Source organism: Coregonus lavaretus, assembly GCF_964263955.1.
Source record: "Coregonus lavaretus genome assembly, chromosome: 21".
NCBI classification, from domain to species: Eukaryota; Metazoa; Chordata; class Actinopteri; order Salmoniformes; family Salmonidae; genus Coregonus; species Coregonus lavaretus.
This window is the reverse complement of record NC_140008.1, coordinates 28,357,349-28,501,527: the sequence shown is the minus strand read 5'-3', so window position 1 is coordinate 28,501,527 and position 144,179 is coordinate 28,357,349. Positions and strand designations below refer to the sequence as shown.

Sequence of the window (144,179 nt, the reverse complement as noted above, 5' to 3'; positions counted from 1 at the left end):
TCCCTGGCCACAGAAGACTCTGTGACATCAAAGAGGAGTTCTATAGGATTGCAGGTAAGAGGATCTACAAATTACAGGACAACTGTTAACACATAGTAGGATACTCATTACTTTGTGTGACAGGTTTCCCCAATGTCATTGGTGCAGTGGACTGCACACACATAAGGATAAAAGCCCCCTCAGGTGCCCATGAAGCCGATTTTGTGAATAGGAAATCCTTTCACAGCATTAATGTTCAGGTGAACATAACTTTTTGATATTGTCCATTGACGAACACTCTGCATTGCCAGTGATGTGCATTGATTGGTGTAATATTCCTCATCTTATGATTTCAGATGGTCTGCAATGCTGACTGTGTGATCAGCAATGTTGTGGCAAAATGGCCTGGCTCAGTCCATGACTCCAGAATCTTTCGGGCCTCTGAAATCTATCAGTGCCTATCACAAGGTAAGCCACACAACCCCTATTTATAACCATCATGGCTGTGTCAAGAATATCACTGTGTTTATGAGGTAGTAATGATGAGATTTTGTGTTGACAGGTGAATTCTCTGGTGTGTTGCTGGGAGACAGGGGGTATGGCTGCCAGCCTTTTCTCCTGACACCTTTCACAGACCCCCAGGAAGCACAGCAGGCCTACAACCATGCCCATGCCAGGACCAGGGCCAGAGTTGAAATGACCTTTGGCCTCCTGAAGGCACGCTTTCACTGCCTTCACAAATTAAGGGTCAGCCCTGTTAGGGCATGTGATATTACTGTGGCTTGTGCTGTCCTCCACAATGTGGCCTGCCTGAGGAAGGAGAGGGACCCCAGAGTGCCACCAGCCATGGACTGGGACAATCCGGCAATCTTCCCTGATGACGACAGTGGTCGGCTGCTGAGGGACCAATATGTGTTGAATTATTTTAGTTAGTATGTGTGCTTTCAATTTTGGTTAAATATGTCCTGCGGTGGCAGAGGAATTTGGGTTTTTTTGGGTTCGTTTTTTTACGAATTTGGCCTCTTATGATGTTTGTGCGGTATACTGTGTGTAATACAAGGCTGCAGGGAGGCTACTGCATCCATTCATTTGTCTGTTCAGTTGATGTGTATGGATTTGTCCTGCATTTATTTTAGTGTGCAGACATGCAGGGTGTGTTATATACAGACCTTTGAATGTGTATGTATCATTTTGTATAATATGCTTGGATTCTGTGCTTTCCATCTTGTAGAGTCACTGTGACTTCAGTTTCGAAAGGAGCTGATGGTTTACCTGCTTTGTTTTGTCCTTATTCAATAAAGGAACATAATGTTACACATTGTGTTTTTATATTCATATGGAATGTGTATTTGTTTATATGACAGAGTACTAGGGCCACACTGAAGAAAAAGGATAAAGTCATAAATTTATGAGGCTGGTTCTCTCTGCAGAAAAGCTACATATTGTTTTTACAGTTTTGATACTTATGACAATGTGATACTTCATATTCAGGCACATCAGCATGTCTTTGTTTATGAAACCATACTGAAGTACAATTTCACAATGCCCCACATCTGTCATTTTAACAACTGTCCTCCTTTAAAACAACTGGTTACAATATTATGACTTGTGTTTTTTTCCCCTCTGTGGCCCTAATATTCTATCATTTTATATATAGCCTTATAGTCTATGGGAAACTGTAAATTATCTAATGATAGCAACATCATCTAAAAATCATTTTTTATCCAAAATCATTGAAATTAATGATCACAAACGTTTAAATAATGACAGTGGGTCTAGTTATATGTGATAACAATGTATAGTGAGCAGTGAAATAACTATTGGTTTCCATTTGTGGTGACTGCTGACTGACAGTAGGGATGAGATTAAATAGATCCTGGAATTTAGCCTGGTCTGGAGCAGGCTAGCTCCACAGAATAAATCTCCATGGTAATTTATACCATAACATATCCTCCTGCCCCCTATCCATCTTTAGTGCAACCGGATTACGGATCAATTGAGCCAGGATCACCAAGATATCCTGGCTTAATCCCTTATCCTAGTTTTGTGCAACAGGCCCCTGGTCTTAACTTCCAATGCTCCATCCCCCTGCCCAACCCCCCTCCACGCCACTCCGCCAACCGCCAGGATGCCCGGCATCAGAACATTCCAGGCATTCCCGTGATTGGCAGATAGCAGGTTGATTGACATGTCGGACCCCGCGAACACTGGGTACTGGTAGGTACAACACAACCATCCACTAGCCTAACACATAACACACAGCTGTCTGTGCGGGTCGCTACACAATCATGTGTGTGTGCATGCTTGCTTCCGCGTGCAAGCACATTTTTTTTTTACTCACCCTCCTCTCTTTCATGTTGGCAAAACGGTCTATGGCTCTGTACGCTTTTAGTTTTAATAGGCTACCTAGCTAAAATGCTAACTTCCTTGCATGGGCAACAATGAACCAGCTAAGTTAGCTAGCTAGTTAACGTGAGGCTACATCTAGGTGACATATTGAACTTCAATCTTCTCAAGCCAGTGGCACAATTTATGAATTTATGGTTAGATCAGAATCGGCGTCATAATCATTGGCCTGTACAGAGAATTAAGTCAAAACCACAAGTCCAAGTCCCCATTTACATTTTAGTCATTCAGCAGATGCTCTTATCTAGAGCAACTTACAGTAGCAATTAGGGTTAAGTATCTTGCTCAAGGGCATATCAACAGATATGACTTGGGGATTCGAACCAGTAACCTTCTGGCTGCGCCAGGAAAACCCACAGTTGAGCTCAGCTCAACGCTGATTGGAAAATTATTTTATACTTTTCTTATCAAGGGAGGCCAAATGCTTGCTGGCATCAATCAATCAAATGCTACAGCGGCAACATGTCATACTCTTTTGTTCCAGACAGCATCAGACACATGGGCTACACATACTGAGACAGAGGGGTGCGGTTTCCCTCGCTCGGATGATTTCTCTGGTGAGATTCAGCCACTTGCGAATTGACGAACAAGTATGAAAACACAGAGACGAAAGATAAATCATTTTGAAATGTTTTATTGGTCAAATATTTTGGGAAGCCTGGCTTCCCTTGGCATCCATGAATACACACCACTGATTGCATTTGAAACGGTTCTTTAGAGATTGCAAGTTGTGTTTGGGGCGGCAGGTAGCTTAGTGGGTAAGAGCGTTGTGCCAGTAACCGAAAGGTCGCTGGTTCTAATCCCCGAGCCGACTAGGTGAAAAATCTGTCAATGTGCCCTTAAGCAAGGCACTTAACCCTAATTGCTCCTGTAAGTCGCTCTGGATAAGAGCGTCTGCTAAATGACTAAAATGAAAATGTAAATGTGTTTAGGGCTTCATCTACGTTCATGCCACCTGGGCCTATTGACCCAGCTGTGGATACGTCAGGAATAACTTTACCCGCTCTGAGGAACAAGCCCTTAAAACTCCACAATGACACTTCTATAGTCATCCACCCAGAGGACAAGGGAGGCGCTGTTACTGTACAATACTACACTGTCTAAAAGACTGAAGTACTCAGGCAACTGAATGATCTGACATTCTATAAGAGACTCACTACAAACCCCGAACAGACTGTCACCGAAGGCATGCGCAATGGTGATATTACCAAAAGAGAACACAGATTATTGGTGCATAAAAACACCTCCACGCCGGTTATCTGCAGTCCCTAAAATACTGTTTAATGATCTAAATCCCCAAAGGGACAGGACGAATCTTCTTTGCGATCAGACCAGGTTTGGCACAAGGCATGCAGATCTCTGCTCAGCTTCAAATGCCCTGATTGATAAATATGCCCCTATGTACTGTGACACTTTTGTTTACCAAAGACGCCACAAAGATATTAGTTAAACTTCTTCCCGCCAATAAAGACGACTCCACACAACATTATTGTCAAAATTGGTGCCTTTTGACTCCTGGTTTCTTGAAGTGTTTGAAATAGCCTAATTGGTCTGCGTCAGCCTGCGCAGAATAGTAAGGTAGTAATCGTTTATTATTATTAATGCTAATACTGCATGAGGATATATAACTCCCACTGGGCACAGACGTCAATTCAACGTCTATTCCACGTTGGTTCAACATACATTTACATTAAATGACGTGGAAACAACGTTGATTCGACCAGTGGTGCGCGTCGTCAGCCCGGTCCGGCCCGTTTCTGCTCCCCGCACCAAGCCAGTGGTGCGCGTCGTCAGCCCGGTCCGGCCCGTTCCTGCTCCCCGCACCAAGCCAGTGGTGCGCGTCGTCAGTCCGGCACGGATATATTTTGCAACCCGTCCACCAAATCCATCCATTACCCTCTCATGCGCTCCTTCTCGAGGATGCTTTCAAATCAATATTTGTTTGGCTTTGCCTTATCAAATTAATGGGTTGTTGTCATCGGCGCTATTGGAAATCGGATAGCTTCCTTCTGTTTCAGTAAACCATTAGCCAACACTTCAAAGATTAAACGTAGTGATTAAATGTTTGTTTTTTCCTGTTATTGTGAACTGTAGGCTATAACAAGTTAAACCTTTCGATTTAAGGCATATCACAAACCTCTTTTAATAGGAGATTCTGGTAGGCTAATAAAATCATTTTGTTTGCAGCATAAACCAGCCTATTATCTCTGAAGTTCATTCATTTGTTGGTGATGGATACTTCAACTGTACGGTTAGGCTTATGTTAAAGGGCTCACATAGGCTACTTCTCTACCAGAGGATGTGAGATAACTAGTCCTACCGGTAAGTGTGGTCTAAGCAATCCCCTTATGATATCATGTTACCTCCCTTCATTGATTCTATTGATGAAAAAACGTTGTTTACCTCACGTCGCACACATTTAATTCAACATTTAATTATAGCTCACAATCAACAACGGCTATGTAGTCCCTCCAGCAATGGTGAAGTGTAGGCCTATGACTATGTAGCCTTGGGACACTGTCCTACTCGACTCTGTGCCGGTCCCTACTTAAACGTCACATGGGTGGTTTCATCTCAATGTATTTTAAAAAAAAATGGCTTTTCAAATATATTCCATTCTCCTCTCTCTAGTTTATATTATGGCCATATTCTCACTAATATTCCTTTATGTAATTAAGCTTTTACATGTGTATTTCTGTCTTTATAATAATCATAATATTGAATTTGTAGAGGGCATTTCACATGCTCAATGCACATGTGAAGCTTGTTGGTGCTGGCTTCTGTGCGCAAATCATTTGACCGCTGCAGTTTGAAATGATTTATTCCCTTTTATTTATGAAAAGAAGCTGATACTGCTCTTTATTATTTACTCTTTATTTATGATATTTTAGCTTAACTAAATTGATTTATATTATGGTGTTTCTATTCCAAGGAAAACAAAAATACATGTATAGATTAATAAAAAAATCCTTTAATACATTTGAAGTCCTTCAAAAATATAAACGACATATCCTAATGTTAGAAAGTAGAATATAAATTAGATATAGGCTACTGTGGGTAGGGTAGGCTAAATAATTACAACCGAATAGGCCTAATTAAAAGAATACTGATAAAGGAAATTAAAAAATGCTAGGCAAAGCATACCTTATGGCTGAGCAGTACCAGAGCGAAATTGGAGCTGGAGAGAAGGCCGACACCATTTTTGAATCTGCTCAATTACACTCTGCTCCTCTTGCCACACTCGCCCACTTACATGCTCTGGCATTCAAAAGCAGCCCTGCTTTAGGCTTTAGGCAATGAATAATCATATAAATGGATGTAATCAGTGAATGAATGGCTGCAGCAACCATTACACGGTCTGACAAGCTGCATAACAAATTAGGTCTAATTAGACAAAATAACTATTAAGTCGTTCAAATGAGATAATAAGTTGCTCAAACGACTTAGTATCTCGTTTGAACGACTTAGTAAAAATGTTAGGGTTTTCCATCATCCTCTTCACAAAGTGTTGGGACTTCTTAGGGTATGAAGGGAAGAGGAGCGGGCTCTTTGGAAAAACCAATCAATCAGGAACAATGCCAGTTCAGTAAGGCAATCAGTCACAACAATAGAGAAATTCAATGCCAAACCAAACTTCCTCCATCTAATTACAACATGAAAATAACCACACTTCCTGCCTAATTATTTCTTCTGAGATAAAGGTTATATTTCACCTTTCAAGTGTGTGCTCTCCTGCAGAAACTTCAGCCATTGGTTTCCCTTGGTGTTGGGCGGAGATACTAGATCCTCATCCTTCAGGTACTGCAAAAAAAGGACACAGTGTGTCAGAGAACACTGATCACAGACAAACTAAAATATACACACAGACAGACAACGCTTGTCCCTCACCTGGCCGACCCGCTCCACATTAAAGTACTTCCCTTTCCGGTCAAGCAGCTCTTTGTTCTGTCAGAGGAGAGGGTATGTCATTGGCTAGTTTGTGAAAAGCTGTGGAAATTAAGTGCTATTCTACTTATCTTAATCTATTTTACCTCACTGAAGTGCTCAGACAGGAAGTATGCCACAAATGCAATGTCCTTCTGGGTCATCTGAGTGCAATGGGATAGATTGACATTATACCAACCGTTTAGAAAATAATAAATATTGAACAGTTCATCACAATACTTTCATCAACTCTTCCTCTGTCTCACATTCACAACCATAATCTCACCTTACTGTGTTCTGGAGGGACGTGGTCCTCTGACATCCTTAGCATAGCTGCAGGAAAATGGAAATGTACAGTGCCTTCAGAAAGTATTCATAGCCTTTGACTTATTCCACATTTTGTTGTTACAGCCTGAATTGAAAATTAATTAAATATATATTTTTTCTCACCCAACTACACACAATACCCCATAATGACAAAGTAAAAACATTTTTTATACATTTTTCAAAATTTATTAAATGAAATACGAAAAGTATTCACACCCCTGAGTCAACACTTTGTACAAGCTCCTTTGGCAGTAATTACAGCTGTGAGTCTTTCTGGGTAAGTCTCTAAGAGCTTTGCACACCTGGATTGTACAATATTTGCACATTATTCCTTTTAAAATTCTTCAAGCTCTGTCAAGTTGGTTGTTGATCATTGCTAGACAGCCATTTTCAAGTCTTGCCATAGATTTTCAACACGAGTTAAGTCAAAACTGTAACTAGGCCACTCGAGGACATTCAATGTCGTCTTGGTAAGCAAGTCCAGTCTATATTTGGCCTTGTGTTTTAGGTTATTGTCCTGCTGAATGGTGAATTTGTCTCCCAGTGTCTGCTGGAAAGCAGACTGAACCAGGTTTTCCTCTAGGATTTTGCCTGTGCTTAGCTCTTTTCCATTTATTTTTATAAAAATTAACTCCCTAGTCCTTACCGATTACAAGCATACCCATAACATGATGCAGCCACCACCATGCTTGAAAATAAGAAGTGGTACTCAGTGTTGTGTTGGATTTACCCCAAACATAACGCTTTGATTTCAGGACATAAAGTTAATTTCTTTGCCACATTTTTTGCAGTTTTACTTTAGTGCCTTATGCAAACAGGATACATGTTTTTGGAATATTTTTATTCTGTACAGGCTTCCTACTTTTCACTGTCATTTACATTAGTATTGTGGAGTAAATACAATGTTGTCAGTTATCTCCTATCACAGCCATTAAACTATAACTCTTTTAAAGTTGGCCTCATGGTGAAATCCCTGAGCGGTTTCCTTCCTCTCTGGCAACTGAGTTAGGAAGGACACCTTTATCTTTAACGTAACTGGGTGTATTGATACACCATCCAAAGTATAATTAATAACTTCATTATGCTCAAAGGGATATTCAATGTCTGCTTTTTTTTTTTTTTTACCCATCTACCAATAGCTGCCCTTCTTTGTGAGGCATTGGAAACCCTCCCTGGTCTTTGTGGTTGAATCTGTGTTTGAAATGAACTGCTCGACTGAGGGACCTTACAGATAATTGTATGTGTGGGGTACAGAGATGAGGTAGTCATTCAAAAATAATGTTAAACACTATTTTTGCACACATAGTGAGTCCATGCAACTTATTATGTGACTTGTTCAGCAAATTCTTACTCCGGAACTTATTTAGGCTTGCCATAACAAAGGGGTTGAATACTTATTGACTCAAAACATTTCATCTTATCATTTTTTATTAATTTGTAAAAATTGACAAAATCTCAATTGAATCTATTTAAAATTTAGGCTGTAACACAACAAAATGTGGGAAAGGTCAAGGGGTGTGAATACTTTCTGAAGGCACTGTATTAAAACACTTGCATTTAATAACCAATTATATTTTTAATATACTAAATCATCAGTCACTAAAAGGTGCTATATCTCAAGAGGTCTTACCTACATACATCGGAAATAGGCTTTGAAGTTCTTCATGCTCTTGTCAATCACTGAGTAAAAGAGACAGTGAGGAATGACATGAGGGGGAGAGATTTAACAAACAAGGGATGAAGTCAACTCCATTTTAAATTATTTCCATTTTAAATTATTGAAAATGTGTTATTATAAGAACAAAATACTAATCTAATAGCATATCAATAAGCATGCAAAATCACTGTAGAAGATAATTGGCTTTCAAAGTGAATGTAATGGCATCTATAACAAAACATAAATATTTACATAACTTTGATTTTAAATAAAATCCTGCGAGCAGCTTAGAAACAAGCTGTGAACAAATGCTCCAGTTATGCAAATTATCAATGAGTGTCAGCCCTGATCTTATCACAGACTATTTAATTGTGCAATTACATCCACTTTAATCTTGTTTTTAATCAGAAAAGATACCACAGTCACGGTTCAAGCAGGATCTAAGCACTGTACCTTCTATAGCTGCTGAGTCCAGGCCTAGAAGCTGGAACTTCTGTTTCCATAGAGACATTCCCTTCACCTCACTGAGGTGGTACAACAGAGCCTGTGAACCACTGGAGAAAGGAGAGGAAAAGAGAGGGGTTGATTGGGACCAAAGATTGGCATCACAATCATGATGCAATTTCTTGACATTTGCATTGTATGGTCCACAAAAGGCCATTATGGGTCCTTAAACATCGCTATATCAGACATCGCAAAGGCCATTAAAACCTTAAACATCGCTATATCAGTCTTTTCAATGTCAGATGAGGTTTATGATGTCCTGCAGTGGCACCTACAGGCCACATTGAATCACTACATCTCAAATGAAAGAGGACTGTTTAACATATTTTTGCATTAGCGCTCACTGCTCAACTACATTTAAATGTTTTACATTTAGCAGACGCTCTTATCCAGAGCGACTTACAGTTAGTGAGTGCATACATTATTCTTTTTTTTATACTGGCCCCCCGTGGGAATCGAACCCACAACCCTGGTGTTGCAAACGCCATGCTCTACCAACTGAGCTACATCCCTGCCGGCCATTCCCTCCCCTACCCTGGACGACGCTGTGCCAATTGTGCGCTGCCCCATGGGTCTCCCGGTCACAACAGAGCCTGGATTCGAACCAGGATCTCTAGTGGCACAGCCTTAGACCACTGCGCCACTCGGGAGGACAACTATATGATCTATTACTTAGTAGAAAGCATGTTCTGTGGAGGACAGGGTAGCGTACAAGTGTCATTTGACACTTTTCTCACCTTGATTGTCCCATAGTATAACAGTGAATAACATACAGCTGGCGGGTTATACACTGTTTCGGCAGGATAGAACAGCAGCCTCTGGGGTGGCGGTCTATGTATAATTGTAAACAACAGCTGGTGCATGATATATAAGGATGTCTCAAGGTTTCGCTCGCCTGAGGTAGAATATCTCATGATAAGCTGTAGACCACACTATCAACCAAGAGAGTTTTCATCTATATTCTTCGTAGCTGTCTATTTACCACCACAAACCGATGCTGGCACTAAGACCGCACTCAATGAACTGTATACGGCCATAAGCAAACAGGAAAACGCTCATCCAGAGGCGGCGCTCCTAGAGGCCGGGGACTTTAATGCAGGGAAACTTAAATCCGTTTTACCTCATTTCTACCAGCATGTTAAATGTGCAACCAGAGGGAAAAAACTCTAGACCACCTTTACTCCACACACAGAGACGCGTACAAAGCTCTCCCTCGCCCTCCATTTGGCCAATCTGACCATAACTTTATTCTCCTGATTCCTGCTTACAAGCAAAAACTAAAGCAGGAAGCACCAGTGACTCGGTCAATAAAAAAAGTGGTCAGATGAAGCAGATGCTAAGCTACAGGACTGTTTTGCTAGCACAGACTGGAATATGTTCCGGGATTCTTCCGATGGCATTGAGGAGTACACCACATCAGTCACTGGCTTCATCAATAAGTGCATCGACGACGTCGTCCCCACAGTGACTGTACGTACATACCCCAACCAGAAGCCATGGATTACAGGCAACATCCGCACTGAGCTAAAGGGTAGAGCTGCCGCTTTCAAGGAGCGGGACTCTAACCCGGAAGCTTATAAGAAATCCCGCTATGCCCTCCGACAAACCATCAAACAGGCAAAGCGTCAATACAGGACTAAGATTGAATCGTACTACACATGCTCCGACGCTGGTCGGATGTGGCAGGGCTTGCAAACTATTATAGACTACAAAGGGAAGCACAGCCGCGAGCTGCCCAGTGACACGAGCCTACCAGATGATCTAAATTACTTCTATGCTCGCTTCGAGGCAAGTAACACTGAAATATGCATGAGAGCATCAGCTGTTCTCGACGACTGTGTGATCACGCTCTCCGTAGCCGATGTGAGTAACACCTTCAAACAGGTCAACATTCACAAGGCCGCAGGGCCAGACGGATTACCAGGACGTGTACTCCGAGCATGCGCTGACCAACTGGCAAGTGTCTTCACTGACATGTTCAACCTCTCCCTGACTGAGTCTGTAATACCAACATGTTTCAAGCAGACCACCATAGTCCCCGTGCCCAAGAACACTAAGGTAACCTGCCTAAATGACTACTGACCAGACGCAACTGGATCCTGGACTTCCTGACGGGCCGCCCCCAGGTAGTAAGGGTAGGTAACAACACATATGCCACGCTGATCTGCAACACGGGGGCCCCTCAGGGGTGCGTGCTCAGTCCCCTCCTGTACTCCCTGTTCACCCATGACTGCATGGCCAAGCACGACTCCAACACCATCATTAAGTTTGCCGACGACACAACAGTGGTAGGCCTGATCACCGACAACGATGAGACAGCCTATAGGGAGGAGGTCAGAGACCTGGCCGTGTGGTGCCAGGATAACAACCTCTCCCTCAATGTGATCAAGACAAATGAGATGATTGTGGACTACAGGAAAAAAAGAGGACTGAGCACGCCCCCATTCTCATCGACGGGGCTGTAGTGGAACAGGTTGAGAGCTTCAAGTTCCTTGGTGTCCACATCACCAACAAACTATCATGGTCCAAACACACCAAGACAGTCGTAAAGAGGGCACAACAAAGCCTATTCCCCCTCAGGAGACTGAAAAGATTTGGCATGGGTCCTCAGATCCTCAAGGATGCACCATCGAGAGCATCCTGACTGGTTGCATCACTGCCTGGTATGGCAACTGTTCGGCCTCCGACCGCAAGGCACTACAGAGGGTAGTGTGTATGGCCCAGTACATCACTTGGGCCAAGCTTCCTGCCATCCAGGACCTCTATACCAGGCGGTGTCAGAGGAAGGCCCTAAAAATTGTCAAAGACTCCAGCCACCCTAGTCATAGACTGTTCCCTCTGCTACCGCATGGCAAGCAGTACCGGAGCGCCAAGTCTAGGTCCAAGAGGCTTCTAAACAGCTTCTACCCCCAAGCCATAAGACTCCTGAACATCTAATCAAATGGCTACCCGGACTATTTGCATTGCCCCTCCACCCTCTTTTACGCTGCTGCTACTCTCTGTTTATTATCTATGCATAGTCACTTTAATAACTCTACCTACATGTACATAATACCTCAATTACCCCCCGCACATTAACTCGGTACCGGTACCCCCTGTATATAGCCTCGCTTTTGTTATTATTACTGCTGCTCTTTAATTATTTGTTACTTTTATTTCGTATTATTTGATATTGTATTTTTGTGTGTGATTTTTTTTGGTATTCTTTCTTAAAACTGCATTGTTGGTTAAGGGCTTGTAAGTAAGCATTTCACTGTAAGGTATACACCTGTTGTATTCGGCGCATGTGACAAATAAAATTTGATTTGATTAGTAGAAGCTCCAGAAACTCATCTTGGACTTAAACTGGAATTGGTTCAGATCATGCCTTTTAGGTGTGCTGTCATTATTGGAAAATGGGATGACCTGAACTAACTTAGTGAGCCAAAGGTCCATCTGCATGAGGATATCCTCCCAAGCGTCACACATACAGGTGAGAGAGAGATGCAGGTACTGAAGGAAAGATTTAGAGAGAGATGGAATAAGTTGGAGCAAGAGAGAAAGACCAATGGCCAGACTAGTCTGGTGAATGCCCTCATATCGCCATGGAAATATGAACTATGAGGAGACATCTCACCATATTAGTTACATAAGGAGGCCACTGACCTGCAGCAGAGTGGGTGAACTTGCGTGCCATCCTGGTGACCTCAGGGAGACAGTTGAACAGCAGCCACGTGTCGAGCTGGAGGACACAACAAACATACACAGTGAAAGAGCTCAAATAAGCGAAGAATATGTACTGAACAAAAATATAAACACAACATGAAACAATTTCAACAGTTTTACTGAGTTACAGTTCATATAAGGAAATCAGTCAATTGAAATAAATAAATTAGGCCTTGATCTATGGATTTCACATGACTGGGCAGGGGCGCAGCCATAGTTGGGCCTATGCCCTCCCAGGCCCACCCATGGCTGTGCCCCTGGGCAGTCATGTGAAATCCATAGATCAAGGCCTAATTAATTTATTGTTTAAGATTACTTTACAAGGGGTAATATTGCACTCACATATTTATGCACTGGTTCACCCACCCACTCTCTGCAGTGACTACACAACTAGGGTATGCTACATTAACAAACCCCTTAGATAATTATGTAACTAACAGATTCTCTTCATCAGGTTCCTCGGATGTTTCACAGCCTGTGTCTGTCCAGTGACCTGAAGTCCCTGTCTATCATCACAGACATCAGGTCAGCTGACAACGACCCTCGTCTTCAGGGGTGTAGGATGAGTTGAAAACACTGAAAGACACAAGGTTTATACTTCACTACACAGTTCAGACACACTCAAATAAAAGTATCTAGTGTAACCACTCCTCCCCCCTGTAGACCTGCTCTCCTCCAGCACCTCCAACCAGCACATGCAGGACACAGGGTTCTCCACTGGGAACAGGTGAAGGATCTCTGCATCACACAGCACCACCAGCTTAGTGTCCCTGAGGCTAAAGGCCAGGACTGAACACAGCAAAGAGGACACACATTAGATAAGCAGTGAAACAAATGCAGAGGCTGACACACTGTCCTGTAGTAAATGTGTTGTGTTGAGTGCATGAAGGTTTATTGTTGTAAAAGTGATAATATAACGTAACTTCTATGCTTCCAATGTGATAAGTAACTTGAGACATTCAGGTCCATCTCTTGCCATGTCTTACTTTTGCCATCAGGTCTCCAAGCAAGCACAGTGATCTCCTTTCCCGTATTCTCATTGGGTGGCAAACACACGCTGGAAATTTGCAAGGTGATGCAATAGCAGCTACAACACAAACATGGATTAATGAAATGACTCCCATAATAAGCAAATGTGATCTGGTATTGAGCTGGGTATGAAAGTGTGGGTGTGTTTCTCTCCCTACCTCGCCAGCAGTGTTTGGGAGGGCAATGAGATCCGTCTTTGGAGACCATGCCATACACAGAACTGGGTTGGGGAGTTGCTTCTCCCCCACTTGACGAAAGGCAGGCATTATTGTGTACTGAAAATAAAACACAGCAGCATTAACAAGATAATACAAAGTGGCACAGTTTTGCTGCACTTTTCATTAAATAAATAGCTAACGTTAGCTAAATTGGTCAATAACAGTGGTTGATTGAGCTTGGAAATAATCTCTAATAGCCCAGACCACAGTGACACCTATCCTATAACCTGGTACCCAGGCTAATTGCGCATACACAGAAGTGTCAGGGGAACGAGATCAAAGATGATATATTCTAATAATAAGAGGCTTTGCCTCGGCTCTACCCCAATGTGACAGGTAGCTACACAACAAAAACACAAGAGTAGAAGCCACCTTTATCACAGTTAGCTAGCTAGCTAGCTAGCCTAGATAGATTGCTAACGTGTGCAAGCTATGCTAGCCAGTGCCAAGAGGCAACATTGTAATAGTTATTAAAATGTTAGCTATTGTTAGTTGACGTTTGATATATCAACAATTGGCTTGTAAAGTTGACTTGGCAATAGCTAGCTTGCTAAATTAAGTCAACTTGCTAATAACAAGTGCGAGGAGAAAGAAATAGCCAGTTTAGGGCATCTTACTGTGCTGGGATGTCTGAGGGCCAACTATGTTACTGTTACTTTTAAAATAACTACTAATGATAACAGTTTAATGTGTACTTCTTTGCTAGCTAGTTCCATATTCGCGTTTCGCCGCGGATAGCGCCATGAGTGAAGTCTTGACCAATCATCTTCAAGTCTGAGTAGCCAATGAAACGTAAGCAACGGCGAAATTGAAAGGACAAACTGAACTACTGTGCTGCTGAAAAAAAGATCGCCTCTTCCTTTGGCTGCTACTAGCTTACTGCTGTTTGAGGATAGCTAGCTTTTATTGTGAATGCGTGTAGATTTAGTTAAACAAATTCATTCACCAGGAGAAAACGAAATTAGATGACCAAATACAATATCTAATTAATGGCTGGGCATTCGTGTATTTGGATGGTGGCCCCTTTGGATGATTGGGACACGGACCCACCTAGTCAAGATGCTTATCATCAATGGGACAGATAAAACAAAAACATCTGAAAAGTTGAAGTGGTAAATTACCATAAGTGTTAACTGACAGTGCGGTCTGTAAACGGTTCTCTAGTCTAGTTGAAAGGACGCTCATATTGGAAAAGCTCCAGTTCTATTCTAGCCAGACCATGAGCGAGGCTATTTGAATTCACCACCAATTAATGCAGTTATTTTTAAATTATACCCTCAACAAGGTACACTTAAGCTATTTCAATATAGGAGATGGATGGTGTAAGTGCATGGGGCTTTGAAAATATGAGTGGGGGGTTGATTCTGGGGTAGTGAATGAAGGGTTGGTGCTGGAGGGCAGTTGATGGAGAAGGGTTGTTGGTGTCAGTGGTTTGGCAGTGTGTGTGTGTGTGTGTGTGAGGGGGGTTGCTGGTTTGATAGAGCTGTCCCAATGGACATTCCTCCCTGCCCTGTAACTAGCACTTAACTCTAATCAGTAGTTGGAGAACCGGAATAGCTTTATGCTGTTAGGACCAACCGTCTGCGATAACAGCCCACAGATAGACCAAGTGGAGCTGCAGAGCCAGAATGTGTCTGTGCCCTTAGAATCTAAGTGGGCAAATTTGGGCAAATTTGGCTCAAGCAGAAAACTGGGTCACTACCGCTCACTCAGGGTATAAGGCAGAGGCATCAGTGAGACACAGCCTGCAGAAAGAGGACAGAGAGTATTTCAAGGCTAATGGAGAAGGCATTGCTTGGACCATAAGTTACTGTGGCCCCCTACCTCCATTGTGCAGAAAACGCTTCTTCAGAGCCTCAGTGGCAGGTCTCAGGTCAAGGAGTCAACTCCACTGGCCACAGAGGAGGCAGAGTTACAGCGGAGAGAGAAGGGAGATGTCAAGCTCTGATTCAAGAGCCTCAGCTCCTAAACCTAACCCAGACTGTGACTGACAGAGCCTGGCCTTCCTCCTCCCCCATATTTATGGTACAGACAGATGCATACTGTGCAGGTAACAGAGTACATTCATCTTTCATGACCACCAGCTGTGTGGGTTTGATAATGCAACATGTTGAGGTACAAAGTGAAAAGACCCCCAGTTCCATGTGTCAGAGAGTGTGTGTATGTGTGAGTATTTTGTTCTGTGTGTAAAGTACTGTATATATTGTCATCAGTGGAAGTATTGCTCCCCTGTGGTTTTCTCATATACCCCCCTCTCTCTCTCTCTCTCTCTCTCTCTCTCGCTCTCTCTCTCTCTCTCTCTCTCTCTCTCTCTCTCTCTCTCTCTCTCTCTCTCTCTCTCTCTCTTTTTCTCATTATCTCTCTTCTTCTCTCTCTCAGCAGCATTCTGGCTGTGAAACCTGAGCCCGGGGCCAAATATAGCCCGACACAGTGAGCGGTCAGACACTGGGACAAATGGGACAGCAGGCCACTCTGGAGGCACCGCTCAAGTGGCCCTAGACCCGCTCACAGTGCTCCCACTCACTGCCCGACCAAAAAAAGCTACTCTGCTGGAAAGAGACGCTTCTGTCTTTCTCACACACAGATAATCTTAAGAGAAAACTGGAAACACTAGACTGGAACAATACCTTTGGACAAAAACTTTAAGGTAAGGCTGTTCTTTACTATTTCTTGTTGACAATATTAGTAGAATGTCCTGGATATGTTGTTTCCTTCATTTTATAATGAAATGCTACTTATATCAGCAATCAAGAGATCCTTAGAACTTCCCACTGGGCACAGACGTCAATTCAACGTCTATTCCACATTGGAATAGGTAATTTCATTGACATGACGTGGAAACAACATTGATTTAACCAGTGTGTGCCTAGTGGGTTGTGATATTAGAAAGATGCTTAGAGAAAACTATAGATACATATTTACTGTCAGTGTATGTGGGGATATTCACTTTTGCATTTGAGATCCAGTTAGTGTCAGAACTGCAAGGGAAATGTGGTTCTTTTCACTCAATATTACCATTACATTAAAGTACATTACAAAGTAAGTAATAAGTAAGTAGTTATTAAACAGTGACAGCCTAATTGACGTACTCTGTTCTATTCTGTCATGGACAGCATTTACAATGACCATTGGCAGTGGCCATTTACTTTTTGTCAATCAGTTCTAATATTTTAAAATAGTCCCCATTCATAATGAGTCAATGTTGTATAGATTACTTATTTTCCACATGGAAAATAACTCTGAAGAGAATACTGTCCCTTGTGTGCCTGACTGTGAATACATATGTGTGTATGTATGTGTGTGCCCTGTGTATAGCTATACTATAGTGTGTGTGTTTAAAGGGGCCATTTTTCAGGGTGGAATTGTACTGCTGCTGTAAAACTTAGCCCAGGGGGATTAAAAATAACAACAGCTGGTCTCCTGGAAGCCATGGCAGGCAGAATGTCACACTCGTATATACCACACTGACACACAAACACACTCACTTTTATACAGACTAGCCTATTGCATACAAGTCTGTACAGTTCCATCATCTACAATATAGTCATGGAGCTCACATGTAGATGTAGCCTACTGTACATAACACACATATACACCTATGATCTCAAGCACATGCTACATATGTATGATATGCATATACATCATGCTTCCACTTTTGTCTGACGTGTGTTCCAGACCACCTGTTTAGGAAGTGACAGAGCTATGCTTGAGATATTGATCACTGTCAGCGGAGAGATTCATAAATGTGTGGTATGACCAAAATAAACACTTTTCCTCTGTGAAGGTGCCTCTCTCTCTCTCTCTCTCTCTCTCTCTCTCTCTCTCTCTCTCTCTCTCTCTCTCTCTCTCTCTCTCTCTCTCTCTCTCTCTCTCTCTCTCTCTCTCTCTCTCTCTCTCTCTCTCACTCTCTCTCTCTCTCTCTCCCTCTCTCTTGGTGAGGTCTACATACAGGTAACTGCCAAAAGAATGGAAACACTTGAGTAAATGAGGGGTACAAAGTACAGTATTTCGAAAGCTGATGTTTCCACACAGGTGTGGTTCCTGAGTTAATTAAGCAACATCCCATCATGGTTAGGGTCATGTATAAAAATGCTGGGCAGGCCATTATTTTGGCTACCATGGCTATGCCTCCATAAGATGACAATGCCCCCATCCACAGGGCATGAGTGGTCACGTAATGGTTTGATGAGCATTAAAACGATGTAAACCATATGCCATGGCCGTGTCAGTCACTCAACCCAACTGAACACTTATGGGAGATTCTGGAGTGGAGCCAGTGACAGCGTTATGGAATTTCTCGTGGAAGAATGGTGCCACATCCCTCCAATAGAGTTCCAGACACTTGTAGAATCTATACCAAGATGTATTGAAGCTGTTCTGGCTCGTGGTGGCCCAACACCCTATTAAGTCACTTTATGTTGGTCTTTCCTTTATTTTGGCAGTTACCTGTATGTAAGGACAAAGCCTCTTTCAAAGATTACATGTGTGTGCGCACCAGGGTTTCTGTTTGCTGGTAATTGCCTGCTGTTGGCCATCAATAAAATGAAAAGCCGATAAATAAAATTGTTTCCTGCCAAATTGACCAGGAGAAAAAAACTATGATAGGCAGGCTATCAGCCCTTCACCCACCACTTTACAATGTGAGCTGGAGGCAGTATGAAAACATACTTCATTGTTTGAAACCTGGATGTTTTACTTCATATTATGAGGCATGTCTTACCATGCTTGAAAATACAACCACAGAAAGGTGGAAGCAATTATTTTATAAAGACTTCATAGGCAGCATGTGAGTTTCAAGTTTGGGGAAGCATACAATTGATCCTACTATTTCTACCGATCTGGGTGTCAGTTATGATTTTCATATGTGCATTTTCGTGGAACAGTTTCATTTCAATAATATAACGTTTTTGTTTCTCAAAGTCATTGTCATGTGGTTAATCATAAAAATTGTAATTAAAATGATACAAATATAAAAGTTAAACATTTTACAACCTCTGCCATATGGACACATTGATACACTGGCTAAATAGCCAAAATGAGCGCATGGAACTCAGAGATGGCCAATGCAGCCGTTAGTCTGAGAGAGAGAGAAAATACATAATGCCAACAAATAAAAACTGTAGAAAATATAGCCTACTGATAGGTAAATTCAGATTCTTTCAATCACATTATTCTCTCTACTCAGCCTGTCTGTCTCATCTTCTATCTGTCTTGACTTGAGCTATTGCTAGTGAAGTGCAACATTGTATCAACTAGCCTATTCCGGGCCCTCAGAGTTTCCCGCGCCAGTAAGCTCGGGACAGACAGCTGTTTTTGTGCAAGGGAAAGGTATTTTATGATGTTTCCACTGGATTAACACTAACAGTCAAAAGTTTGGACACACCTACTCAGGAAAGGGTTTTTCTTTATTTTTACTATTTTCTACATTGTAGAATAATAGTGAAGACATCAAAACTATGAAATAACACATATGGAATTATGTAGTAACCATCAAGCGCTATGATGAAACTGGCTCTCATGAGGACCGCCACAGGAATGGAAGACCCAGAGTTACCTCTGCTGCAGAGGATACGTTCATTAGAGTTAGCAGCCTCAGAAATTGCAGCCCAAATAAATGCTTCACAGAGTTCAAGTAACAGACACATCTAAACATAAACTGATCAGAGGGGACCGTGTGAATCAGGCCTTCATGGTCGAATTGTTGCAAAGAAACCACTACTAAAGGACACCAATAATAAGAAGAGACCTGCTTGGGCCAAGAAACACGAGCAATGGTCAGGAGTCCAAATTTAAGATTTTTGATTCCAACCGCCGTGTCTTTGTGAGATGCGATGTGGGTGAACGGATGATCTCCGCATGTGTAGTTCCCACCGTAAAGCATGGAGGAGGAGGTGTTATGGTGTGGGGGTGCTTTGCTGGTGACACTGTCTGTGATTTATTTAGAATTCAAGGCACACTTAACCAGCATGCCTATCACAGCATTCTGCAGTGATACACCATCCCATCTGGTTTGGGCTTAGTGGGACTATCATTTGTTTTTCAACAAGACAATGACCCAACACACCTCCAGGCTGTGTAAGGGCTATTTTACCAAGAAGGAGAGTGATGGAGTGCTGCATCAGATGACCTGGCCTCCACAATCCCCCGAGCTCAACCCAATTGAAATGGATGGCAGAGTGAAGGAAAAGCAGCCAACAAGTGCTCAGCATATGTGGGAACTCCTTCAAGACCGTTGGAAAAGCATTCCAGGTGAAGCTGGTTGAGAGAATGCCAAGAGTGTGCAAAGCTGTCATCAAGGCAAAGGGTGGCTATTTGAAGAATCTCAAATATAAAATATATTCTGATTTGTTGAACACTTTTTTGGTTACTACATGATTCCATATGTGTTATTTCATAGTTTTGATGTCTTCACTATTATTCTACAATGTAAAAAATAGTTTAAAAAATAAAGAGAAACCCTTGAATGAGTAGGTGTGTCCATACTTTTGACTGGTACTGTATGTGATCATCAGATGATGATATTTTTTATCTTCCACACTGAGGCTTGGTGATTATCCAGTGGGAGATTGTTGGAAATATGTTTCAAATAGGACTTCTATGAGGAACTATTACTATGAGGAACTATTAGGCTATCATTCGCAATGGATGTAAAAAAAAAAAACAGACCTGGTTGGCTGACGTGAAGAAGGTGAGATGAAGACAAAATGACTGAGAAGATCAGCTTATTAGTGGTGGACCTGGTGACTAAGACAATCAGAAATCAAACATCCCCAAATGGGCTTGCCTACATTTGCGCGCGGCAGGCCAAGTAGCCTACTTCTACAGTGGGGAAAAAAAGTATTTAGTCAGCCACCAATTGTGCAAGTTCTCCCACTTAAAAAGATGAGAGAGGCCTGTAATTGTCATCATAGGTACACGTCAACTATGACAGACAAAATGAGAATTTTTTTTCCAGAAAATCACATTGTAGGATTTTTTATGAATTTATTTGCAGATTATGGTGGAAAATAAGTATTTGGTCAATAACAAAAGTTTCTCAATACTTTTTTATATACCCTTTGTTGGCAATGACACAGGTCAAATGTTTTCTGTAAGTCTTCACAAGGTTTTCACACACTGTTGCTGGTATTTTGGCCCATTCTTCCATGCAGATCTCCTCTAGAGCAGTGATGTTTTGGGGCTGTCGCTGGGCAACACAGACTTTCAACTCCCTCCAAAGATTTTCTATGGGGTTGAGATCTGGAGACTGGCTAGGCCACTCCAGGACCTTGAAATGCTTCTTACGAAGCCACTCCTTCGTTGCCCGGGCGGTGTGTTTGGGATCATTGTCATGCTGAAAGACCCAGCCATGTTTCATCTTCAATGCCCTTGCTGATGGAAGGAGGTTTTCACTCAAAATCTCACGATACATGGCCCCATTCATTCTTTCCTTTACACGGATCAGTCGTCCTGGTCCCTTTGCAGAAAAACAGCCCCAAAGCATGATGTTTCCACCCCCATGCTTCACAGTAGGTAGGGTGTTCTTTGGATGCAACTCAGCATTCTTTGTCCTCCAAACACGACGAGTTGAGTTTTTACCAAAAAGTTCTATTTTGGTTTCATCTGGCCATATGACATTCTCCCAATCCTCTTCTGGATCATCCAAATGCACTCTAGCAAACTTCAGACGGGCCTGGACATGTACTGGCTTAAGCAGGGGGACACGTCTGACACTGTAGGATTTGAGTCCCTGGCGGCGTAGTGTGTTACTGATGGTAGGCTTTGTTACTTTGGTCCCAGCTCTCTGCAGGTCATTCACTAGGTCCCCCGTGTGGTTCTGGGATTTTTGCTCACCGTTCTTGTGATCATTTTGACCCCACGGGGTGAGATCTTGCGTGGAGCCCTAGATCGAGGGAGATTATCAGTGGTCTTGTATGTCTTCCATTTCCTAATAATTGCTCCCACAGTTGATTTCTTCAAACCAAGCTGCTTACCTATTGCAGATTCAGTCTTCCCAGCCTGGTGCAGGTCTACAATTTCGTTTCTGGTGTCCTTTGACAGCTCTTTGGTCTTGGCCATAGTGGAGTTTGGAGTGTGACTGTTTGAGGTTGTGGACAGGTGTCTTTTATACTGATAACAAGTTCAAACAGGTTCCATTAATACAGGTAACGAGTGGAGGACAGAGGAGCCTCTTAAAGAAGAAGTTACAGGTCTGTGAGAGCCAGAAATCTTGCTTGTTTGTAGGTGACCAAATACTTATTTTCCACCATAATTTGCAAATAAATTCATAAAAAATCCTACAATGTGATTTTCTGGAATTTTTTTCTTCAATTTGTCTGTCATAGTTGACGTGTACCTATGATGAAAATTACAGGCCTCTCTCATCTTTTTAAGTGGGAGAACTTGCACAATTGGTGGCTGACTAAATACTTTTTTTCCCCACTGTATGCCTTATATGGAATACAGTACGACAAAAGGAGTCTTTATTGAAAACATACTCAGTCCTGGCCCTGGGGGACTGCCGTCCTGTGGGTTGTCACTCAGGCCTTGGCCTAACACACCTGAAACCAATAATGACTGTTTCACTAAGATCCTAAAGCTGAGTGGGGTGTGTTGGGTTGGGGGCTGCAGGGCAGTGGACCTCTAGGGGCAGGATGGGACAGCCCAGCTATATTGTGTGCAAGTAAAAAGTGCTCTACAGTACTATTAGGCCGTATGATATGTCTTATATGGAGGATGTGCTGTTTCTGTGTGTTTAATTTACAGAATATGTAGGTGTTTCCAAACCTTTCCCTTGCGAAGTTATTTTTTTTTTAAAGGTGGGAAGGAAATTGTGTTGGGGAGAGAGTTGAGTTATTGACTAGAATGGTGGGGGTTGGGCTTGCAGGTGGCTCGGGCTGGCTGAAATTTGGTATAGAGGATGTCTTAATAAAGACAATCCAAAATTAAGTTTTGTACTTCATTTTTTAGAGAGTTGTTCATTATTGGTTAAAGGTGCAAAAAAAATATTGATTATTGAATTACCTTTGATCTAGTTCAGGCTTATCAATCACTTAAACATATTTAGTAATGATCTCTTACCTAGCTTGCTGACTGTGGGCACTTTTGTTTACCTTTTGTTGTTCTAAATAGAGACGGCTACAAGGGCCATGAAAATGTATGCACACACTACAGTGAGGGAAAAAAGTATTTGATCCCCTGCTGATTTTGTACGTTTGCCCACTGACAAAGACATGATCAGTCTATAATTTTAATGGTAGGTTTATTTGAACAGTGAGAGACAGAATAACAACAAAAAAATCCAGAAAAACACATGTCAAAAATGTTATAATTTTATTTGCATTAATTTTATTTGCATTTTAATGAGGGAAATAAGTTTTTGACCCCTTCTGCAAAACATGACTTAGTACTTGGTGGCAAAACCCTTGTTGGCAATCACAGAGGTCAGACGTTTCTTGTAGTTGGCCACAAGGTTTGCACACATCTCAGGAGGGATTTTGTCCCACTCCTTTTTGCAGATCTTCTACAAGTCATTAAGGTTTCGAGGCTGACGTTTGGCAACTCCAACCTAAAGCTCCCTCCACAGATTTTCTATGGGATTAAGGTCTGGAGACTGGTCTGAGGGAAATAAGTATTTGACCCCCTCTCAATCAGAAAGATTTCTGGCTCCCAGGTGTCTTTTATACAGGTAACGAGCTGAGATTAGGAGCACACTCTTAAAGGGAGTGCTCCTAATCTCAGCTTGTTACCTGTATAAAAGACACCTGTCCACAGAAGCAATCAATCAATCAGATTCCAAACTCTCCACCATGGCCAAGACCAAAGAGCTCTCCAAGAATGTCAGGGACAAGATTGTAGACCTACACAAGGCTGGAATGGGCTACAAGACCATCGCCAAGCAGCTTGGTGAGAAGGTGACAGCAGTTGGTGCGATTATTCGCAAATGGAAGAAACACAAAATAACTGTCAATCTCCCTCGGCCTGGGGCTCCATGCAAGATCTCACCTCGTGGAGTTTCAATGATCATGAGAACGGTGAGGAATCAGCCCAGAACTACACGGGAGGATCTTGTCAATGATCTCAAGGCAGTGGGACCATAGTCACCAAGAAAACAATTGGTAAAACACTACGCCGCGAAGGACTGAAATCCTGCAGTGCCCGCAAGATCCCCCTGCTCAAGAAAGCACATATACAGGCCCGTCTGAAGTTTGCCAATGAACATCTGAATGATTAAGAGGAGAACTGGGTGAAAGTGTTGTGGTCAGATGAGACCAAAATCGAGCTCTTTGGCATCAACTCAACTCGCCGTGTTTGGAGGAGGAGGAATGCTGGCTATGACCCCAAGAACACCATCCCCACCGTCAAACATGGAGGTTGAAACATTATGCTTTGGGGGTGTTTTTCTGCTAAGGGGACAGGACAACTTCACCGCATCAAAGGGACGATGGATGGGGCCATGTACCGTCAAATCTTGGGTGAGAACCTCCTTCCCTCAGCCAGGGCATTGAAAATGGGTTGTGGATGGGTATTCCAGCATGACAATGACCCAAAACACACGGCCAAGGCAACAAAGGAGTGGCTCAAGAAGAAGCACATTAAGTTCCTGGATTGGCCTAGCCAGTCTCCAGACCTTAATCCCATAGAACATCTGTGGAGGGAGCTGAAGGTTGGAGTTGCCAAACGTCAGCCTCGAAACCTTAATGACTTGGAGAAGATCTGCAAAGAGGAGTGGGACAAAATCCCTCCTGAGATGTGTGCAAACCTTGTGGCCAACTACAAGAAACGTCTGACCGTCTGACCTCTGTGATTGCCAACAAGGGTTTTGCCACCAAGTACTAAGTCATGTTTTGCAGAAGGGGTCAAATAGTTATTTCCTTCATTAAAATGCAAATAAATTTATAACATTTTTGACATGCGTTTTTCTGGATTATTTTGTTGTTATTCTGTCTCTCTCTGTTCAAATAAACCTACCATTAAAATTATAGACTGATCATGTCTTTGTCAGTGGGTAAACGTACAAAATCAGCAGGGGATCAAATACTTTTTTCCCTCACTGTAACTGTAAGTCACTCTGGATAAGAGCGTCTGCTAAATGACTAAAATGTAAAAAAAAAAAAAATTAAATAGTGTAGAAATGCAGGAAATGAGCTTTAGATGCCCTAAAGAAAACGCCAGGTTATGTCCACCCCACTTCTAAAACCAAAGTTTGATTCACCCTCTTTCTAAGTTTCTAACTGAGATTTTCATCTCTGTCATATAACCTACCGCTCGAATATGGTGCACTGTTTAGAATGGTGTTTTCCTTTTTTCCCACAAATTGCATTTTGGCAAATGTTTGAAAATGACGTTTTATTGGTTGCTTCATTACAGGAGTTGCATATTTTGTTAAGATTAATTACCATAATCTAAATGTGATTTCTGTCATTATGAGTGCTGTGTGTGGACACCCTAATGGGTTACACACCAAATGCATATACAGTGCATTTGGAAAGTATTCAGACCCCTTGACTTTTTCCACATTTTGTTACGTTACAGTCTTATTCTGAAATTGATTAAATTTTTCCCCCCACATCAATCTATACACAATACTCCATAATGACAAAGCAAAAACCGGTTTTTAGCAATGTTTGCACATTTATTAAAAATAAAAAACGGAAATATGACATTTACATAAGTATTCAGACCCTTTACTCAGTACTTTGTTGAGGCACCTTTGGCAGTGATTACAGCCTTGAGTGTTCTTGGGTATGACGCTACAAGCTTGGTACACCTGTATTTGGGGAGTTTCTCCCATTCTTCTCTGCAGATTCTCTCAAGCTCTGTCAGGTTGGATGGGGAGCTGTTCTATTGGGTTCAAGTCTGGGCTCTGGCTGGGCTACTCAAGGACTTTCAGAGACTTGTCCCGAAGCCACTCCTGTGTTGTCTTGGCTGTGTGCTTAAGGTCGTTGTCCTGTTGGAAGGTGAACCATCGCCCCAGTCTGAGGTCCTGAGCGTTCTGGAGCAGGTTTTCATCAAGGATCTCTCTGTACTTTGAGTTCAATCTTGGTTTCATCAGACCAGAGAATCTTGTTTCTCATGGTCTGAGAGTCCTTTAGGTGCCTTTTGGCAAACTCCAAGCGGGCTGTCATGTGCCTTTTACTAAGGAGTGGCTTCCATCTGGCCAATACCATAAAGGTCTGATTGGTGGAGTGCTGCAGCGATGGTTGTCCTTCTGGAAGGTTCTCCCATCTCCACAGAGGAACTCTAGAGCTCTGTCAGAGTGACCATCACCCGATTGCTCAGTTTGGCCGGGTGGCCAGCTCTAGGAAGAGTCTTGGTCATTCCAAACTTATTCTATTTAAGAATTATGGAGGCCACTGTGTTCTTGGGGACCTTCAATTCTGCAGACATTTTTTTGTACCCTTCCCGAGATCTGTGCCTCGACACAATGCTGTCTCAGAGCTCTACAAACAATTCCTTCGACCTCATGGCTTGGTTTTTGCTCTGACATACACTGTCAACTGTGGGACATTATATAGACAGGTGTGTGCCTTTCCAAATCATGTCCAATTAATTGAATTTACCACAGGTGGACTCCAATCAAGTTGTGGAAACATCTCAAGGATGATCAATGGAAACAGGATGCACCTGAGCTCAATTTCGAGTCTCATAGCAAAGGGTCTGAATACTTATGTAAATAAGGTATTTCTGTTTTTTATTTTTAATACATTTGCAAACATTTCTAAAAACCTGTTTACGCTTTGTCATTATGGGGTATTGTGTGTAGATTGATGAGGAAAAATAATAATTTCATCCAATTTAGAACAAGGCTGTAATGTAACAAAATGTGGAAAAAGTCAAGGGGTCTGAATATTTTCTGAATGCAATGTATCTGTCCTGTAAATTTCTCAAATGGCCGGTAAATTAAAGACTGTAACTTAACGAAATGTGGAAAAAGTCAAGGGGTCTGAATACTTTCCAAATGCAATGTATCTGTCCCGTATATTTCTCAAATGGCCGGTAAATTAAAATCTTCCCAGCGCCACATTTTCCTAATGGAAACCCACGTGTGGGTTTGTGTGTTTGTGCGGCTGGTGCTCTAGTTGATCTAGTCTTTTGCAGTGTCCGGACAACACAACTAATTATAACAGAATTGTATGTTAACTTTCATGCAGTGCCTTGCAAAAGTATTCATCCCCCTTGGCGTTTTTCCTATTTTGTTGCATTACAACCTGTAATTTAAATGGATTTTTATTTGGATTTTTCATGTAATGGCCATACAAAAAATAGTCGAAATTGGTGAAGTGAAATAAAAAAATAACTTGTTTCAAACAATTCTACAAAATTAATAACGGAAAAGTGGTGCATGCATATGTATTCACCCCTTTGCTATGAAGCCCCTAAATAAGATCTGGGGCAACCAATTACCTTCAGAAGTCACATAATTAGTTAAATAAAGTCCACCTGTGTGCAATCTAAGTGTCACATGATCTGTCACATGATCTCAGTATATATACACCTGTTCTGAAAGTCCCCAGAGTCTGCAACATCACTAAGCAAGGGGCACCACCAAGCAAGAGACACCATGAAGACCAAGGAGCTCTCCAAACAGGTCAGGGACAAAGTTGTGGAGAAGTGCAGATCAGGGTTGGGTTATAAAAAAATATCAGAAACTGAACATCCCACGGTGCACCATTAAATCCATTATTAAAAAATGGAAAGAATAAGGCACCACAACAAACCTACCAAGAGAGGTCGCCCACCAAAACTCACGGACAAGGCAAGGAGAGCATTAATCAGAGAGGCAACAAAGAGACCAAAGATAACCCTGAAGGAGCTGCAAAGCTCCACAGCGGAGATTGGAGTATCTGTCCATAGGATCAGATCCGTAAAGCTGGGCTTTACGGAAGAGTGGCCAGAAAAAAGCCATTGCTTAAAGAAAAAAATAAGCAAACACGTTTGGTGTTCGCCAAAAGGCATGTGGGAGACTTCCCAAACATATGGAAGAAGATACTCTGGTCAGATGAGACTAAAATTGAGCTTTTTGGCCATCAAGGAAAACGCTATGTTTGGCGCAAACCCAACACCTCTCATCACCCCGAGAAGCATGGTGGTGGCAGCATCAAGCTGTGGGGATGTTTTTCATCGGCAGGGACTGGGAAACTGGTCAGAATTGAAGGAATGATGGATGGCGCTAAATACAGGGAAATTCTTGAGGGAAACCTGTTTCAGTCTTCCAGAGATTTGAGACTGGGACGGAGGTTCACCTTCCAGCAGGACAATGACCCTATGCATACTGCTAAAGCAAACTCGAGTGGTTTAAGGGGAAACATTTAAATGTTTTGGAATGGCCTAGTCAAAGCCCAGACCTCAATCCAATTGAGAATCTGTAGTATGACTTAAAGATTGCTGTACACCAGCGGAACTCATCCAACTTGAAGGAGCTGGAGCAGTTTTGCCTTAAAGAATGGGCAAAAATCCCAGTGGCTAGCTGTGCCAAGCTTATAGAGACATACCCCAAGAGACTTGCAGCTGTAATTGCTGCAAAATGTGGCTCTATAAAGTATTGACTGTGGGGGGTTATTCCAGTCTTTTTTTTGTCTTATTTCTTGTTTGTTTCACATTTTATTTTATTTTGCATCTTCAACGTGGTAGGCATGTTGTGTAAATCAAATGATACAAACCCCCCAAATATCCATTTTAATTCCAGGTTGTAAGGCAACAAAATAGGAAAAATGCCAAGTGGGGTGAATACTTTCACAAGCCACTGTAACTCTATGCTTGCAGTGAATTGTTGCAGAGAGACAGAGACAGAGAAGAATAAGGAAGTGAGAGGAGAGTCAGGGAAATATACAGTTAGGGTGAGAATAGAGGGAGGGATGGTGACAAATGCCAGTCAAGTCTACTTTGTCCCCCGGAAAGCCCTTTGTTAATACCCACCAGCTGTGCCAAAAGAATGCTAGCCTGAGTCATCATGCAACAACTGAGCAACTGTTGGTTCGTGAGGGAGGGTGGGTTTATTTTATTCAGATGACTATGTACTGTGGATGTGTGTATTGTTTATTATTAGTGTCTTACTGTATCTACTGTGTAAACTGAATGTCATGTTTGTGTGTGTGTTTCAGGATGCAGGACGGGAGCTGGAATCAGTCCCCCCCCTCTCTGCTTATGAAGGATGGGCGTGGGGTTCTAGAGGGAGACGGGGGGGTGTTCTTGGAGGCTTCGTCTGATGGGGATCTGTACCTGGACTCTACGGCAGAGCTGGATGCCGGTGACGGGGACTTTCCAGACCTTACTGCCTTTCTCAGCCAAGACGAGATCAACCGCAGCCTGGACCTGGCCCGGGAGGCCTTCAGTGACGCAGAAGACCGGGTGGACCCTGTCTCCCCTATTCCCAGAACCCAGGAGCCAGCTCTCCACTACCTCCCCTCCCTTGCCCCCTTCAACACCACAGAATACCTGACCAAAAGCCCCAGCTTCCCCCATCAGACTAAAGTCTCCTCCCTGGATGACAGCCGCTCAGTCAAGGTCACCTCCAGCCAGAGTGTCCACCTCAGCAGGCCCATACAGGCCACCTTTGAAGCCACGGCCTCACCTGAGAAGTTTGTCTGCCACAAGAACATCACCCCAGTCTATAAACAGGACAAGCCCCGGCTGGTCCATGAGGGCTTGGAGCTGAATGAACGGGCTGCCTCAGCCACAGAGTTCTGCAGCCGTGCCGCCACCTTCATCGAGGAGCTGTCCTCCATCTTTAAAGGCTCCACCCGGCTGGAGCAACAGGGGGAGGAAGAATCCTCCTCTCCCGACAGCGGGTACCTGTCTCCTAAGACCCACCGGCCGCCCCCCCAGGGCTCTGCCTCTGTCCCTCCACAGCCTCTCATCCAACAGGGGGCGGCACAGCAGGGCCAGCCAGGCCTGGGTACCCAGCCAGCAAGCATGATGGGTGTAACGGGAGTGACAGGTGTCCCTCCACTGAGTGTGACGGGGGTGCCAGTTGTCTCTGGTCTGATGAGTGTGAATGAGTTGATGGGGGAGCAGCAGCACAGTGGAGCCCAGTTGATGGGGGAGCAGCACAGTGGAGCTCAGCGTGTAGATGGAGACCTGTCACTGCCACACTTCACCCAGAAGCTGAAGAGTCAAGAGGTGGCAGAGGGACACCCTATCAGACTGGAGTGCAGGGTAGCAGGAAACCCTCAGCCGCTGGCCAGGTAAGGAGACTGGTGCTTGGTGGAAGAATGCTTTGGTTGTGATCATATTGGTGATGAGTGATAACACATATTAGAATGAGACAGTTAACACCAGTGGCAGGGCACAAGAGGTGGTTCATTCATGTATGCATTATCAGTAAATATGACTGCTGCGTGTTCTTCAACAACACACACATTCACTCATGTTTATTTATACGCTACTGTATATCTGTTTATCCTTTAATTGAGATCTCTAATGGTATGTGTTGCCCATGTGATGCAGTGGGTAAAGATTAGAACGCTGGCATCCTTCCTTCCGATACTGGAAAGTATAGTCACAGAAACTATATTTAGTGGTACAGTTCCAAGGCAGTTGATCCTCTGGTTTGTCTGACACCAATGTCCTTCCCCCCTAAGGGAAGTGGATCCCCAGGGTGGAGACTTTTGAAAAGATCCCCCTCTGGAAACCAGTCAATTCAGACACACAGACTCCCCATTTGGTGACAAACACGTGGTAACGTTTGAGTTTTGTTCTGAGAGGATTTAGATGTATGGTGAAAAAGATCCAACTGAAACACTAGGGCACACATACTCACATAGAGTGGTGTCAGTGGTATGACAATCAGCCTTCAGTCAGAGATAGGGTTGCTGGCTATGGGAGTGGGAGATTGGGGGAACGGAAGGAGGTAGGAGTTGAGAGCTGTTGGGTGTCGACCTCCTTGGAACACTTGCTGTGTGGTTGGGAGAGTTGCACTGTGTGTAACCATAGAGTAACCAATAAGCCTTGCGACCAGGTGCTAGAGGAGGCGTTGTCAGGTCAGGGAGTTTCTGCCTGGGCGGTCGTTCTGCTCCTTTTGAAAATACAGCACCCCCTGGCTGTAGGGATTTGGATCAGTCCACCGGCAACCTAAAATGACAGATGGTGAGAGGCCTGGGGGCCGTGGTTCTGACATGGTTCTCTCCTGTCCTGCTGGGCTATAAGGAGCCTCTTCCTCTGCTGTATAAATAGACTCCAAGCCAACAGGAGCCAGGCCCTGCGATGTTGTAAGCACTGTCATGACACAGCATTTTCCTTCTCCGCACTCTCCTACCTCTTCACCTCTCCACACCTTCTTGGGAAATATGAAGGAAGTAGTATAATGTTGTATTTCACCACTGGGAAACAGGAGACGGGAGACAGACATGGAGAGGGAGAGAGTGAAAGCGGGGGAGAGGCTAATGCTGAGACTGCAATAGGCCTAGGTCTCAGATAATTTTGGTTTGTTTTGTGTTTTCCCTTACCTATATATAGTTTATTTGTGTGTGAACGTTGCTTGTATAATCTTGTGATTTTGACGTTTACAAGTCAGGAATTGTCTGAATTGTTCATGTAAGTCTGAGGTGTTGTTTACTCCAAGTCTTGGGGATCTGGATAGAACTTGGTTCACCCAGATGTTTTGTCACTTATCCTGCAGATACCCACTTGTGAGGCTTGACGTTGTGAGTCTTGACATTTTCGGTCTATTGACACTAGGTGGCACTATGGTATTTATCATTCAGAAAGATGTTGCACAATGTCTTCAGCGTCCCCAATGGAATCTGCACTATACCAAGTGACATCCCAGTAATAAATGAATATGTTGACAACATGTTGACATAGATGTGTAAGAACATCTACTGGTGTTAGTTTCACGTGTATTGAGAAATGTCAGGGGTTTTCCTCCAGAACATTCAGTCAACTGCTTTACTTGTGTTGTGTATATTTTGTGTGTTCTCCAGGTAAATGGATGGTGTAGCAGAGTAAACTCTATGGGGTTAGAATGCTGAGCTACAGCCTCTGAGTGGAGCTTTCATAAACAGTGTTCCTCTGCCCTTCATCCATCTCTCTCACCAGGACAGACACACAATAACACAGACTCCCTCTGGGACTGTTGTGTGGTAGAAAGTGAACAGCTCTTATCCTGGTAAGGACAATATGAGACAATGCTGTCAGGGAAATGTTGAGGACCAGAGATTCCATGTAAAATGAAGCACACTTCCCCTGAATCAATATTCTCAGTCCTGGGCTGGCCCTAGTTTTAATACACCATGACATGTAATCTACCCTCTGCCTTGCAATGCAACAACTCCTGACAATCCAACTGTAAGTAGCCTTGTACGAGCCGTAATGGCTCATAGGAGCAGGAGCCTATCTGTAGCATGAGGCAGCTTGATGTACAAGTACACCCCCTGAACAGGATGCTATTCTATTGCAGGGCTTCTATCTCCTTAATGCTGAGTGCCAAGCAGAGACGCATTGGGTCCCATTTCTACAGTCTTTGGTATGACTCGGCCAGCCTTACAATCTCAGGGTGGACACTCTAACCACAAGGCCACTGGGTGGTTAGAAGCATCATAATTCGAGCTGAATGCTACAGGACTCCATTACAATAGAGACAATGAATTCCAGGTGTGGAGAGTCATGCTATGTATGTAAACATTGGGTTTGGCATAGCAGACAGTGTATATTGCCCCCCAGGCCTTGTAGGTGCTGTATAGGGGTTTACTTACACAGGCCAAGTGGGGTCTGCGTGTGTGTGTGTGAGGATTTTAAGGATGAAGATTCCTCCCTGTTTGTGCGTGTGTGTCTGTCACCGTCACATCTGTTCCCTGGGGTTTTACCCCAGGAGCTTGCAGAGGGTTTGGGTTTTGGGAATTACCCGGTAATGTGATATCTAGGGTGATTTACTGCGGTAAGGTACCGCAGGGAGGCTTTGATTCACAATTTCAGGAACAGTAATCAACTGCTGCCTCCCCAGCCAGGAGCAAAGGGTCAAAACAATTCATCTAGATTTTACAGAATGATCAACATTCCTAGCCTACATTTCCCTTGCTATTTAATTGGAACATTTTAACAATGACCTATAAATGAACATCATATGTAATGTGTTTATTTTAGTTGCACATTATCTCCATGGAAGCCCTCCATAAAAACGTGTCTGTAGAGATAGCCTCAGTAATATGGACATGGTTTATTATTTGTCATAACAAGGTCTTAGGAAGGGTCATGGGTCATGGCTCTAACTCCTTGGTCAATCACATCAACCTGCTAATCTTATCAAATGAGATACCAGCACAGATACTAAATAGATAGCTTTTCCTTCCTGCCCCCCTTATCGCTTTATGTACACGTGATGTACATAAATTGATTAAATCGTTTTTTTACCTCATCAATCCACACACAATACCCCATAATGACAAAGCAAAAACAGTTTTTTTTGTTGAAAAAAACTGGAAATATCACATTTACATCACATTCAGACCCTTTACTCAGTACTTTGTTGAAGCACCTTTGGAAGCGATTACAGCCTAGAGTCTTCTTGGGTGTATGACGCTACAAGCTTGGAGTTTCTCCCATTCTTCTCTGCAGATCCACTCAAGCTCTGTCAGGTTGGATGGGGAGCATCGCTGCACAGCTATTTTCAGGTCTCTCCAGAGATGATCGATCGGGTTGAAGTTCGGGCTCTGGCTGGGCTACTCAAGGACATTCAGAGACTTGTCCCGAATCCACTCCTGTGTTGTCTTGGCTGTGTGCTTAGGGTCGTAGTCCTGTTGGAAGGTGAACCTTCACCCCAGTCTGAGGTCCTGAGCGCTCTGGAGCAGGTTTTCATCAAGGATCTCTCTGTACTTTGCTCCGTTCATCTTTCCCTCGATCCTGACTAGTCTCCCAGTCCCTGCCGCTGAAAAACATCCCCACAACATGATGCTGCCACCACCATGCTTCACCGTAGAGATGGTGCCAGGTTTCCTGAAAATCTTGTTTCTCATGGTCTGAGAGTCTATAAGTGCCTTTTGGCAGTGCTGCAGAGATGGTTGTCCTTCTCCACAGAGGAACTCTGGAGCTCTGTCAGAGTGACCATCGGGTTCTTGGTCACCTCCCAGACAAAGGCCCTTCTCCCCCGATTGCTCAGTTTGGCCAGCCAGCCAGCTCTAGGAAGAGTATTGGTGGTTCCAAACTTCTTCCATTGAAGAATGATGGAGGCCACTGTGTTCTTGGGGACCTTCAATGCTGCAGAATTGTTTTTGTACCCTTCCCCAGATCTGTGCCTCGACACAATCCTGTCTCGGAGCTCTACGGACAATTTCTTCGACCTCATGGCTTGGTTTTTGCTCTGACATGCACTGTCAACTGTGGGACCTTATATAGACAGGTGTCTGCCTTTCCAAATCATGTCCAATCAATTGAATTTACCACAGGTGGACTCCAATCAAGTTGTAGAAACATCTCAAGGATGATCAATGGAAGCAGGATGCACCTGAGCTCAATTTCGAGTCTCATAGCAAAGGGTCTGAATACTTATGTAAATAAGGTATTTCTGTTTTTTATTTGTAATAAATTAGCAATAATGTCTAAAAACCTGTTTTTGCTTTGTCATTATGGAGTATTGTGTGTAGTTGATGAGGATTTTATTTTATTTAATTCATTTTAGAATAAGACTGTAACGTAACAAAATGTGGAAAAGGTCAAGGGGTCTGAATACTTTCCGAATGCACTGTATATGTACTGTATCTGTGTGTGTGGATGGATGTGGGTCTCCAAGATAATCTTCATTGGACTGTTCACTACCCTATAGCACACATGTACAGTGAGGGAAAAAAGTATTTGATCCCCTGCTGATTTTGTACGTTTGCCCACTGACAAAGACATGATCAGTCTATAATTTTAATGGTAGGTTTATTTGAACAGTGAGAGACAGAATAACAACCAAAAAATCCAGGAAAACGCATGTCAAAAATGTTATAAATTGATTAGCATTTTAATGAGGGAAATAAGTATTTGACTCCTCTGCAAAACATGACTTAGTACTTGGTGGCAAAACCCTTGTTGGCAATCACAGAGGTCAGACGTTTCTTGTAGTTGGCCACCAGGTTTGCACACATCTCAGGAGGGATTTTGTCCCACTCCTCTTTGCAGATCTTCTCCAAGTCATTAAGGTTTCGAGGCTGACGTTTGGCAACTCCAACCTAAAGCTCCCTCCACAGATTTTCTATGGGATTAAGGTCTGGAGACTGGCTAGGCAACTCCAGGACCTTAATGTGCTTCTTCTTGAGCCACTCCTTTGTTGCCTTGGCCGTGTGTTTTGGGTCATTGTCATGCTGGAATACCCATCCACGACCCATTTTCAATGCCCTGGCTGAGGGAAGGAGGTTCTCACCCAAGATTTGACGGTACATGGCCCCGTCCATCGTCCCTTTGATGCGGTGAAGTTGTCCTGTCCCCTTAGCAGAAAAACACCCCCAAAGTATAATGTTTCCACCTCTATGTTTGACGGTGGGGATGGTGTTCTTGGGGTCATAGGCATCATTCCTCCTCCTACAAACACAGCGAGTTTAGTTGATGCCAAAGAGCTCGATTTTGGTCTCATCTGACCACAACACTTTCACCCAGTTCTCCTCTGAATCATTCAGATGTTCATTGGCTAACTTCAGACGGGCCTGTATATGTGCTTTCTTGAGCAGGGGGATCTTGCGGGCGCTGCAGGATTTCAGTCCTTCACGACGTAGTGTGTTACCAATTGTTTTCTTGGTGACTATGGTCCCAGCTGCCTTGAGATCATTGACAAGATCCTCCCGTGTAGTTCTGGGCTGATTTCTCACCGTTCTCATGATCATTGCAACTCCACGAGGTGAGATCTTGCATGGAGCCCCAGGCCGAGGGAGATTGACAGTTCATTTGTGTTTCTTCCATTTGCGAATTATCGCACCAACTGTTGTCACCTTCTCATCAAGCTGCTTGGCGATGGTCTTGTAGCCCATTCCAGCCTTGTGTAGGTCTACAATCTTGTCCCTGACATCCTTGGAGAGCTCTTTGGTCTTGGCCATGGTGGAGAGTTTGGAATCTGATTGATTGATTGCTTCTGTGGACAGGTGTCTTTTATACAGGTAACAAGCTGAGATTAGGAGCACTCCCTTTAAGAGTGTGCTCCTAATCTCAGCTCGTTACCTGTATAAAAGACACCTGGGAGCCAGAAATCTTTCTGATTGAGAGGGGGTCAAATACTTATTTCCCTCATTAAAATGCAAATCAATTTATAACATTTTTGACATGCGTTTTTCTGGATTTTGTTGTTGTTATTCTGTCTCTCACTGTTCAAATAAACCTACCATTCAAATTATAGACTGATCATTTCTTTGTCAGTGGGCAAACGTACAAAATCAGCAGGGGATCAAATACTATGTGCTCCAGAGGATAGCTATTATTTTCCCTACCCTTTGTTCCTCATTAGCCTAATTTCAATGGCTAATTGTCTCTACTGTGAGTGTGTTCTCATATACATGTATGTGTGTGTGTGTGTGGGGTTGGTGTGTGTGTGTGTGTGTTGTTGGTGTGTGTGTGTGTGTGTGTGTGTGTGTGGTGTTGGTGTGTGTGTGTGTGTGTGTGTGTGTGTTTGTGTTTTTATCTTCCTTTACTTCCCACCAGTCTGTCTTTAATGGTTGCTCCCCATTTTAACAGTCATTTCCTCTGGGCAGGGGCTTTGATGAGGTTGCCAGGTCTTTGCAGGAGATCCCCCTCCTCACCTCTAAAAATGCCTTTTGCACATTCACTCTCAGGGTAATGAGTTGGTGATGAGGTAGTAGTGCCAACATTTGACATGCCCACTGGGACAGGCATTCCTGGTGGCTGGGCACGGTCTCCCGTGGTCGTGGGCGACTGCAGTTGTCTGTGGTCTTGGTGGGAGAGTCCTACTGTCCCCGAGTGCCTGGTATTTCTCACTATACACTCCGGCTCCTCAAACACACTGGTTTATACTGAGAGAGAGGCCTGTTTGGCATCAGGGCGTGTGTGTGTGTCTGTGTGTATGTTTGTGTGTGTGTGTGTGTGTGTGTGTGTGTTTGTGTGTGTGTGTCGGGGACACCTCCTCTAAAGGTCTGGTTATATTAGGTTATATTAGCAGCAGTGTTGTTTTTGAATGCCTTTCCCAGAGAGAGATGAGGCATAACTGTATGTTCAGAAGAGTAGAAGAGAATCCATCTTTAATTGTTGTGTGTTGGATGTGTTGTTTAAGGCTTTCTGTGTAATGTTCTTTCTTGTCATCACCATAACTGCTTGCCGTACAAAGCATTTTCTAAACTGGTCTTGGAGTAGAGAGACAGTAGTGAGACGTAGAAGGAGACAGCTGTGGAAAACAGCCTTGGCTGCATGCGATAAACCAAACAAACACAGAGGAAACTTGAGGAAGATGAGAAGCTAGAGAGGAATTTTGCGATGAAATCCAAACAAGGCAGCGTTTCCAACACCGGGAGCACACGCCATTCGCTACGCTGATGTTGGAATTTGTCATCAAATATAGGTTTCTTGTTTAAATTAAAAGTTCCCATTTTGTACAGACTATGTTTACTCACACATGCCTAAAAAATGTAACAGATGACTGAGCTACAACTGTAATCCACATCAGTTATATCATATGTTAACATAGGGCTTTGGTCCTCATCCTCATATATTGAAACAACTGGAAAGACATGGGTAGATTTGAGATTTAAACGAGAAAAGAGAGAGTGAGAGAGAGAGGGGGTAAAGAAGATGTTGGCAGAGTGTGATGTTGCTGTACTAGTAAAGTGAGAGAGAGGGGGGGTAAAGGAGATGTTGGCAGAGTGGGATGTTGCTGTACTAGTAAAGAGAGAGTGTGAGAGAGAGTGGGGGTAAAGGAGATGTTGGCAGAGTGTGATGTTGCTGTACTATTAAAGAGAGAGTGTGAGAGAGAGGGGGGGTAAAGGAGATGTTGGCAGAGTGTGATGTTGCTGTACTATTAAAGAGAGAGTGTGGAGGGGGGGGGTAAAGGAGATGTTGACATAGTGTGATGTTGCTGTACTATTAAAGAGAGAGTGTGAGGGGGGGGGGGGGGTAAAGGAGATGTTGACATAGTGTGATGTTGCTGTACTAGTAAAGAGATACATTAGCTAGCTCTTCCTCTTTCTTTCCGTTTAACAACAGCCATAGCATGAGGTCATAGCAGCCAGCCGACCCGACCTATTACTGACTCATGACGTAGTGGGACTGTAACGCTGCTGCTGACTATTTGGCCTATTTTAGCAGGGCCGTAATCTCCCTCATGGGCCCGTTTCATCTCCCTGGGAGGAGCACTAGCTGGCATTTTCATACCTTTTGTTAGCGGTGAATTATGTCATATTATAGTTCTCAATAATGACAGAGCTCAGGATTCAGGGGTTGATCCTTAATGTATGTGTGTTGTGTGTGTAGTGGGGTCAGTAATGATAGAACAGGAGTTGAGGTCTGGGGTGTGTGCGTGTGTGCGTGTGCGTGTGCGTGTGTGTGTGTGTGTGTGTGTGTGTGTGTGTGTGTGTGTGTGTGTGTGTGTGTGTGTGTGTGTGTGTGTGTGTGTGTGTGTGTGTGTGTGTGTGTGTGTGTGTGTGTGTGTGTGTGTGTGTGCATGCATTGCTTTACCTTCATGTACAGTCGTGGTCAAAAGTTTTGAGAATGACACAAGTATTGGTCTTCACAAAGTTTGCTGCTTCAGTGTTTTTAGATATTTTTGTCAGATGTTACTATGGTATACTGAAGTATAATTACAAGCATTCCATAAGTGTCAAAGGCTTTTATTGACAAGTACATTAAGTTTATGCAAAGAGTCAATATTTGCAGTGTTGACCCTTCTTTTTCAAGACCTCTGCAATCCGCCCTGGCATGCTGTCAATTAACTTCTGGGCCACATCCTGACTGATGGCAGCCCATTCTTGCATAATCAATGCTTGGAGTTTGTCAGAATTTGTGGGTTTTTGTTTGTCCACCCGCCTCTTGAGGATTGACCAGAAGTTCTCAATGGGATTAAGGTCTGGGGAGTTTCCTGGCCATGGACCCAAAATGTCAATGTTTTGTTCCCCGAGCCACTTAGTTATCACTTTTGCCTTATGGCAAGGTGCTCCATCATGCTGGAAAAAGGCATTGTTCATCACCAAACTGTTCTTGGATGGTTGGGAGAAGTTGCTCTCGGAGGATGTGTTGGTACCATTCTTTATTCATGGCTGTGTTCTTAGGCAAAATTGTGAGTGAGCCCACTCCCTTGGCTGAGAAGCAACCCCACACATGAATGGTCTCAGGATGCTTTACTGTTGGCATGACACAGGACTGATGGTAGCGCTCACCTTGTCTTCTCCGGACAAGCTTTTTTCCGGATGCCCCAAACAATCCGAAAGGGGATTCATCAGAGAAAATGACTTTACCCCAGTCCTCAGCAGTCCAATCCCTGTACCTTTTGCAGAATATCAGTCTGTCCCTGATGTTTTTCCTGGAGAGATGTGGCTTCCTCGCTGCCCTTCTTGACACCAGGCCATCCTCCAAAAGTCTTTGCCTCACTGTGCGTGCAGATGCACTCACACCTGCCTGCTGCCGTTCCTGAGCAAGCTCTGCACTGGTGGTGCCCCGATCCCGCAGCTGAATCAATTTTAGGAGACTGTCCTGGCGCTTGCTGGACTTTCTTGGGCACCCTGAAGCCTTCTTCACAACAATTGAACCTCTCTGCTTGAAGTTCTTGATGATCCGATAAATGGTTGATTTAGGTGCAATCTTACTAGCAGCAATATCCTTGCCTGTGAAGCCCTTTTTGTGCAAAGCAATGATGACGGCACGTGTTTCCTTGCAGGTAACCATGGTTAACAGAGGAAGAACAATGATTTCAAGCACCACCCTCCTTTTAAAGCTTCCAGTCTGTTATTCTAACTCAATCAGCATGACAGAGTGATCTCCAGCCTTGTCCTCGTCAACACTCTCACCTGTGTTAATGAGAGAATCACTGACATGATGTCAGCTGGTCCTTTTGTGGTAGGGCTGAAATGCAGTGGAAATGTTTTTTTGGGATTAAGTTCATTTTCATGGCAAAGAGGGACATTGCAATTAATCTGATCACTCTTCATAACATTCTGGAGTATATGCAAATTGCCATCATACTATCCAGGTCTGTACCCAAACAGTTTGAGCTTCTACTTCTAAAAATCCACCTTTCCAGAAATAAGTCTCTCACTGTTGCCGCTTGCTACAGACCCCCCTCAGCCCCCAGCTGTGCCCTGGACACCATATGTGAATTGATTGCCCCCCATTTATCCTCAGAGTTCGTACTGCTTGGTGACCTAAATTGGGATATGCTTAATACCCCAGCCATCCTACAATCCAAACTAGATGCCCTCAACCTCACGCAAATTATCAACGAACCTACCAGGTACAACCCTAAATCCGTAAACATGGGTACCCTCATAGATATCATCCTGACTAACATACCCTCTAAATACACCTCAGCTGTCTTCAACCAGGATCTCAGTGATCACTGCCTTATTGCCTGCGTCCGTAACGGGTCCGCGGTCAAACGACCACCCCTCATTTCTGTCAAACGCTCCCTAAAACACTTTAGCGAGCAGGCCTTCCTAATTGACCTGGCCCAGGTATCCTGGATGGATATAGATCTCATTCCGTCAGTAGAGAATGCCTGGTTGTTCCTTAAAAGTAATTTCCTCTCAATCTTAAATAAACATGCCCCATTCAAAAAATACAGAACTAAGAACCGATATAGCCCCTGGTTCTCCTCAGACTTGACTGCCCTTGACCAGCACAAAAACATCCTGTGGCGTACAGCATTAGCATCAAATAGCCCCCGCGATATGCAACTTTTCAGGGAAGTTAGGAACCAATATACACAAGCAGTCAGGAAAGCAAAGGCTAACTTTTTCAAACAGAAATTTGCATCCTGTAGCACTAACTCCAAAAAGTTTTGGGACACTGTAAAGTCCATGGAGAATAAGAGCACTTCCTCCCAGCTGCCCACTGCACTGAGGCTAGGAAACACTATCACCACCGATAAATCTACAATAATCGAGAATTTCAACAAGCATTTTGCTACAGCTGGCCATGCTTTCCATCTGGCTACCACTACCCCGGCCACCAACTCTGCACCCTCTGCTGCAACTTGCCCATGCCCCCCCCGCTTCTCCTTCACACAAATTCAGACAGCTGATGTTTTGAAAGCGCTGCAAAATCTGGACCCCTACAAATCAGCTGGGCTAGACAATCTGGACCCTTTCTTTCTAAAACTAGCCGCCGAAATTGTCGCAACCCCTATTACTAGTCTGTTCAACCTCTCTTTCATAACGTCTGAGATCCCCAGAGATTGGAAAGCTGCCGCGGTCATCCCCCTCTTCAAAGGGGGTGACACTCTAGATCCAAACTGCTACAGACCTATATCCATCCTGCCCTGCCTTTCGAAAGTATTTGAAAGACAAGTTAACAAACAGATCACCGACCATTTCGAATACCACCGTACCTTCTCCGCTATGCAATCCGGTTTTCGAGCTGGTCATGGGTGCACTTCAGCCACGCTCAAGGTCCTAAACGATATTATAACCGCGATTGATAATAGACAGTACTGTGCAGCCGTCTTCATCGACCTGGCCAAGGCTTTCGACTCTGTCAACCACCGCATTCTTATTGGCAGACTAAATAGCCTTGGTTTCTCAAATGACTGCCTCGCCTGGTTCACCAACTACTTCTCAGATAGAGTTCAGTGTGTCAAATCGGAGGGCCTGTTGTCTGGACCTATGGCAGTCTCTATGGGGGTGCCACAGGGTTCAATTCTTGGGCCGACACTTTTCTCCGTGTATATCAATGATGTCGCTCTTGCTGCTGGTGACTCTCAGATCCACCTCTACGCAGACGACACCATTTTGTATACATCTGGCCCTTCATTGGACACTGTGTTAACAAACCTCCAAACGAGCTTCAATGCCATACAACACTCCTTCAGTAGCCTCCAACTGCTCTTAAACACTAGTAAAACTAAATGCATGCTTTTCAATTAAACGCTGCTGGCACCCGCCCACCCGACTAGAATCACCACTCTCGACGGGTCTGACCTAGAGTATGTGGACAACTACAAATACCTAGGTGTCTGGTTAGACTGTAAACTCAACTTCCAGACTCACATAAAGAATCTCCAATCCAAAGTTAAATCTAGAATCGGCTTCCTATTTCGCAACAAAGCCTCCTTCACTCATGCTGCCAAACATGCCCTCGTAAAACTGACTATCCTACCGATCCTTGACTTCGGCGATGTCATTTACAAAATAGCCTCCAACACTCTACTCAGCAAATTGGATGTAGTCTATCACAGTGCCATCCGTTTTGTCTCCAAAGCCCCATACACTACCCACCACTGTGACCTGTACGCTCTTGTTGGCTGGTCCTCACTACATGTTCGTCGTCAAACCCACTGGCTCCAGGCCATCTATAAATCACTGCTAGGCAAATCCCCGCCTTATCTTAGCTCATTGGTCACCATAGCAGCACCCACCCGTAGTCTGCGCTCCAGCAGGTATATCTCACTGGTCATTCCCAAAGCCAACACCTCCTTTGGCCGCCATTCCTTCCAGTTCTCTGCTGCCAATGACTGGAACGAATTGCAAAAATCTCTGAAGCTGGAGACTCTTATCTCCCTCAATAACTTTAAGCATCAGTTGTCAGAGCACCTTACCGATCACTGCACCTGTACACAGCCCATCTGAAATTAGCCCACCCAACTACCTCATCCCTATATTGTTATTTATTTTGCACTCCAGTATCTCTATTTGCACATAATCTCTTGCACATCTAGCATTCCAGTGTTAATAATATTGTAATTATTTTGCACTATAGCCTATTTATTGCCTTACCTCCATAACTTGCAACATTTGCACACACTGTATATATATTTTCTGTTGTATTTTTGACTTTATGTTTTTTACCCCATATGTAACTCTGTGTTGTTTTTATTGCACTGTTTTGCTTTATCTTGGCCAGGTCGCAGTTGTAAATGAGAACCTGTTCTCAACTGGCTTACCTGGTTAAATAAAGGTGAAAAAAAAAAACTAAAAAAAAAAAAAAAAAAAAAACTGAGGCAGCAGACTTTGTGAAAATTAATATTTGTGTCATTTTCAAAACATTTGACCACGACTGTAGAGTATGACTGTGTCAGCAGTGGGGACCTTTAAGTAAGATAAATGTCTGATGTTTGCAGGCAGATGCGAATAAGTCAGTTTGACGTACCAGGTAGTTCTCACTATGCTGTGGGTTGAAAGATGTATGTGAATATGTGTGTTTGTAAATACATGAGTAGATGTGTGCTGGTAGTTAAAACCATGCTGTTTGGGAATGTAGTGAGGTAACCGTGTAAGAGCAATCGTCAGTCAATCCATATGCTCATTAAAGGTTGTGGCGTCATTACTGCCGCTTTTATACAGACATACAGTACATTTGATAATGTATTACACACATTGAACAGTGGGGCACACACACATAAAGACACACTAAGTAAGCTAGCTCATCAGCAGTAAAGCCTTCAGATGGACACCTGTCACAGCTTTTCATCACCGGAGCATTAATAGCAGGAATGGTTCCCAGCCTCCCTCCTGGCCCCAGGCCCCTGGCCTCTGCTGGGCTGGAGACAGAGTGTGAAGTTTCCCCCTGAAGGTGAGACTTTTCCAGCTCCGGTTCCAGTCTGGGAGCCTGGAGAATCAAGGAAAGAGAGGGTCCTGCTGTGCTCTGGGTCTTATCATCACACACAAATATCTACGCTAATCCTATATTCAGCTAGGAGAGGATTTTGTGAACATGTTATTTTTTTGTGTGCATGATTGATTGTTTGAGGGAGGTAACAGCATTGCCTGTAATTATAAGCCTACATATTACCATGCATGCCATCTCTATGTGCTAGCCTTAGAAGACAAAAACAGTGAATGGTTTGGTTTTGCTGATATTAAGGGCAATCTTGATGCCTGTTGTATATGGTCAACTCTGGGTCAGTTCACAAAATGACTTACTTACCAAACCAGAGAGAGAGATAAAGGAGGAGTGAGGCGAGACAGGAGTAAAGAGAGAATGGAGAGGAGAGAGAGGGGGATTAAGAGTTAGAGTTACACTTATATAAGTGCATTAGTTAGACATGATTTGGAGATTTAAGAGTAAAATACTAGATTTGATACAAAGTGTGTCTGTGGTCTGTGCCAGACAAAGGCAGCAGTTATGCGAGGCAGAAGGAGGGTAATTCTAGACTGCCTACAGACAGGAGAGGAGGACGGGGGACAGGACAGGACATAAATCTCCCACAGCTTCTTCAGATACTCTGAGTGTGCTCTGTTCCTGTTCAGCTCTCAGGGTAAACACTTAACCCCCTATCATCTGGAAAGCCTGATCGCATCTCACCACACACTCACTGACATACACACACTAGTGTAGCTCAGCATTCATCAGCTCACACACATCCAAAGTACCCCTAAAGCACACAGATAATACCTCAAGCACATACAAACTACACCTCAAACACGAAGCCACAAGCAGGTTTCCTGAACACACTTGGTTATAGAATCCGGATGGATCTTATGAACTTGGATGAATGGAAACTTGGATCTGCTTAAATATGCCACATCCCCTATAATCTTATTTCAAACAGAAGAGTTACATTTCTGAGATCAGTTGTGTTGTGAGTCAGAGGTGCCCTGGGGCCTGTTCTACAGCTGGGCCTGGTACAGTACAGCACAGAGCTAGCCTACATTCCTGGGTTCACCTGCATAATGACTCCCTCCTGCCATTCATCATGCTTGATAAGGCATGACCATTAGATTCAGCTTACAGTAAGATGCCTTTTGATGTATGATATTTTGGGCTGTTTGTCTTGGGTTGGATTCTTGCGTGGCTGCCAGTACCCTGTGTTTGATGAAGGGCTTGATCCAATTATATGTCTCTGATATTTAAAAATAAGGAATTCTTCATGGAATTACCGTGTGTAGACTGTTTTGCTGCCTGCCTGTGTGTCGGAGAGTTTGTAGGTTAATGGTTTGTAAACGGTGTGTGTGAGAGAGTATGTTTTTACCAGGGGCTGGAAATGAAAATATTTTCCAATCATTTTGTTCTGAACAGAACCAAAATAAATTTCTGTACCGATTCAAACCAAAAAAAAGTAACTGTTTATATCGTTCCTTTCTGTTCCTTTTTAAACCTCTGAAATCAACCTTTTTTTTTTTTACATTTACTGTAGCTCGACATAAAATTACTTCACCAATGGATAGAGCAGCTTGCTATGGAACGGGCAAGCTATGTACAGTTGAAGTCGGAAGTTTACATACACTTAGGTTGGAGTCATTAAAACTCGTTTTTCAACCACTCCACAAATGTCTTGTTAACAAACTATAGATTTGGCAAGTCGGTTAGGACATCTACTTTGTGCATGACACAAGTTATTTTTCCAACAATTGTTTACAGACAGATTATTTCACTTATAATTCACTGTATCACAATTCCAGTGGGTCAGAAGTTTACATACACTAAGTTGACGGTGCCTTTAAACAGCTTGGAAAATTCCAGAAAAGGATGTCATGGCTTTAGAAGCTTCTGATAGGCTAATTGACATAATTTGAGTCAACTGGAGGTGTACCTGTGGATGTATTTCAAGGCCTACCTTCAAACTCAGTGCCTCTTTGCTTGACATCATGGAAAAAATCAAAAGAAATCAGCCAAGACCTCAGAAAAATAATTGTAGACCACAAGTCTGATTCATCCTTGGGAGCAATTTCCAAACGCCTGAAGGTACCACGTTCATCTGTACAAACAATAGAACGCAAGTATAAACACCATGGGACCACGCAGCCGTCATACCGCTCAGGAAGGAGATGCGTTCTGTCACCTAGAGATGAACGTACTTTGGTGCGAAAAGTGCAAATCAATCCCAGAACAACAGCAAAGGACCTTGTGAATGCTGGAGGAAACAGGTACAAAATTATCTATATCCACAGTAAAAGAGTCCTATATCGACATAACCTGAAAGGCCGCTCAGCAAGGAAGAAGCCACTGCTCCAAAACCGCCATAAAAAAGCCAGACTACGGTTTGCAACAGCACATGAAGACATAGATCGTAGTTTTTGGAGAAATGTCCTCTGGTCTGATGAAACAAAAATAGAACTGTTTGGCCATAATGATCATCGTTATGTTTGGAGGAAAAAGGGGGAAGCTTGCAAGCAGAAGAACACCATCCCAACCGTGAAGCACGGGGGTGGCAGCATCATGCTGTGGGGGTGCTTTGCTGCAGGAGGGACTGGTGTACTTCAGAAAATTGATGGCATCATGAGGAAGGAAAATGTATGTGGATATATTGAAGCAACATCTCAAAACATCAGTCAGGAAGATAAAGCTTGGTCGCAAATGGGTCTTCCAAATGGACAAGCCTCCCCTTTTATTATTGTTGTCTATTTCTCTGTGCGTTGATTAGTGGGAGAAAACAGGTCTACGTAGCCTACTGTAGGCTACACAATTTTTTTAAACGTCAACATTCGTTCCGAAAATTTAGCTTGATAGCAAGACAAAATGTCGCTCTCAAAAATATAAAAAGAAAGGTGGATAGTGACTATCGAAGTTTCAGGGAAGATGTACAGAGAGATATGCATTCATCTTACCATCTTTCCCAATGCCAAGCCAGTGTCTTATTTGCAATGAAAATGTCGCTGTTTGCAAATAATTCAATCTCAGACGTCATTATAATTCTAAGCATGGAACTTTCAAAGTGGCCTTCCCGCCACAGACAGAGGCCCGGCGCAGAAACATTGAAACGTTAACTTCAAGCTACACACAAGGCTTTTTTGACTGACAAATTCTGTCACTTAAACGGGTTAAATCTGCAGTTACAAGGAAGAGGGAAAACAGTTGTGGACATGGTGGAAAAACGTTAGGCCTTTACTAGGAAGCTTGAGTTGTTCGATTTGGACAGCACACTGAAGAACGACAGGCAGAGGGACCAGACAACTTCTCTACCAGATTTGAAGACTACAGCATGCCCAAGGATATCATTGCGTTTGTACGTGATCCTCTCACAGTCCGCCCAGGTGGAGAATGATCCTATCTTACTAAGAAAATGATTCCCTCTCTGGATGAGGCCGCAATTCAAATTGAGCTGATTGAATTCCATACATCGAGCCAAATCAGCGATGCGCTCAGGAGTGCCGACACCTTGTGTGCCTTCTGAGTGGTATGCTCAGAGGAATCCAGCACAATAAAGAAACGTGCATTTTATGTGCAAACAATGTTTGGATCGACTTACACCTGTGAGTCCTCATTTTCCTCTGTGAACGCAATGTAGATTCATGACAGGAACCGGCTTTCACATAAGTCAATCGAGGACTGCCTGCGCATCAAAATCACATCCATCTCACCTGACATCCACAAGATCGTGTCCGAGGGGAAATGCAACTTTTCCTATTGAGTAAGTAACTTAGTGGCCTATATGACTGAATTTAGGAAAACTAACATTATTGTGAGTGCTTATCCAGGGATATTTAGGACTCAAGCTGACATTATTTTCTGTTTGTTCTGTCGTTAATGGAGCAGGCTATCCCGAGACTCCCGATACAGACATTCAGATACAGACATCGCCTTTTTTACCTTTAAATGATTGTTTTATGTAGGATGCTACATGTTTGGCCAGTTGCAATTGTAAGTAGGACTTATAAAAAAATCCCACTTCTATTAGGCCATATATCTTCTTATTGTGAAAGATGCTGTTAAACCTCATAGCCCAGTGAAGTTATTTTATATAGGCTCGGAGGAAATAGACTCCAATTAAGCCCTCTTGTTGTTTGTAAAGTCAAATTAAAATGAAGATTATTGTTGAAATGAATTACTCGACTGGTGTAGGTTTTCTCCATCTGTTGCTGTGCAACATTTGCATAACAGGTTTGCTATATTTTCAGTACCAGGCAATGTTCACCTCCTATTGATTGCGCTGCGGTTGCAGCTGTACCTTTCAGCATCACAAAATGGTCCGCTGCCTGCTTTATTAGTTGACTGTAATGGCAAAATGTAGATTTCCGCCTAAATAGACATACCCAAAACGAACTGCTATTCATGTGTAATTACATGATTCTGACATGCAAAAACTTGGTATATTTGGAAAGAAGACATCTGAAGATAGATAGAAGTTACATAGTCCATAATACACAAGATCAAGCACACACAAAATAACAGTTTTTTAAATAATTTTATTTTGAAAGTCATTTTTCGTTGACAAGCTATTAATGAATTATTGATGACTAGAGCCGGAAACATCAGATGGCTTCCACAACATGTGAACAATATCAGCAAAAATGGGATTGATAGACCTAACAACTAGAAATGGGCAGATGTTTTAGTAAGCGGGGTCAGGTGTGGTCACGGGACGTTTCCAAGTCTCTGAGCCAGGTAGCAATAGTTCACATTACGCATAAAAGGTTCTAGGCCTTGCTTTGTCCCACCCAGGTCAACTGCATATATGGGCATACGAATTTCAAGATGGCTGCTACCTATATTCCGGTTAGCGTTGTGAAGCATAAAATAAATAAACACGGAATACGTTGATACACACCGAAAGCCGGGACTCCACAGATCATGAGGATATCTTATTTGTCTGCCTGTGACCTACCGTTATTGATCACCAGCCCCGAGAGTCAACTTTCTTTTTTTACACATTTTCACCAAACAGCAAACATCTAACAAGGTAAACTTCGATTTGGTCTGTGTTTGAGCTATAGCTACATGGGGGTTATCAAATTAATCCTTAGGTTGGTAGGAACAAATCTAGCCTATTGCCAATGTTATCTGATGATGTATGACTTAATGGCAACATCGAATGTTCACCAAGTGACTATATCTTTGCCCATCAAAAATATTATGTTGCCTGCTTACCCGCTGTAGGCATCCATTACACAGGGGATTGGCTACTATGGCACCTTGACAGTCTTGTAACCAATGAGATAAGCTTTCAAGGGCGGTAGTCATTGTGACAGATAGCCTTAGGGAACAGAAATTATTGAGGTTAGCTTGAGACATGTGGGACAAGCTTGTTGGCGGTCTTGAATTCATTGTGGGTGCGGCTGAACATTTTTTGGACTTCGATTTCACAGCCGAGGCCTTGCAAGGAATCCTGTCGACAAGTTTTCAAACCCCTGAGCCTGTGTAGGGATGTGTTTTGGTGTGGACTGTGTCTATTTTTGTATTTTAGTATAATGTCATTTCTGCCTCCGCCCCCCCCACCCCCCTTTCCCACAATGGAATTGTTAAATGGATTATCTCGTTCACTACCCCTGTTCAGGAGGTGGCGGCAATACACTTTATAGGTTGTAGTCTGCCAATAAACCTAGAAGAAGAAGAAGAAGAAGAACTGCGCTGCTTGATTGACAGGGGGCGGGGCTTGCTGTGTGTGGGAAGCAGCCACAAGAGGTGAGGGAGAGAGATGACAAACGAGTAAACTATAAAAATGGACATTACACATGGCTTAGTGGTGTTTCAAAATATTGCGTGTGATATAAATCTCTTGCAATATGAATTTTGCACATTGCAATATTGCGATTTTGATGTGAATTCAATTATTTGTGTAGCCCTAGTATGTATGCGTGTATATTTTGTGTTTGACTATGTGTTTTACTTGAAAGTGAATGTGTAAGTGTGTGTCAGTGTGCGAGTGCAGAAGCAAGTTTTATGACTAGACAAGAGGGTCAAATGGGACTCATAAAACCAAGGTTGGGGTTTCCCCTCCCAGATCCATGTCCATGTGACAGGATTACAGCTGTACGTTAAACTGTATCACTCACAGTCAAGAGAGGCATCTCTCTCTATATCTCTCTCTTTCTCGATCTCTCTTTACTGGCTTTCGCTCTTCTCCCCACCATTGTCATTATCTCCATTCCTCCTTTTCTATTTTTTTGCTCTCCCTTCATCCTCTAGCTCTCTGTCCCTCTCTCCCTCCTTCCCTCTCTGCACGCACAGCCACAGTTTGTCTGTGACTCAGACCCACAGGTCAGTGATGAGGCACTATGTTGTGCTTAGGTGAGGATGTCATAGAGACAGTTGTATTCAGGGGGTCCATGTGGGCGGATTCAGTTATTTGTAAAGAGGAGGATGAGACCATCCATAATTTCTCATCATGTCTCATGTGTCTGTGCAGTAAGGGATGAGTAGGGAGGTTGGGGGGTTACAGAGTCCAAATGCTGCTAAGACAGTTAAAGTCCTCTGTCTCCTGCTGCTTAATATCATCTATCTAAATTAAGAGATAACAACAACTTACAGTATCACTTCATAGTTATTTATAGCGGGCACATTTTTTGCAGCGTTTTTTTTGGGTGTTCATCCGTTTTGAGCCTCTACTGTATATCAAGCCTGTTTTGGCAGCAGATACCCAGCTAACAATTCTAGGGAGAGAGAACGTTTTTGTAATGTTACCTGTAATGTTCCCCTAATGTTTGAGTGTCCAGTTTTCCGTTAGTTAGGAGAACATTCTATCTATGTTAACAAAAACTTTCGGAGAACCTTTTTAGCAGGTTTTGGTGTTAAAGTTAGAAGAACATTCCCTTTATGTCAAGCATAACTTATTTAGAACAAGATTACAATGTTCTCAGAATATGCAACATTAATGTTCTCAGTTTTCTGAGGGTTAGGAGAATAGGCCATCCAACATTCCACCAAACATACACAGAACATGGTTGTCAAGTTCTCAGAATATACAATATTAATGTTCTAGACACAATGTCCAGGGAGGAGGGGTTAGGGTTTCTTCTGGACAGGACCTAACTATACTGGCCCAATAAGCACATGCCCTAGCGATATCCCTTATTGGGACAGTGGTTAGTTAGGGTGTTTGTCGTTGGTGCTGGTGGCCTGGGTTTGAGACCCGCTAGGGAGTTACCCTACTCTCACATTCTTAGCAATTTATGTTAATGTCATTATTTGGCAACAGTTACAACACACTGTCTGATCTAAGCTGGAAGCTGATCTAATCTGGAAGCTTTAAAAGGAGGGTGGTGCTTGAAATCATTGTTCTTCCTCTGTTAACCATGGTTACCTGCAAGGAAACACGTGCCGTAATCATTGCTTTGCACAAAAAGGACTTCACAGGCAAGGATATTGCTGCTAGTAAGATTGCACCTAAATCAACCATTTATCGGATCATCAAGAACTTCAAGGAGAGAGGTTCAATTGTTATGAAGAAGGCTTCAGGGTGCCCAAGAAAGTCCAGCAAGCGCCAGGACCGTCTCCTAATGTTGATTCAGCTGCGGGATTGGTGCACCACCAGTGCAGAGCTTGCTCAGGAATGGCAGCAGGCAGGTGTGAGTGCATCTGCACGCACAGTGAGGATGGCCTGGTGGATGGCCTGGTGTCAAGAAGGGCAGCGAGGAAGCCACATCTCTCCAGGAAAAACATCAGGGACAGACTGATATTCTGCAAAAGGTACAGGGATTGGACTGCTGAGGACTGGGGTAAAGTCATTTTCTCTGATGAATCCCCTTTCGGATTGTTTGGGGCATCCGGAAAAAAGCTTGTCCGGAGAAGACAAGGTGAGTGCTACCATCAGTCCTGTGTCATGCCAACAGTAAAGCATCCTGAGACCATTCATGTGTGGCGTTGCTTCTCAGCCAAGGTAGTGGGCTCACTCACAAATCTGCCTAAGAACACAGCCATGAAGAAAGAATGGTACCAACACATCCTCCGAGAGCAACTTCTCCCAACCATCCAAGAACAGTTTGGTGACGAACAATACCTTTTCCAGCATGATGGAGCACCTTGCCATAAGGCAAAAGTGATAACTAAGTGGCTCGGGGAACAAAACATCGAAATGTTGGGTCCATGGCCAGGAAACTCCCCAGACCTTAATCCCATTGAGAACTTGTGGTCAATCCTCAAGAGGCGGATGGACAAGCAAAAACCCACAAATTCTGACAAACTCCAAGCATTGATTATGCAAGAATGGGCTGCCATCAGTCAGGATGTGGCCCAGAAGTTAATTGACAGCATGCCAGGGCGGATTGCAGAGGTCTTGAAAAAGAAGGGTCAACACTGCAAATATTGACTCTTTGCGTAAACTTAATGTAATTGTCAATAAAAGCCTTTGACACTTATGGAATGCTTGTAATTATACTTCAGTATACCATAGTAACATCTGACAAAAATATCTAAAAACACTGAAGCAGCAAACTTTGTGAAGACCAAAACTTGTGTCATTCTCAAAACTTTTGACCACAACTGTATACTTTTAAAGCCTTGTCTCATGCTACCGGAATTCATGCTGTAGGCTAACCCTTTCTAATATGCTATCGTAAAGCCTAAAATCTAAGAAAGATGGCAGCTGTGTTATTACCCCACTTAACCTTTTCCTTGTGGAAATGCTCCCATTATTTTGGGTTAATCGAGGAGAAAGAGAACAACATTTTAGTCAAATGCAAAATCTGCAAAGGATGCAAACTCTGCAAAGGAAGCGTTGATCTCTGAAAAAGCATCTAGATGTCGTGCACAAAGGCACAAAGCTGGTAGCCAAAGTTCCAGAAATGCATCAAAGAGGAGAAATCTATACACATTATGATAATAAACAGAAATGAATTTTTTTATATTTCCAAATGTTCTAACGAAATTTCCATCGGCCTATAAACAATTAAAATGTCTGATAAATGCAATTCAAAATGGCAATAATGACATTAACATACACTGAGTGTACAAAACATAAGCATCTTTCCATAACATAGACTGACCAGGTGAATCCAGCTGAAAGCTACGATCCCTTATTGATGTCACTAGTTAAATCCACTTCAATCAGTGTAGATGAAAGGGAGGAGACAAGTTAAAGAAGGATTTTTAAGGCTTGAGACAATTGAGACATGGATTGTGTACAGTTGAAGTCGGAAGTTTACATACACCTTAGCCAAATACATTTAAACTCAGTTTTTCACAATTCCTGACATTTAATCCTAGTACAAATTCCCTGTCTTTATTTTAAGAATAATGTCAGAATAATAGTAGAGAGTGATTTATTTCAGCTTTTATTTCTTTCATCACATTCCCAGTGGGTCAGAAGTTTACATACACTCAATTAGTATTTGGTAGCATTGCCTTTAAATTGTTTAACTTGGGTCAAACAATACGGGTAGCCTTTCACAAGCTTCCCACAATAAGTTGGGTGAATTTTGGCCCATTCCTCCTGACAAAGCTGGTGTAACTGAGTCAGGTTTGTAGGCCTCCTTGCTCGCACAGGCTTTTTCAGTTCTGCCCACAAATTTTCTAAAGGATTGAGGTCAGGGCTTTGTGATGGCCACTCCAATACCTTGACTTTGTTGTCCTTAAGCCATTTTGTCACAACTTTGGATGAATGCTTGGGGTCATTGTCCATTTGGAAGACCCATTTGCGACCAAGCTTTAACTTCCTGACTGATGTCTTGAGATGTTGCTTCAATATATCCACATAATTTTCTTTCCTCATGATGCCATCTATTTTGTGAAGTGCACCAATCCCTCCTGCAGCAAAGCACCCCCACAGCATGATGCTGCCACCCCGGTTGGGATGGTGCTCTTCGGCTTCCAAGCCACCCCCATTTTCCTCCAAACATAACGATGGTCATTATGGCCAAACAGTTCTATTTTTGTTTCATCAGACCAGAGGACATTTCTCCAAAAAGTACGATCTATGTCTTCATGTGCAGTTGCAAACTGTAGTCTGCCTTTTTTATGGCGGTTTTGGAGCAGTGGCTTCTTCCTTGCTGAGCGGCCTTTCAGGTTATGTCTATATAGGACTCGTTTTACTGTGGATATAGATACTTTTCTACCTGTTTCCTCCAGCATCTTCACAAGGCCCTTTGCTGTTGTTCTGGGATTGATTTGCACTTTTTGCACCAAAGTACGTTCATCTCTAGGAGACAGAACGCGTCTCCTTCCTGAGCAGTATGACGGCTGCGTGGTCCCATGGTGTTTATACTTGAGTACTATTGTTTGTACAGATGAACGTGGTACCTTCAGGCGTTTGGAAATTGCTCCCAAGGATGAACCAGACACATTTTTTCTGAGGTCTTGGCTGATTTCTTTTGATTTTCCCATGATGTCAAGTAAAGAGGCATTGAGTTTGAAGGTAGGCCTTGAAATACATCCACAGGTACACCTCCAATTGACTCAAATGATGTCAATTAGCCTATCAGAAGCTTCTAAAGCCATGACAACATTTTATGGAATTTTCCAAGCTGTTTAAAGGCAAAGTCAACTTAGTGTATGTAAACTTCTGACCCACTGGAATTGTGATACAGTTAATTATAAGTGAAATAATCTGTCTGTAAACAATTGTTGGATAAATTACTTGTGTCATGCAAAAAGTAGATGTCTTAACCGACTTGCCAAAACTATAGTTTGTTAACAAGACATTTGTGGAGTGGTTGAAAAACGAGTTTTAATGACTCCAACCTAACTTCTGACTTCAACTGTATGTGTGCCATTCAGAGGGTGAATGGGCAAGACAAAATATTTAAGTGCCTTTGAACGGGATATGGTAGTAGGTGCCAGGCGCACCGGTTTGAGTGTGTCAAGAACTGCAACGCTGCTGGGTTTTTCCACGCTCAACAGTTTCCCATGTGTACAGTGCCTTGCAAAAGTATTCAACCCCCCTTGGCGTTTTTCCTAATTTGTTGCATTAAAACCTGTAATTTAAATGGATTTTTATTTTGATTTCATGTAATGGACATACACAAAATAGTCCAAATTGGTGAAGTGAAATGAAAAAAATTACTTGTTTCAAAGAATTATGAAAAATAAATAACGGAATAGTGGTGCATGCATATGTATTCACCCCCTTTGCTATGAAGCCCCTAAATAAGATCTGGTGCAACCAATTACCTTCAGAAGTCACATTAGTTAAATAAAGTCCACCTGTGTTCAATCTAAGTGTCACATAATCTGTCACATGATCTCAGTATATATACACTTGTTCTGAAAGGCCCCAGAGTCTGTAACACCATTAAGCAAGGGGCACCACCAAGAAAGTGGCACCATGAAGACCAAGGAGCTCTCCAAACAGGTCAGGGACAAAGTTGTGTAGAAGTACAGATCAGGGTTGGGTTATAAAAAAAAATCAGAAACTTTGAACATCCCACGGAGCACCATTAAATCCATTATTAAAAAATGGAAAGAATATGGCACCACAACAAACCTGCCAAGAGAGGGCTGCCCACCAAAACTCATGGACCAGGCAAGGAGGGCATTAATCAGAGAGGCAACAAAGAGACCAAAGATAACCCTGAAGGAGCTGCAAAGCTCCACAGCGGAGATTGGAGTGTCTGTCCATAGGACCACTTTAAGCCGTACACTCCACAAAGCTGGGCTTTACGGAAGAGTGGCCAGAAAAAAAGCCATTGCTTCAAGAAAAAAATAAGCAAACACGTTTGGTGTTCGCCAAAAGGCATGTGGGAGACTCCCCAAACATATGGAAGAAGGTACTCTGGTCAGATTAGACTAAAATTGAGCAAATTGATTTGTCGTATTTCTTGTTTGTTTCACAATAAAACATATTTTGCATCTTCAAAGTGGTAGGCATGTTGTGTAAATCAAATGATACAAACCCCCAAAAATCAATTTTAATTCCAGGTTGTAAGGCAACAAAATAGAAAAAATGCCAAGGGGGGTGAATACTTTCGCAAGCCACTGTATCAAGAATGGTCCACCACCCAAAGGAGATCCAGACAACTTGACACAACTGTGGGAAGCATTGGAGTCAACATGGGCCAGCATCCCTGTGGAACGCTTTCAACACCTTGTAGAGTCCATGCCCCAACGAATTGAAGCTGTTCTGAGGGAAAAGGGGGGTGCAACTTAATATTAAGAAGGTGTTCCTAATGTTTTTTACACTCAGTGTACAGTGCATTCGGAAAGTATTCAGACCCCTTGACTTTTTCCACATTTTGTTTCGTTACAACCTTATTCTAAAATTGATTAAATTAATTGTTTTCCTCATCAATCGAAGGAATTGTCCGTAGAGCTCTGACACAGGATTGTGTCGAGGCACAGATTTGGGAAGGGTACCAAAACATTTCTTCAGCATTGAAGGTCCCCAAGAACACATTGGCCTCCATCATTCTTAAATGGAAGAAGTTCGGAACTACCAAGACTTCCTAGAGCTGGCCGCCCAGCCAAACAGAGCAATCCAGGGAGAAGGGCCATGGTCAGGGAGGTTACCAAGAACCTGATGGTCACTCTGACAGACTTCCAGAGTTCCTCTGTGGAGATGGGAGAACCTTCCAGAAGGACAACCATCTCTGCAGCACTACACCAATCAGGCCTTTATGGTAGAGTGGCCAGACAGAAGCCACTCCTCAGTAAAAGGCACATGACAGCCCACTTGGAGTTTGCCAAAAGGCACCTAAAGACTCAGACCATGAGAAACAAGACTCTCTGGTCTGATGATACCAAGATTGAACTATTTTGCCTGAATGCCAAGCATCACGTCTGGAGGAAACCTGGCACCATCCCTACGGTGAAGCATGGTGGTGGCAGAGTCATGCTGTGGGGATGATTTTCAGCGGCAGGGACTGGGAGGGATCGAGGGAAAGATGAACGGAGCAAAGTACAGAGAGATCCTTGATGAAAAACTGCTCCAGAGCGCTCAGGACCTCAGACTGGGGCGAAGGTTCATCTTCCAACAGGACAATGACCCTAAGCACACAGCCAAGACAACACAGGAGTGGCTTCGGGACAAGTCTCTGAATGTCCTTGAGTGGCCCAGCCAGAGCGTGGACTCGAACCCGATCGAACATCTCTGGAGAGACCTGAAAATAGCTGTGCAGCGACGCTCCCCATCCAACCTGACAGAGCTTGAGAGGATCTGCAGAGAAGAATGGGAGATACTCCCCAAATAAAGGTGTGCCAAGTTTGTAGCATCATACCCAAGAAGACTCGAGGTTGTAATTGCTGCCAAAGGTGCTTCAACAAAGTACTGTGTAAAGGGTCTGAATTCTTATGTAAATGTGATTTTTTTGTTTTTTATTTGTAATAAACTAGCAAACATTTCTAAAAACCAGTTTTTTACTTTGTCATTATGGGGTATTGTGTGTAGGTTGTTGAGGAAAATGTTTTATTTAATCCATTTTTGAATAAGGCTGTAACGTAACAAAATGTGGAAAAGGTCAAGGGGTCTGAATACTTTCCGAATGCACTAAGAATGTAAGAGTAGGGTGACTCCCTAGTGGGTCTTGAACCCAGGCCACCAGCACCCTAATCACTGTCCCAATAAGGGATATATCTAGGGCATGTGTTTATTGGGCCAGTAAAGTTAGGCCCTGTCCAGAATAAACCCGGGGTGGGAAGTAAATATGCTTTGTTGTCATATTGTCGTCAAAGCAGCATGACAGAATTATAACCCAAGTTTTCAAATTACCGGTTGTTTCTTTGGGAAGCTATATAAAGTGATCTGTGCATTTGAACAACAGCATAAATAGGCCTACACCTATTTCACTTTTGCATGTTAAAACAGAATCACCTCTGCTGCACATAATGCAGCAGAGGTGACACAAGCACATGGAAAATTCAACAAGCACAGATGCAACAAGTTAAAACAAATGATCTAATTGGGGATAGTTAACTAGCATAATGTCACAAGCATGATGAGCTCTCCAGTAACTTTAGTTAGACTTAATTTGCGTGCGCGCAAGCTAGCTACCGGTATGCTAGCTTGCCGTTAGCTACAGTAGTGTCCACTAGCAACCACCAAATGCAGGAGAAACAAAAAACTGTGTTGCGAATTGGGCACAGAACAATTTGTTGGGGGCCTACCAGATCTGCGAGAAGGTTCTAGTATCCCTCTGTCCTTCGACTGTTGATGGATGTGAATGTAGGGCTGGGCGATTTGGCCTAAAAATCATATTTCTATTTTTTTTAAACTTAGCGGCGATATATCTTGTTTTTTAAAAAATGTTTTCTAAATAAGCCTTGTTGTACAATTAAAGGTAAAATACACTGCATTTCAAGCAGTCAGCAATAATCAAATGAATTCAGGGCTTGTGAAATATATATGCCTTCCACAACCATAAGACCCACTAATAATTTCATTATTTTATCAAAATAGTTTAACCTGCTTTAATAATAATCACTGATCTGGCTTTCAAGTCTGTCTATGAAAATCCCCTTTTGTTTTACCAACTTAACCAGAACCATGCATAATGTTCATTCACTAATAATGACCAACTTCTTGTAGCAGGCATTATAGAAAATAAACACAGCTCTCATAAACAATCTCTCAAGCACAAGCCCACATGCTAGTGACTAGCCAGCTAATCTTTAGATTTAGTCTAGCCAACCAGTATCCCTTCTTTCTTTTCTCTCCAAAACTCTTGAGCGTGCCGTCTCTAGCCAACTCTCCTGCTATCTCTCAGAATGACCTTCTTGATCCAAACCAGTCAGGTTTCAAGACTGGTCATTCAACTGAGACTGCTCTTCTCTGTGTCACGGAGGCTCTGCGCACTGCTAAAGCTAACTCTCTCTCCTCTGCTCTTATCCTTCTAGACCTATCCGCTGCCTTTGATACTGTGAACCATCAGATCCTCCTCTCCACCCTCTCCGAGTTGGGCATCTCCGGCGCTGCTCACTCTTAGATTGCGTCCTACCTGACAGGTCACTCCTACCAGGTGGCGTGGCGAGAATCTGTCTCCGCACCACGTGCTCTCACCACTGGTGTCCCCCAGGGCTCAGTTCTAGGCCCTCTCCTATTCTCGCTATACACCAAGTCACTTGGCTCTGTCATATCCTCACATGGTCTCTCCTATCTTTGCTACGCAGATGACACACAATTAATTTTCTCCTTTCCCCTTTCTGATAACCAGGTGGCGAATCGCATCTCTGCATGTCTGGCAGACATATCAGTGTGGATGTCGGATCACCACCTCAAGCTGAACCTCGGCATGACGGAGCTGCTCTTCCTCCCGGGGAAGGACTGCCCGCTCCATGATCTCGCCATCACGGTTGACAACTCCATTGTGTCCTCCTCCCAGAGTGCAAAGAACCTTGGCGTGACCCTGGACAACACCCTGTCGTTCTCCGCTAACATCAAAGCGGTGACCCGATCCTGCAGGTTCATGCTCTACAACATTCGCAGAGTACGACCCTACCTTACACAGAAGGCGGCACAGGTCCTAATCCAGGCACTTGTCATCTCCCGTCTGGATTACTGCAACTCGCTGTTGGCTGGGCTCCCTGCCTGTGCCATTAAACCCCTACAACTTATCCAGAACGCTGCAGCCCGTCTGGTGTTCAACCTTCCCAAGTTCTCTCATGCCACCCCGCTCCTCTGCACACTCCACTGGCTTCCAGTTGAGGCTCGCATCTACTACAAGACCATGGTGTTTGCCTACGGAGCAGTGAGGGGAATGGCACCTCCTTACCTTCAGGCTCTGATCAGACCCTACATCCAAACGAGGGCACTACGTTCATCCACCTCTGGCCTGCTAGCTCCCCTACGTCTACGGAAGCACAGTTCCCGCTCAGCCCAGTCAAAGCTATTCGAAGCTCTGGCACCCCAATGGTGGAACAAGCTCCCCCACGACGCCAGGACAGCGGAGTCACTGACCACCTTCCGGAGACACTTGAAACCCTACCTCTTTAAGGAATACCTTGAATAGTATAAAGTAATCCTTCTTCCCCCACCCCCCATAAAAAAATAAGTTTTTAAAAAAGGTGGTTGTCCCACTGGCTATCATAAGTTGAATGCACCAATTTGTAAGTCGCTCTGGATAAGAGCGTCTGCTAAATGATGTAAATGTAAATGTAAGAACACTGTAGGCTGATTCACATCATGCTGAGGCCAAGGATCAATGCAGACACATAGTGCTCATTTTTCTTTATTTTCCTGGATAGTCACCTGTTGAAGTGTCCTGGGGTTTTTGTTCAAGCTGAAGCCCATTTGGGTATGCTTTCTTTCTGCCAGGGGTTGGGGGTTTGAGTGTCTCCACATAGTGCTTCAGTTCGCCTGACATGCTCACCATTACTGCTCCAATTACTGGGTGTTTTAAACCTGTGACTGAATGGTCTTTATCCCCATTCTCCTGGATTCCTGTATGTCCTTACAGAGGTGATCTATGAAAAACGAGTCCTTACAGAGGTGATCTATCAAAAACTAGTCCTTACAGAGGTGATCTATCAAAAGCTAGTCCTTACAGAGGTGATCTATCAAAAACTAGTCCTTACAGAGGTGATCTATCAAAAACTATACGCCACCACCATCAGGAAGCAGAGGAGGTTTGGCTATGGGTGCAGATGTGTGTGAGTGTGTGTGCGTGTGCGTGCGTGTGCGTGCGTGTGTGTGTGTGTGTGTGTGTGTGCGTGCGTGCGTGCGTTTGTGTGTGTGTGTGTTTGGGGAGGTTTTTGCTGTCATTGGCTTCAGATGGCCCTAAGTGTCTGTGATGTCCTCCTTGTTAAAAGTATACCCCACACTTCTCTAACAGGCAGTAGTCAAATGAGATGTTTCATTGAGCCGGAAACATCTAATGGGGTTGGAGGAATAAGACATTTAAAGGAATAACAGCAGACAGAGGTCAGGGGTCACAGTCATCGGTCTAAAGATAGTTCTAAAGGATGTGACCTGGTCATGGATCAGCTGTGGATGCTTAGACTGCTCTTTGTTGCTGTGGTCCATGTATGTATGTCAGCAGAGATTACAGCCTGGTCTCATAGACTAGATGTAACATGTAAATGTAAATCCGGGGCACTGAAATTAGTATGATATGTTACATTTGGTATGGTTATATAAGAGATGATTACTTAAGGCAAAAACGAAAGTAGGGTGGTTGGTTGGTTGGTTGGGTGGGCATATAACATGAATGTCTAGCAACCCAAAGGTTGCGAGTTTGAATCTCATCACGGACAACTTTAGCTAATTAGCAACTTTTCAACTACTTACTACTTTTTAGCTACTTTGCAACTCCTTAGCATGTTAGCTAAACCTTCCCCTAACCCTTTTAGCTAACCCTTCCCCTAACCTTAACCCTTTCACCTAACTCCTAAACTTAACCTTAACCCCTAACCCTAACTCCTAGCCTAGCAAATGTTAGCCAGCTAGCTAATGTTAGCCACCTAGCTAGAATTCATAACGTCATACATTTTGCAAATTCATAACATATTGTACGTTTAGCAAATTCATAACATACAATGCCATGAAAAAGTATTTGCCCCCTTACTGATTTTCTCTATTTTTGCATATTTTTTTTATACTGAATGTTAGATCTTCAACGATATATTAGATCAAGGGAAACTGAATGAACAAATAACACAACAATTACATACTTATTTAATTTATTTCATAAACAAAGTTATGCAACACCCAATGCCCCTGTGTGAAAAAGTAATTGCCCCCTTACACTCAATAACTGGTTGTGCCACCTTTAGCTGCAATGACTCCAACCAAACACATCCTGTAGTTGTTGATCAGTCTCTCACGTCAAAGTGGAGGAATTTTGGCCCACTCTTCCACAGACGACATAGGTCCCATTATGCCTGGCGAAAACCAAACACTGCATTCCACAATAAGAACCTCAAACCAACGGTCAAGCATGGTGGTGGTAGTGTGATGGTTTGGGAATTCTTTGCTACCTCAGGACCTGGACGACTTGCCTTAATAGAAGGAACCATGAATTCTGCTCTGTATCTGAGAATTCTACAGGAGAATGTCAGACCATCAATCTGTGAGCTGAAGCTGAAGCGCAGCTGGGTCATGCAGCAAGACAATTATCCAAAACACACAATCAAGTCTACATGAAAATGGCTAAAAAGCAACACATTTTAAGTTTTGGAATGGGCTAGTCAAAGTCCAGACCTAATCCCAATTGAGATGTTGTGGCAGCACTTGAAACGAGCAGTTCATGCTTGAAAACCCACAAATGTCGTTTTAGCTGCTGTCATTGCAGCTAAAGGTGGCACAACCAGTTATTGAGTGTAAGGGGGCAAATACTTTTTCACACAGGGGAATTGGGTGTTGCATAACTTTGTTAATTAAATAAATAATTTGTAAACTCAGGTACCTTTTATCTAATATTAGGTTTTGGTTGAAGATCTGCTAACATTCAGTATAAAAAATATGCAAAAATAGAGAAAATAAAAAGGAGAAAAAACTTTTTTGTATTGTACATTTTGCCAATTCGTAACATATAATACGAATTGTAATTAGTAACATATCATACAAAATGGGTGATGGACATCCCAAAATTAATAAATACCATACGAAACGTAACATATCATACAAAATGGATGTCTTGGTTTACGTACAGAATAATACGAATTGCTCTGAGACCAGGTTGGAGACTATGTTGCTGCTTCTGCAGAAATCATAGTTAAGATGAAGTCCACCTCATGGTCTGAAAGCCTGTTATAAATTGTCTCTCTCTCTCTTATCCCTCTCTGGCCTGGCAGATGAAAACATACAGAAAGGATGTTCTAGAAATCTCTCTCCATTTGAACTGCTGATTTCAGTTTCCCCTCAGCTGAAAACCCGGCATCTTATCCTCTCCATGTTGAGCTCATAAGAGTTTAGAGGTTAGAAAATGTTTAAACGAGTTCTCATAGATGTCTGTTTTGTTGTATTTCATGTTGTAATTTATACTCCTATCGAAGTGAACTTTATGAGTGGTCCTATTCTTATTTTGCTTTGGGAATGTAGCCATTTTTGTATGATGTCATGTGAACTTGACATGGCCCTTTTAAACAGTGAAATAGCCTATTCCAATTTAAGTGGGTTTGCGTACGTGTAAGCACGAATGTACACTACCGTTCAAAAGTTTGGGGTCACTTAGAAATGTCCTTGTTTTCGAAAGAGGAGTGGGAGGCAGAGTTGCAAAGAAAAAGGCAAATCTCAAACTGCCCATATTAATCTTTTCTTTTTATTGGCCAGTCTGAAATATGGCTTTTTCTTTGCAACTCTGCCTAGAAGGTCAGCATCCCGGAGTCGCCTCTTCACTGTTGACGTTGAGACTGGTGTTTTGCGGGTACTATTTAATGAAGCTGCCAGTTGAGGACCTGTGAGGCATCTGTTTCTCAAACTAGACACTCTAATGTATTTGTCCTCTTGCTCAGTTGTGCACCGAGGCCTCCCACTCCTCTTTCTATTCTGGTTAGAGTCAGTTTGCACTGTTCTGTGAAGGGAGTAGTACACAGCGTTGTACGAGATCTTCAGTTTCTTGGCAATTTCTCGCATGGAATAGCCTTCATTTCTCAGAACAAGAATAGACTGACGAGTTTCAGAAGAAAGTTATTTGTTTCTGGCCATTTTGAGCCTGTAATCGAACCCACAATTGCTGATGCTCCAGATACTCAACTAGTCTCAAGAAGGCCAGTTTTATTGCTTCTTTAATCAGCACAACAGTTTTCAGCTGTGCTAACATAATTGCAAAAGGGTTTTCTAATGATCAATTAGCCTTTTAAAATGACAAACTTGGATTAGCAAACACAACGTGCCATTGGAACACAGGACTGATGGTTGCTGATAATGGGTCTCTGTACGCCTATGTAGATATTCCATAAAAAATTAGCAATTTCCAGCTACAATAGCCATTTACAACATTAACAATGTCTACACTGTATTTCTGATCAATTTGATGTTATTTTAATGGACAAAAAAATTGCTTTTCTTTCGAAAACAAGGACATTTCTAAGTGACCCCAAACTTTTGAACGGTAGTGTATGTGGTTGTTATTGGGAGTTCCCATATTAAGTGGGTGTGTAATGTTATAATGCTTGTGTTGGACAACGTGGATACTGTAAGTGTGTGTTCCATATGGAATTGGGAGCTAATAGGGAGGAGGCTCTTCATGCTCAGTCAGTTGACTAACATCTTGGAAGGTCCTGATGCTCTCAGCCAGAACCATCTCTTCCAGTTCCAAACTGTCTTTCTTCCTGAACCAAGCCTCCCTGAACATTGTGTTATAGCCTTAATGATTACAGAGGGTGCAGGGCAGGCCAGGTTTTATACAGATCAGAGAGCACTCAGCAACAGCAGGCCTGATGTTAACCTACTGTGGGCCAGCCTGGTATTAGTAATGGGAACATCTAGAAACAGTAAAACTCATCATCTCATTAACCTGTGTTTTATGGTTACTGAAGCCGGAGGATACACACAAAGTTATTTTCATGTCTTTTTCACAGTAGTGTAGCTCCAATGGAATGGCTATGAAACTAACCCCTTTAATTGGGTAGCTAGAATAAACAAAATGTGAGAGAGCAGCATGAACCAGCCCACCATTGGCTTGTGTATGTGGGTGTGTGTATTCATCTTAGTGGGTCTGTGCACATGGTACACACTCAATTCGCACACACACATACACACACACACACACACACACACACACTGTCTCTGGTATGAACCCCTCCTAGCAACAACTACCACAAATAATTCCATCTGCTGCTGTTTCCCAGTGGCAGCCACTCAGACCTCCACTGACACACACAGACCAAAATATCACTGGGCAGTTCACCCCAAAACCTGAACCCCATATTGAGCATTTCACTGAGTTAAAAACGACACCCTTTCATGCTGCATTTGATGTTAGCCCCTGTGTCAGGCCTTGCCCCAGTGCACTAGAGAAACGTCAATCACTTTATTCACATGATTAGCTCTACTGTATGTAAACTGTACATTAAGCGTTTGGAGTGTGAGGGCTGTAGTCAGTCTTAGGGCAGTGTGTGCTGTGTTTGCAGAGCATGATCAGACAGGGTTCACAGCCATCTGTCCCATACTGACCAGGTGCTGCCCACTCTAAGTGGATCTGTTTCCATACCATCCTAACAAATCTATTTTAGACCAGGCCAAAGTGGCCTATTTCAATTTGGCATGCAAGACAAAATGTCTGATGTCACAAAGCACTGTTATTTTTAATTTCTCATAATTCTACCACACACAGAATTAAGCCCCTAAAGCCTTTTTTTTCCTAAAGTCGTCTGGCTCTGTGTCAGTCCCAGAACTGAGGGGTATTGTGGGACTTTTAGTTGACCAGTAGACTGTGACCCAGCCTGCTAAACTGACAGAATACAGAATGCATGGCACAGCTTTGTTTCAGTATGGGAAACAAACGTGACAATGAAGCTGCTAGGATAACATTTGGCCCCACAAATAGACTAGCATCCGAGAGAAACATACAAATACATACAAATACTACTGGCACTGATGTTTCAACCAACCTGGATATGATTTTATCAGGATGTACAGTACAGTACCAGGACCATCCTGATTTAGTCTCTTGGGTTTTCATGTTATTAACCCAGAGAGAGTCATTGGGATGGAGTGGAGTTGGGGTGTTTAACCCCCTGTGCGTCCCAGCCTGGGGAGCTCTGGACAGGATGTCAGCGCCTCTCTTTCCCCCTTCCTCCATGGGCTCCAAAACGGGATCGATGTGTTATTTACTGATACTGACAGCAAGAGGGAGGGAAAACAAGCGAGACACAGAGATTGAAGGAGAGTTCAACTGAAGTCATGCCAAGAGATCAGAGTCCGATTCGCGTCTCACAACAATCTTGGTTGCTTTTAAAAATCGTGCTGTCTCTCTCTCTCCTTCTGTCTCTCTCCACTTTCCGCTGCTCCCTCCCACTCTGCTCTCTCGGTGCCATCTGTGTGTGTTTCAGTGTTACTCAGTGGTAGAGTGTGTGTGTGTATGTCAGCGTTTTTGACAGTGGCTTAGTGAGGGTCACTCTCTCAGAAGTTGAGACTTTATATAAATCTTCAATTACTTCACTTGGAGATAAAGGAAATTATAGGTGATATCATTCTTATATTCAATAACTCGGGCAGTACGTCAGCACAGGTAAGGAACTATGAACTTTGAACCCTGTTGTTGTTGTTAATGTAGCCTACTTTAGTTTCTTAGTTTTAAGTTGACTTACTTGTTCGTGTCATTGTTTGGTGAATCTGTCATATTTGATCAACTCATCCGCTTGTGTGGTTGTTATACAAATATAGGCAATTAATTTGGGTCTGCAATGAATGAATTTCTCAGGATATTTCAGGGCAAGACATTATTAGTCAGATCTAGTAAAGTCGTCGTCCTGGTGGAGAAATTATAAGGAAGTATTTGGTTACATGCTGTACATTTGTGGTATTTGATGGATAGTTTTACTGAGTTTTGATGCTGAACATGATTTTGTTCAGTGTTGGGTCACTCATTAACAAAAAAGCTTTGCCTGTTTGTATTTCACCACCTCAGGGCACCCCTGACCCCTGACCCCTGGCCCCTTGCTGCTCACACTATTTTCCTACCCTTGTGAGGCTCTTCATAGTCCATGTTATTCCATTGTCATCTTATTTTTATGTCGTAGTTTATTTGGGAAAGCTGATTTGAGCATGGTTGATATTTACTATCAATATTTATTGATTAGTCTTGCACTTATTTAATATGATAACAGATACTGATGAAATATATATGATGGAACTTTAATCTGTAGGGTAAGGATAACATGCTTGTGAATGTGTGTGTGTGTGTGTGTGTGTGTGTGTGTGTGTGTGTGTGTGTGTGTGTGTGTGTGTGTGTGTGTGTGTGTGTGTGTGTGTGTGTTTGTGTGTGCAACCCAGTATCACAGATTATTGTGAAATAGACAAGAATTGCTTATTGGATTTTTTTCGTATGCAGTACATGATTTTGTATAGGGGAGTGGGGTAAGTTGAGTCAAAGGGGTCAGTTGAGCCACCAGTGTTTCTAAGAAAACATACACAAAATTAATAATTTGACCAAATATTTAGGAAGAAAGGAAGAATCTACATGGAAAAAGTGGTAAGCATGTTAGGTCCAAACAACAGATTTTCACGAAGTCAAATGAATTTATTGTGTTAAGGTTTCATGATGCGTGTATCTAAACCAAAGTATTATAGATCATTTTAAGATTGTCAGTTGGGGTCTCTATAAGCTTCAATATGAGGTCCTAAACCTAACATGAAAGTGTATCCTTGCAGCTATGTGGGCTAATATAGTCAAATTGTTTGCCTTGGAGTAAGTTGAGCCAATGGCCATGGGGTAAGTTAAGCCAATAGTTGAGCCAATGGCAAGTTGAGAAAATTGAAATGTTTTCTTCTCAGGCATAATGCAAGGCATTATCGCTGGGATATGAGGTAACAAAAGGGCCTGGTCTATGTTAAAAGTACAAAGTGTTTGTTAGGTGTTAAGCCTGAGTTAAAATATGCTTAAAATGATTAAAATAAAATAAACTGTTGCGATTGTGTTGAATTGGTGAAATAAAGATAGACATGGTTTTAAAAAGGTAGTGGTAATGTTTCATTCAGTACAGACATTTGTAGGCGGCTTAAATACCCTGTCCCGCGGCTCAATTTACTACATACCCCGGACAAGCTATGTTTTCAAAACTGTAATGTTTACATGAATTCTGATCATTTCCAGGGATACACAACATCCTGAAATATATGTAGATATCTTTGTTAGAAATAATACTATATTTCCCTTGACAGAGTGATGCTGAATGTAAAAATGGCTCAATTTATCCCACTCTTCCCTACAGTGCATTTCAATCACAGATAAACACAGTAGGTTACTTAAGACAGAAACGATAGGGAGGTCAGGGAGGATGGGTAGGTATATAACGCGACCGTCTAGCAGCCCAAACGTTGCGTGTTCGAATCATGTCATGGACAAATTTAGCATTTTAGCAACTTTGCAACAACTTACTACTTTTTAACTACTTAGCTAGCATGTTAGCTAACTCTATCCCTTATCCTAACCCTAACCTTAACCCTTTAACTCCTTAGCTAGCATGTTACCTAACCCTAACCTTAACCCCTAAACCTAACATTCACCCCTAACCCCTAGCCAACGTTAATCACCTTGCTAACCTAGCCACAACACATTGGAATTCGTGTAATGCACACAAATATGTTATGAAGAATGAAAATCGTGTAATACACACAAAATGTGTTGTGAAGAAAATCGTGAAAGCATTGTTCAATACTGCGGATACATGTGCAAAAATCGTGAAATACACACAAAACTGTCATGAATTTCGAATAAGTAATTTGTGTCTATTTCATATTAAGCTGTGATAGTGTGTTTACATTTTAGTAGACACTCTTATCCAGAGCGACTTACAGGAGCAATTAGGGTTAAGTGTCTTGCTCAAGGGCACATCGACAGATTTCTCACCTAGTCGGCTCGGGGATTAGAACCAGCGACCTTTCGGTTACTGGCACTATGCTCTTAACCACTAAGCTACCTGCTGCCGTGTTGTGTTGGTGTGTATGTGTCTGTGTGTGTGTGTGGGGGGGATGAGTTTGTGTGTGCTCATGCATGTGTGTGCGTGGTGAGTTTGTGTGCGTGCGGGAATTTGTTTGTGTGTGTGTGTGTGTGCATGCACATTAATCACTTACAGCTCAGCTGCTGCACATGCATCTTTCACTGTCTCCGTGGAGCTTCGTTCTCTCTCTCTCCTTATCTACTCCAGTTGTCCTCTGTTCAGAATAGTCCCTCTGAACCATGGCCTATGACCCCTAACCCTGCCTAATATAAATGGCTACTCAAGCATCAAATAGCACTTTCCACAAATTTAGTTAGATGGGTTGTAGCATTTATCATTATTTTCCTCCCTTTTAGTGTACACACACACACACACACACACACACACACACACACACACACACACACACACACACACACATCTGGAGGGACTGTGGCATGAACATAAGCATTAATTTGTCAGATGACCTCATCTAACCCTAGCTTCACAATATCTGATGCCAACCATATTTCCTTGTGACATTATTCCTCCCCCAGAGAGAGAAAACAGACAGAGAAATAGAATCTTAAACAAGGCTTTCTGTGCTGCTGTCAGCACTTCTGCCAGTGCCGTGCCCAGATCACACACATATGGTCAGGATTAGTCTGTAAACCATTTGCCCCTTTTTCTAATCAGTTTTCAGATAAACTTTTTATGATTCTGAGTGTATCCATATGGAATAATGCTGCTTGTGTTATTGCCAAAAAATTAATTGATTACAGTTTTTTTTTCCATTGCTAACAAGCATTGTTCAATACTGCGGATACATGTGCAAAACTCTAAATACAGTTATCAAAACAACATGCAACTTGGCAATACCCATCCTACATGTCTCAAAAGCAAATCTTTCTACCAAATGAAAGCTAACAGTCCCTCACGACATGCACACGTTGTCATTCATAGTATCATGACCTATACAACTCTAAAAACAGCTACCACTTGAAAATGTGTCAATTTGTCTTTAATATCATATATTTTTAAATGAACCATCAGTCATTTTTAATAAAGAAGAGTGGCAAACCTGTACTGTATAGAATGTCCTGCAATATACTCATCCAGAACGCTGCAGCCCGTCTGGTGTTCAACCTTCCCAAGTTCTCTCACGTCACCCCGCTCTTCCGCACACTCCACTGGCTTCCAGTTGAATCTCGCATCTGCTACAAGACCATGGTGCTTGCCTACGGCGCTGTGAGGGGAACAGCACCTCCTTACCTTCAGGCTCTGATCAGTCCCTACACCCAAACGAGGGCATTGCGTTCTTCCACCTCTGGCCTGCTGGTTCCCCTACCTCTGCGGAAGCACAGTTCCCGCTCAGCCCAGTCAAAACTGTTCGCTGCTCTGGCACCCCAATGGTGGAACAAGCTCCCTCACGACGCCAGGACAGCGGATTCACTGACCACCTTCCGGAGACACTTGAAACCCTACCTCTTTAAGGAATACCTGGGATAGTATAAAAGTAATCATTCTACCCCCCCTACCCCACCCCCACAAAAAAATAACAAAAAATACAAAAAACAATATATATATATATATATATATATATATATAAAACAAATGAACATAAAAAATATACTCTACAAATAAACAATTAGAAAAAAATAAACAAATAAATTGTAAAGTGGTTGTCCCACTGGCTATCATAAGGTGAATGCACCAATTTGTAAGTCGCTCTGGATAAGAGCATCTGCTAAATGACGTAAATGTAAATATATGTAAAGAAATAAAGAAGAAAGGCTGCAATACAAATTACTGTATTTTACTTTTTGCAGAGTAATTCCAAAATAAATAATTCCAGTACTGTTAAACAAACCAAAAGTGTATACACACTATGAATATGCATAGCATATAGTCCAAATGAATCAGATATACAGTGGGGGAAAAAAGTATTTAGTCAGCCACCAATTGTGCAAGTTCTCCCACTTAAAAAGATGAGAGAGGCCTGTAATTTTCATCATAGGTACACGTCAACTATGACAGACAAAATGAGGAAAAAAATTCCAGAAAATCACATTGTAGGATTTTTAATGAATTTATTTGCAAATTATGGTGGAAAATAAGTATTTGGTCAATAACAAAAGTTTCTCAATACTTTGTTATATACCCTTTGTTGGCAATGACACAGGTCAAACATTTTCTGAAAGTCTTCACAAGGTTTTCACACACTGTTGCTGGTATTTTGGCCCATTCCTCCATGCAGATCTCCTCTAGAGCAGTGATGTTTTGGGGCTGTCGCTGGGCAACAAGGACTTTCAACTCCCTCCAAAGATTTTCTATGGGGTTGAGATCTGGAGACTGGCTAGGCCACTCCAGGATCTTGAAATGCTTCTTCCGAAGCCACTCCTTCGTTGCCCGGGTGGTGTGTTTGGGATCATTGTCATGCTGAAAGACCCAGCCACGTTTCATCTTCAATGCCCTTGCTGATGGAAGGAGGTTTTCACTCAAAATCTCACGATACATGGCCCCATTAATTATTTCCTTTACACGGATCAGTCGTCCTGGTCCCTTTGCAGAAAAACAGCCCCAAAGCATGATGTTTCCACCCCCATGCTTCACAGTAGGTATGGTGTTCTTTGGATGCAACTCAGCATTCTTTGTCCTCCAAACACGACGAGTTTAGTTTTTATCAAAAAGTTCTATTTTGGTTTCATCTAACCATATGACATTCTCCCAATCCTCTTCTGGATCATCCAAATGCACTCTAGCAAACTTCAGACGGGCCTGGACATGTACTGGCTTAAGCAGGGGGACACGTCTGGCACTGCAGGATTTGAGTCCCTGGCGGCGTAGTGTGTTACTGATGGTAGGCTTTGTTACTTTGGTCCCAGCTCTCTGCAGGTCATTCACTAGGTCCCCCCGTGTGGTTCTGGGATTTTTGCTCACCGTTCTTGTGATCATTTTGACCCCACGGGGTGAGATCTTGCGTGGAGCCCCAGATCGAGGGAGATTATCAGTGGTCTTGTATGTCTTCCATTTCCTAATAATTGCTCCCACAGTTGATTTCTTCAAACCAAGCTGCTTACCTATTGCAGATTCAGTCTTCCCAGCCTGGTGCAGGTCTACAATTTTGTTTCTGGTGTCCTTTGACAGCTCTTTGGTCTTGGCCATAGTGGAGTTTGGAGTGTGACTGTTTGAGGTTGTGGACAGGTGTCTTTTATACTGATAACAAGTTCAAACAGGTGCCATTAATACAGGTAATGAGTGGAGGACAGAGGAGCCTCTTAAAGAAGAAGTTACAGGTCTGTGAGAGCCAGAAATCTTGCTTGTTTGTAGGTGACCAAATACTTATTTTCCACTATAATTTGCAAATAAATTCATTAAAAATCCTACAATGTGATTTTCTGGAAAACCTTTTTTCTTTATTTGTCTGTCATAGTTGACGTGTACCTATGATGAAAATTACAGGCCTCTCTCATCTTGTTAAGTGGGAGAACTTGCACAATTGGTGGCTGACTAAATACTTTTTTCCCCCACTGTATAACAATGCTAGTCAACCCTGCTGCATTTGGCCACAAGTTCTCATCCACATCACACCGTATGGCCTCTCGCGCAATACACATGGGAAATAATCTCTTTGCATGCCTGATCCATCCCTGGCAATCTTCTGCAGAGATATCCAGGCATTCTGCATTCATTGCATCCAAGAGTGACATTTGATCATGTGGATGGTGGTGATAAACTTTCCACCTCCATGAGGAAAATAATTATTCTATGGGGTTGAGGAAGGGAGAGTAAGGGGGGAGGAAAAGTGACACCATCCCAGGATGGGCTGCAAACCACTCTGTGACTGCATGGGAGTGGTGAAATGCCACATTGTCCCATACAATCACCCAGGTTTCCATATTTCTTCTGACTTGCCCTCTTTCTTCATAGAGGTCATCCATGAATGAAATGAGGTGCTCTGTGTTGTATGGCCCAATTAGTGGTTTATGTAACAGCAATCTTTCAAAGGATATTGCGGCACACATTGTGATGTTGGCATCCCTCTGGCCCGGGACATTCACTGTTGCTCTTTTCCCAATCACATTCCTTCCACGTCGGCGTGTTTTGGCCATGCCTCATCCACAAAGACGAACATGTGTGGTGTTGGCTTCAAGCTCCATGACACTCTAAAATATTGTAAATCCACAGGGCAACATAACAGTTATTCTATAACAGTAGTTTACATTACAGTATACTGTAACTGAAATCACTGCTGAGTGTGCAGTGCTCTGGTGGGTTTTGTTTACAGTAAAAACAGTACTGTATTACAGGATATAGACATCTTACCTGGACATATTGGTACCGGAGTTCCTTGACACAATCAGAGTTCCTCTCAAAGGGAACAGTGTACACCTGCTTCATGCTGATATAATGCTTTGCCAAGACTTTAGCAATGGTTGTCGTGCTTACACTTTGAACATTTGGAAATGTATTATTGTCTGCCAACACTCTCTCTTGAATTTCTCTGAGTTTTATGGCATTGTTGCTAATGACCATGTCAACAATTACAGCTTCCTGCTGAGCAGAGAAATACTACCTCTTCCCCCTCCATTTGGTAACCGTTGGGTCCTAAAACAGAAATAAGATTACACACAAGTGGTTCGGAGAGCTTTTGCTCTATTTACTACTCTACAGTAATATTCAGTGCAGTTACAGTGAGGGAAAAAAGTATTTGATTTTGTACGTTTGCCCACTGACAAAGACATGATCAGTCTATAATTTGAATGGTAGGTTTATTTGAACAGTGAGAGACAGAATAACAACAAAAAAATCCAGAAAAACGCATGTCAAAAATATTATCAATTGATTTGCATTTTAATGAGGGAAATAAGTATTTGACCCCTCTGCAAAACATGACTTAGTACTTGGTGGCAAAACCCTTGTTGACAATCACAGAGGTCAGACGTTTCTTGTAGTTGGCCACCAGGTTTGCACACATCTCAGGAGGGATTTTGTCCCACTCCTCTTTGCAGATCTTCTCCAAGTCATTAAGGTTTTGAGGCTGACGTTTGGCAACTCGAACCTTCAGCTCCCTCCACAGATTTTCTATGGGATTAAGGTCTGGAGACTGGCTAGGCAACTCCAGGACCTTAATGCGCTTCTTCTTGAGCCACTCCTTTGTTGCCTTGGCCGTGTGTTTTGGGTCATTGTCATGCTGGAATACCCATCCACGACCCATTTTCAATGCCCTGGCTGAGAGAAGGAGGTTCTCACCCAAGATTTGACGGTACATGGCCCCGTCCATCGTCCCTTTGATGCGGTGAAGTTGTCCTTTCCCCTTAGCAGAAAAACAGCCCCAAAGCATAATGTTTCCACCTCCATGTTTGACGGTGGGGATGGTGTTCTTGGGGTCATAGGCAGCATTCCTCCTCCTCCAAACACAGCGAGTTTAGTTGATGCCAAAGAGCTCGATTTTGGTCTCATCTGACCACAACACTTTCACCCAGTTCTCCTCTGAATCATTCAGATGTTCATTGGCTAACTTCAGACGGGCCTGTATATGTGCTTTCTTGAGCAGGGGGATCTTGCGGGCGCTGCAGGATTTCAGTCCTTCACGACGTAGTGTGTTACCAATTGTTTTCTTGGTGACTATGGTCCCAGCTGCCTTGAGATCATTGACAAGATCCTCCCGTGTAGTTCTGGGCTGATTCCTCACCGTTCTCATGATCATTGCAACTCCACGAGGTGAGATCTTGCATGGAGCCCCAGGCCGAGGGAGATTGACAGTTCATTTGTGTTTCTTCCATTTGCGAATTATCGCACCAACTGTTGTCACCCTCTCACCAAGCTGCTTGGCGATGGTCTTGTAGCCCATTCCAGCCTTGTGTAGGTCTACAATCTTGTCCCTGACATCCTTGGAGAGCTCTTTGGTCTTGGCCATGGTGGAGAGTTTGGAATCTGATTGATTGATTGCTTTTTTGGACAGGTGTCTTTTATATAGGTAACAAGCTGAGATTAGGAGCACTCCCTTTAAGAGTGTGCTCCTAATCTCAGCTAGTTACCTGTATAAAAGACACCTGGCAGCCAGAAATCTTTCTGACTGAGAGGGGGTCAAATACTTATTTCCCTCATTAAAATGCTAATCAATTTCTAACATTTTTGACATGCGTTTTTCTGGATTTGTTTGTTGTTATTCTGTCTCTCACTGTTCAAATAAACCTACTATTAAAATTATAGACTGATCATTTCTTTGTCAGTGGGCAAACGTACAAAATCAGCAGGGGATCAAATACTTTTTTCCCTCACTGTAGATGCCCATGCAGAATGCATATCTTACCTATTAGTTTGCTGTAAGGTTCTTAAAATAGATGACACAGTTGAGCGTTGCAAATGTGGCTGCACTCTGAGACCAGCATCTCTCATTGATAGACCATGATTGACAACATGATCAATGATTGTAGCCCTAATCTCATCTGACACTACAACTCTGGGTCTTCCCCTCAGTCGTCTTCACCACGGATACGTAATCTTCTGCCTCTCCCGGCAACTCTTCCACCTCTGTAAGCCACTACACCATTTCTGGCTGGGTCAATGTTTATGTCAAATATATTCCAAAGATGTCCCCTTTTGTAGAGATGGTAATGACATAAAAATGTAAAACACCTGGGTAGGTATTCAGTTATGTAATGTAGAATGAAAATCAGCTGTGAATAATTAATAGTTATTATTATTGTTTTATTTTAGAATTTATATTTTGCTTTACTGTAGCAATGTAAAAAATTGCAGTCAAATTCAATTTTCAGTAGCTTTTGAACTTGAGTTTAACAGTTTTGATAGGGGTATCTTAACATTTGCAATGTGGTCTGTAGATACATAGAGTTTTGTTGGTAAATGTGTTTTTGTGAGACAAGTATTTATGTAATTTGAAAGATGTTGTCATTGAATGCATTTTGTGTCAAAGCAATGACAAATTATCCACAGGTTGCCACATAGAGTGTTGTTGTGATAACTGTATTTAGAGTTTTGCACATGTATCCGCAGTATTGAACAATGCTTGTTAGCAATCGAAAAAAAACTGTAAATAAGTGTTATTGGTACTTTAGTGTGTGCTTAGGTAGCTGAAATAATTTCTCAATTTAGTGATGAGACCCGACCATATGCGTACACAATCTTCCAAAGCCTTTATGTGTCACCGTGCTTTTAGATCTATTCACAGCGATGTTTGCACAAGTTCTTCAAACCTCCTAAAGCCCATGAGCCCTAGAGTTTGCATCACATTTCACAGTCGGGTGACCATTTATGGGTTAAGTGAGGAGATTGATACTGCTCCCCATTTGGTGTGTGTAGTAGTGAAAGAGTTTCCTTATGTCTGTGAGTGTGGGTGGGTCTGTGAGTGTGGGTGATTCTGGGAGTGTGGGTGATTCTGGGAGTGTGGATGATTCTGGGAGTGTGGGTGATTCTGGGAGTGTGGGTGATTCTGGGAGTGTGGGTGATTCTGGGAGTGTGGGTGGGTCTGTGAGTGTGCATTTATATGTGTGTGTTTGGAGAGTTTGCATGACACTGAAACAAAAACGATCTGGCTCTAGAGCTTGTACTTTACAGACTGTGGTCTCTGCTTGTCTTTGAAACTCTCCCAAGGGCATTATTGAATACTTTTTATATAAAAACATTTTTGACAAAAATTCACTGGAGGACAGTTTTATTTCAACTTTATGGTGCAGTTTGTAATTATCAATAAAGACTTAAGTGCTGCTTCAGTCCAGTTGCACTTTGCTTGATTCCTGTGGTCAGGAGTACAAGAGAGACTGAGCATTAGAGGCAGAGATGACTAAGAGAAGAGACAGTGATGTATGCATGCCGTATATACTGTACGTGTATACTCTATCCTCATATACACTTTTGGGTGGTGGGTATGTGTGCTGGCATCTAATCCTATGTGCCTCTGTCCTGATGGAATCCATTCCAGGGCATCTCTCCCTCTTTCTCTTTCTCTCCCTCTGTCTTTCTCTCTGTCTGCTCTTTCCTTCGCTCTCCGGTCTTGCGGTGAAACTGAGCTTTGCTCTGTAAATCTTTCCATCAACAGCAGCAAATAACAACAGGGTCAGATGAGGTGACTGTGGACCTAGGCACGCAACAGAAAGGGCCAGGGCTAAAGTCATTGTTTTGTCTCACCCTTTACAATGCTATGTTCATGTTCTGTCTTGTCATTTCGGCATTTTGGGTGGATCAGCCTGTGTGTTGGCACTGATGTATGGTGTAACAGATGGATCGTTCCACCAATTCGGTGCCTTTTGAAAAGTGTAACTTGGTCCAATAAAGAGCACATGTTCAACTTCATAAAAAACATATTTTCCCAACTCAAGAGGTTAAATAAAAAAAATACTAAAGTAAGTGTCTATTAACAGGGTTAACCGTAACAGGGTTGACCGTAACAGGGTTTACTGTAACAGGGTTGATGATTTCATCTTAAATCAGCCGTAAATCCGCTTGTGACAGGGGGAAGGGATGCTTGTTGTGTGCAACAGGTAATGGCAATTGAATGCAAGCTTCACAAAAAACATATTGTTTAAAGATTTCTAGCCTGTCTATCTATGCGTAACAGGTTGACGGGTTATGCTCGATCTGCTCTGTTTTCCACAAATGGCCAAAAAGAAGCCAAAAATAAAAAATGGCAAAAAAGAGAAGAACCAGCTCACCTGCTTTTACACTATGATTTGACTATTAGATGTTCAATGTTTAATTTGAAGATTTTTTTTTTTTAAGGAATAGTTTCACCATATTAAAATGAGAGTTCAGTGCACGTAACAGAGTTGACCTTAAAATGAGGGACAGGCGTAATTTAATCACAAATCACATTAAATAAATTGTCTTCAGAAATGTCAAAGCAACAAGATAACTAGGGCTTTACAATGATGGTGAAATGTTGGGGTTAAGTGGGTTATAATATTCCTAGAAGTTGCAGAGGGTGCATGCAAGGACATGTCGAAATGCTGAATTTTGGTAATTTAGCCGTCTTTATTCATGTTAAAAAATCAGATTGATTGAATTCTCCATGTGGTCTATATTAAAGGACACATCATTTAATATAACTGGCTTTTAAAATTGAATATTGGTGCCCAATTTCTACTTAATATATCAAAGGGTCGCAAAAGGCACTTATTTTGTGGAACGACCCACATATTCAAAGGACCAGATAGCCAGATGTTTATTTTGCTACATTTGTGTCACGCCTCAATGAGCGACATTCACAATAACCAGCTCCCCTACTCCCTCTGAGAAATCCTCAGTTGGATACTGTACAGAACTTTGCGCACCTCAAATGTATTTGTAAAGCTGGTAGGAGCAGCTGTTCTGATGGATGGAGGGGTGTAGTCAAGGTTCTAATGAAGTAGGTCTAGTCAGTGTGTGCTTGTGGGGATTTTTTATTTATTTAATTAATTTATTTATTTTACCTTTATTTAACTAGGCAAGTCAGTTAAGAACAAATTCTTATTTACAATGACGGCCTACACCGGCCAAAACCGGACAACGCTGGACCAATTGTGCGCCGCCCTATGGGACTCCCAATCACGGCCGGTTGTGATACAGCCTGGAATCGAACCAGGGGGTCTGTAATGACGCCTCAAGCACTGAGATGCAGTGCCTTAGACCGTTGCTCCACTCGGGTGCGCAGCGGTGTCCTCTGGCTTGGTGCCTAGGGGTGGGAGAGGAAAGGAGAGGCCATGGCTAAAGCACTCAGGTAGTTGCTCCTAGCTACACACCCGGCCATTGTGTGTATGTGTGTGTGTGTGTATGTCTGGGCCAGAGTGTGTTTCATAATGTTATTGTACAACAGGGTGTGTAAGCGGAAGAGGGTGGTGAAGGTGAAGGGTGTGGCTGGGAATTTAAGAAATTCTTATTGAATGGCTATCGTTCAGATCATTAAAGGTAATTAATGCACAGTGGCTGTGTCCTGCTCTCACACCCACACTTCCAACCTACATCCTGGACATTAGGACCTACTGAAGGCCCAGTTCCTCCTCTTCTCTGTCTAAGGGTTACAGTACCCACCGCTGCTAGGCCACATCTGGACCAGCCAGCACAGCCTAGTGCTGCTCCATCAGAACAGTGAGAAGGAACCGTGAGAAAGAACAGTGAGAAGGAACAGTGAGAAGGAACAGTGAGAAGGAACAGTGAGAAAGAACAGTGAGAACAGTGGTGTTGTCTTAGGTCTCTCTTTATGTATTGTTGATGTGTCTCTCTTGTCGTGGTGTGTTTGGTCCTACATTTTTATTTTGAATCCCAGCCCTTGTGCCCACAGGAGGCCTTTTGCCTCTTGTTAGGACATCATTGTAAATAAGAATGTGTTCTGAATTGACTTGCCTAGTTAAATAAAGGTTCAATAAAACAAAACAAAACAAAAGTTAGAACAGTAAGAGGGAACAGTGAGAACAGTAAGAGGGAACAGTGAGAACAGTAAGAGGGAACAGTGAGAACAGCAAGAGGGAACTGTGAGAACAGCAAGAGGGAACAGTGAGAACAGTAAGAGGGAACAGTGAGAACAGTAAGAGGGAACAGTGAGAACAGTAAGAGGGAACTGTGAGAACAGTAAGAGGGAACAGTGAGAACAGTAAGAGGGAACAGTGAGACCAGTAAGAGGGAACAGTGAGAACAGCAAGAGGGAACAGTGAGAACAGTAAGAGGGAACAGTGAGAACAGTAAGAGGGAACAGTGAGAACAGTAAGAGGGAACAGTGAGAACAGTAAGAGGGAACAGTGAGAACAGTAAGAGGGAACTGTGAGAACAGCAAGAGGGAACAGTGAGAACAGTAAGAGGGAACAGTGAGAACAGTAAGAGGGAACAGTGAGAACAGTAAGAGGGAACAGTGAGAACAGTAAGAGGGAACTGTGAGAACAGTAAGAGGGAACAGTGAGAACAGTAAGAGGGAACAGTGAGACCAGTAAGAGGGAACAGTGAGAACAGCAAGAGGGAACAGTGAGAACAGTAAGAGGGAACAGTGAGAACAGTAAGAGGGAACAGTGAGAACAGTAAGAGGGAACAGTGAGAACAGTAAGAGGGAACAGTGAGAACAGTAAGAGGGAACTGTGAGAACAGCAAGAGGGAACAGTGAGAACAGCAAGAGGGAACTGAGAACAGCAAGAGGGAACAGTGAGAACAGTAAGAGGGAACAGTGAGAACAGTAAGAGGGAACAGTGAGAACAGTAAGAGGGAACTGTGAGAACAGTAAGAGGGAACTGTGAGAACAGCAAGAGGGAACAGTGAGAACAGCAAGAGGGAACTGTGAGAACAGCAAGAGGGAACAGTGAGAACAGTAAGAGGGAACAGTGAGAACAGTAAGAGGGAACAGTGAGAACAGTAAGAGGGAACAGTGAGAACAGTAAGAGGGAACTGTGAGAACAGTAAGAGGGAACTGTGAGAACAGCAAGAGGGAACAGTGAGAACAGCAAGAGGGAACAGTGAGAACAGTAAGAGGGAACAGTGAGAACAGTAAGAGGGAACAGTGAGAACAGTAAGAGGGAACTGTGAGAACAGTAAGAGGGAACAGTGAGAACAGCAAGAGGGAACAGTGAGAACAGTAAGAGGGAACAGTGAGAACAGCAAGAGGGAACAGTGAGAACAGCAAGAGGGAACAGTGAGAACAGCAAGAGGGAACAGTGAGAACAGTAAGAGGGAACAGTGAGAACAGTAAGAGGGAACAGTGAGAACAGCAAGAGGGAACAGTGAGAACAGCAAGAGGGAACAGTGAGAACAGCAAGAGGGAACAGTGAGAACAGCAAGAGGGAACAGTGAGAACAGCAAGAGGGAACAGTGAGAACAGCAAGAGGGAACAGTGAGAACAGTAAGAGGGAACAGTGAGAACAGTAAGAGGGAACTGTGAGAACAGTAAGAGGGAACTGTGAGAACAGTAAGAGGGAACTGTGAGAACAGTAAGAGGGAACAGTGAGAACAGTAAGAGGGAACAGTGAGAACAGTAAGAGGGAACAGTGAGAACAGCAAGAGGGAACAGTGAGAACAGTAAGAGGGAACAGTGAGAACAGTAAGAGGGAACTGTGAGAACAGTAAGAGGGAACAGTGAGAACAGTGAGAAGAAACAGTGAGAAGAGAAAGAGGGAACAGTGAGAAGGAATAGTGAGAAGAGTAAGAAAGAACAGTGAGAAGGAACAGTGAGAAGGAACAGTGAGTCGTTCAGCACATTCCACAGTGCCTGGCTAAACAGAGCTAAATGGAGCGGGGATTAAAAAAGGAGTCTGTCTCTAAATTAGTTTACTCAGTAATTACGCGTAATAGCAGGTCATTAGGGGTTGATTAATATGAGGTTTTATTGTGGTGCTCGTTGGGAGTGGGTAACATTTACTCTGCAACTCTGGCTGCCTGTTAGGTTGAACATGAGCTCCTGGCTGCCCTACTTTACTCACTCACCCTCTTTATGGGTAGCTATTGCATTTCTACCAAACTGTACCCTAGTGAATGTACAGTAATCCATCCAAAGCCATGCTCCTTCACACCTATAAAACACAGGGAGTCTGTATGACACATGCTGTATTGCGTGTTACACTGTTAGACTGAGACTTAGAGCTGGAGGAGAGGCTGGCAGGACAGACCTGTACCACAACCACAATGGAAAAGTATTAACAAGCCTCAATCTGACCACTGCTGAATACTCTGATTGCCAGTTTTATTTGTTTTTAGTATTTAGTACACAGTTCAGTTTGTGCGGTACTGTAACATAGTTTATTTTCTCTGCTTGGGGCCTGGACTAAGACTGGCTGGCTCATGGAAAACACACTTCCCCTGCTGGTTTACTGGTCTCTGTTCACTATGGGCTGTACACACACACACACACACACACACACACACACACACACACACACACACACACACACACACACACACACACACACACACACACACACACACACACACATACACACACACACACACACACACACACACACACACACACACACACAGACACCATCCTTATCACTCAGCATCACAGCTACGCACACAGCTCTGTGAATACATTAACATAATGATGTAATAACTTGTAAAATGATGTTTTCTGTACAATATGTGTTTAATTTGGTGTTTCACCAAATGTCCAAAGGATTCTGCTACAGCTGAAGTCATCACTGTGGTTCCTGCAGTGGGGGATATTTCAAACTGGGAGCATGTGGCTCTGAGAATCTGAAGGAGACTACAAGTCACTGTGATTACCATAGGGAGATGGTGACTCAACAGAAACAGTTTGAGTTATGAGAACTATTGGGGATACATTTTTAATTCAGAGCAAATTCCCAGAAGATGGATTTGAACCAACCAAGTTATGTCCTTTTTCCTTCCCCCTTGCCATAATGTAAAAAATGTACCCCCAAACAACTCAGACATATTGCTTTGCTCAAACAATCAAGACTTTAATTTGCCTGCTGCTGTCAGCTCAGTGAACTGTAACCCTGTAACTGTATCTGTGCCTCAACCAAAGCCTTTGATATTACTGAGCATTATAAAACATGTCAAACAGCAAACCCATGTTCTGGGGTGGAAGGAAGAGCGCTGTACAAGGCCTTGCTGTGTGTGCCACAGTCTGTTTTATCAGTACAGTGGAGATAGCCGTGGATGTTTGGAGTGTGGCTGACTCTTGGCCTCCAGCTGCGTGTGTGGATGACATGCTGCTGCTGCGGGAGAAAAGGTATCCCGGCCTTCCTGCTAGAGGCCGCGTGTCTCAAACAGCCCTTCATCCAGTCTCTGGGCACTGATCTGTTTCTTATCATTTAACACACAACAAACCGTCTTCCTGGACGATAGGCTGTAGCTTGACAACTTTCCCTCATTTCCCTTCATTGAGCGATAAGGAAGAGATCCAGGTCCAAGTCTATTGTAGTGAGAGATTACGGTTAGAGCTGTGGCAGTAGCAGCAGTTCAGTGGAGTCCCACTTATAGTATGTGTTATGACTAGCCTTGCTAACCATGCTAAGACACATGATGGGAAAAACCCTTTTGCTTATCTCAGTCCCAGTTGTCGGAATATGATGACTAAACCTCTTTGGCTCATCCAGCTGTCAGTGGTGCTAATGACTTGCGTTGTGCGATCCCGTTTTGATAATGACAGTGTTGTGTACACAGTTGTTCTGTCTGAGCCTGCCTGGCACGCCACTCATTTATATTCTCGTTCTACCCAGCCCTCTCATTCACTTTCTCCATCCCTCTCTTCTCTCAGCGTCTCTCACACCCACACCATCAAGTGGAAATCATAGGGGAAGAAGTGATGTCTGTCTGTCTGTCTGTCTGGTTATCTGGGCTGGTAGTTGAATAGCAGGGTGGAGTGAGTGTCTAATGTAAAGTATAATAGCCAAACAGCGGAATGCATCGAATTTTTATATAGCGCGCCAAGAGGGCTGGAATGTCCCGAGGTCTGCAACCAGCGGAACGGAACAGCTGTGTTTCCTGCATTCTGCTGAATTCCTGCTCCTCCTCCTGCTCCTCCTCCTCCCCTCACTGCTCGGGTTAGCTGTATAGAAGCATGTGCTCTCATTTTATAGGAGGGCATGAGCATGGAGAAGAAGCATGGAGAAGAAGGAGCGTGATGGTTATGGGGGTCATTGGCAGTGTTTGAAGTAGTGGGGTGGTGTCAGTAGTGGTTGGTTTGATCGTTGGCTCTGTAAACAGAGATGAGACAGACTGGGTCTATAGTGTGGTAGACTGTCTCTTGCCTGTTTAGTGTGGTAGACTAGACTGTCTAATGCCTCCTGGGACCCAGAGAGGGGAACAAAGCCAGAGTGAGTGAAGCCCTGTGAGGGGGTACCGAGCCAGGCAGGTCCCACCAGGCCACGCTCCAGCCCAGGCAGAAACTCAGACGTCTGGGGGAGAGAAGGGAGGGGGGTGTTTCCTGTAACTCTGTGTTTTGTCATTGCCCCAGGGCTGAGCTTAAGCAGGTATGGAAACACTCTGTCAGACATGCCCAGAGGGTAGAGGTGTGTGTGAAGGCATATGTTGTCTGATACGACTGTGTCTCTTTACACTGCACAGTGGACATGGTGTTGAGAGAAGTACAGAATGGGACTCATCATTTCATGTATAAATGTCACAGTAGACACAGTAGCCACAAATAAACTCACACACAAGTGACGTTGGTCCCAATTTCTATAAAATATCTCAATGATCCCAAAACCAGTGTATCACAGATGAGTGAGGTGTTTTGGCAGTGCTCAGGTGATTAATGACTCTGATTGGCAGACCATCACATTCTTCACAGTCATGATTATAACCGCTAATCTGAGAATCTGAAATTAATTCAATTGTTTTATGTTGAGAAATGGCTCTTACTTGTAGCAACACATTGGTAGGGCCTATGGCTGTTTGTATAATGGTATTTAAGTGAAAATTCCCTCTTACCCCCTCTGTGTGTCCAGGTGGTTCTGTGAGGGGCGGGAGCTGCACAACTGTCCTGACATCCAGATCTGGAGGGATGGTGACCTGCACACACTGGTGATCGCTGAGGCTTTCGAGGAAGACACGGGACGCTACACCTGCGTTGCCTCCAACAGTCTCGGCGCTGATAACACCTCGGCAGAGGTCTACATCGAAGGTGAGTACATAGCAGTAGAGGGTGCTGAGGGGAGGACGGCTCATAATAATGTCTGGAATGGAGTTAATGGAATGGCATCAAACACATGGTTTCCATGTGTTCGATGTATTTGCTACCATTCCACTTATTCTGCTCCAGCCATTACCAAGAGCCCGTCGTCCCCTATTAAGGTGCCACCAACCTCCTGTGGTGTATAGGTACAACTTCTCCAATATATCTGGGCTCACTGTCAAACAAATTAATGTCATTTGAATTCATGAAACACTCCACTAAAAGGTATCTGTTTCCTTTCCATCTGTACCACTGTTTAGGTGCTTCATCCTCAGACTCAGAAGGAGAAGGATCTTTGTCAAAGTCCAGATCAGGAGCCATGCCTCAGTACGTATGTGTGCCTCTGCGTGTGTGTGTGTGTCTCAGCATGACCCTCTCTCCACCCCTCACCTTGTGAGCTTTAACCCCTTCCTAACCCTGTGGTAGGGTCCAGGTTAGCTGGGCCCTCCAGGTGGTAATCAGGCCAGTTGCCTGCTCTAATTTAACTAGACCTATAAACCTCTATAATGACCTTTCTTACCCTGGCCAGTGAAACTCTGCCTCATTTAGATAATGAGAGGTCCCCATGGGTTAATATGGCTAAGGCTGCCTGCCCTGGCCCTGAAAACTTATACAGGCCTTCTCTCTCTCTCTCTCTCTCTCTCTCTCTCTCTCTATATATATATATATATATATATATATATATACAGTTGAAGTCAGAAGTTTACATACACCTTAGCCAAATACATTTAAACTCAGTTTTTCACAATTCCTGACATTTAATCCTAGTAAAAATGTCCTGTCTTAGGTCAGTTAGGATCACCACTTTATTTTAAGAATGTGAAATGTCAGAATAATAGTAGAGAGAATGATTTATTTCAGCTTTTATTTATTTCATCACATTCCCAGTGGGTCAAAAGTTTACATACACTCAATTAGTATTTGGTAGCATTGCTTTTAAATTGTTTAATTTGGGTCAAACGTTTCGGGTAGCCTTCCACAAGCTTCCCACAATAAGTTGGGTGAATTTTGGCCCATTCCTCCTGACAGAGCTGGTGTAACTGAGTCAGATTTGTAGGCCTCCTTGCTCGCACACGCTTTTTCAGTTCTGCCCACACATTTTCTATAGGATTGAGGTCAGGGCTTTGTGATGGCCACTCCAATACCTTGACTTTGTTGTCCTTAAGCCATTTTGCCACAACTTTGGAAGTATGCTTGGGATCATTGTCCATTTGGAAGACCCATTTGCGACCAAGCACTAACTTCCTGATTGATGTCTTGAGTAGGTGAAAAATCTGTCGATGTGCCCTTGAGCAAGGCACTTAACCCTAATTGCTCATGTAAGTCGCTCTGGATAAGAGTGTCTGCTAAATGACAAAAAATATATATACTAATTGAGTGTATGTAAACTTCTGACCCACTGGGAATGTGATGAAAGAAAACAATCTGAAATAAATCATTCTCTCTACTATTATTCTGACATTTCACATTCTTAAAATAAAGTGGTGATCCTAACTGACCTAAGACAGGGAATTTTTACTAGGATTAAATGTCAGGAATTGTGAAAAACTGAGTTTAAATGTATTTGGCTAAGGTGTATGTAAACTTCAGACTTCAACTGTATATATATATATATATATATTGATTACTGCATTGTTGGGTTTGCAGCTTAAAATAAAGGCTTTTCACTGTACTTGTGCACATGACATTAGAAACTTGAAACTCTCTGTCTCTCACTCATTCACTCAGTTTCTTTACCGATGACCTATTTCTGTATTATAATCAATTCAATTAAAGGGGCTTTATTGGCATGGGAATATATATGTTTAAATAGCCAAAGCAAGTGAAATAGATAATAAAAAAGGAACAGTAAACATTACAATCACAAAAGTTCCAAAGGAATAGATACATTTCAAATGTCATATTATGATTATATACAGTGTTGTAACGATGTGCAAAAGGGAAAATAAATAAACATAAATATGGGTTTTTACAATGGTGTTTGTTCTTCACTGGTTGCCCTTTTCTTGTGGCAACAGGTCACAAATATTGATGCTGTGATGGCACACTGTGGTATTTCACCCAATAGACATGGGAGTTTATCAAAATTGGATTCGTTTTTTTCGAATTTTTTGTGGGTCTGTGTAATCTGAGGGAAATATGTGTCTCTAATATGGTCATACATTTGGCAGGAGGTTAGGAAGTTCAGCTCAGTTTCCACCTCATTTTGTGGGCAGTGTGCACATAGCCTGTCTTCTCTTGAGAGCCAGGTCTGCCTACGGTGGCCTCTCTCAATAGCAAGGCTATGCTCACTGACTCTGTACATTACATTTTACATTTACATTTTAGTCATTTAGCAGACGCTCTTATCCAGAGCGACTTACAGTTACATACATTATTTTTTTTCATACCCCCTGCGGGAATCGAACCCACAACCCTGACATTGCAAACGCCATGCTCTATCAACTGAGTTACATCCCTGCCGGCCATTCCCTCCCCTACCCTGGGCGACGCTGGGCCAATTGCACGCCGCCCCATGGGTCTCCCGGTCGCGGCCGGCTACGACAGAGCCTGGATTCGAACCAGGATCTCTAGTGGCACAGCTACCACTGCGATGCAGTGCCTTAGACCACTGCGCCACTCGGTCTAAGGCACTGCGCCACTCGGGAGTCAAAGCTTTCCTTAATTTTGGGTCAGTCACAATGGTCAGGTATTCTGCCACTGTGTACTCTCTGTGTAGGGACAAATAGCATTCTAGCTCTGTTTTTTTGTTAATTCCAATGTGTCAAGCAATTATCGTTTTGTTTTCTCATGATTTGGTTGGGTCTAATTGTGTTGCTGTCCTGGGGCTCTGTGGGGTCTGTTTGTGTTTGTGAACAGAGCCCCAGGACCAGCTTGCTTAGTGGACTCTTCTCCAGGTTCATCTCTCTGTAGGTGATGGCTTTGTTATGGAAGGTTTGGGAATCGCTTCCTCTTTTCTGGATTTGGATAATTAGCTGGTATCTGCCTATTTCTGTTCTGTATTAATTATTTGGTATTTTACGTTGTACACAGAGGATATTTCTGCAGAATTCTGCATGCAGAGTCTCAATTTGGTGTTTGTCCCATTTTGTGAATTCTTGGTTTCTCATCTCATGTTATCTCACTTTCTTATCTGTCTCTGTCATTGTCTCTCTGTATGTCTCTGTGTATCTCCCACCTCTCCCTCCCTGTCTTCACTCTGCCTTGATTCTCTCTTCTGTTTACACATTAAGATCTTGGCTCTCATTCTCAGTGACATCATCTTACTCCTTGGGGGGGACCATTTTCACAGGCTCCAAAGCCATTTATAATGTGCAAACTGTCCACTTTGTGTGTCTATCGAATTAGACATGTGTGAGGCCAGATCATTATTGCAAAGAGAGTGTAATAAGTAAAGAGTATTTAGTAGTGAAATGTGTTTTAGACATCAACATCTTTATTATCTCAGATCCTTTTATACATTAACTGCACTGTTTTGTTCTCTCTCTCTTAATGGCCACTGTCAGTGTGTTGACATCTCTGAGGAACGGACCTAATACTGTGTCTGTTTTAGGGCCCAGAAGAAGACAACTTCAATCTCCCTGTCCATTCATTCACCTTCACCTAAGAGCCCAGAGGTCGTACCTCACCGCTTCACCCTGGTCCAGCCCCTATCTGCACCCCAACACCGGGTAGGACACACACACACACACAGAGAGAGAGTCACACGTACAAACACAGTCACACACACACACACACACACACACACAGCAGTATACGATCTGTCTGAAAATTAAAAACACAAGGAAACACAACAATTTCTCAAGGTGGATGTTGATGGTCAGATTATCTTGTCCTCCAGATGCAGAATCCAGTTTCTTCAGTATATGGAGGTGATGGTCCTCTCACAGCGCCCCCTATCTTCACCAAGGTAAGACTACATTTGGAGTCATGGAAAAGTTATGCATCACACACACATACACTACCGTTCAAAAGTTTGGGGTCACTTAGAAATGTCCTTCTTTTCGAAAGAAAAGCAATTTTTTTGTCCATTAAAAGAACATCAAATTGATCAGAAATACAGTGTAGACATTGTTAATGTTGTAAATGGCTATTGTAGCTGGAAACGGCTGATTTTTAATGGAATATCTACATAGGCGTACAGAGGCCCATTATCAGCAACCATCAGTCCTGTGTTCCAATGGCACGTTGTGTTTGCTAATCCAAGTTTATAATTTGAAAAGGCTAATTGATCATTAGCAAATCATTTTGCAATTATGTTAGCACAGCTGAAAACTGTTGTGCTGATTTAAAGAAGCAATAAAACTGGCCTTCTTGAGACTAGTTGAGTATCTGGAGCATCAGCAATTGTGGGTTCGATTACAGGCTCAAAATGGCCAGAAACAAATAACTTTCTTCTGAAACTCATCAGTCTATTCTTGTTCTGAGAAATGAAGGCTATTCCATGCGAGAAATTTCCAAGAAACTGAAGATCTCGTACAACGCTGTGTACTACTCCCTTCACAGAACAGCGCAAACTGGCTCTAACCAGAATAGAAAGAGGAGTGGGAGCCCCCGGTGCACAACTGAGCAAGAGGACAAATACATTAGAGTGTCTAGTTTGAGAAACAGACGCCTCACAGGTCCTCATCTGGCAGCTTCATTAAACAGTACCCACAAAACACCAGTCTCAATGTCAACAGTGAAGAGGCAACTCCGGGATGCTGATCTTCTAGGCAGAGTTGCAAAGAAAAAGCCATATCTCAGACTGGCCAATAAAAATTAAAGATTAAGATGGGCAAAAGAACACAGACACTGGACAGAGGAAGATTGGAAAAAAGTGTTATGGACAGACGGTCCGGTGTTCGGATCACAAAGAACATTTGTGAGACGCAGACCAAATGAAAAGATGCTGGAGGAGTGCTTGATGCCATCTGTCAAGCATGGTGGAGGCAATGTGATGGTCTGGGGCTGCTTTGGTGGTGGTAAAGTGGGAGATTTGTACAGGGTAAAAGGGATTTGAAGAAGGAAGGCTATCACTCCATTTTGCAACGCCATGTCATACCCTGTGGACGGCGCTTGATTGGAGCCAATTTCCTCCTACAACAGGACAATGACCCAAAGCACAGCTCCAAACTATGCAAGAACTATTTAGGGAAGAAGCAGTCAGCTGGTATTCTGTCTATAATGGAGTGGCCAGCACAGTCACCGGATCTCAACCCTATTGAGCTGTTGTGGGAGCAGCTTGACCGTATGGTACGTAAGAAGTGCCCATCAAGCCAATCCAACTTGTGGGAGGTGCTTCCGGAAGCATGGGGTGAAATCTCTTCAAATTACCTCAACAAATTGGGCTCCCGAGTGGCGCAGCGGTCTAAGGCACTGCATCTCAGTGCTTGAGGCGTCACTACAGACCCCCTTGTTCGATTCCAGGCTGTATCACAACCGGCCGTGATTGGGAGTCCCATAGGGCGGCGCACAATTGGCCCAGCATCGTCTGGGTTTGGCCAGTATAGGCCGTCATTGTAAATAAGAATTTGTTCTTAACTGACTTGCCTAGTTAAATAAAGAATAAATAAATTAAATTAAATTGACAACTAGAATGCCAAAGGTCTGCAAGGCTGTAATTGCTGCAAATGGACGATTCTTTGACGAAAGCAAAGTTTGAAGGACACAATCATTATTCAATTAAAAATCATTATTTCTAACCTTGTCAATGACTACATTTCCTATGCATTTTGCTATATTTCCTATTCTAACTCATTTCATGTATGTTTTCATGGAAAACAAGGACATTTCTAAGTGAGCCCAAGCTTTTGACCGGTAGTGTACATGCAGACACTTGCATGCTCCATCTCCCTGGAATAACACAGCATAAGACTGTGGCTTTCACTGAAGGGGGGCCAGAACGCTCCTGTCTCCTGGTTTAACTGTTCAGGAACCCACACCTCCTCTCCCCCTCCTCCCCTCCTCTCACCAAGGGCCATGCGTCGGGTTGTGTGTGTGATGATGGGATGTAAGTGGCAGAGCATCAAACAGGCCTGCCAAACCCACAGAGGTCAGGAGGGTTTCCCTCCCATCCATCCCTGCAGACTACATTTTCCAGCTCATTACAGAAAGACATTTGTTTGTCTTCACCCCCTCCTCCAGGAGCTGAAGGGCTTTAATCATCTCAACAAGTGGGTGAAGTCATGGGTGTGATGTCACCTGGCTGTCACGCACACACACACATGGGCATGGACACACACTCACAGAGACAAACACACACACATTTACACACAAACAGTTATGCACAGAGTCGTAAACACACACAAACACATTCCACCCAGGTCGTCCCAAAACATACAGTGACATTCCCAAATACAGTTATTACACTCACAGACACACACACACACACACGACCTCCTCCACACACAGTACACACACAAAGAGGGAGTTTCAGTTGCTGATAGATGAGTCCTTTCACTGCGAGACCTGTTGACTGGTTGGAGAGGTAACACAATGCTGCCATTGGCTTCTGCCTTGGCCTCTCAATGGATGGCTTCCTGCCTCTCTGACTGCAACACTAGAAGCTGTCACAGGATTGTCTGGAGGACAGCCCTGCTCTGTCCTGTCCTTTTGTGAAACAGAGTGCTGTAAATGGGGTCAGTGTCTGCTGGCCTCCCACTCCGCAGTGTGGTGTTCTGTTCTGCTCACTGACACTGTGTCTTCCTCCACGTCTTCATTAATTCCCTCCTCTCCCACTTTCTTACCCTTCCTTTCTTCCTTCCCACGTCTCTTTCTCCTCCTCTCTCTCGCTCTCTCTCATGTGTTTCTACCCCGGACCCTTTCTCCTCCTCTCTTTCATGTGTTTCTACCCCGGACCCTTTCTCCTCCTCTCTCTCATGTGTTTCTACCCCGGACCCTTTCTCCTCCTCTCTCTCATGTGTTTCTACCCCGGATCCTTTCTCCTCCTCTCTCTCATGTGTTTCTACCCCGGACCCTTTCTCCTCCTCTCTCTCATGTGTTTCTACCCCGGACCCTTTCTCCTCCTCTCTCTCATGTGTTTCTACCCCGGACCCTTTCTCCTTTACTTTCTCTTCTTTACCTCGCCCCCCCCTCTCTCTCCCTCTATCTTTATTTAATCTATCTCACCCTAATTCTCTCCCTTCCTGCAACTAACTAACTAACTAACTAACTAACTCTCTCTCTCTCTCTCTCTCTCTCTCTCTCTCTCTCTCTCTCTCTCTCTCTCTCTCTCTCTCTCTCTCTCTCTCTCTCTCTCTCTCTCTCTATATCTCTCTCTCTCTCTCTCTCTCTCTCTCTCTCTCTCTCTCTCTCCATCCAGCTCTTACAGGATGCCCAGGCATCAGAGGGTCAGGTGGTGGTGTTGGAGTGCAGGGTTCGAGGCAGTCCTCCTCTGCAGGTCCAGTGGTTCAGACAGGGACAGGTCCTCCAGGACTCTCCAGACTTCCGCATCCTGCAGAAAAGTGAGACATTCTCAGTAGAGTCAGAACACTTATTGGTGGTGGCTGGACCCAGAGTTAGAGGTCATAGGCCACATAGCATCGACTAGTAAAGAAAGATTCGAGTGACTTATGAGTCTTACTCTCTCCCTCTCTCTGTTCTTTACCTCTCCTCCCTCGCTCTGTTCTTTAACTCTCCTCCCTCGCTCTGTTCTTTACCTCTCCTCCCTCGCTCTGTTCTTTAACTCTCCTCCCTCGCTCTGTTCTTTACCTCTCCTCCCTCGCTCTGTTCTTTACCTCTCCTCCCTCGCTCTGTTCTTTACCTCTCCTCCCTCGCTCTGTTCTTTACCTCTCCTCCCTCTCTCTGTTCTTTACCTCTCCTCCCTCGCTCTGTTCTTTACCTCTCCTCCCTCGCTCTGTTCTTTACCTCTCCTCCCTCGCTCTGTTCTTTAACTCTCCTCCCTCGCTCTGTTCTTTAACTCTCCTCCCTCGCTCTGTTCTTTAACTCTCCTCCCTCGCTCTGTTCTTTACCTCTCCTCCCTCGCTCTGTTCTTTACCTCTCCTCCCTCGCTCTGTTCTTTAACTCTCCTCCCTCGCTCTGTTCTTTACCTCTCCTCCCTCGCTCTGTTCTTTAACTCTCCTCCCTCGCTCTGTTCTTTAACTCTCCTCCCTCGCTCTGTTCTTTAACTCTCCCCCCTCGCTCTGTTCTTTACCTCTCCTCCCTCTCTCCCTTTGATGTCATGTGAAACACAGAGCCACGGTCTGCAGCAGAGCCAGGTAAGAGTAACCTCACTTCCTCCATATGTCATTTTCAGTCATGTTGTTGTCATCAACAAAGTCACAGCCATATGTCAACTCCCGTCAGCTCCATCATCCATCAAAACTGTCCTCAACCTGTCTGTTGTGTCAGTCTGTGCTGTCACTTTGGCACTGGGATGATGTCATCTACCGTTAACCTGGATATGATGAAAAAAGTAAGGCCTTAAAACGACAGTCTGGCACAGTATGAGGGAATCCCTACTAAACTCTGACAGGCGTACACAAACTCTCACACACATATTTACACACAGACTTTTTCCAGTCTGTGACGGTGTGACTGATAAGATACATCAGGTGTTGCCGCCAAGCTCTCACAAAAACCCTGTGAGTCACACTACAGACATCTCTCAACACCTGTGTTCTCTCTCTCTCTCTCTCTCTCTCTGTGTGTGTATGTGTGCATATGTTGGTATGTCTGTCTGTCTCTGTGTGTAGGTGTATGTTTTCCTACTTCACCTGTCACATTCAGAGTGGTGTGTGTGTCTGTCAGTCTGTTTGTCTCTCAACCCTCCAACCCTGTCTGATCTTTAGTCTATTCATTGGCAGTGAGTCACATCTAACTGTCAGTCTCCTGTCTAACATATACATACCATATGTCTAACTGTCTATCATATGTCTGTCTTACCTCCAACTACAAACATATAGATAGTAAACCTGCCACTCTTTTCTATGGCTGTGTAAATGTCTATTAAACCTGTCTAACAGAGTCAGCGTCTGTCTCATTCAAATTTTACACACTTCCCTTTCAGCAACTGTCCTTATACTGACCACCAGAAATATATATATATATTTTTTGCTGTTAGTTGTAACACTGTGTCACTGTTACCACAGTGATTTGATGAGATTTGTAATTGTTTCTTCCAGAGGAGATATGTACGCTGGTGATAGCTGAGGCCTTCCCAGACGATGGAGGTCAGTTCTGCTGCACTGCAACCAACCTTTACGGCTCCATCAGCAGCAGTGCCCAACTCTCTGTTACTGGAGGGGCCTTCAACACACTCACAGGTGAGTTACCATCATTATTGTATTCACAGGTACAGAAAATGTACCATCAGGACAGTTTGTATAACTTGTAGCAACTTATAGGTGAATTTGCCATTAGTGCAGGTGAATTTTGTAGTTTGCACAGCGTTTATGCAGAGTGTTGATACTGTACAGTGCATTCGTACAGTACCTTGACTTTTTCATATTTTGTTACGTTACAGCCTTATTCTAAAATTGATTAAATTGTTTTTTTCCCCCTCATCAATCTACACACAATACCCCATAATGACAAAGCAAAAACCGTTTTTTATAAATGTTTGCAAAAAAATAAAAAATATATGGAAATATCACATTTACATAAGTATTTAGACCCTTTACTCAGTACTTTGTTGAAGCACCTTTGGCAGCGATTTTATCCTTGAGTCTTCTTGGGTATGATGCTGCAAGCTTGGCACACCTGTATTTGTGGAGTTTCTCCCATTCTTCTCTGCAGATCCTCTCAAGCTCTGTCAGTTTGGATGGGGAGCGTTGCTGCACAGCTATTTTCAGGTCTCTCCAGAGATGTTCGATCAGGTTCAAGTCCGGGCTCTGGCTGGGCCACTCAAGGACATTCAGAGACTTGTCCTGAAGCCACTCCTGTGTTGTCTTGGCTGTGTGCTTAGGGTTGTTGTCCTGTTGGAAGGTTATCCTTCGCCCCAGTCTGAGGTCCTGAGCGCTCTGGAGCAGGTTTTCATCAAGAATCTCTCTGTACTATGCTCTGTTAATCTTTCCCTCAACCCTGACTAGTCTCCCAGTCCCTGCCGCTGAAAAACATCCCCACAGCATGATGCTGCCACCACCAGGCTTCACCGTAGGGATGGTGCCAGGTTTCCTCCAGACGTGACGCTTTGCATTCAGGCCAAAGAGTTCGATCTTGGTTTCATCAGACCAGAGAATCTTGTTTCTCAAGGACTGAGAGTCTTTAGGTGCCTTTTGGCAAACTCCAAGCGGGCTGTCATGTGCCTTTTACTGAGGAGTGGCTTCCGTTTGGCCACTCTACCATAAAGGCCTAATTGGTGGAGTGCTGCAGAGATGGTTGTCCTTCTGGAAGGTTCTCCCATCTCCACAGAGGAACTCTGGAGGTCTGTCAGATGTCAATGCCCTACTCCCCTGATTGCTCAGTTTGGCCAGGCAGCCAGCTCTAGGAAGAGTCATGGTGGTTCTAAATGTCTTCCATTTAAGATTGATGGAGGCCACTGTGTTCTTGGGGACCTTCAATGCTGCATAAATGTTTTGGTACCCTTCCCCAGATCTGTGCCTCGACACAATCCTGTCTCGGAGCTCTACGGACAATTCCTTTGACCTCATGGCTTGGTTTTTGCTCTGACATGCACTGTCAACTGTGGGCCCTTACATAGACAGATGTGTGCCTTTCCAAATCATGTCCAATCAATTGAATTGACCACAGGTGGACTCTAATCAAGTTGTAGAAATATCTCAAGGATCATCAATGGAAACAGGATGCACCTGAGCTCAATTTCGAGTCTCATAGCAAAGGGTCTGAATACTTATGTAAATAAGGTATTTCTGTTTTTAAATAAATTAGCAAACATTTATAAAAACCTGTATTTGCTTATCATTATGGGGTGTCGTGTGTAGATTGATGAGGAAAAATGTTTATGTAATCCATTTTAGAATATGTGGGAAAAGTCATGGGGTTTGAATACTTTCCGAATGCACTGTACATCTGGTTCAACGACGAGGGCTTGTGTACCTCTGGCTCATGTCAATGATTACCAATAGGCAGTCAGCCTGGGAGATCGAGTGGTTTTGGCTCCGACCTGGAGCCCTGTGTGGTATTTCCTCTGGTACTCTTTATTATCATGGATCTATATGATGAGAAGAAAGGAAGAGGGGGAAGAAATAGGCTATTTAGGTCATGAGCAGCACATCTCTGTGTGGGAGAAGGGAGGCGTGTTTATTCTCTCTGTGTACTCTCAGTTCACCACGCAATCAGAGGGCCAAATCCAAGGGCCAAATAAACAGGGATTACATCAAGAGCTTCTCCAGACAAACAGGCTGACTAGACATTCTAAGTTAATATAGAGCTGCCATGTTAGTGGGGTATATGAGGATGGGGGGCAGCTGGGCTCTGCTGGAGGTAATATTAGTGTACTATATTAGGAGAAGGGGAGGGGAGAGTGCTCTTCTGCAGGTTATGTTAGTGCACTGTGAAGAGGCTCTGCTGGGGGTAAACCTCTACTTTCTCCTGGTCTCTCTCCCTCTAGCGGTGTACAACTCGGCCAGGAACTGTGTGGCATCCAGGGATGACTCTGTCTTCGAGGATGCCCAGGCCTTCCCCCCACCCCCGCCCACAGAGATCAGCCTATTGGAGGTACCGCCCAAGACCCCACCCAGTGCCAGTGCAGAGGGTTTCCATGTCAACGAGCTGGAGATCTGGCCCAGTGTGTCAGCCCTGCCGCCCTCCCTCATGTACCCCAACATGGAGGGCCAGGACCGGCGGGCTAGCCCCCCTCAGCCCTCCTTCGGCCTGCCTCCACCAGAGCCCCAGCCAGACTTCCCAGGCCCAGCCAAGATGTCTCCACCCTCGGTGAAGGAAGGCCCTCCGCTGCCCACCAAGCCCAAACTGTGAGTACACCCATCATGCCATGCTGCCATCCCCTTGTCATAAGTGATGGCTGATTGAGCCGGCATCATCACTCCCATAATAAGTGATTGTATCGTGGATCAGGGATCTTGGTGTATTCAGCTTTTGAAAGGGGAATCTCAGAATTGAGAACAAAAGCATTCCGGTCTCTTTATGGTGTCAGTGCCATGTCAGTGCTGTGTTTGTGTGCCAGAGATGGCCTGGCTGGCAGCTGCTGTGCGGCTAAAAATGGATCTGTCTGTATGGCTTCTGTTCTGTTGGATGGCTCCTATTGTCTCTGTGTGACTCCTGTGTGCACGAACAGGGCCCCTGCTCTCTCTGTATGGCCTCCCCCTGTAGCCTCCCTGTGTGTATTATAGTGTAGGCAGCGTGTATGATGTCTGTGTTGTTACAGGGCTGTAGAGCATTGATAGTCCTTGTATCTCAAACACAGTAAATAGATGGCTGAAAAAGACAGCTCCACAAGTGAGCGGGGCATGCGCGTTGCTACTTGCTGTTGCTCAGTCAGGTCTGGCTATAGATGGAGTTGTATGAAGCTTCTGATCTTGGCTCATTTTATTTAGTGGTTCAGGCATGATATATGTCTTATGCATTAGCGAGGAGGGACGTTCTAGTCGTGATGGGGTCTGAGACTGACATATTTGTGATGTGGCCTAAGACTGGGCACATGTGGAGCATGAATGTTATGTAGGGCTCATGCTCTGTGCTTTGTACATCGCATGTGCGTTGTTGCGTTGATTTTCTGAATCCCCCTTTTGGATGACTGTCTGTGTAACTCTTGCTAAATGTTGACATTGTGCCCTCTATGCTTCCAGAGCGGAGGGTATAGAGGAGGAGACAGAAACTGACAGGTAAACAACAGAAAGGTTGGGCTGGTCTGGGTCTGGTCTGAGTGAGGCTCTCTGGGTGTGATGTGAACGAGCCCTGTTGTTTGAGTAATGCTGGGATCAGAACAACGTGTTGGCACATTTACATTGTTTTGCTATATTTCGCTCGCTCTGAGTTTCTGCAAATAGCAGGATCTCCGTAAAGCTGCTTCCTTGAGTGAGTTTTTCCACAATAATGACATGGACAGGCTGCCAAAAACAATCAGCCCCCCCCACTGTGAAGCGTGCGGAGGGACGGTGTACTGCCCCCCCTTCCCTCCCTCCCCTACATCCACTCAGTAATTACACAGTAGAAACAGCAGCCCTGCCATTTCCCAGGGGTCAGTGCGTTGTGCCGTACCGGAGGTTAGCTCCCTCTCTGTCCCCTGATGACCTGTAGAAGTGTTGACTGACAAACTAAAGTCTTAGGCACCGGCCACTCTTGATCTTCAACCTCTGACCTCACAGCAGGGGTCACCGCCTCTCATTTGTTCTCCTCTACAAGTCCCTGTTACCTTTAAAGTTTTTTCCATGGTCTTTAAACTGCATGCTGTTGCACAATGTTCTACACTATCTATGTCTGTTGCCTTTGAAAAGGGACCGTGTTGTGTGACTTTTACTGCCTCTGGTGTAAAAGTCAGTTTTTATATTTGCTGGATTTGATTTGACTACTCCAATGTAACTTTAACTGTGTTTCCGATTGAGTAGTTTTGCTAAATTGCCGTGAATCCAATGGGGACTGAATGGAAACTATGACCCCACTGTCTTGGCTCTCCGTCTCTCTATGTGAAAAAAGCTCTATCATGCAACGGCTCTCGTTTCACTGCAGCCAATAAGGTGACTGAGAATCGGTGTCTGTTTTGACTGATGTCTTTAATAGACCGGACTAGGGCTGTTGCGGTGACCGTATAACCTGTGTCTCCCGAGTGGCGCAGTGGTCTAAGGCACTGCATCGCAGTGCTAGCTGTGCCACTAGAGATCCTGGTTCTAATCCAGGCTCTGTCGTAGCCGACCGGGAGACCCATGGGGCGGCGCACAATTGGCCCAGGGTAGGGGAGGGAATGGCCGGCAGGGATGTAGCTCAGTTGGTAGAGCATGGCGTTTGCAACGGCAGAGTTGTGGGTTCGATTCCCATGGGGGGCCAGTATTTTAAAAAAAAAACGATATATGCACTCACTAACTGTAAGTCGCTCTGGATAAGAGCGTCTGCTAAATGACTAAAATGTAAAATGTAACCACCACACCGGTTGTCACGAGTCATGAAGGCAGTCAAATTCTACGTGACTGTTTAGTCATGGTAATTAGGCTTCTCCAAGCTATGATGCTGCTGATGGTCATTAGTAGCCTACCAAACTTGCTAACTGCCTGGTACTCAGCACTCTATTGTCCCACTAATCACTCTGACATCAATGCAAATGTTTTCGAAAATCGAATCAAACACTTAATGAGAGCACATGAGCTCATGTTGCGCAACATTTCTATAGGCTATGCAATTGCGTGAGAAAACAGAGTGATGGCCTCTACTAAAAAGAGGAGGATCCCATCAGCTTTCTATAGGCTAGGCCTACTATATTTATTTCTCAACTTTCCTAATATTAAGCACATTGCTTTTCTTTACAACAGGAGTATAGCCTACCTGGCTGGCATGAAAATGAATCACAGGAAAAGCGTCCTCCATCCGCTATTTAAGTGCATAGATGACATGTATTTTTTCCCGCTGCCCCTGTTTCGAGACAGGTGCATGATAATGGTCCATTCTAAATCAAACAAATTTCACACATATATGATTTAGTATATGTAAAGATTAAATAAAAAATAGTCTGATGGGTGACAATATTAGCCTATCACTTGTGAATTATATATTACCACTTGTGAAGGATGCCCAGCATAAGAAATTTACTTTATTTTGCGACTTTTTCAAATCATAGTCGCACACCTCATGTAGCCTAGCCCATAGGCCTATATGTTTTGATAAGGTTTGTATCACAACTAAAGAGCCTAACCGGCATACATAACCAGCGCGTGAGTTTCAAGTTTGGGGAAGATAATTTTCACCATAAAAATGCACTTTTATATAATAAAAGCATTACATGCATAATCGGATTTGCGCTGACTTTTGATAATGGTGTTTTCCTGCTAATGGAACATTCCCGCTTATAGTCTACTGCCGTGTGCACATTGTTGCACTCATAATGTGAAGAAATAGCCTAATAGTTTATCAACATTTTAAGCTAAACGTTCTGATCTGTTGTGTCAGCCACATTGCGTAAAATGTTTGGGGGATGCTAGTGGTTATATTAATTTGGGATCTATTGCATCCCACAACTGTCCCAGACTATGTTTGGAATATTTATTTCTCGCACAGAATAGGTCAACTTTTGGACTATGGGGGATAGTAGATTGTCATAGGCTAGTGCTTTTGCTGTTCGTTAGGCCTACTCAACTTGTTAGCTGACGAAAAGTAAATGTGGACAGTTCTTCCAATAACTTCAATATGCACCTCGGAATTGGATAATGACACGGACAGTTGCGTCCCCGATGTGTCTGTCTTCGCTTGTAGCCTATGAGAAAGACCCGATCACGTGATGGAGAGAGCGCAGCACTCAGGGAGAAAGGCACAACAAAGGCTTGGATTGTTTTAGGGTGCATTATGGCCACAAAGGGGATGTCACCGTGAAATTCGAGGTATTATCAAGTGCTTGTCAAATTGTGAATGAGATACTAATGAAGTGTGTACAGCCTGTGCAAAAAACAAAGCAGAGCTCATGCCTTTCAAGCAACTTTTTTCAAATCATCATTAGTCGCATCATGCAGCCTTAAAATGTATTAAAAATCAAAACATATAGCCCAACGTTTGTAGAACAACTAAAGTTACATTAATAACTCTAAATTAAGCATATAGGAGTACCTATTTATTTGTGCATGTGCACACTCCCTCAAATCGCTTGGAGAAAATATTTATACTTTATTCAGCTTTGTTCAATTGTATTCTTCATACTATAAAATAATGCCACAGAATTCTAAGCAAATCTTGTCTGCTAAATGAACTAGTGTAGCCCACAGCCATTTGGCATAGCCACATCAGGACAACACAGAGTATGCTATTCTGTACACACTTCACTGTCGATGTTATCATGCTTCTTTAGACCTGTCTAAAATAAATAATGGATTTATTAGACTTTTTTAAATGTAGATGTTCCAAAGGTCTGCATCAGTGGCTTGTAGGCTATGGGTGGAAGCCAGGAGATGCTAAATGTGTTTATGTTAATTAACGGTCAATTACCAACAGACAATCACCGGCTGACGAAATTTCATGACCGCCACAGCCCTAGACCGGACCAACCACAGTTACAGTCTCGTTCTGCTTCAGCGGCTGTATTGTATTCAGAGGAAAGAAATGTGTTTTAGTGATGGCCTAAGAGGACGTACTATTGCATCCATGCATCTCAACCATAACATAGGCCTACATCTGTTATTGATGCCTAACATTGACCTATTAACTATGGATCTGTGGGCCAGTGTCTTGATTAGTAGTGTTATTGAAAGCTCTCCTGTCGATGTTATCTCAGAACTGCATTAACAGAGCTGAGCTGTGGAGAGGAAGTGGCTGTATGACTTGGCAGGCTGAGGTGACTGCAGGAGACCTGATCTGTGAAAACACGCCTGCTGTCTGTCTGCACTGTGACTGTTCTTTACTAGAGGAAGAGGGAGTTGGGCCAGTCAGTCAGTTAGTGGGGTTCTGATGGCTGATGTTACTGGTGTTTGCCAGACCTGGTGGAAGAATCAGAGGAAGCTCTTTGGGGAGAGGCCACAAGTTGGCTGTTAGGATCGGAACATTGGCCTAGTGTTTGAAAGAGGGCGAGAGAGGGAGGGTGAGGGGGAGAGAGAGGGAGAGGGGGGAGAGAGAGGGAGAGGGGAGGGGAGAGAGGGAGAGAGAGATAGAGGGGGGAGGGAGGGAGAGAGAGAGAGAGAGAGGGAGGAAGGAGAGGGGGGAGAGAGGGAGAGAGGGAGAGAGAGGGGGGATGGAGGGAGGGAGGGAGGGAGGGAGGGAGGGAGGGAGGGAGAGAGCGAGAGAGAGAGCGAGAGAGAGAGAGAGAGAGAGAGAGAGAGAGAGAGAGAGAGAGAGAGAGAGAGGGGGGGGGGAGAGGGTAGAGAGATAGAGGGAGAGAGAGGGGGAGTGAGGGCGAGACAGAGAGAGAGAGGGAGGGAGGGAGAGGGGGGGAGAGAGGGAGGGCGGGAGGGAGAGGGGAGAGAGAGGGAGAGAGAGAGAGAGAGGGGGGAGGGAGGGCGAGAGAGAGAGAGAGAGGGAAGGAGGGAGAGGGGAAAGAGAGAGGGAGAGAGAGAGGGGAGGGAGGGAGGGAGGGAGGGAGGGAGGGCGAGAGAGAGAGAGAGGGGGAGGAAGGAGAGAGAGAGAAAGAGAGGCTGAAAGGGTCAGGTAGAGTCGGTTTTAGGTCTTAAGGGCTTGCAGCAGTGTATAAGGGTATGTATTAAGCTGTAAAAGGTTGTTGGGTCTGTAGATATGCCATGAGGCAGGTCATAAATCACTTAGCTGGGAGCTATGATATCAGTTTGAGTCTGTATGCTCAGTCCTGATTTATGATTCAGACCACGTATCAAGCCATATCGCACTGGACTGATCTGGAAGTTGTAAATCTGCTCTGTGTCTGTCTGTGTGTGTGTGTGTGTGTGTGTGTGTGTGTGTGTGTGTGTGTCGCATGTGTACTGTACATTGTGATGTATGGAGTGTGAGCGGTATTGGTGTCTAGTATCAACTTTGTAATATTGATACATGCTACAGTGTGACATTTCACAGGAACCGTTTGCATTTGCTATGGATAATGACATATACCTAGTAAGCGCTAAAACCACTGTGTGGAGAGGCATTCAGAAAGTCAGGTCGTGGAGCTGTTGTCTCAGATTTCCCCTGACATTCCGTGTGGCACATCTTCAATTTCTTAATTCCCATGCTGTCGATAACTGTCAACATTTACTATATGCACATGCCAAACAAAGTCTACAAAAGATAATGACACAGTATGTATTTGTACAGAAAACACCAAGGACATTCAGTTCAAGCGGCAGCCTCTGAAGGGAAAGTCCAAACCCATGTCATGTGAGGTTTTTGAGGAGAGGATCATAGCGAAGTGCCAACAGAATGAGGCACAGTGAGGTGTGACTGTAGTATTGACTGTGATCACAGTCGCACAACATTAGATAATGGGTTCTGATATAATCTGTCGGTGGGCGTTGTCAAACACACAAGCAGCAATTATCCTGCTAACATTTTATATCTTAATCACTGTTTCATAAGACAGGGAATCAAAACATGACTGTTGAAATAGTTATCTTGCACGTATCCATCTTTAGAAACGACCTTCTTTTTATCCACCGCTGAGCCCTCGCTGGCAAACCCTCTGTGAGAATCTCCACCAGGCTTCATCTTCCTGATTGCTCCAGATTATGTGAGGATTACGGATCGTGAAAGCAGAGGTGTCAAGCACAGATCAGCAGTTTACACAACCTCAACTTTGCCTTAACCCACTCACAATCTAAACTTACAAATATTACATAACAAAACCATTAACCTTCATAACTCAATCCTTGATTGGGGACTACTTGAAATTTGGTTGAGTTCTGGTTCAAGTTGAGTTCCTTCTGGTGAGTCTAAAAACAGGCTGTTGATCATGAGATCATAATGTGGCAAAGTGGGCCTGTCGTCATGGTGATGAGGAAGTGATACTGTAGTGCCTCTCAGAACCCCTGCAGGGTTAGGGTGAGAGGGTCATCGTGGTCAGACAGCTGTGTTAATCCTGACTGTTCCAGACTGATCTGTCACAGCCTCCACCCTGAGAGACCTACCACAAGCACACTGAGTCACAATGAGAGAGAGAGAGAGAGAGAGAGAGAGAGAGAGAGAGGAGAGAGAGAGAGAGAGAGAGAGAGAGAGAGAGAGAGAGAGAGAGTGAGAGAGAGAGAGAGAGAGAGAGTGAGAGTGAGAGTGTGAGAGAGAGAGAGAGAGTGTGTGTGTTTGGTTTTGCAAACAGCTGAAATCACAGAACAATACAAAGTCATGTTCTGGCCTTTTGTGTTCAGGGAGCAGGAAGTGGAAGGTGTCGGCTCTGCTGGAGCCACATGGCAGACAGGCTGCAACAATTATCTTTCAGGGGTCAGAGGTCAAAGGTGACTATTATGTGTTAAAATGCTGCTAGCAAATGGCTACATATGGGGTCACAACCTCACCATGTGGTGACCCTCTCCCTCGTGGCATCGGGGAACTCCCATTCCTGACTAAAATGTGTGTCACACACACACACACACACGAACTGGGCTAACAATCCCAAACATGCAGGAGCTTAGAACAACAGCCTACTTGGCTGTAAGTGACACCATGTGTGTATGTGTGTTAAGCCTGCAGAGTGGTATAGATGAGGAAGCTACTAATCCCCTTTAATTTGCTATATATTGCTTATAGATTGACCCAGTGCCATTCAAACCCATGCCGGTTGCATAATTGTCATACCACAGAGATTAAATGATTGTGTCCCACTCCAAACCTCTTTAACCCTCTCTGAGGTTATCATCGTCAGGGTAACAGTGGACAACTGGAACAAACTGAAGGCAACGCTCGACCCGTTTGGTTACAAACCATTCTATCCCGGCGCTATTTCTCACTCACACACATATACACAAATACACATAAACTGTTTACAGAGGTGCCTGGATACTGTTTGTTTTGTTGTACTCAAGAGTTAATCTCAGATGTGATTTTGATGCTTTGGAATGTTCATTAATTCTCAAATCGTGCTTATACAGTATACTTAAACAACATGTTTAATATAAATATGTGGTATTGTTGAAACTATGGTTTGTGCCTGTCAAATTCAGAGCTTTGTGTTGATCTTGCGACCTCTTGCGTTCGGGGTTGTGTTTGTGTGTCATATTGCTCTTTGTCTTGCGTTGTGGTTGTGTTACATTCAGGGTTGTGTTTGTGGAACGTACTGCTCTATGGTTGTGGTTGTGTTGCGTTCAGAGCCGTGTTGCGCTGGCTGCCAGGCTTTGTCACATATCTGTGTTGTGACTCAGAGCTGTACTCACAGCAGAGGCCTTGTGTTTATGAGGTGTAACTCTGTAACTCTCTAATGGTGTATTAACAATCACTTTCTTGTAGAGGCGTTGCGTGTGGTTTTATGAAAAGCTGGGAAACATGTATGTTAAAGAGACACATATGGAACTGAGTTTATACACAGAACACTCTTTCATTAATGTCCTGCCCAATGATGTTAAAAAAAGTGAGAATGTTGTTGTTTATCAGCTCTCTGATTGGTTACATTTGTTGCTCTAAATGTGGACCTGGAGTGTGAATGGGTGTGTATGAAGAGAACTAGCCAGAGAAAGAGAGAGAGAGTTTTCTCTTCTCTGCTCTATCTTGAAAGATAAAGAATGAGGAAAAGTAGAATAAACTAAGGAAGTATAGAAAGCAGGAAGGCAGATCGTTCCTCAACAACCCCCAGACTTCCCCTGAGGTGGGCAGTCCTTAAAAGGACATGGCGAGCAGCAGGATTGGCTGAAAGAGCTGTGGCTAGACGTTGGATTGGCCGGTTGGGTTAGAGAGACCTTCAGGGAATGGAGCAGGTTTCCAAATAAGGAAGATAGTTGTTAGAGCTGGCCTTTACAATACAGCAGGGACATGAGAGAAAGAGAGTGGTGAAGAGAGAGAGAGAGAGAGAGAGAGAGAGAGAGAGAGAGAGAGAGAGAGAGAGAGAGAGAGAGAGAGAGAGAGAGAGAGAGAGAGAGAGAGAGAGAGAGAGAGAATGCTTGTTAGTTGACAGCATGGAAACAGAGGTCTTAGTGATCCCCTGTTGAGAGCAGGGTCTGTTTCCCTGGAGAGAGGGAATGGTATTCTAAACATAGAGAAGCTCTAGCAGCTATACACTTTTGAGAATCACATTGTTTCCGCATGAAGTCAATCAGCCTCTGATTATAACTGCCATTCAGATCCCTGCCTTGGTTTGAGTTGTGTGTGTGTGTGTGTGTGCGTGCGTGTGTGTGTGTGGGGGTCTGGTACCCAGATGCGCTCAGACCCACATCCTAACACCCAGGAAACCTAGACACAACTTCCTCTATATAGCGGGCAGAGTGACATTAATTACAGGGTGTCTGTGATATATTGTAAAGTCAGCAACATATTGCATACATACATCGCCGTCACAACAGTATACTACTCACACAGTTGTTGAACCTGTCTTCCATAAGCAGGATAGTGAGATACATAAACGCTGACTTGGCAGTTAGTTGTGTGACTCGACACTTGGGAGATGACTGAGCCCTCCTGAGAGAGGAGCTGAACATACCCTCGCCCCCATGTTCCCTACCCTGCCCCCGTATCGCTCCTCGGTGATTCATCTCCAGCCACTTACAAACAACAGCAGAGCAGATGAGCTGGAGAACACAGGCCGACCTAAAAATAGACATTACACACCAATGATAAATGCACCAAAAATGTATGTCTGCCTCTGAAAATTTCCCAAAAGGCCAAAATCTCTAGGGAAAAAACATGTTTTATTTTATTTACAGACGACATGTTCCAGATCTGTGGGGGTGGTGGTGGGGGAAGATTGTTAGTCTGTAATGTGTGGCCTTTTAAGTGTGGTCCACTATTCTAACTATTTGAAGTTCCTAGATAGACTGCTATGGCTTTGTTCCATTTTTGTCAGTTACAGTGGGGAAAAAAAGTATTTAGTCAGCCACCAATTGTGCAAGTTCTCCCACTTAAAAAGATGAGAGAGGCCTGTCATTTTCATCATAGGTACACGTCAACTATGACAGACAAATTGAGAAAAGAAAATCCAGAAAATCACATTGTAGGATTTTTAATGAATTTATTTGCAAATTATGGTGGAAAATAAGTATTTGGTCACCTACAAACAAGCAAGATTTCTGGCTCTCACAGACCAGTAACTTCTTCTTTAAGAGGCTCCTCTGTCCTCCACTCGTTACCTGTATTAATGGCACCTGTTTGAACTTGTTATCAGTATAAAAGACACCTGTCCACAACCTCAAACAGTCACACTCCAAACTCCACTATGGCCAAGACCAAAGAGCTGTCAAAGGACACCAGAAACAAAATTGTAGACCTGCACCAGGCTGGGAAGACTGAATCTGCAATAGGTAAGCAGCTTGGTTTGAAGAAATCAACTGTGGGAGCAATTATTAGGAAATGGAAGACATACAAGACCACTGATAATCTCCCTCGATCTGGGGCTCCACGCAAGATCTCACCCCGTGGGGTCAAAATGATCACAAGAACGGTGAGCAAAAATCCCAGAACCACACGGGGGGACCTAGTGAATGACCTGCAGAGAGCTGGGACCAAAGTAACAAAGCCTACCATCAGTAACACACTACGCCACCAGGGACTCAAATCCTGCATTGCTAGACGTGTCCCCCTGCTTAAGCCAGTACATGTCCAGGCCCGTCTGAAGTTTGCTAGAGTGCATCCAGAAGAGGATTGGGAGAAAGTCATATGGTCAGATGAAACCAAAATAGAACTTTTTGGTAAAAACTCAACTTGTCGTGTTTGGAGGACAAAGAATGCTGAGTTGCATCCAAAGAACACCATACCTACTGTGACGCATGGGGGTGGAAACATCATGCTTTGGGGATGTTTTTCTGCAAAGGGACCAGGACGACTGATCCGTGTAAAGGAAAAATGAATGGGGCCATGTATCGTGAGATTTTGAGTGAAAACCTCCTTCCATCAGCAAGGGCATTGAAGATGAAAGTGGCTGGGTCTTTCAGCATGACAATGATCCAAAACACACCGCCCGGGCAACGAAGGAGTGGCTTCGTAAGAAGCATTTCAAGGTCCTGGAGTGGCCTAGCCAGTCTCCAGATCTCAACCCAATAGAAAATCTTTGGAGGGAGTTGAAAGTCTGTGTTGCCCAGCGACAGCCCCAAAACATCACTGCTCTAGAGGAGATCTGCATGGAGGAATGGGCCAAAATACCAGCAACAGTGTGTGAAAACCTTGTGAAGACTTACAGAAAACATTTGACCTGTGTCATTGCCAACAAAGGGTATATAAGAAAGTATTGAGAAACTTTTGATATTGACCAAATACTTATTTTCCACCATAATTTGCAAATAAATTCATTAAAAATCCTACAATGTGATTTTCTGGAATATTTTTTCTCATTTTGTCTGTCATAGTTGACGTGTACCTATGATGAAAATTACAGGCCTCTCTCATCTTTTTAAGTGGGAGAACTTGCACAATTGGTGGCTGACTAAATACTTTTTTTCCCCACTGTATATCAAAGCACAGACTGCTGGGTTTTTATGTGGCTGGCATGTAGATAATGCTAACTCTGGTCTGTAAACATTTGAAAAGCACAGCAGATACTGTTTCTGTGTGCCACCCATGAAAGCTATAGTACACAGAACATAATATGGATTAATATCCTGACAGTATAAAGTCACAATAGAGACTTTACAAAGGAGATTCCTTCCTATTGTATCTTATCTGAGGAAGACAGAATAACATGGTTGATGAATTTCTTCCCTGATTCATGAATTTCATTTCCCATGAATCAGTGGGAATGTTATACATCAGATCTTAGTCCAAATTAACAATACGATAAACATACGTCAGGTACCGTAATGTAATAAGATCTGGGTGTCTCCTTCTAACTGTCGCATTCTTTCACAATCTCTCTCTTTCTCTCTTACTTTCAATCTTTTGTCTCTGACTCAAAAATAGTGGGCTGTTGTTATTCTTGGAGCCTGCTTCTGAAAGGTCTCTCGATCAGTGGGCCGTATTGCAGTGCTTTTATTGTGAAGGAGGCGGTTCTCAGACAGGCTCAGGCTGACTCACGCAGAGAGAGCGAGAGAGAGAGAGAGAGAGAGAGAGAGAGAGAGAGAGGAGGCTGAGTCTGTCACCGTCTGGCTGCTGGCTGCTCTATATATGCTGCTCTGCTATCTGGCAGACCGGCACAGAAACAACCACACACACACACACACACACACACACTCCTCCTGGGGACTACCTGAGCCGCAGACAGATACAGTCACCTGGACTGCATCACTGAAGGTATTAACAACTTTTTTAAACAAAAATATATTTTTGGCAACTTTAACACACTTCAGTGGAAGTAATAGTTTATGGAGAGAGAGAGAGAGGGAGAGAAGGAAGAGGGGAAGCCAGGAGAGGGGGAGCAGCAAGCAGCAAGATTGCTTTTCATTAACTCTCAGTCAAGTTCAGTTCATTAGAGAGAGCACAATGAGCACACACCACATTAGCACAGCCACTGTTGCTTCATGCTTACCTCACTGCTTCAATGGAATACAGTGTTGCCATGGTAGTAAAACTTCATGAGCTAAAACAGATGGGATTAAAATCAACCGAAAGGGTTGAATTGAGAGAGGGAATGAGGGAGTGCAGAATAAGGAGAGACACATGATAGAGAAGGAGAGCCCTTTTGTTTATTTCTGTCTGCTTTGCCAGCCGCTCGCCCAGTTAATGTTAAAATATGGATGTGTGGTTTATAAGACACAGAGAAGCAGAGACATAAACCAATTCATTTACTGAAGGTCTCTGGGAAGTGGTTAGTCTGAATCGGAGGGCTGCAGGAAAATGACTGCTTTACTAAGGGTGGTAGGGTCTGTGAGTTTATAAGGAGTTGTAGTGTGAGTTGATGTAGGGATTACAGTAGTGCAGTGTCTGTTGCTTTATTGTGGGTTGTGTCAGTGGTGTGTTAGTGGTGAACGCCTAGGTATGCTTATATAGGTCAGTTGTGTGGTGCCACTTTGGGGTTTGTTGGATTAGTTAGCACAATAGTGTCTGTCAGGTAATAACAGTAGTACCAGGTTTGGCTATAGTCCTTCACTGAGTTCTCTTGTTTCTACCCCTCCCTACCCCTCCCTTCCCCTCCCTTCCCCTCCCTTCCCCTCCCTACCCCTCCCTTCCCCTCCCTTCCCCTCCCTACCCCTCCCTTCCCCTCCCTTCCCCTCCCTTCCCCTCTCTTCCTCTCTCTTCCTCTCTCTTTCTCTCTCTTTCTCTCTCTTTCTCTCTCTTCCTCTCTCTTCCTCTCTCTTTCTCTCTCTTTCTCCTCTCTTTCTCTCTCTTTCTCTCTCTTCCCCTCTCTTTCTCTCTCTTTCTCTCTCTTTCTCTCTCTTCCCTCTCTTTCTCTCTCTTTCTCTCTCTTCCCCCTCTCTTTCTCTCTCTTTCTCTCTATTTCTCTCTCTTTCTCTCTCTTTCTCTCTCTTTCTCTCTCTTTCTCTCTCTTCCTCTCCCTTCCCCTCTCTTTCTCTCTCTTTCTTCTCTTTCTCTCTCTTCCTCTCTCTTTCTCTGGCTCTCCTCCTTTTTCTCTTCTTCCTCTCCACTCCTGCTGCTAATCCCATTTGATGGAGATGTCTTTCCCATTCCAATCCCAGGAAGAATATCTTGAGCATTCCTGCAAAACAGAAAAACACTCTCTGTCTCACCGGACAGAGAGAGGGAGACGGGGGAGAGAGACAGAGGAGGGAGAGAGAGCTCACTGTTCATTCTCTGTACTCCTCACCTGATATTATATTATATATAAAATGGCTCCACAAATGATAGAGAGAGAGAGAGATGTAGGGAGGGAGGGAGGGAGGGAGGGAGGGAGGGAGGGAGGGAGGGAGGGAGGGAGGGATAAAGAAGGGGTTGATTGGAGCTGGAGCAGCCCTGAACTGTTATTCTATTATACATAAAATGGCTTCACAGATGATATACTGATTGAATAGAGAGAGAGAGAGAGAGAGAGAGAGAGATGGACGGAGGGAGGGAGGGAGGGAGGGAGGGTGGGAGGGAGGGAGGAAGAGACATAAAGAAGGGGGTGATTGGAGCTGGAGCAGCCCTGAACTGTTAGTCTAGTCGGAATGAGCCACACGCTCTGTACAGCGTTTAAAGAGGGGGGGGGGGGGGGAATAGTCTGGTTCTGTTTTATGTGGTGTGTGTGCAATTAGAGCCAGAGAGAAAAGGAGGTGGTGGAGTACAGATGGAGGGAGGCAAAAGAGAGAAACATGGAGAGGTTGAAAATACATTTGGAAGTCTAGGAGAACAAAGACAGAGAGAAATTGGAGTGGGACAAGGAAAGAGAGAAGGAATGGGAGTTGATAACAAAAAGTACTTTACTGGTTTCCTTTCTTGTCTATATGAAAAATGTCAGGGACTACTCCTGCCAATAAAGCACCTCAAAGGAACTGACCTAGGAGCTGAATCAGGGGGGTTATGAAATGTCCATGGAAAGTTGGGCAGCTCTCTACTGAGGAGGAGCAGGAGAGGAGGGATTAGGGAGAGCTGTATGAGTCGTGTGTGTGTTAAGTTAGGGTGGATATGAGTCGTGTGTGTTGAGGAGTTAGGGTGTATATGAGTTGAGTGTGTGTTGAGGAGTTAGGGTGTATATGAGTCGTGTGTGTTGAGGAGTTAGGGTGTATATGAGCCGTGTGTGTTGAGGAGTTAGTGTGTATGAGTTTTGTGTGTATGGGAATGAATGAGGTTCTCAGAGTGGGCCTGCATGGTGTTGAGTCAGCCTGTTATGTGGGTCAGGTCAATGGGTTAACTCTGGTTCTAAACCTGACGGGCTGGATGTTTGGCCTAAATGCTCCTTCACGTGGAAACGGATCTGATCAAGGGCTCTATTTTCGGCTGGCGTTAAGGCAGCGCTAGTGTCAAGCGCACGTTAGTTTGCAATTTCGTCATGTAAAAACTGCCAGCCCTAACACCAGGTTTGGTAATTTACCTGTCTTATATCAGCTCGCTGGCGCTCAGATGGAAATATTTTGAGGTGTGTCCTTAAAAACATGATCCAAAGTGCTAATTTCAGGCAGAGCTTGTGTGCATGTGTAGGCCTCTCTGTGTGTGTTTAGTTTTGTGTGGTTTGTGTGCACACAGCACACACCTGTGGGGTGTACTACAAATCAAGTTCAATGAGTTAGCCAGCTAACTTTGATAAACAACCAGAAATAACTATAGATTATTTGGTTCATTAAGAAAGCTAAACTCAGATATGTGTTTTTGGTTGTTGAGTCAGAGACCATGCCCATTTGAAGCTTATCTTTCAAAGTTATTTCAGAACATTTAGACAAGTTAGCTGGCTAACTCATGGAACCTGCTTTTTACTATACCCCTCTGTTTGAGGGCTTCACTTTAATTTGTTGATGGAAGTTTATCATGGTCACTAGTTTATCTCATCCGGCGATCTGAAGTGATGATGTCAAACATAAACATTCAGCTATCTTGCTGGGGTTGTTTGTATACTGGATTCATGTAAGCTGTTATTACAGCCCCTTACCGTAAACTTAACATAGGACTTCAATGGATGTCAAATAGAACTCCAAATGGTTGCCTAAAAAAGAGCTCATTGTTGTTATTCGAGATCCTTGGTGAACAACGTCTATGTATAACTGTTGTATAATGACCTGTTACTTTGCTAGGGTAAATACAGATGCCATAGTGTAAACATTATGCTGCAGCAATAGAGATAATCATTAACAACTGTATCATGGTGATTTCAGCCCATATCTAGACTTCCTGTCATTTGTAAAAGCCTTGGGTATTGTACCTGTGTATGCATGTGTATAAACATGTGTAAGGATTGCATGCCTCCCCTCTACTCTTCCTCTTGCAGTCTGATCTCACAAAAATATGACATTACTTTGATCAACACTCAGCCTGATAGGTGTGTGTCTGTGAGCGACACATCGAATCAATTCAGAATTTCCTTACAATCAATCAATCATGTAGTAGCCAGTCAGTCAGATACTAAGTCAATTAGTCACAGTCTGACATTCGTTGATTCAGTCAGTATGTCAGACAGAGTGACAGACCTGACACTTTTTGTCAGAGATTAGTCAAGTGCAGGTTGACGCACTGTAACAGTGATGTAATGGGGGCACGGTAATACTATATAATACAGGTGAGGGAAGCGTGAAACAGGTGCTGTCAGGCACAGAGAGACAACATGTACCACTGATCATATTGTACTGTATGTCTGGTCATGCTTGGGGGAGGTGACAGGGAGAGGTGTGATTGCAGTCGGAGTCTCAGGTATTTTCCCAGGCTCCCGTTGATTTCACCAAAGCGTTCCTGGATCTGGTCTGATAAACGCTTGGGGTGTATTTCCACGGTAGGACACACACACATAGGGGCTGTGTTTGTTTTGGGGGTGTGATGCCGGAGCTCCGCTAGCTTGTTTGGGTATGAATAATTCCTGTTTGACAAGGACACGCTTTTTAAAAGCTAGCACAGTGACGTGTGGTTAAACAATGACACAGACAGATACTGTACTCTACACTCAAAGACACACACCAACATAAGTGAAACTTTCTTTGCTTCTATTGTGGGAAAATGTACACCTGTTGTTCAGACATTTGAGTGGATCAACAGCTTTTCACTTACGCATGGCTGGCTTGTATGTACACACCGTGCAGAAGGAAGCTTAGCCTCTTGTTGTTGTTTACAGAAGGAATACCACCCTCCTTATTGGCTGTTTACACTCAACTACTTCCTGTCCTCCCGTGGTCGCTTCCTGTGGTCAGTGAGTGCTGATGGCAGAATCCCATAAACCCTCTCCCTTCGCTCCTCTCCTCCTCCTAGTCAACCAACCAGTGGCCAATCAAAGACAAGCTCCCCTTCCTCGCACCCAAACAAGTTAGGTCGTAAAACCCAGCGATGGCTCACAGCTTGCATGTTGCCGTGTTAGTCAGTCTAACTGTAGAACCGCCTGTCTGTATGGACCCGAGGTCATCATTGTCCAGGAAGCACAAACAATCGACTGTGTGTAAAGATGACCATTATAGACATGTTGATTAGAGAGAGCATTGATTAAAGACAGTATGATTAGAGAGAGCATTGATTAAAGACAGTATGATTAGAGAGAGAATTGATTAAAGACAGTATGATTAGAGAGAGCATTGATTAAAGACAGTATAATTAGAGAGAGCATTGATTAAAGACGGTATGATTAGAGAGAGCATTGATTAAAGACAGTATGATTAGAGAGAGCATTGATTAAAGACAGTATGATTAGAGAGAGCATTGATTAAAGACAGTATGATTAGAGAGAGCATTGATTAAAGACAGTATGATTAAAAAGAGCATTGATTAAAGACAGTATGATTAGAGAGAGCATTGATTAAAGACAGTATGATTAGAGAGAGCATTGATTAAAGACAGTATGACTAGAGAGAGCATTGATTAAAGACAGTATGATTAGAGAGAGCATTGATTAAAGACAGTATGATTAGAGAGAGCATTGATTAAAGACAGTATGATTAGAGAGAGCATTGATTAAAGACAGTATGATTAGAGAGAGCATTGATTAAAGACAGTATGATTAGAGAGAGCATTGATTAAAGACAGTATGATTAGAGGCTACTGAGGAGAGGCAGCCGGTGGCGATCACAGATTGGAAACCCTCTGTAGCTGACCGTTGGCATGGGTTGTTTCTGTTTTAGCATGCTCTGACTGCTACAACATGGTCTGTTTCAGCTTGGTATTTCTAACTGCTTCAACAAGGTCTGTTTCAGCTTTCTCTGACTGCTACAACATGGCCTGTTTCAGCTTGGTATTTCTAACTGCTTCAACAAGGTCTGTTTCAGCTTGCTCTGACTGCTACAACATGGCCTGTTTCAGCTTGCTCTGACTGCTACAACATGGCCTGTTTCAGCATGCTCTGACTGCTACAACATGGCCTGTTTCAGCTTGCTCTGACTGCTACAACATGGTCTGTTTCAGCTTGCTCTGACTGCTGCAACATGGTCTGTTTTAGCTTGCTACATGGTGTTCTAAAAGACAGATTCAATTAATTTTCACTCAGACAAGCTGTGCCTGACCCCGTTAAGCTCAGCGATGCTGCTAATGTTTCCATGTAGGAACAGGAAAGTAAAAGCACCACCAGAATCCTTTATAATTGACGTTTTACTATAAAGGTAATGTGAAGAATGGTTAGTCAATCAAAAGTTTATTCTAGTTCTCTTTCATTGTGTTGTTCCATGTTAAATAATTTACACCAGGAACCAGGCCAACTGAAAGTATTCTTCAAGATGAGAGAGAAAGAAGATTTAACAGCCTGGTCTATTTAGACCTCTAAATGGAGGGAAAGAGAGAGGAGAAAGAAAGAGATAGATTTAACAGTAATGTACTGTTACAGTTAGAAATGACAGAGCAGAGCTCTGCAGTTTTTTCACACTGGAACTGGGAGTTGTATGGGCCAGTTGGCTCAGCTCGGTACAGCACAACACTGGGCCGTTGGCATGGAGACAGAGAGCAGGACAGCTCCCTCTCTCCTTCCCTGCAAGGCCCCACTGCACCACAAGACAGAGAGGAACAGACTCTCAGAGGAATGGAAGAAATAAAGGAATTAACTCCAGTCTTTTCATCAGTTTCTGTCATTTCTTTAGCTGCTCACATGAGAGATAAACTGTTTTTTTTTTACCAAGCACTAACTCTGTTCACAAACCTTTTAGAAGATCTACATACTGTAGGTGTAGGCCTTCAGTTTGGTTTCTTGTCTCCAAGAGAGTCAGACTGGCATCTATAGAACAGGCTGTTCTGAACAGCTATAAGAAAAGGCCCTTTTTCAGATTTATGTGGAGACGTGAAAGTACTGTAAATTAAAAGGATGTATGGCTATAAGAGAATGCTGTATGCTAGAATGAACCTCTTTTAAATCAATTTTTAAGAGGGGTTGATTGGGCGGAACGCTCCTCTATTTGTTCCCAGAGTTGGTGACTAAATCATGTCAAGTGATACTTTATTATCCCATGAAGACAAATGATTTGTCTGTTGGCTCATTCAAGACTAATAGATCATCCCTGTTCTATTATCAGTAGAGAAAAAGCTTGATTGAGAGAGATGAAATAGTTATTGGAGTCATTTCGTAAGTGGATGTTGGCTGGGTAGAGCTGGCTGGAGGCTGGTCTGGTCAGGGTCATAGTGTCAGCCAAGGTGGCCCACTCCTTTTGTGCTGGAGGCAGACAGACCAGGGACAAAAAAACTACTGATGCAGCTACAATAGTACACAGTCTGACCTTCTCACTGACAACCATAAACATATCTCAAGTTTATGGGCTGTTTTTGAGCTGCAGAATATAAAATATGATACTATCTGACAAAATGGTAATTAAATTGAAATGTCAGATTTCATAACGTAGAATACAATTGGAAAGTTAGTCATATGCAGAGAGAGGGACAAATTAATCTTAATCATGTGAGTGCCCTTTGGTAAAATAAGCATGGGGAATTGGACTGCACTAAAGGAGGAATTGATTGACCATGCTGGGAGAGAGAGAGAGAGAGAGAGAGAGAGAGAGAGAGAGAGAGAGAGAGAGAGAGAGAGAGAGAGAGAGAGAGAGAGAGAGAGAGAGAGAGAGGGGGGGGGGGGGGGTGCATCAGTTGTTTTGGGGAGTAATGAATGGCGATGTTTGTTTGGAAGTAGCTGTTCTATATAAAGAAAGAACACCTTTTAAGGCAATACGATTATGTCAGTCAGTCACAGCTGGCCAACATCCACTCTGCCTCCCGAACATACTCAGAACAATTCCAGAGGCAGGAGTAAATACACCAAGACAACTTTTCAGATATATTTTTAAAACTCAAACTGGGCACCTAGCATTCTGTAAAATATTCTAGGCAGGCTGGAAACGATCAGGTGGGTTATAAAAAAATGCAGGCACTCGGGCAAACGGTTTGCTCTCCAAATCCTTTCATGCACAACTCAAACACGCAGGCTGGCAGTGAAGGAGAGAGAAAGACAAGGTGCTGAGGAAATTAAGCGCGTTTCCCCTCTGCTTGAACGGGCGGGCGAGGCGAAGAGAGGAGATTCTGCCTCGCGCTGAGAGAACGCAGCCAAAAAAGGAATGAAAGCGCCACGGAGGAGTGGAGGCCAGGAGCTGCCAAACTATTCCTGTAAAAGTGCGCTTTTGGTGGAGGCTTGGATGTCCGACATTGCTGGGATATTAAGAAAAACACATGGGGAAAAGTAGACACTGCATTATTTCATTTTGCTATTTCATATGCTATTTTTAATGTACCATAGTCTACACCATCACACAGGTTATGACAGGTTGGAGAGATTAGTATAATGAGTGTTTGTTTGGGCCTGAAGTTCCACTGTTGCTATGCTACTAATGAGGGGAGCATGTGACTGATCACAAAGTATGTGGAATATCTGTCTCATGGTGTTTTCATTGTCAGTTCTGTCATTTTACTGTAAAATGTTCATTACCTTTGTTGGGCTCTTCATATTTTTTGAGAGAGAAAGGAGGCTGGGGAATGGTTGGCTTATCCCCTGGAACCTCAGACAGAAATGAAAAATAGCAGAAACAATTTCCTGATTATTCAGCATCTAAAACAGATTGGGAGAATTCCATCCCAGTGAAGTCCTGATGACAAAGCATGTAACTGTAGCTAGACTCTTCTACCCAGGTTGATGGACTCACTACCAGTCACAGACTTGTTTTATAGATTTCACAAAGACCCCTTCTGCTACCCTGAGAAGATAACTCTTCCATTTCATGTGTGTCCTGGAGTTCCCACTGTACATTCCTGTTACAAGCCCCCAGACGCAAATAAAATATTTCCTCATTATAAATTAACACATTCAAAGCAAGCAGTGGACACAGGATGTGTCTAGTTTACTCGCCCCCGTTCTTCATTCCAGTCCACAGTCATGTCATCCACCCCCTCTAGGATCAGGAACCTCCTGAGAGCCTTAGTTCCCCCAGCCAACTGATCCCAGAGCAGGCCAGACGTGATTCGACAGTGTAGGAGGGCTCTGTGTGTGAAATCCTCAGCCAGCCATACCTCTATGACGGAATACAATACTGCATCATTAGGATTCACCTTTGAAAATAAGACTTGAAAACTCATCGCAGACATCTCAACCAGCTGGTTGAGTTGCCCAATTAGGGTAAACTCATTTTGTCTTGGAATTTGCCTACACTTTTTAAATCATAAAAAAAATGATACATTAATTAACATTATGTCTGCTTCAGTTACTTATAATGGAAGACAGGCCTAGTTAAATGAGAATTGATATCAATTATAAATAAAATATGATACATTTGTGTGTCAAAATATGAATATTCAAATATATGTAAATTAATGTGTTTACTGTTTATATGCTCACAATACCTGTAAAAATAAATCTACTGAATAATATTGTGAAACATATTGAAGATAACAGGCAGACAGTAAATACTGATATGAATATCAAAATGTTTTCCTATTTGCACAGACAGAAAAATCCCACAACAATATTTCTCCATTGTCCATTATCACTAGCTTTGACTAAATTGCATTCCTTTAGTGGGCAACTCGACCGCCTGGTAGAGCATATTTTTCAAGAGTTCCTAAAATTATAAAACAATATTTAAATAATTTAATCATTCCAAAATTATGTTTTAGAGGTCAACAACATTTCACAGTTTTGCTAACATTCACTTCCTGGTTTTCAACCATCTTTGAAAGTGTGTTTGAAAAAATACAGGAGTCCTATGCTAAATGGCATTGGTTGAAATGTTAAAATATGCCAAACAAAATAAAATGTTTAATTTCATTTAAAATTGGATGTCAAAAGTAGCTCAACCGCCCAGTTGAGCTGTTGAGGGTTAAGAGATCAAAGCCACACCATGTCCCTAGTACAGGTTGTCTCGGTATGTATCTCTCATGTCTGTACCGAAATCAATTATTTAATTACAATGTTATTTACACATGTATTATATGACCATGCCTAGTCTTGTCCTTGACCCTGTAGAGGTCATCACACTGTTGACTGCCAACCCTTTTGTCATAAGGGAAGACAACGTTGTAAAAACGTTTTCGCGTTTCTTACTCCAGTCAATCTCCCTTTTTGACATGGCTGTCGACAGGCTGGCCTTTTAAGTCTTTATGGAGCGGCTGATAGAGTCCATATGCAGTGTTTTCCTCCCCAGAACAGCACTAATCAGCGCTTCACATACACACCACACACATACACACAAACACATACATGGACTATGGCAAGGTTGGCTAGCTGAATTAACCACGCCCCATGGTCCTCTGAACCCTCTCACCTCAGGCCTGACAGGCTATCAATTCCAGGCTGGTGAAAAAAGCTACAGTGTAATTCTTGAGTGAGGCCCTTGGATGGCCGAGTGCTGAAGTCATCCCCACAGCTCTGTGTGTGGTTTTCAACCACTCACAGTAACATCCTCACAACGCATCTGTAACATTAGAGCAATGTCTCGGCACATCTGGGAGTCTCATTCTCTGTGATTGCCATTTTTACAATCACAATCATCTCTTTAATTTGTCAACCATTTTTGTGTAACTGGAGAGTGAGAGATGGGGAATAGGGTATTGTGTTAGTTAAGGTGAAATGGATTACAGCCGCATGCTTTTGTAACATTTTTACAACATGCCTGTAACCTTCGCAGCGTTATCTCATCCCCTCCAGCGTTCTAGTGGTGTTGAGAGGATGTTGAGTGTTAGAGGGGTATGTGTGCTATGTGCTGATTGGTGACCTGGGGGAGGAAACCCACTGCTGTTAGGCTCTCTGGGCCTAAAAAAAAAAAAGGCCTTTACTGTACGGAATGCTTCTGATCTACTGGTGTGTGCTCCTGCTTTCATTTAGCTGACAAACTTTAGAAAACTCTGTCCAGTTTTTTTCTGCAACAGTGTTTTTTGACTGTTTGGCATGATCATTCAATGTGACCCCACTGTCCAGTAGTCATGTTACTGATGATGCCTATGTATCCCCTTTCCTTTTAGGAACGCAGAACAGTTGAAGCAGCTGCAGGATCAGATTCTATTGGAACAGCAAGAAGCAGCCAATTGGATCCAGCAGCAGGAGCAAGAGCAGGAAGTCCCACTTCCGCTGCAGCAGCCCCAGGAAGTGTCCTCTCCGCCCTCTCCTCCTCTTCCCCCTCCTCCCTCCTTCCAGGAGCTGGAGAGCAGCGCCATGCAGACCAGCACCTTCAACTATGCCCGGCCCAAGCAGTTCATCGCTGCCCAGAGCCCCGGGGGGACAGGCCCTATGGGGGGCTATGTCACCCAGTCCTCTGGCTCCTCTGGATCGAGCCTGCCCTCACCCCTCTCCCCACCCCCCTCACACAAACCCTTCACCAGGGTCACCCTGCCTCCCTTCACTAAGGGCAGCAGCATCGGGTCTCAGTCCCCGTCCTCTCCTTCCTTCCCTCCTCCACCCCCTCCCTTCCTCAGCAGCAGCATGTCCTCTCCATCAGGCCCCGGCCAAGACTTCCCCCCACCCCCTCCTCCACCCATCTCCTCGACTCCCCCCTTCTCCCCCAGCCACTCCAACAGCTCTTCCCCCTTCACCTCCATGCCCCAATCACCTGCTGGCTTCCTGGCCTCCGTCCTGCCAGCCACGCCCACTAGCCCGTCCGTCAACGCCCTGGGCCTGCCTAAAGGGAACGGGACTATGTGAGTATCCTATCCTCAATGTTACTCAGCTACACTGGCTCTAGACACAGCTACACTGGCTCTCCATGGGGCAGTACCCTATACTTTCAGACCATTTAATTCCCCAGTCAAATGGTAGTGTAGCATATCAGTCAGTGAGTGACAGCCTGCGGCAGGTCTGTCTCTGTGGAGCCAGGCTGGCTCTCCCTCTCCCTCCATCCTCATCAGGACAGCCTGCCGCCTGGTAGCAGCTGGAGGCTGGAGGTCTGCTGCTAGATGGAAGATGACCTGTTTAAATTCTTATACAGCATGTTTACAGCCAGGGGCTCTTACAGACACTTAGCCTCAGCTCAAAGAGCACCGTCTCTCTCAGTGTCCTGAGGTGTGTAAATGTGTGTGTGTGTGTGTGTGTTCACATGTGTGATTTAGATAAGAATGTTTTGCCCTATCATCTGGAAAATAAAGACAATGACTTTAGAATGAAGGGTGTGTCAAAGTCAAATAAACATATATTTGCACCTAGAGTGAGCTTGGTCATGTTTATGAATATTTAACTGATAGAGATCTGGTTCGTTTGATGATGCCTGGCCTCCTGGAGAAAACATCCACTCTGCTCTGCTGTCAAACATGCTCTCCCCCTTCCCCTTTAAGGCCATTGCACATCTCCCTCTTTTTCATCAAGCCCTCTCCTCTGTCTGTTTTTCCCTCACCCTGGCATTCCTGTAGCAGGGGAGAGAGATAAGAGGACTCTGTGTAGAAGGCTGCAGTTGGACATGTTCAGATAAGGGAATGAGAAACAGAAATAAGTGGCTTATTCTGTCTCAATCACAGGTTCAAATAAATCCCAGTCAGTCTAACACACACACCAACAACATATTGAATATCGGGGCTATGTGATCTACTGTAGAAAGAAACAGCAGCCACTGTTGAGTAAAGGTCTGGGATCCCATGTTCTAACCCTTTCGTCTGTTTTTGTGTTCTGTCAGCAGTGCTTTTCCCCGGAAGCAGTCTAGAGGAACCCCACGCCTGGCCTCAGACTCTGACATCCAGGGAACCAAGGATGCTGTCATTCAGGACCTGGAGAGGAAGCTACGATTTAAGGAGGAGCGCATGAGCAATGGACAACAGGTGTGTGTGTGTGTGTGTCTGTGTGTGTTTCAGAGTGCCTTCATAACGCTGTAGATGACTGAGTATTTGTAGGTAACTTGGGAATTAAGGTGTTTTGTAACATTCATTAATACATATTATTAACAAGCGGTCCATCATGTCAAATATCAATCATTTTTCATTCCCAACCATTAATACATAGCATAGCTATGCCACAGATATGTTCACAGACAAGCTTTTATGTAAATGTTAGAACAGGCCCAGTACTATAGTGAGTCCCAAAGAGCTTTTTGACTTTGAGAGGACAAAAATTATCTATCCATTTCACAAGCATTTATCTCAGGAAGACTGTATCTTATTAATATTTGTAACGCGTGTGTGTTGCTCTTGCGACTGACACACTAACCCCAGCTGACCCATTAATCGGTGCTTTCAGAGGTTAACCTATGAGGAGAAGATGGCTCGCAGGCTGCTGGGGGCAGACAACGCTGCCACAGTACTAAACACACAGCAGCAGGACGAGGAGCCAGTCACACAGGTACGCTGCTGCTGCAACTATACCAGGAACACACACACACACCTGGACAGGTATACACACACACACTTGGCCTGGACCGGACAGGTACACACTCACACACTACTCACAGAGTCACAAAATACTTGTCTAGGATCACCACCTCTGTCACCACCTCTGTGTTCCTCTGTATTATTGCATGTGTGTGGCATACCCACCTACATTAGACATATTTGGCAGTCACACCTCTTTACTCAGAGTTGTGCCAGTGTGCAGGGTTACTGTATTTCTGAGCTATGCCTATTTTTCATCTGAATGCTGGCCTGTGATGTTTATTATTGAAAAAGGCTATATTATTTTGCGGCTACACTGGAAACACTTTAATTTAAGGCATGCAATGAAGCTTTGATATAAACAGAGTACTATCCTCCAGAACCCTCTATAAAACACTCTGTTTATAAAAACTTGCAGACTCTACAGTGTTGATACAAACGCAGTAGGAAATAACACTGTTTGAAGTTCTATGTAGCTATTTGTTCCCCTCAGAAACATTAAAAAGCTCTATTGAACTGTGATGATATATAGGCTATAGATACACAGATTAATACAAAATGTAGTATTAAAGATGTCCAAAACACAAAACCTCAGTGCAGAACACACACATAGTTGTTGTATTGACTAAAGTCAAGCCTCACTGCCAAGTTTGTCCTCTCATAGCTGCAGACAGTGGCGGTGGTCTTTAGTGGAAGTCAGGGCTGTTCTGTGCTACTGTGCTGTAGTGATGTTGGGCTCTGGCTGCCTGGAGGCCCATGGGACTGAGCCTGGTTCCCTGTCTGATAGAGATTGGCTCTGCATGGCTCTGGGCACTACTCTGCCTGAGAGGCTATGAGTTTGCCTGTCCCAATTCAGAGGATATGTGATGAAAATATGTGTTTTGTGGAAATGTGAAAATTGTATAAGACTTACAATGTTACACACTCTTTGTCATGAATGCTGGTAAGTACATACACACCATACACATACACACGTGACGTCGTACAGTAACACAGAGACAACACCTCACTGTTATTTTATCTCTTCGCAGGACTCCAGTTCATCTGATATAGAATCAGTCCCTCAAAAGGTTATTCAAGCCTCTTCTTCTCTCTCTCCTTCTCCTCCCCCGTCTTTATCTCTTTCCTTCTCTCCCTCTCTCTTTCTCACTCACTGTGTGTGGTCACTCCTCATGCTTAAGGCATTCAACAAAGCCACACTGATAATAATTATATTAGATGTGCTCACACACACTTTGACCGTAACAGGATCAGGATTGGGAACCTGGAAACTGATTAGGATAAAGACATACATTTGACAAAAAGCTCATGAAAAAAGTTAATTCATGGTTCTGTTAAGGTCATTGTGGTGGTTACATATCTTTTGACCACCTGTAGTCTTCTGTGTCAGACAATCACAGTTGCCCTCAGTTAGAGCTGACCCAATTACTGACATTTTATGAGAAGCATGGCCAAGGCTTTGTCCCTCTACATGTCCGTTACTTTTAATGTATATGTTAATTAATTGATTGTGTGTTGATTGGTCACTTTTGATGTGTTAATCAGATATCGGCGCCTGCATGAGCTTGTTTCCAACACCTCCCTGATATGAGATACTAAAATGAACATGGTCCACTGTCACCCATAGCTGTGTTTGTGTTACGTGTCACATGACCTATATACTTGTCTCTTGTTTGTGTACGTGCGTTAGCGAGAGAACAAGAAACAGAGAGAAACATAGAGAACAAGAATTCAAGGGAGGGGGAGAGAGAGAGAGGAAGAGAGAGAGAAACGTTTGAGAGAAGGAGGGGAGACAGGGATTGAGGGAGAGGCAGAGAAAGAGATTTACACTTTGGTGAGCGTTGGCAACAGACCCCAGTCCTCCCACTACCAAAGCTTTGCCTCCCCTTGAGATGTCATACTCCTTCAGCTGTGTCTTAGGCCTGTAATTATCAGTCAGTCAGTCAGTCAGTCAGTACACACTACTCTGCAGATGTTGCTTCTGCCTCAACAGGCTGGGCCAGGATGGTGAGAGATTGAGATTGAAGGAGACAGAAGGAGGAATTAAGAGAGAGAGAGAGGAAGACAGAAAACGGGGGAGGAATAGAGAGTTGATAGGGAATAGGAAGAAACTGGGTAAAGGCGAGCTGACGGGAAAAGGATCATCTTGGTTTTCTGTAACACATTGTGCTTGAATGAATGAAAGAATGGATAAATCAATTAATGCATGCATGAGTGACACAGAATGTTCTTGATGGAGTGTGCTTCTTGTTCATCAGATTTTTCTGTGATTCCTCTGTGATTTCAGGTTCTTCCTGTAATAGTGATGCTCCTTGAACTCCATCTCGCAGCGTTAACCCTGCTCCCTCTCTGTGTGCTCTGCAGGAGTACAAGGTGTCCAGCTTCGAGCAGCGCCTGATCAGTGAGATCGAGTTCCGTCTGGAGCGCTCTCCAGTGGAGGAGTCTGATGATGATGTGCAGCATGGTGAAGATACTACAGGCCAGGGGGTGGTGCCATTCTTCCACAGCAAGCTCAAACACTACAAGGTGTTTGAGGGCATGCCCGTCACTTTCTCCTGCAAGGTCATCGGAGACCCCAAGCCAAAGGTCAGAGGTCACACAGATCAGAGTGATCATGTGGAAATATAGCGGAATGATTCATCGTTAGACTCGCATACCAGGACACCGTATTCTAAATTTTTTTCTTGTATTTAATGTCAATATTATCACTGCTACGCTAGTTAGTTCTAGTGTATTGTTGTATGCTGAACCTATTTAATGTACTGCCATATTGTTGTGATAATTGGGAGTTGATGATGTGTGGTGTTGTTAGTAGGAGGTTGAGGTACATGTACAGTATGTTATAAGGGCGAGGCCTGCCGTGCTAACATCTGTGAGTCCACCACTGCTGGTAGCATCAGAGGGCCTCTGTAATGACTGGTTGATGACAGGCATCAGATGAATGGAAAAGATAAAGGAGGGAGGGAGGGAGGGAGGGAGGGCGGGAGGGAGGGAGGGAGGGGGAGTACAGTATAATATGATATAATTAAGCAATAATGGATGTGGTATATGGCCAATATACCACGGCTAAGGGCTGTTCTTATGTACGACGCAATGCGGAGTGCCTAGATACAGCCCTTAGCTGTGGTATATTGGCAATATATCACACACCCCTGAGGTGCCTTATTGATATTACTATATAAACTGGTTACCAACGTAATTAGAGCAGTCAAAATAAATGTTTTGTCATACCTGTGGTATACGGTCTGATATACCACAGCTTTCAGCCAATCAGCATTCAGGGCTTGAACCACCCAGTTTATAATAAAATAATATACCCCCCTTCCCTCCCTACTCCTATCCACTTCTATAGGTAATTGTGTCTATCCTTTCCCCTATAGATCTACTGGTTTAAGGATGGGAAGCAGATCATTGTGTAACTCTGTGTTGTGTATATCCTTTCCCCTATAGATCTACTGGTTTAAGGATGGGAAGCAGATCTCTAAGAGGAGTGAACACTACAGGATTAGCCGCGACGCTGACGGAACCTGCAACCTGCACACTGCCGCCACCTCATTGGACGATGACGGAAACTACACCATCATGGCTGGTAACCCTGAGGTGAGAACACCTGACCCACCCAACACACACACACAGGACCTAACTGATTCACACCCAATATAGAAAACTCTGCACAGACTTCCACACCAAGTCGTTTCACACCAAACTACTGTACACAAGGGACATACACATACTGTATCTATGGACACGCATACACACACATTATCAGGACCAAGCCGTTTGGCAGCCAGTGGTGCTGGGGCTGTTAGCGGTCATTAGTTCTAGAGAATAATAGCCATGGAGAAGATAAGGGTCTCCAGCCAGCAAGGGGAAGCAGGCGTTGAGTGAGACAGGAAATCACTAAAGCCTTCATGAGGGTCGAGAGTTCATGTACTGTTGCCTTTCTAACAGCCTGGCCAACTTTAACACATTGTACTTCCTCCCTGACGTGGGTTTTAGTTGAGTTTGAGTATGAACAGTCATAAACGTCGAACAAACATCTCTCTCTCTCTCTCCCTCAGGGGAGGGTGAGCTGTACTGGCAGGATGATGGTCCAGGCAGTGAACCAGAGAGGGAGGAGCCAGCGCTCTACACCTGGACATATTCGCAGGTACAGGAAGAACACAATACCTGACACAGAAGGAGAGGACAGACAAACGCTGTTGGCAATTATTCATATGCTTTGCTTACAGGTGTAGCATCTTAATTTGATCACTCTTTTGTTTATGAGAATTGCAGATGAGCGTTGTGATTTACATAAATTCACAGAAAACTCACATTAACACACATTATATTACCAGTATTGCACTTTTCATGTAGCCTACTTTTGGCCAACCTACCCAGCTAACAAAATTACGTTCCAGGACGTGACCACAAAGTTATTTTAGTCCCCACATAAGTCATGATAACGTTATTGTGAAACTTACAGACGATGTTCCAAAATGTATTTCTATCATTCAGATTGTAACGTTATATGAAGACAAACCATAGATCTAAATGTAACATTATGAAATGTTCCTAGGATATCTCAAAAGTAACATAATATTCAGAACCTTTCATGGACTACCAAGGAACATTTTTAATGTTCCCATGATGTCTGTATAGCGACCTGATATTTATAACCTCTATAATACTTATTAGAAATGTTATGAATGTGCCTATAATGTCCCAAACGGGCTATGACATTCAGTACCTCTGGAAGAATTAAGGGGAATGTTACAAATGTCTCAGTTACGTTCCTTGTTAGCTGGGTAACCACCGGTCAAGCAACATTATTGACTAAACGTTCATATTCACAATGATATTTACAATGATACCAGGTGTACGAATATCAATTCCAAGCTACCATGATTTACCTTTTAAAATAGTTATGTACATTATTGTTGATATTAATGTGTGTTAAATAAAAAAAAAATGTTGCTGACATTTTTATATGAGTTGAATAGTGTAGTGTGAGAGGGCGGAAACACTTGTTGGTTCTGCTCTTAGATTGATAGGTGTAATATTTGTTCTGTATAATACCTGTCCCACGTATAATAATACTCCCACACACAAACAAAGGAACGCACACACACACACGCATTACAGTAACCTGATCTGTACACTCCCAGATAAGGCCTTCATATATCTGAGTGAAGCGTTTAAAGATATCCATCCGTACCTCCCTCTCTCTTTATCTCTCTCCTTCTTACCCTCTCTCTTCCCTCGCTCCGCTCTGCACAGCTTGGGTGTATTTACGCTGTGTGGAGGGATGGTGATGTCATTGTTGTGATAGTGCAGGAGGACAGGGAACGCCTGGGGTCATGATCCACCATAGAGTGGGAGCTGGTAGTGGAAGCACTGGGTTCTGTTAGGAGTAAATCTCTTGCTCTGCCTCCCTCTCCCCCTCCCTCCCTCTCTTAGACCTAGGTCTCGGTCCAGAGACAGTGGTGATGAGAACGAGAACATCCAGGAGCGTCACTTCCGCCCCCACTTCCTGCAGGCGCCCGGTGATCTCATCGTTCAAGAGGGCAGGCTCTGCCGGATGGACTGCAAGGTGAGACCACGCCCCCTTAACACTGAACCCACCCCTCCTTGACCTCTTCAACTTACAGCCACACCTTTAGGATTCTACCATTATAGGTCTGTTGTTTATGGAGGACTGTGAGGTTTTTAATTACTGGAAGCAGTGCAGGTTCTAAGAATTCATAAAAGGAACATTCCAACTTTCCAAAATTAACCCTGGTGTTCAGCAAATAGTAAATCATAGAAAATGGAGGAAAGCAGATCCACCCTCTAATTCTGTGTGTGTCAGTGATGAGGAGTGTCTGTGGGGCTGAGAAAGGTGTCCTCCCCATTCATTCCATATTCTGGGGAAGAAATAACTGGGGGCTATATATTTAATCTCCTCTTTCATGATGAATGACTCAGAGCGCGAGAGGAGGAGAAATGCTGGTGTCATTTTCCTAGGATCACTCTCTCAACGATTATTTCTCTCTCCACACTCTCCTTCCCTTTTCTCTCTTGGTCACTAATCCTCCCTATGCAGCCAGCGTTAGTCAGAAACAGTTAGAAAACTATGTTACAAAACTGTAATAAAACCAAACAGTACCATACACGGATTTCACACGCTATAACAAGACTCTCTTTTTATACTTGTCAAAAAATAAACATAGTGAGTCTCCAATGTCTTGGGACTCTTAATGTCAATGATATTTATAAGCAATATTTATTTCCAAATCGTTTGTGGGTTTCCAAACTTTCCATGCCAATAATGTCTCAACTACAGGAAGTGTACTGCAGTCAGGCTGAACCATGTTGTTCAACCAAATATTACTCAATTCTACTTCCAGCACTCAATACAGTCAAGGCCGGATACACATGCACACACGCACAGACACACACACACACACACAAGCGTGCGTACTCATGCACACACACAGGTGGGCTCTACCGGTCAGACCTGAGGGAGGGGCAGGTGTGGGGTTTCATCAGGCGTGCAGCGGTGCTGAAAAGAGAGACAGGTCCTTTAACAGGCCAGGCAGTTCCCATGAGAAAACATGCAGGCGACTGGGAGACTCCAGACAAACAACAATAAAACATTGCTGCTCTCACTGCAGACAGAGTCACACCATAATACTGTACTCACAATGCAAATATTTACCAGCACATATACACTGCAGATATAGTGATTAAAATCATCACATCACTGTATAAATAACACAATGTGATGAATGAGTTATTGAGTGTTTGTTGTGTTCCCCCTCTAGGTCAGTGGCTTGCCCACACCAGACCTGATCTGGCAGTTGAATGGTCAGACCATCCGTCCTGACTCCGCCCACAAGATGCTAGTGCGGGAGAATGGCGTCCACTCATTGGTCATCGAGCCTGTGTCCAGCCGCGATGCAGGCATCTACACCTGCATCGCTAGCAACCGCGCCGGACAGAACTCCTTCAACATGGAACTCATTGTCGCAGGTAGACACCCATACAGTACATAGATGTATAAGCATAGACAGATTAACAACATTGTCACAGGAAATTAACCATAATCAGTGCTTGACTTGGACTGAAATAGGTTCCAGTACTCATTTTGGGTGCCGGTACTGTTTATATTTAAGTACAGGAGCTCCACAATACTTCTGAACTACTATTCTATAAGAGGAACAGTAGCTCAAGCAATAGAACATTTGAGGTGCCGGTACTCAGTTCCGGTGAGCTCCTGCCCAAGTCAAGCACTACCCATAATATTTTAATGTATTTTTAGATATAAGGGCCCTTTGTCTATTTTTAGTTGTTGATGCAAATAATGTAGTACTTAACACAATACGCGAGTGGCGCAGCGGTCTAAGGCACTGCATCTCAGTGTTTGAGGCGTCACTACAGTCCCCCTGGTTCGATTCCAGGCTGTATCACAACCGGCCGTGATTGGGAGTCCCATAGGGCGGCGCACAATTGTCCCGGTTTGGCCGGTGTAGGCCGTCATTGTAAATAAGAATTTGTTCTTAACTGACTTGCCTAGTTAAATAAAATAAAAAAATACAATAGTTTGATATACTATTGCCTGACCTGTGGTCTCTCTCGTCTCCAGCCAAAGAGATTCACAAGGCTCCTTCGTTCATCGAGAAGCTACAGAACACTGCCGTTGCCGAGGGTAACCCTGTACGTCTGGAGTGCCGTGTGTCGGCTGTTCCCTACCCACAAATCTTCTGGAAGAAAGAGAACGAGTCTTTCACTCACAACACAGACAGGATCAGGTAAGCCAGCTCTACCATTCACCGTCTATGGCTTGTAGTACGTAAATCCAATAACAATCAAATTAAGTAGTGTAGCAATATTATTGGTAAGCAGCCTCTTAAACTGGACCTGCAAATGATAAAGATATTGATGATCTGACAACAGTCAGTGAAACTTGGTCCTAAGGGAGTGTGTTGAACTCTGTTTCCCAGCATGCACCAGGACAACTGTGGCTACCTGTGTATGATCATCCAGCCGGCCATGAAGGAGGATGCTGGCTGGTACACCGTGTCGGCCAAAAATGACGCTGGCATCGTGTCCAGCACCGCACGACTCGACGTCCACAGTAAGTCCCCCAGACACAAATGTCTTTCTCTGTGTCCACACAAACCAACTGAATATTATTTACCCTCTAAACACACAGGACCAAATGTAAAAGGCAAAATCACTGTTATTGTCTCTGTACTCATCTCTTCCCCCTCTGTCCCATCCTCAGCTCAGTGGCAGCAGCCCAACACTCCCAAGCCTAAGAAGGTGCGTCCGTCTACGAGTCGCTACGCAGCACTGACAGAGAGAGGACTGGACGTGAAGGCAGCCTTCTTCCCTGACTCCAGCCCCCTGCAGCCAGGAGGCCTGGTGGAGAGTGATGACCTGTAGAGACCAGCGGGGTTCACACACCCCACTCAACCCCCTAATGCCTTAAAACTGACCCCAGTGCTACCAGCCCCCGTTCTCCCCAGACATATAGGGGTAAATGTAACCCCCTCCATCCGAGGTGTTTTACGACAATACCACAGATACTATTATGGAAGATGGATGACGGACAATGTGACACCCTATAATATCTCAGTGTCAATTAAACATGGATCCCAACTTAGGATCAGATGGTTCCATTTTATCAACCACATAAGCAGAGGAATCTACCCTGGGTGGCCATTGAAGTTTGTTTGCAACTCTGTGGTCCATTAAAAAAATATTGTTCACAAATTTCTGATAATGGGTGGTGGAACTGAAGAAGTCTTGAATGTTGGTAAATTAGTCCTGAAAGTAACACTGCCATAACCACACAAGGGGATCACCTCTTAAGTGCCTAAGATATCTCACATGAACTCTTTGTAAAAATGATATTTGAAGGTTTAAAGTTAAAGTTGAAAGTAGCGTTATTATGCATGTTACAATGGCACCATTTGTAATGCTCTATCTAAATTGATGCCTTACTTATGAAATACTCCCCCAACAAAGGCACCAAATTGTAGGGGCAGAGATAGGCTGAAATGGGACAGACTTTGGACGCAATGGATCTGCAATGGAAAGGTATGGTAAGTCCAACGCATCGGAGCAGCACGTCATGTTTCCCTGTACTGTTGAGAGATGAAGGAGACCGCAAAACACAATGTTTTTCTTTTATATGTTATCACAGCATTGTCTTGGTAATATAGCACAACATGGATATCAACAGTGTCTGGTTTTAGTTATTAATAGCACAATACCATAGATGTCAGCATTGTCAGGTTCAACATATAGCACAATTACCATAGAGTTCAAATGACCTTGAAAGTTCAAACTGTTTAGTGACTTTAGATTAGTTGTGAAAAAGAGAATGTTGGCTGAATGACTCGGACACCGTTGAGAGCTCTCACTGTTACCATGGTAACTTCAGTGATTGATTGATTGATAGAGAGGGCCATGACTGGCTAGGAGGTACTGGTGTGTGAAGGTTGACTGTAACGGGGACAGGATGAGGGGTTATCCTGGGCCAGGAGGCCCAGATTATCTGTCTCAGCCCAGTGACAACAGTCACTTAAACGCTTGTGAACTGTGTGATCCGTGAGTGGAAGTTGTCAAGGACAGAGAAAAGCAAGTTTTTTGGAATAGAATTCACTGTAGATGACAAAGATGTTAAAGAAGAAATGGACTATGTTGATGATGATGAAGATGATGATTAACATTTTGTTTATGACTGATTCTGGAGATCATTTATTTTCTTTGGTTTATTTCTGAAGTTTAAAATCCCCAACACAGACGCCAGGCAGTCCTAATAATGGCTTCAGTGGACAGAGCACACACACCACTGATTGGCTGCTTTATTTTTGTATGAGAACTTTCCCAAGAAACTTGATATAAATTATATTAGTGATTTTGTTTCTCAAATGTTCAATGACAAAACATAATCCTGTCTGTATTAAAATATCATACTTTTTGAAACAATATATATTGCCTTAAAAGATCACTTGGGCCTATTTCAATCACAATATCTGTCCATGTTTTTATGAGGCACTTATACCAAATGACTATTATTTTTGACAATTATAGCGAAGCTGTTAAGGGAAAAGATATGCACAGAATTGTATTGAAATAAGTAATTATATATTTTCTCTCACTACTGCGTTACCAAATACGCATCTTTTGCTGTATCTGTTCAGAGCATGTTTCATCCTGCGATTACTGTGATCACTCACACAAACCTATAGGACACCTTTTTGATTTCTATGCCTGTATATGGAATGTTCTCCTGATATTATGTTAGTTTATGAAAGATAATAAAAAATCAAAGTCTCTAGAGGTACCGTGTTTATGTTGAGTGAGGAGACAGTAGGAGACTCTGCTCAAATCAATTCCATACAAAAATGTACTCAGCAGTCATATTATCCATCACAGGGGAAATGCCATTCTTTATTGAGAATTCTTATCAGATTTTTACCTTGATCCCTGGTTTACATTGTCTCCCACCTGATCTTAGGTAAAATAATATCACCATTATTACAGTTCACATGAGACAGCAGCTGAGCGCAGATGCACCAGATTCATGAAGGCTTCTAATGACATGTAAATATATGTGACTGTTGAGCATCCTGGCGCTGTGTGTGTGAGGAAACTGGGCACCACACTCCAGTGAGGTGCAATGTCTCTCCACTGGAGGAAATAACAGATGAGATCACAGCATTTCAAATCTCCACACTGAGCATGACAGTCACTGACCCCATCCATTTGCACCACCGGTCCTGAGCTGTAACTGGACCCTCAAAACATTCCATGGGCTAAAAATATCCTCCCACCCCCCTAATCCCCTCCAGCTGTAGGCACTAGGCAGGCAGTCAGACCCCGTCCATACCCCTTCTCTGGGCCCCTCCAGGGCTCAGGGGGGCGGTGGTGGGGGCCTGCGCTGTGTCGCGGTCCCCCAGGGGAGTGGGAGAGTGAAACATGAGAGCTTTGGTCAGCATTAGCTGCCTCTAAGTCATGGAAAGAGTAATAGCTTTCAATCTGCTGATCAAAGTTAAGGCCTCAGGAGCGTGAAGGGCCAGACTGAGTCAGACACAGTGGAGTCAGTAGTGTTAGTCATGAAAAACTGTCACTCACATAAAGACACACCCCCTCTGAGCTATGTGGAGCAGTACCCTGTGACTCGGCACTGTGTACAGATAGGGACAACAGTATTACCTGAACCATACACACGTATACATATCTATGGCTCTGACTATTACAAGGTCAAGCCCACAGAGCTTACAAAGCCAATACAGCCAATCAATACATGTAGTGCATTGCCTCACATTCGAAGGTGAGTGAATCAGACAAAAGGTACACTTCAAAATCAGCTGCCAAGACATGAGCTCATGTATACTGAACAAAAATATAAATGCAACATGCAACAATTTCAAAGGTTTTACTCAGTTACAGTTCATATGAGGAAATCGGTCAATTTAAATAAATTCATTAGGCCCTAATCTATGGATTTCACATGACTGGGAATACAGATATGCATCTGTTGGTCACAGATAACTTTTTAAAAAATGGGCCTCAGGATCTCGTCACGGTATTTTTGTGCATTCATATTGCAATTGTGTTCATTGTCTGTAGCTTATGCCTGCCCATAACATAACCCCACCGCCACCATGGGCCACTCTGTTCACAACAGCAAACCGCTTGCCCACACAACAAATTCTTTAAAACGACGTTGGAGGCGGCTTATGATAGAGAAATGAACATTCAATTCTATGGTAACAGCTCTGGTGAACATTCCTACAATCAGCATGCCAATTGCACACTCCCTCAAAACATGAGACATCTGTGGCATTGCGTTGTGTGACAAAACTGCACATTTTAGAGTGACCTATTATTGTCCCCAGCACAAGGTGCAACTGTGTAATGATCCTGCTGTTTAATCAGCTTCTTGATATGCCACACCTGTCAGGTGGATGGATTATCTTGGCAAAGGAGAAATGCTCACTAACAGAGATGTAAACTAATTTGTGAACAAAATGTGAGAGAAATACGATTTTTGTGCATATGGAACATTTCTGGGATCTCAGCTCGTGAAACATGGGACAAACACTTTACATGTTGCGTTTATATTTTTGTTCAGTATAGATAAAAAGCAGATATTTATCCCTTTCCTATGCATGAACCCAGCTCATCTTTAGCTTAAACACACATATACTGGAAAACCAGAACTCTCCATTGTAATTCACATCCGAGAGACAGGCTGAGAGTCTCTTAACCACCCAGCTGACAGTGTTAGGATGTATAGTGGGTACTAGGTGTATACAGAGGGGTCGAGGGCCTCCCTACATGGCCAGCTGCAGCCCTCCGTCCACCACCAGCACCTGTCCTGTGATGTAGGGAGACTCCAGGAGGAAAAGAGCAGCCTTGGCCACCTCCTCAGGCTCCCCAAACCTCCCCAGGGGGATGGTCCGCACCCCCTCCCCTTCTCTCAGCCCCACTGTCATGTCTGTCCGAATTAAACCTAGAGGAGAAAAGTTAAGGGAGGGACAGCATCAGGATAAAACTGAATTCGAGCTGAGAGGACAGTGGAAACCAGTATCCTAGGTACAGTACAAGTCTGTTTCTATTTTAGCATGATAATGACGAAGGAGATGGCTGAAGCATAAACAGGAAGACAAAGGCTAGGACAAGACATGAGTTGAGAGAAGTTGAGGAGAATAAGCAGACAGCAGATGAAAGAGAGAGAGGAGCAGTAAAGAAAGGAGGAAGAGACAGTTCTATACCTGGAGCCAGCAGGTTAACTCTGACACTGCGTGAGGCCACCTCCTTGGCCAGGGAGCGAGTGAAGCCCTCCAGACCTGCTTTACTGGCGCTGTACACACACTGACCTGCGTTCCCCTTCAACCCCACCACAGAGCCTGCAGTACACACAGATCACAACCATGAACACAGCGATTGGGCTATTTCAAGGTAAAGTGAAGTGAGATTATGTTTATTCCCTGGACCACAACCACCACCTTGTGGCCAAACGGCAACATTGAATCCATCTGGTATCTCAGCACCCTTAGCAGAGTTACCAATAACCAGATGTATCCGGTTTTCAGGGATACAGCTAATTCAACCTAGCTTCCTTTTCCGCTGAAAACCGGATGTGGGAACTCCACTCAGGCGTTTCTTCTACGCCTGCTATGTTAGGTTAGTACCTCAGTAGTGTGAAGGGGCTGGACATACAGTAACAGTACCTATGTTGACAATGGCCCCTCCCTGGGTGTGGAGCATGCTCCGTAGCGCTGCCTTGCAGGTCAACATGCTCCCCAGTAGGTTGGTATGAAGCAGAGCCACCATGTCCTCTGGCCTGGTCCTCAGCAACAGACCATCCCTGAACACACACACAAAGACAGGAAGGTGCACACACACACAGCAGATGGATTAATTATTTTTCAAACACATGCAAGCTCACCTGCTTAGGACTATCATGGGAGTTCTGAAGGTATGAAACTAACCTGTATGAGTACTGATTCATGCACAAGTATTTCACACGCACACACCTGTTGATACCAGCTGCATTGACCAGGTATGAGATGTTTCCACAGGTCTTCTGGATCATCTCAAATGTCTTCTGAACTTCCTCTCCTTTGGAGACGTCACACCTAAAGGCCATATGGTCAGCTAGAAAATTAGAGATTGGTTAAACATAAGGTAAGCAGAAAACTACAACTTTAGGCCTAATAAACAACAGAAGTCAATGTGGCACTAGCCTAATCATCTGGTTAGAATAGGGGTTCCCAAACTTTTTTGTCCCGTGACCCCATTTTGATATTTAAAAAATGTGCAACCCCACTCCACCATGTAAAAATAAGTTATGTAATAAACAGCCAATGTTTACTTTTTTATTTGGGGCTATGACAGTCTATTACAAATCAGTCTGACAGTACTTTTCACAGCATTTAAATCTGAAGGAAGTATGGTTTGAAGTGACAGAAGTGACGGAAGTTCAGAAGATCATCAGTCAATAATTTTGTATGAGCTTCTGTGTAGGAAAGAACATCAACATTGATGTTATTGTCCCCCCAGTCTGATTGAATGCCTGGTCCTGTCCTCTCTGTGTTCCTGAGAGTCTTATCTTTCAGTGATGGGGTCACTATATTTTGTAGCTTAAATGGATCAAAAGATAGTAACACATTTGTAGGAAGAAAACAGAAACCGCTCTGTTTATTACAACCGCATCTAGCGGCCCAATTATCTTGCGACACAATTTCAAATTAGGCAACCCCACATGCGGTCACAACCCCTTGTTTGGGAAACATTTGGAAAATGTGAACAGCAGAGCCCAACTAAGAGGTGCATGACACCCCTGCAGGTATAATACTGTACCTCCAGCGAGGGACAACACAGTGGCATTAGCAGCATCCTGGTTCCTGGACACCACAGCAACCCTGCAGCCTCTCTCTGCCAGCAGCCTTGATACAGCCCTGCCAATGCCCCTGGAGCCCCCACACACCACACAAAGCCTGGACATGCCCCTCCCCTGCAGGAGAGACCACAACATACCACAGAGCAAAGTCAAATATGAGATGACATTCGCATTTGGCTTCAGGGTCAGTCTGGTTAACGTCTACTGAACCCCTTCCTTAAAGCTAGAATCCTTAGTTGCTAAATCCATTTGTGGACTTATAAATTAATGATATACAGTGGATTCGGAAAGTATTCAGACCACTTCCCCTTTTCCACATTTTGATACGTTACAGCCTTATTCTAAAATGGATTAAATAAAAACATTTCCTCATCAAACTACACACAATACCCCATAATGACAAGCAAAAACAGGTTTTTAGATTTTTTTGCAAATGTATTAAAAATAGAAAACAGAAATATCTTATTTACATAAGTATTCAGACCCTTTGCTATGAGACTCGAAATTGAGCTCAGGTGCATCCTCTTTCCATTGATCATCCTTGAGATGTTTCTACAACTTGACTGGAGTCCACCTGTGGTAAATGCAATTGATTGGACATGACTTAGAACCTTCCAGAAGCACAACCATCTCTGCAGTACTCCACCAATCAGGCCTTTATGGTAGAGTGGCCAGACGGAAGCCACTCCTCAGTAAAAGGCACATGACAGCCCGCTTGGAGTTTGCCAAAAGGCACCTAAAGGACTCCCAGAACAAAAGAAACAAGATTCTCTGGTCTGATGAAACCAAGATTGAACTCTTTGGCCTGAATGCCAATCGTCACGTCTGGAGGAAACCTGCCACTATCCCTACGGTGAAGCATGGGGGTGACAGCATCATGCTGTGGAGATGTTTTTCAGCGGCAGGGACTGGGAGACTAGTCATGATCGATGGAAAGATGAACGGAGCAAATTATAGAGAGATCCTTGATGAAAACCTGCTACAGAGCGCTCAGGACCACAGACTGGGGCGAAGGTTCACCTTCCAACAGGACAACGACCCTAAGCACACAGCCAAGACAACGCAGGAGTGGCTTCGGGACAAGTCTCTGAAAATCCTTGAGTGACCCAGCCAGAGGCCGGACTTGAACCCAATTGAACATCTTTGGAGACTCCAGAAAATAGCTGTGGAGCGACACTCCCCATCCAACCTGAAAGAGCTTGAGAGGATCTCAAATCAAATCAAATCAAATTGTATTGGTCACATGCGCCGAATACAACAGGTGCAGACATTACAGTGAAATGCTTACTTACAGCCCTTAACCAACAGTGCATTTATTTTAAACAAAAAAAGTAAGAATAAAACAACAACAAAAAAAGTGTTGAGAAAAAAAGAGCAGAAGTAAAATAAAGTGACAGTAGGGAGGCTATATATACAGGGGGGTACCGTTGCAGAGTCAATGTGCGGGGGCACCGGCTAGTTGAGGTAGTTGAGGTAATATGTACATGTGGGTAGAGTTAAAGTGACTATGCATAAATACTTAACAGAGTAGCAGCAGCGTAAAAAGGATGGGGTGGGGGGGCAGTGCAAATAGTCCGGGTAGCCATGATTAGCTGTTCAGGAGTCTTATGGCTTGGGGGTAGAAGCTGTTGAGAAGTCTTTTGGACCTAGACTTGGCACTCCGGTACCGCTTGCCGTGCGGTAGCAGAGAGAACAGTCTATGACTAGGGTGGCTGGAGTCTTTGACAATTTTGAGGGCCTTCCTCTGACACCGCCTGGTATAGAGGTCCTGGATGGCAGGAAGCTTTGCCCCAGTGATGTACTGGGCCGTACGCACTACCCTCTGTAGTGTCTTGCGGTCAGAGGCCAAGCAGTTGCCATACCAGGCGGTGATGCAACCAGTCAGGATGCTCTCGATGGTGCAGCTGTAGAATTTTTTGAGGATCTGAGGACCCATGCCAAATCTTTTTAGTCTCCTGAGGGGGAATAGGCTTTGTCGTGCCCTCTTCACGACTGTCTTGGTGTGTTTGGACCATGATAGTTCGTTGGTGATGTGGACACCAAGGAACTTGAAGCTCTCAACCTGTTCCACTACAGCCCCGTCGATGAGAATGGGGGCGTGCTCAGTCCTCTTTTTTTTCCTGTAGTCCACAATCATCTCCTTTGTCTTGGTCACGTTGAGGGAGAGGTTGTTGTCCTGGCACCACACGGCCAGATCTCTGACCTCCTCCCTATAGGCTGTCTCATCGTTGTCGGTGATCAGGCCTACCACTGTTGTGTCGTCGGCAAACTTAATGATGGTGTTGGAGTCGTGCCTGGCCATGCAGTCATGGGTGAACAGAGAGTACAGGAGGGGACTGAGCACGCACCCCTGAGGGGCCCCCGTGTTGAGGATCAGTGTGGCAGATGTGTTGTTACCTACCCTTACCACCTGGGGGCGGCCCGTCAGGAAGTCCAGGATCCAGTTGCAGAGGGAGGTGTTTAGTCCCAGGATCCTTAGCTTAGTGATGAGCTTAGAGGGCACTATGGTGTTGAATGCTGAGCTGTAGTCAATGAATAGCATTCTCACGTAGGTGTTCCTCTTGTCCAGGTGGGAAAGGGCAGTGTGGAGTGCGATAGAGATTGCATCATCTGTGGATCTGTTGGGGCGGTATGCAAATTGGAGTGGGTCTAGGGTTTCTGGGATTATGCTGTTGATGTGAGCCATGACCAGTCTTTCAAAGCACTTCATGGCTACAGACGTCAGTGCTACGGGTCGGTAGTCATTTAGGCAGGTTATCTTAGAGTTCTTGGGCACGGGGACTATGGTGGTCTGCTTGAAACATGTTGGTATTACAGACTCAGTCAGGGACATGTTGAAAATGTCAGTGAAGACACTTGCCAGTTGGTCAGCACATGCTCGGAGTACACGTCCTGGTAATTCGTCTGGCCCTGCGGCCTTGTGAATGTTGACCTGCTTAAAAGTCTTACTCACATCGGCTACGGAGAGCGTGATCACATTGTCATCCGGAACAGCTGGTGCTCTCATGCATGCTTCAGTGTTGCTTGCCTCGAAGCGAGCATAGAAGTGGTTTAGCTCGTCTGGTAGGCTTGTGTCACTGGGCAGCTCGCGGCTGTGCTTCCCTTTGTAGTCTGTAATAGTTTTCAAGCCCTGCCACATCCGACGAGCGTCAGAGCCAGTGTAGTATGATTCAATCTTAGACCTGTATTGACTCTTTGCCTGTTTGATGGTTCGTCGGAGGTCATAGCGGGATTTCTTATAAGCGTCCGGGTTAGAGTCCCGTTCCTTGAAAGCGGCAGCTCTACCCTTTAGCTCAGTGCGGATGTTTCCTGTAATCCATGGCTTCTGGTTGGGGTATGTACGTACGGTCACTGTGGGGACGACATCATCAATGCACTTATTGATGAAGCCAGTGACTGATGTGGTGTACTCCTCAATGCTGTCTGAAGAATCCCGGAACATGTTCCAGTCTGTGCTAGCAAAACAGTCCTGTAGCTTAGCATCTGCGTCATCTGCGGATCTGCAGAGAAGAATGGGAGAAACTCCCCAAATACAGGTGTGCCAAGCTTGTAGCTGTGAGAATGTGATTTGAAGGAGTCAGGCGTAGGAGGGTAAATCACCGAATACAGAGTTTATTCCATAGGACACAGTTACGCTGGATAGCGTCAACAGCACAGGGTGTAATACAGGCGCACTGGAACACAATACAGGCACATGGGGAGAAATAACCCCGGCAATACAAAGTACGGTAGCTCAACCAAGCTACACTCATCTTCACATAAAACAATCACCCACAAGGACAAGGGGAACACTTATACACGGACTAATGAGGGGATATGAACCAGGTGTGTGTAATTGACAAGACAAGACAAATGGAATGATGATATATGGAGTGGCAGTGGCTAGTAAGCTGGTGACGACGAATGCCGAAACCTGCCCCAACAAGGAGGGGAGGCAGCCTCGGCGGAAGTCGTGACAGTAGCGTCATACCCAAGAAGACTCAAGGCTGTAATCGCTGCCAAAGGTGCTTCAACAAAGTACTGAGTAAAGGGTCTAAATACTTATATAAATGTAATATTTCAGTGTTTAAAAGGCAAAGATTTCTAAAAAATGTTTCTGCTTTGTCATTATGGGGTAAAAAACTATTTAATCAATTTTAGAATAAGGCTGTAACGTAACAAAATGTGGAAAAAGTCAACGGGTCTGAATACTTTCCGAATACATTGTATATGGCACAGCTGTCAATATTTTGGTCCTTAAATTAAACTGGTAAACTTTTTTATTCAGGAACATTTTCTTTAACCAATTTTGGTCTTTAATGAAGGGCCGACAGACAAGTTCCTTACATTCTCCACCTTCCACTTTCCTCTTCCATTTTTGAGGTAATGCTGCAGGTTGGTTGTAATTTTGGGCGTTGAGTGTTGAGGTGGATCGACTGAAGTTGACGATCCCCGGTGTCTGTGATGCACGCCGTTTGGTGCAACGCAGACCCGGTAGCGAGTGCAAGACTGAGGAGACCCTGTCTGTCCTTTGCCAGATAAAGTCATACTAGGGTATATACAGTGCCTTCGGAAAGTATTCAGACCTCTTGACTTTTTCCACATTTTGTTAGGTTACAGCCTTATTTTCAATTTACTAAATAGTTGTTTTCCTCATCAATCTACACACAATACCCCAAAATGACAAAGCAAAAACCGTTTTTTAGAAATGTTTGCTAATTTATACAAAAATAAAAACTGAAATATCACATTTACATAAGTATTTAGACCCTTTACTCAGTAATTTGTTGAATCACCTTTGGCAGCGATTACAGCCTTGAGTCTTCTTGGGTATGACACTACAAACTTGGCACACCTGTATTTAGGGAGTTTCTCCCATTCTTCTCTGCAGATCCTCTCAAGCTCTGTCTGGTTGGATGGGGAGCGTTGCTGCACAGCTATTTTCTGGTCTCTCTGTAGATGTTCGATCGGGTTCAAGTCCGGGCTCTGGCTGGGCCACTCAAGGACATTCAGAGACTTGTTCCGAAGCCACTCCTGCGTTGTCTTGGCTGTGTGCTTAGGGTCGTTGTCCTGTTGGAAGGTGAACCTTCGCCCCAGTCTGAGGTCCTGAGCGCTCTGGAGCAGGTTTTCATCAAGGATCTCTCTGTACTTTGCTCCGTTCATCTTTGCCTCGATCCTGACTAGTCTCCCTGTCGCTGAAAAACATCCCCACCGCATGATGCTGCCACCACCATACATCACCGTAGGGTTGGTGCCAGGTTTCCTCCAGACGTGACGCTTGGCATTCAGGCCAAAGAGTTCAATCTTGGTTTCATCAGACCAGATAATCTTGTTTCTCATGGTCAGAGTCTTTAGGTGCCTTTTGGCAAACTCCAAGCGGACTGGGATGTGCCTTTTACTGAAGAGTGGCTTCCGTCAGGCCACTCTACCATAAAGGCCTGATTGGTGAAGTGCTGCAGAGATGGTTGTCCTTCTGGAAGGTTCTCCCATCTCCACAGTGGAACTCTAGAGTTCTGTCAGAGTGACCATCGGGTTCTTGGTCACCTACCTGACCCAGGCCCTTCTCCCCCGATTGCTCAGTTTGGCCGGGCGGCCAGCTCTAGGGAGAGTCTTGGTGGTTCCAAACCTCTTCCATTTAAGAATGATGGAGGCCACTGTGTTCTTGGGGACCTTCAATGATGCAGACATTTTTTGGTACCCTTCCCCAGATCTGTGCATCGACACAATCCTGTCTCGGAGCTCTACGGACAATTCCTTCGACCTCATTGCTTGGTTTTTGCTCTGACGCACTGTCAACTGTGGGACCTTATATAGACAGGTGTGTGCCTTTCCAAATAATGTCCAATCAATTGAATTTACCACAGGTGGACTCCAATCAAGTTGTATAAACATATCAAGGATGACCAATGGAAATAGGATGCGCCTGAGCTCAATTCCAAGTCTCATAGCAAAGGGTCTGAATACTTATGTAAATAAGGTATTTCTAAAAACCTGTTTTCACTTTGTCATTATGGGGTATTGTGTGTAGATTGCTGAGGATTTAGATTTATTTAATCCATTTTAGAATAAGGCTGTAATGTAACAAAATGTGGAAAAAGTCAAGGGCTCTGAATACTTTCCGAAGGCACTGTATGTTATCCCGTAAGAGCTTTATTTCCAAACCCACTACGGTGTTTCAGGTGACAAGTTTATGGTCATGTTGCAGCAGTATGTAGGACGGAGATTCCGAGGTGTGAGAAGTGTGTAGGAGGACATGGGACAAAGGAGTGTGTAGTTTTGATAGAAAAAGTGGAGTGTTTCAATTGTGAGAGTGGCCATGTTGCTGGGGATCAGAAATGTCCTTTGCGAGTGAGACAGGTTGACGTTTCCAGGGTGAGAGCAGTGCAGAAAGTGTCATGCTGAGGCAGTGAGGAAAGTAGAGGATGGTGGGAAAAGGGTGAGGAAGCCTGAGAGGATCCCTGTGAGTAGTAGGCATGTACAGAGTACCCCAAACAGCTTGTGCTTTAGTAAGGTTGTCATCTTGGCATTTATTGCTATGGTCATGAATTGTGCCGCTCAGATGGAAAGGAAATCCAAGAAGATGTCATTTTCTAGTAGCAGCAGCAGATACATTTTTGGGAGTCAGAGATTTTAGTGCAGAAGAGAAGTGTTTTCAGAGAGAAGTGGAGAAGAGAGATTTTAGTGCAGAAGATAAGTGTTTTCAGCCTCCCAGGCTGACAACCGGGTGTAGGATCTGTTAGGGCCAAATTAGCGTGAAGGGGTGGTGGTGTGTGTTGGGGATAGTAGTATATACAGTGAGCTCCAAAAGTATTGGGACAGTGGCACATTTTTTGTTGTTTTGGCTCTGTACTCCAGCACTTTGGATTGTAAATGATACAATGACTATGAGGTTAAAGTGCAGACTGTCAGCTTTAATTTGAGGATATTTTCACCAATATCGGGTGAACAGCACTTTTTGTACATAGTCCCCCAATTTAAGGGGACCAAAAGTATCGGGACAAATTCACTTATATGTGTATTAAAGTAGTGATATTTATGCCTCTAACTTTCTCACTCATCATTATTCACAATTAATTTAGGATTATCCGTAATCATGGTAGCATCCACATTAATGTAGAAGTGTTTAGAAACATATTATATTCTTATTTACATTAAAAGTGACTCCAAAATGACACAATACCCTCACGTTAAAGCTGACAGTCTGCACTTTAATCTCATAGTCACTGTATTATTTCAAATCCAAAGTGCAGAGCCAAAACAACAAAACCTTTGTCACAACTTCCGTTTAAGAACAGAATGGAACAGAACTCAAAAGCGTTTGGAGTAAACGGTTTCTGTTTTTTGCAACAGAACTGGCCTAATGAATACACCCTTGGCCTTGTCAAAACAACAACACGGCTGGGCCATAGACCCACAGATAGAACAATGGTTTAGTTATACAAATCTTTGATAGACCAGCTAGCTAGTAACATTATTCTGGACAGAGCATGCAACTGTCCGTGTGGCTGTCAGTTGATTTCAAAGCTAAGTTAGCTAGCTATGCTAGAAAGATAATTTGAAAGTATTCTGGGGCAAAACTCACGTTTTCACGCAACTCTGTTGTCGTTCAAGATGGATAACAAGTTCGCATTTCCCTCCATATAATTCTTATCGTTTGACTATCCGTGTCCTTGCACAAAAATATGTGCAAACGTTAGTTTATCATTGACACAGTACACACACGGAGGTCGCCATTTTTTCTGTTGTGCGTTTATTAATTCGACCACATGGGGAAGCAAGAGACACGCATACATCTCACAGCTCGTGCCATGGCCCCTGACCACTGAGTAAGGCTATGCCCCTCACAGGTAGCTGGACCCACAGACATACCACACCACAGCCTGTCCACACTTTAGAATTGATTATCAAACCTAGGCTAGGTTTAGGGTTAGAGTTACAGTTAGGTTTGAACCGGGAATAATAAGATCATTAGGTGGGTGCTTACATTTGTCATATTTCACACGTACAACTGTATGTGTGAATCGGAAATTCGTTTTTAGCATATCCCACTACCCCTGTGACAACCTCAGAGAGTGGGGTCAGAGCCATGGATCAGCCATTATTGACAGCGACCCTTGAGCAATGGTTGTAGTTGAGGTTAGGATTGGAACAGGGATGTGGACATTCAGATTCAGATTCAGAAAACTTTAATGTCCTCAGAGAGGCAATTCATTTTGCAGCAGTCATAAAACATATCACATATAGAAATTAAAAATAAATAGCAAAGGATATTTACAAGCAAATAGGAAGGGTAAGTGCAGTTTCATAGTACAAGTGCTAAGTTCAATTAGTCCAACATTTTGTTAAGTTGCAGAATTGCATTAAGAATCAAAACATTTTTTTAAACCTTCTGTAGTCTGTACCTGCAGCCAGAGGGTAGGAGCTGGAATTCGGAGTGGAGTGGATGGGAAGAGTCAACCGTTATTTTATTCGCCTAGGTTAGGGTTAGAGTTAAGGTTAGGTTTCAACCAGGATGTGGACATGAGGTTAGGGTAAGTGTTGTGGTTAAGGTTGGGGTTGAACCAGATGTGTACATGAACCTAGGGTTTGGGTAGGGGTAAGGGCTGAGCCTTATGTTCAACACCTAGCTCAACTCTTACCCTCACCGGCTCACCCTAAACCTAGCTTCCTGTTCACATCCTGGTTCAACCCTAACCCAAGCCTCAACCACAACCCGAACACAAGCTTCATGTCCACACCCCAGCTCTACCAATGATCTACAGTTGAAGTCGGAAGTTTACATACATCTTAGCCAAATACATTTAAACTCAGTTTTTCACAATTCCTGACATGTAATCCTAGTAAAAATTCCCTGTTTTAGGTCAGTTAGGATCACCACTTTATTTTAAGAATGTGAAATGTCAGAATAATAGTAGAGAGAATGATTTATTACAGCTTTTATTTCTTTCATCACATTCCCAGTGGGTCAGAAGTATTTCAATTATTATTTGGTAGCATTGCCTTTACATTTTTTAACTTGGGTCAAACGTGTCGGGTAGCCTTCCACAAGCTTCCCACAATGAGTTGGGTGAATTTTGGCCAATTCCTCCTGACAGAGCTGGTGTAACTGAGTCAGGTTTGTAGGCCTCCTTGCTCGCACACGCTTTTTCAGTTCTGCCCACACATTTTCTATAGATTGAGGTCAGGGCTTTGTGATGGCCACTCCAATACCTTGACTTTGTTGTCCTTAAGCCATTTTGCCACAACCTTGGAAGTATGCTTGGGGTCATTGTCCATTTGGAAGACCCATTTGCGACCAAGCTTTAACTTCCTGACTGATGTCTTGAGATGTTGCTTCAATATATACACATAATTTTCCTTCCTCATGATGCCATCTATTTTGTGAAGTGCACCAGTCCCTCCTACAGCAAAGCACCCCCACAGCATGATGCTGCCACCCCCGTGCTTCACGGTTGGGATGGTGTTTTT

General features: G+C 43.7%; 3 protein-coding genes across 12 annotated transcripts in view; 1 reads left to right on the top strand and 2 right to left on the bottom strand.

Annotated features, from left to right (window-relative positions):
- The window catches only part of LOC311149131 (anaphase-promoting complex subunit 4-like), a 19,956-nt gene extending 6,886 nt beyond the window's left edge, over positions 1 to 13,070 (bottom strand). Inside the window, exons 1-8 of the mRNA XM_084186224.1 lie at positions 12,941 to 13,070; positions 12,443 to 12,518; positions 8,747 to 8,847; positions 8,275 to 8,316; positions 6,596 to 6,642; positions 6,417 to 6,473; positions 6,274 to 6,330; positions 6,099 to 6,186 (exon numbers count right to left, since the gene is read on the bottom strand). Of these exons, the coding sequence (XP_084042350.1) occupies positions 6,099 to 6,186; positions 6,274 to 6,330; positions 6,417 to 6,473; positions 6,596 to 6,642; positions 8,275 to 8,316; positions 8,747 to 8,804 (349 nt within the window). The 5' untranslated portion in view covers positions 8,805 to 8,847; positions 12,443 to 12,518; positions 12,941 to 13,070. The remainder of the gene's footprint in view (positions 1 to 6,098; positions 6,187 to 6,273; positions 6,331 to 6,416; positions 6,474 to 6,595; positions 6,643 to 8,274; positions 8,317 to 8,746; positions 8,848 to 12,442; positions 12,519 to 12,940) is intronic.
- A 70,361-nt stretch (positions 13,071 to 83,431) lies between these two features.
- LOC311149250 (palladin-like) lies at positions 83,432 to 130,660 on the top strand. 10 transcript variants are annotated; one of them, XM_084186346.1, is made up of 20 exons: positions 83,432 to 83,455; positions 83,782 to 83,833; positions 87,060 to 87,177; positions 87,348 to 87,416; positions 90,810 to 90,951; positions 91,681 to 91,704; positions 92,611 to 92,751; positions 94,998 to 95,358; positions 118,019 to 118,690; positions 119,656 to 119,797; positions 120,213 to 120,314; positions 121,375 to 121,413; positions 122,708 to 122,929; positions 123,794 to 123,943; positions 124,405 to 124,493; positions 125,786 to 125,918; positions 127,132 to 127,339; positions 127,953 to 128,118; positions 128,311 to 128,444; positions 128,595 to 130,660. In XM_084186346.1, the coding sequence occupies exons 2-20, from the start codon at positions 83,826 to 83,828 to the stop codon at positions 128,753 to 128,755; spliced, it is 3,081 nt and encodes a 1,026-aa protein (XP_084042472.1). In that variant the 5' UTR covers positions 83,432 to 83,455; positions 83,782 to 83,825; the 3' UTR covers positions 128,756 to 130,660. The 10 variants fall into 10 exon arrangements, with proteins under 10 accessions (XP_084042472.1, XP_084042473.1, XP_084042470.1 ...); XM_084186347.1 differs by having other exon boundaries at positions 83,441 to 83,455; positions 83,767 to 83,833; positions 119,659 to 119,797; XM_084186344.1 differs by having other exon boundaries at positions 83,441 to 83,455; positions 83,767 to 83,833.
- Positions 130,661 to 130,743: 83 nt separating this feature from the next.
- On the bottom strand, positions 130,744 to 142,457 carry LOC311148638 (carbonyl reductase family member 4-like). The gene is made up of 6 exons (XM_084185626.1): positions 142,294 to 142,457; positions 134,693 to 134,846; positions 133,867 to 133,987; positions 133,561 to 133,697; positions 133,102 to 133,236; positions 130,744 to 132,839 (listed from the first exon to the last, which is right to left on the bottom strand). The coding sequence occupies exons 2-6, from the start codon at positions 134,835 to 134,837 to the stop codon at positions 132,661 to 132,663; spliced, it is 717 nt and encodes a 238-aa protein (XP_084041752.1). The 5' UTR covers positions 134,838 to 134,846; positions 142,294 to 142,457; the 3' UTR covers positions 130,744 to 132,660.
- Between the last annotated feature and the right edge of the window lie 1,722 nt (positions 142,458 to 144,179).

Coding starts and splice junctions, on each gene's coding strand:
- LOC311149250 (XM_084186346.1), top strand. Junction 95,359..118,018: donor CTGCCCACCAAGCCCAAACT/GTGAGTACACCC, acceptor CTTTCCTTTTAG/GAACGCAGAACAGTTGAAGC. Junction 128,119..128,310: donor CACAACACAGACAGGATCAG/GTAAGCCAGCTC, acceptor TCTGTTTCCCAG/CATGCACCAGGACAACTGTG.
- LOC311148638 (XM_084185626.1), bottom strand. CDS start 134,837: ATGTCCAGGCTTTGTGTGGTGTGTGGGGGCTCCAGGGGCATTGGCAGG. Junction 133,698..133,866: donor AATGCAGCTGGTATCAACAG/GTGTGTGCGTGT, acceptor GTGTGTGTTCAG/GGATGGTCTGTTGCTGAGGA. Junction 133,237..133,560: donor AGGGGCCATTGTCAACATAG/GTACTGTTACTG, acceptor TGTGTACTGCAG/GCTCTGTGGTGGGGTTGAAG.